The sequence below is a fragment of the Schistocerca nitens genome, chromosome 4 (assembly GCF_023898315.1).
Source record: "Schistocerca nitens isolate TAMUIC-IGC-003100 chromosome 4, iqSchNite1.1, whole genome shotgun sequence".
Taxonomy (NCBI): domain Eukaryota; kingdom Metazoa; phylum Arthropoda; class Insecta; order Orthoptera; family Acrididae; genus Schistocerca; species Schistocerca nitens.
Genome location: NC_064617.1, coordinates 403033511 through 403177689, shown reverse-complemented (window position 1 = coordinate 403177689; position 144179 = coordinate 403033511). Strand labels below are relative to the sequence as shown.

Here is a 144179-nt window from a genome sequence, read left to right as displayed (position 1 = left end):
GCACAGCGTGTGGTGTTAACTGTTTTACTGTTCCAGTGTTTCTTCGAGTCGTCACCGCTTGGAGTCTGACTAAAGACCACGTAGGAAAGTAGAACCACTGTCTGAGGATTGTACACTGCTGGCCACCGTAAATGCAACACCCTGAAGGAAGCATCCGAATCAAGTGAAATTTACACCATGGGTTTGCAGCGATGAGATATGCAACTGATTAGAATTTCAGCGCAGACGCACATCACGCGCGCCTGTGGCGCCACCTCATAGCGCCATTTAAGGCTTGGCGATTTCGACGAGTGTACGTTCGGCACGTGTGTTTATCTTGTGGTTGTTTCACAAGACGATCAGTTATGCCTCGTAAACAACAGCGAACATCTTTTGATCAAGTATCCGAGTTCGACAGAGGAAGGATAGTGGCTTACAGAGATTGTGGATTATCATACAGAGAAATCGCTAGTCGTGTTGGACGAAACCAAACAACTGTAATGCGGATATGTGACCGTTGGATGCAGGAGGGTACGACGGACCGACGTGGTCGATCGCATTCACCTCGGTGCACCACTGCACGTGCTGATAGGCAAATTGTGCGCATGGCAGTGACGGATCGCTCAGTGACATCCCGAACCATAGCACAGCACATTGCGTCTGTAACGCATCACCCAGTGTCTGCGCGTACCATTCGACGGCGTTTACAGCAGAGTGGTCTGTCCGCAAGACGTCCATTGCTTCGTCTACCATTGACGCAGAACCACAGACGTCTCCGTCGCCAATGGTGTGATGACAGACGGATGTGGACGGCAGAATGGAATGACGTTGTCTTTACTGACGAGGCACGCTTCTGTCTGCAGCACCACGATGGTCGGATTCGAGTGTGGAGACACCGTGGAGAGAGGATGCTGGACAGCTGCATTATGCACCGCCACACTGGTCTTGCACCGGGTATTATGGTATGGGGCGGTATTGGATATTACTCTCGCACGCCTCTAGTACGCATTGACGGTACTTTAAATAGCCGGCGCTACATATCCGAGGTGCTGGAGCCAGTTGTCCTTCCTTACCTTCAGGGCTCGGCCACAGCCATATTTCAACAGGATAATGCGCGACCACACGTGGCACGCATTGTCCAAAGGTTCTTCGTCAATAACCAGATTGAATTGCTTCCGTGGCCGGCTCGCTCTCCGGATCTTTCGCCGATAGAAAACATGTGGTCCATGGTTGCTCAACGAGTGACCCAGATTACATCCCCAGCTGCCACACCAGATGATCTTTGGCAACGTGTGGAAGCTGCTTGGGCTGCTGTACCCCAGGAACACATCCAACGTCTCTTTGACCAATGCCGAGACGTGTGGCAGCGGTGATCTCCAACAATGGCGGCTACTCTGGCTACTGATTCTGGCAGGAACCACATGTCACAGACGTCTGTAAACGTAATCATTTGATACTTGGTCAACATGCTATCTACAAAATAAATCTTGTTGTGCTACCTCTTGTCTTTCTTGGTGTTGCATTTACGGTGGCCAGCAGTGTAATTGGCTAATATAGACGCTACGAAATTATAACACTGAAGTTCAGCAAATAAATGGGGGCCATCGGAAGAAAGGCTAATTCCTTCCTTTGAAATATATAGAGAAGTATTATTCGAAGTAACCTGGGTAACAGTTTTACTTTCTCCATCTTATAAACCACTCACAGTGTGAGGATGGAATGAGAAACACGATGCCGCACAGAAAGATAAAATATCTAGATTTTTTCATGCTATCTGACTGCGTATTCAACATGGCGGAAGTGGTTATTGTTTAGTCCGATCGCGAACTCATACCACAGCATTATGGCAAGCGCTGCAGGTAACAAGTAGCGCCCCGTCGCCGCTCTAATAGCTGCACTCTACAGTAAAGAATGGCGTGGCGATTACCATTATAAAGCTGTTCGTATGTATCGTTATGAAACAATAAGTGTCTCCTTGCAACGCTGCGTGCCATGCAGCACCATTGATCGGAGATTAGAAGCAGCCAGACTAGGCACTTACCGTCCCAAGTGTAGGTTCCTATTTACACCAAAACACAAATGGTTGCTTCACTTGATGGACAAATGCTTCCGTTCATGAGGCAGGTGACCATTCAGAATCGGCACACAGCGATTTCTGGAAGCTCTTGCTCTAAAATTAATTTTTTCATGCACTTTTATCATCATCAGATATAGCTGAGCTGTGGTAAAAATAGAGAATTGTAATACAAAAATATGCCTGAGGAAAACATACGCACTGTAGGCAGCAGTTTTTATCAACAGTAACAAGAAAGCAAAAAATTAAGACTTTGAACGAGGAATGATAGTTGGAGCTAGAGGAACGGAATATTCCATTTCGAAAATGGTTAGAGCATTCAGTATACCGAAATACACAGTGTCAAAGGTTTGCCGAGAATACCAAATTTCACGAATTACTTCTCACGATGGACAGCGCAGTCACTTAACGAGCGAGAGCAGCGGCGTTTGCGTAGAGCTGTCATTGCTAGCAGACGAGGAACACTGTACGAAATAACCACAGAAATCAATGTGAAACACAGACGAACCTATCCGTTAGAACAGTGCGGTGGAATTTGGCGCTATGGGCTATGGCAGCAGACGACTGACACGAGTGCCTTTCCTAATAACACGACGTCGCCTGCAGCGCTTCTGCTTGAACTCTAGACGACTGGAGTCCCAATTTCAGCTTGTAATAGCTCTTGGTGCGTGGCGCAAACTACTCCAGGCCATGGAGATAAGTTGTCAACAAGGCACTGTGCAACCTGGTAGAGGCTCCATAATAGTGTAGGCTGTGTTTTCATGGAATGGACAGGGTCTTCTGGTTCACCTGAACCGATCTTTCTTTGTAAATGGTTATGTTCGGTTACCTGGAGACCATTTGTCTTTCTTTGTAAATGGTTATGTTCGGTTACCTCGAGACCATTTGCAGCCGTTCATTGATTTCATGTTCTCAAAGAACGATATCATGTCACTCGGCCACAACTGTTTGCGATTGATTTCAAGAACCTTCTGAAAAGTTTCAGTGAATGATTTGGCCACCAAGATCTCCCGACATGAAGCCCATCGGACATCTATGGGACATAATCAAGGGGTCTGTTCGCGCATAAAATCATGCACCAGCAACACTTTCGCAATTGTGGTATGGGTGGCTATAGAGACAGCACGGCTACAGAAGTCTTCCAACGACTTGTTGAGTCTATATCATGTCGAGCTGCTGTTCACTTGGCAAAAGGAGATCCGACATGATATTAGGAGGTATGCCATGACTTTTGTCGCATAAGTGTTTATCGATTATATAATACACGATTTTAAAGCCATTGAAAATCTAAGAAGGCGTAAAACTATGAAAATTTCAATTAGTAAATGTGCATACTTAAAATAAATAAATGTAATATAATACACAGTTTTCATGCAGGATGTTGACTGTTAAAAGTTACAAACTGAGAGTAATTATTAAATGAAATGTACATTCAAACAAACAGCAAGATATAAATGCAGAAACATTATAACATAGTTTCATAAATGATTAAAATATAAGTAACCTGTTTATTAACCCAGTGCACATATTTGACTCCTAAAGAAACTGAAATCTCTAACACTGCATGAAAAATGAAAGCAAAAATAAAAACTACCAATAATTGCAATCCTGATTCATTTTATATCCATTTTCCTCTTGGTACAGTGAGGGAGTCTTGTAACTATGGCAACGTCGGGGTTCTTATCTGACTGGCAAAAGGGAATATTCTCTTGGGAGAACATCACTAGTCATAAAGGTGTTTTCTACTGAAATCCAGAGCCAGTACTTTGGACAATAGCTTACCAGTCGGGCCCAGCAGGAGTGAGGAGTGAGATCGGCTTTTGTGTCGTAAAACTTTATTGTGCACTAAGTGAAAGAAACCGTTGTTAGCAGAGATAAAAATTTGGATGACAGGAGAGAACTCAAGACTGGAAAAGCATTAGGTAGTCGTTAGGTTCGGGCAAGGTAATTGGAAAGTTTCTTCAAAAGTCAGTAAGGCTTTCTGTGATTGGCTCACAGTAATTATCTTGACAGCAGGAGAGAGTTTCCACACGTGTATATGTGGATGATACCACTGGCTGTAACTTGTAACCTATTACATAGTGGAGAACGTTTTCTGCCTTCTCGCCCCCCCCCCCCCTCCACGCCAAACACGGGAGAAATAAGCCTCATTGGTTAACGAAGTCAAAATTCGCAAGAGTAGAACATTTGTTAAGCTCATTTATTAAATTAACATTGAACAGAACTCGCATAGCCTACTGCAGTTAGCCGGTGATATTCTGATGCTGACAGAACCAGTTACGTTTCACAGGGGAAAGCAAGAGGAGACTGGGCCTCAGGGTGTCATACAGCATACTTACTCCAGGACGTCCCAGAGACCGGCAGAGAGAAATTTCTCTGACTAAGGGCAGAACTCAGAGACCAGTCTGAACTTGGAATTCGCTGCCACTACTGCACCTGTCTTCTACTCTCACACATCCTTGGGGTAGTAAGCATCCACCAAGTCAAGGCTAGTGTGAAGTCAGTTAATTTGCATCAGGTTTTAGTTTCGCTGATCTAGTTTTTAAAACCAGTTAATTAAGCCTGCCAGGGATTTACGGGGAATGTCTGTGTTTGTTGAAACTTTTGCAGGAACTTTCTTTGACTATTAGGCTTCTTCCACAATCATTGTCCATATTTGTGACAGTTTTAAATGGTTTCTCCGTTGTATCCACCCACCCGACTCGCACGAGTCACTCCTCATCGCCGACCGCTGTGGCCGAGCGGTTCTAGGCTCTTCAGTCCGAAACTGCCCGATTGCTACGGTCGCTAGTTCGAATCCTGCCTCGGGCATGGATGCGTGTGATGTCCTTAGTATAGTTAGGTTTAAATAGTTCTAAGTCTAGGGGACTGATGACCTCAGATGTTAAGTTGGGTTGGTTGGGGTGTTTTTGGGGGGAGGAGACCAGACAGCGAGGTCATCGGTCTCATCGGATTAGGGAAGGACTGGAAAGGAAGTCGGCCGTGCCCTTTCAAAGGAACCATCCCGGAATTTGCCTGGAGCGATATAGGGACATCACGGAAAACCTAAATCAGGATGGCCGAACGCGGGATTGAACCGTCATCCTCCCGAAGATGTTAAGTCCCACAGTGCTTAGAGTCATTTGCACCATTTTTTCACTCCTGATCCCATCATACGCCGCATTGCTCGATTGGAGACAAGTCCAGAGATCGGGATTGTTGTCGCACATTGTGCAGGGCGCTTCGAGTTTCACGGGCAGTATGTGGGGGAACATACCCTGTTAGACCAACGCATCCTCTTACTGCTAGTAAAATGGCAAAAGAACGGATCTATCAACATTCTGCTCATAATGTGCACTGGGTAGAGTCCCCTTCAGAAACACCAAAGGTGAACGCACCCCAGACCACCGGACCACAATGCCTGCGGTGACACCAGTGCTTCTTAGATGAATGCATTCCACGTGACAATGTTTACGGGATCTACGTCATTAATGCAAACGAGCGTCATTTGTGTGCAGACAGAATCTGCTGTTATTGCTGAAGACAACGGCGCGCCATGCCGTCTTCCAAGTGATCCTCTGGCGACACCAGTCGAGCCGTGCACGTCGATGCTGTGCTGTGGCGTGAGTGGAAGAACGGCTAGAGGTGCGCGTACCTGTAGTTGCACTGCTAATAACTGTTCATGTAGACACACTTGGGCTCGCAAGCCCTCTGTGCTGCGATAGCTGCAGGATATACTATTGCTGCCCTTACAATACGACGATTCTGGCTGGTTTCTGTGCTGCGTGGATGTACAGAACCTTGTCTACAGATGTGACAATGTTCACGTGATTACTGATACCAGCATCGTTGCACAAATGACGCAACAAGTCCAGCTTGTCAACTTGTATGGCTATTCTCCGAAAGGCTCATCCCGCGACTCTGAAGGCCACAATTTGACTCCTTTCAAACTCGCTCAGTAGGCTGTAGGAAACCGAGTCCATCTCCGAGGCATGGTTCCCTTCTTCCTTCACACGTCTGTATCACACAGAGCCTTCTTACTATGAGTATTCGCTATAGAAAGGTAGACATAGATGGCGTTATGGTAGCTATTCCCCTTCCCTATCTTCGCTATCTGTTGGCGGAACCCGTTGAAACCAATTATCAGTTCATCTACTACCCTCCAGGAGGCATTTTCAACCCGCCAGGGTAGCCGAGAGGGCTAACGCCCTGCTTCCTGGACTCGAGTAGGCGCGCCGGCCCCGGATCGAATCCGCCCGGCGGATTAACGACGACGGCCGGCGTGTCGTCCAGCCTGTATGTGGTTTTTAGGCGGTGCTCCAAATCCTACTAGGTGAATGCCGGGCAGGTTCCCACGTCCCAACTCAGTTACACGTCTCGCAGACATTTGAAACACATTCACACTATTTCACGATTTACACTAGACACAGACAGCTGGGGTACACTAATTCCGCCCCGGGGGGTATGGGGTGGCGGCAGGAAGGGCATCCGGCCACCCCCTACAATTAACCATGCCAAATCCGTACTTAACCCCGCCGACCCTGAGCACAATGCGGGATAAAGGCGGTAGCACAGCAGCAGCCTCCAGGAGGCATTTTCCGTCACTGGACCCAAATCGACGTCGTCTTTCCAGTTATACTATTTTTTTCCAGAAGTGTATGCTCGAAAGGTGCGTCAACAAGAAGATTTGTAGAAACTATTATTCTATTATGCGCTTGTACACGAATATTAACGCTGGCAAAAGTCAGTTTAGTAACACCAACAGTCTAATAACAAAACACTTTATTTAATAGAGAATCAAACATATCTAACATCGCTCTCCCATGCTATGTCTGGAGTAAACACACACGAAACGGTATTTACAAATATAATTCTTGATAGACGAGAAACAGTCTTACTCTTGATGTCCAATTATCCGAACGCAATTAGAACACTACCATAGGGCACAAGTTAACACATACTCTGAACACGAGTCTGTCAATAGCCTGGGCACGCCATGAAACGTCGACTCGATTCTGTACATTTGAAGAGGTTTCAGAACACCCTCTGGAGACGTAGACGAAATGAGAACCCACACCGAACTGTCTCTCCTGTCCCTTGCAGCCGTATGTCGTAACAGGTGCGTTGCTGGCGGCGCCGAGTAACTTCCGAAGGCGTGGCTCTCGCTTCGTCCGAACTGGTGCCGCTAATGATGTTGCTCTGACGTACAGCATCTTTGTGGCGGTCGACCTTGGTGCGACATTATCAAATACTGACAAAATCGAATTCATCACTAGAATTCTGAGCACTCATCAGCTGATTAACTACAGAAGCGCAGCGAGACAACTGGACTTCATCTCTTGATTGATACTTTTTTTCATTCTGTTGCCTGCCTTGTGGCACGACACAATTTTTCATGAGCGAAGAAACATTTATAAAAAATTTAAAAGGTCCACACTACTGAGAATGATTCTAACATTGAAAATAACAGTATACTGGGCCAGGATAACACAGCGTAGATACGCTGGGACATCAAGACTACATGTTGTATGATTTAATTTTATGGTTTTTTATTTGTGACATTCTGTTGTTCCCTGCCACTTTTTATTACAATTGGACGCAACATCAAGCATGTACAATGGTGTCCAAAATTAAAGCAACAAACGGTAATTTTTCCAGTATGTGTTTATTTTGTCACAAAAGAGTATAAAGAGGTGATATTTAAGTAGAAACAGTGTAATGAATATAGAACAAAAACAATTGCAACATCCATAACGCTAGAGAAAAACGTTGTTTTTTTTTCAACTTAAAGTATTTGCACACATTCTGAGAACTGGTTAAAGAACTGGTTAATGTGCTCAGGATGGGGTGTGACCACCTCTGGCAGCAATACAGGCCTGACAACCACTGGGAATGTTGTAAATGATGTCATCAATTTTATACTGAGGCAGTAACTCCCACTCTTCCTGCAGAGCTGTTCGCAAGTCTCGAAGAATGGTTGGTGGATGCTTATGTGATGCAGCCTGTCTCCCTAGTGCGTCCCAGACAAGCACCATGGAATTCAAACCGGGAGAGCAGCAGGCCTTGCCCTGCGTGCAACATCACCCAAGAAAAGATCAGTCAACCGTGCTCTATGAGGCCGAACATTATCGTCCATCAATACGACGTCTGGGACCTCAGCACATCACAACAACCGCATATGGTATCCCTAGGTCTCGCAACGATATCTGACAGCTGTTAAATCTTGCACTTCACCTGCACTATTTCATGAAGAGGTGTTTGAGGTCAACATAATCGCTGCGCATAGCATCAGGCAGGGGCGATTCTAGAAGTCGGTCAAGAGGAAGGGAGGGAGGGGGGGGGGTTCGGGGGAATGGAATATTGCTTAACAAAAGGAGAGTTGGGGTCCTCCACCGACAAATTGTTGGAGTTCAGGGTAAAAACGTGTATACAGAATGTGTGTGCCCGGGAAAATAATACGATTTGACCCAGACGTCCTGCGATTTCAAAGTTTTGGTCTGAGGTCAGCAATTCAAGTGTTGGTAGGCATACCCGGCATATTTTGTTTTGTGACGGCCTTCGTAGCGACAACACTTCGCTGTAGAAACGGCCTACGAAGTCACCGCCACACTTTTAATAGCGGGCCGACCGGTCCGCTGGAACAGTGAACAGAAAGATGAAAACCCAAACACTCGGATTAAATGAAAGTCGGTACTTATCTTTATTAACGACGATACAGAACACAGTGGTGAACATGGTCTACAGAAATCTGTCTAGTTCGAGTCGCAGCGGCTTGGTCAGCGTCGGCTGACGACAAACAACAACTCTGCTGCGATGAACACACAACTGACTAGCAGGTACACAATTCGGTGGCGAGTATACAACTGAGCGGCGAATCCAGAACTGTCCTAGCGCTCGCGACTCCAGCGCTTAAGAAGCCAGAAGCCAGCGGTGGCGAGCGCAGACTTGCGGCGATTTCCTGTATCGCTGGCGCTGCTCATGCGGACGGCGTCCGGACTTTGATGCTGCCAACCTTTTGGCAGCGGGCTCGGTTGGCATTACTGGCTAGGATATAACATTTTGCTTTCTTGATTATTGTAAGTGGTACTCGTAAGTTAACATACATCCAATGTATATTATTAAATAATAAGACGCAAATTTTAAGTTAAATGGTATTTATTGGTTTAGATAGCAAGCTCTTATTCTTTTGTTAAAATGTGTTTGAAATACATTGCAACCTATATTGCTACATATATAATTATAAAATAAATGATTTCTGAAGTCATTTTTTCCAGTGTAATATGATACCCCATTGGAGGTGGGCTATAGCCCCATAACCCCCCCCCCCCCTCTTACCTCCGAACTGGCATCAGGGATCATCCTCGATTTCGGTCTCTTTCCACAATGTCTGTATCCCAAAATCATGTTCCACTTTCCCTCCAGATGCGAATCCGTTGGGAATCACTCTCCAGACCAAATTGAGACTCGTCAGAGAAAAGAACATTTGTCCATAGTTGGGCCATTCACTTGGGATATTGACGACCCCACTCTTTAAGTTCCCTTCTGTGAAAACGCGTCAGAGGTACACTTACAGCAGATCTTCGACAATAAAGGCCGCTCTGCCGAAGTCTTTTGTACACCGATTGCCTCGATACAACACGTCCAGTGGATGCTGCGAGGTCAGACGCCAGTTGCCGTGCAGTACTAAGACGTATAGCCAAATAACTGTCATCTCTTTCTGATGTAACACGTGTTCAGCCCTGCCTGGTCTACTTGACACAGTTTGGGTCTCTATAAATTGTCGCCACATCCGAGAAACAACAGAACGATTCACATTAAGACATCGGGCCGTATCAGGTTACGATTGTCGTGCTTCCGTTTTTCCTCTAGCCTCGCAGCCCGTCTGGTAGGCGTTTTCTCTGCACCATACTACACTGGCTGTGACTGTATACCCACATACTGTGGATGTGGGACTCCTAGTACACACAACCCCGTTCGATAGGAGCCCTGATTTCTTCGTTGCGGCCGAAGTGGCCGTGCGGTTAAAGGCGCTGCAGTCTGGAACCGCAAGACCGCTACGGTCGCAGGTTCGAATCCTGCCTCGGGCATGGATGTTTGTGATGTCCTTAGGTTAGTTAGGTTTAACTAGTTCTAAGTTCTAGGGGACTAATGACCTCAGAAGTTGAGTCCCATAGTGCTCAGAGCCATTTCTTCGTTGACTGGCATGGTTGACCGTTGAACGGAATGTCATACTGGTTGAGCAACACGATCGTACGGACATCTGTTGACATTTTGTTTGATTATATCGTGAATTAGACATTGGACTGGGAAACAGCGCTTTGTTGCTTTAATTTTGGACACCAGTGTACATCTAATAATGTTACACGATCCGATGATGACAGCGTAGATCTGTTGAAACTGGTAATAGCAATAAAAAGAATTACTATCGGTCTTGACAAATTTGATTCTTCAGAAACAGTATGACTTTCAGATAGCCCTCAATGACTGACGCAATGGCAAACATATACACTATATGATCAAAAGTATCTGGACACCCCCGAAATCATACGTTTGTCATATTAGGTGCATTGTGCTGCCACATATTGCCAGGTGCTCCATATCAGCAACCTCAGTAGTCATTAGACATCCTGGGAGATCATAATGTGGCGCACCGCGCAACTCACGGACTTCGAACGTGGTCAGGTGACTGGGTGTCACTTGTGTCATACGTCTGTACGCCAGATTTCCACACACCTAAACATCCCTAGGTCCACTGTTTCCGATGTGATAGTGAAGTGGAAACGTGAAGGGACACTTACAACACAAAATCGTACAGGCGGACTTCGTTTGTTGACTGACAGAGACCGCCGACAGTTGAAGAGGATCCTAACATATAAGAGGCAGACATCTATCCAGACCATCATACAGGAATTCCATACTGCGTCAGGGTCCACTGGAAGTACTGCAGTTAGGCGCGAGGTGATAAAACTTGGATTTCATGGACGAGCGGCTGCTCATAAGCTACACATCACGCCAGTAAATGCCAAATGACACCTTGCTTGATGTAAGGAGCGTAAACATTGGACGATTGAATAGTGGAAAAACGTTGCGTGGAGTGACGAATCGCAGTACACACTGTGGTGATCCGATGGCAGGGTGTGGGTGTGGCAATTGCCCGGTGAACGTCATCTGCCAGACTGTGTGTAGTGCCAACAGTAAAATTCAGAGGCCGTGGTGTTATTGTGTGGTCGTGTTTTTCATGGAGGGGGCTTGCACCCCTTGTTGTTCTTGCGTGGCACTATCACAGCACAGGCCTACATTGATGTTTTAAGAACCTTCTTGCTTCCCACTGTTGAAGACCAATTCGGAGATGGCGACCGCATCTTTCAATAGGATCGAGCACCTGTTCATAATGCACGGCCCGTGGCGCAGTGGTTACACAACAATAACATCCCTGTAATGGACTGGCCTGCACAGAGTCCTGACCTGAATCCTATATAACACCTTTGGGATGTTTTGGAACGCCGACATCGTTACCTCTCTTCAGTGCAGCACTCCGTGAAGAATGGGCTTCCATTCCCCTAGAAACCTTCCAGCACCTGATTGAACGTATGCCTGCGAAAGTGGAAGCTGTCATCAAGGCTAAGGGTGGTCCGACACCATATTGAATGGCAGCATTACCGATGGAGGGCACCACGAACTTGTAAGTCTTTTCAGCGAGGCGTCCGCATACTTTTGATCACGCAGTGTATTTTGCAAATACATTTACACCTCGCTGTTTTCTTCAGTTTACTCATTTGTGTTTTTCATACTGTCATCTTCATCTAAATTCAGCTATTGTAATACCGAACTTGACACAGTTTATATTAACTCTTTGAACAGATTCTTCCTATTCCTTTTTCCACGACCATCAGGGATCCTTTCCTAGTAAATTCGTCAAAACTGCATTTGCTATGCTTTGGTCTACCAAGAATTCTCCGCAGTATCTACAGAGAAAAAGAATCTTTTAGTTAACGTAAACTCCACCCACAGACCCTGGCGGGCCCATCGGTAGCGGCCAACTGCTGTGTCATTCTCCCCCAATGGCTGAGTGCACCACGTTCCAGTCCTCCGACCAAGTAAAAGAAAAAAGGCAATACCGGGAACCGAACCTGGTACTCCGCTTGGTAGTTACAAGCCCTGACCGCCCAGCTACCAAGGTCAACTTCTTTCGGCTGTGGAGAAGGAAAATTTGTCACGACAGACAATTACAGGTTCATTTTATGGAGGTGTTTCTTCGCTAAGTCTCATATAGCAAGTTCATTGAAAATCCACCTTTTCTGAACGTTTGTGATAATTCTTCTCTGATGGGCTAATATTATTTCCGCATCACTGTTCACACAAGGATATGGTCAATATATTTCGTCAACTTTCTTCATCTTCCCCCAGTTCTTGTTCTAATGCACGTATAAATGCTGAGGCTGATAGATTTAGTTCCAATGGTGTCACTTTGTGCTGGTTTTAAATAGAAATGTGTATTTGCGAGAGCTAGGATCCAGTTCCAGCTTGCTCATTGAGTCCAGACTAGTTATATGTAGCATGCTTCTGAAACGTTTCAGTAGGACCTAAATATTCTCACGCTGATCCTGTTTTGGGAGCACTCCACTGTCACGTGTGGGACTTATGCATTTATTTTATAACTAATTTTTATATTAAAGCGAATGTAACAAATACATGCTATCACACCAGACTGTAACAACCAACTACCGTAGAACTGAAAATTTCTTTGCAGCAACTCTGCCACTTACAGGACTTAATTTTTAGAATATATATGCGTACCTGAAACACTTAAGTTCAGTCGTGTGTCATGTGTTGGACATGGTCATTGAACAAGGAAAATTTTTTTCTCGTTTGTATTTAAAAACTCGTAGAACCTAAGAACTTTTATTGTAATGGAGCTTTTTTAGTATCAACTAAATAATACTGTAATGGAGTTTGTAACTAACAACTAAATAATGTTAGCTACATATGCAACATATAATGTTAATTTTACAAAGCAAACAAATCAGAAAGATATATATTTTTCTGCTAGCACTTGAGGCACACTTTGTCACTTGTGGGACGTTATGTGAATTCTCATTTTGGTTTACCAAAGAAAATAAACACATACTGTCAACTTATTGTTAAAGTTGCAGTATTGCGACATTAAAAATGACAAAAATTGTTAATTAATTATCTATAAATTTATACATTCTCCTTCTGTGGGCAGTTAGTGGTACCGAAATTTTCTTTACAACTTCATCATGGCAGTAAGGTGTTTTATCCCGTCCTTTCGGTGATCTGAAGAAACAATGAACCTTTACTTACGCATGACATTAACTTTTATAGTGCCCTGATTAATTCGATTCATTTGCCGTATATAGTAAACGCACTGGTAATTAATAATCACCTACTGGTTGATAACCAGGTCCAACAAAAGCAGCATATTAGCTCCACTTCTCACATAATCTGAAGAAAGGGTACTTTTTACATTGTGTGGCCAGTACTTTTGATTTCATTGTGGATTGGTAGAACAACCATAAACGGATATTCTTGTTCAACAGTTCTATTCATGAACTGTTCATCTATGGAGAAGATCCTCGTATTAATTACAGATTTGGCAGTTAGATAGGTAAAGTATTTTGCATTCTGATGAGCTGGGACATTTTCTCCTTAGCTCATCATTTTCTTACGAACAAGTTGTTTGACGCTTCCCCATACTCCATCAACAATTCCCTTTCTATGGAACGTTGTGAAATACTTCCATGAAAAATTCATACATTATTTCTGAGAGAGCGGGTCTAGAACGTTGCTCGTTTATCTGTTTTTAAGCTTAGAGTAAGAACACTCTCTCCAAAGCAAGGAATGTTTGACATTTTTCTTTACACAATAAGCCTGCTGTGAATAACAGAATTTTTTCTATGGAACGAAGTCCTGTCAGTTTATTTTCGTATTCAAATGAAAAAGACACTGCGAAATCAAATCTGTAAAATTGGGATACCACTGGTTTCTAGTTTATCATTCTCGAATACTGTAAACTCTAATCGACTGAAATTTGCATGCTCTTTAAAGCTTGGTACGTGGTATACTGTTGCTTCAGATAGGTCTCCGACCTAACTTTCCTTAGTAGAAAGTTTTAATCAGTGAGATAATTTTTCCCAGCATTTCCAAATAATTTCATCATTACTATTTTCTGGCACCTACAACGTTTTGCCTTTACAGCCGGTAACACATCTATTTTCCAGCAGGCATAGAGGATTTCTACGTTAGACATTATTTTCTCATAGAAGGAGTTTAAACAGTTGTATTCCGGGGGTTTAAGTTTGAAAATGAAGATCCCATGTACTCTGCACTTGCACTGAACAGATGCAGTTCTTATCAGAAGCAAAATATTATTTGGTCCCAAGCAATAAAATTTGGAGAAATCGATAACAAACTCTGGGTTTTCTTCTTTAAATATTGAGAACATTGCTAGAGGGTTTCTGCAAGCTTTTCTTTATTCCATTCTCCCAGACAGTGACACAGTCATTAATTCCTAGGCATATGTATACCATACCTAGCCAGAGGTAGAAATCACTCACCTATGAATAATCCACTTCACATTTTGCATCGAAACAATGCACTGCCATTGCTAGTGGTAGTAAACCAGCACGATGTACCAAGCATGATAAGACCACCATTTTCTTCAAACGCCTTTTGCATCCGTATTACACTTGTGTAGTCCTAGAAAGAGAGAAAATATTGTAACTGATAATATGGTAGATGCTCCATACATTGTTTTCAATAAAGATTCAGCTTCGATAGCTTTGAGGTTGCAAACTAGGCAAAGCCTAGAAACCTAAGACAAACTGTAAATAAAAATAAGAACAATAAAAATTAATCAGTATGACCAATACATAAATACAAAGGCATCTATGAAAATGGTTAACATAAAAAATTCAGTTGTCACATATCGGACACATTTTAGTACCTAATATAACCTGTAATATAAATTTGGTGAAAATCATACAAAGTTATGGGAGTGATATAACATATAACTTACAAAATAAGTAAAAGAAGTGAAATTATTGAAGTATATGCCGAAGGGGCAAAAAATATGCTATTTTCTATCATGTGTCAAACGAAGAAACTAACTACTAATGCTGTAATTACTCTTCATCATTATAAAAATCACTGTACTGAATACTGAAAATATATTTTCTAGTACTTACATTCTAGAAAAAGTGTAGAACAAATTTCTATAGATCTCTGCTGTGTCTTCGCAAAGACTCCGAAACTGATCAATTTTTGCCTGTTTCAGAAAAAAACTATAGTTAACCATCTTGATTCAGTGTAACCAACTCACAGCTTCCAGTTATACCTAAATTTTATTCAGTATGTTCAATTCAAAGCGTAGAAACATAATATTAGCGTTTTTGTTATAACATGTGAACAATTTTTTAAGGAAATTGTCTGATTTTCTATGGAATGCTCGTGTTGTTAATTATTTTATTCATTGCTTGTACACTGGTGACAAACCTGTACACCATCAATCTTTCCTGACATTTCATGTATTTTGTAACATCTAGCACTAATTGATCTCTAGATTACATCTTGTATCAGCATTTTTTGAATTCCCGCTTCTGCCTTTGCTCTCTTCACTGACTGTATTCGGTATGATTTTGTATGAAACGATTCATGTTCTCTCTATGACTTGTGATTTGTATACACATCCTCGAATTTTGTCGACTTCCGTGCAGAATAACAGCTTATTGCTTTTCAAATTGTACACCAATTCGCATCGTTGTGCATCAGGCAATCCAGCAAGCTTCTCTCCCTTCCACTCAATTAGATCGCGTGTAAAATTCCACTAGTGGCGTCAGGATCATCACAATTATCTTCTTTCGTTCACATATTATCTCTCCTACAGTACACTGATTTCTTCTCTGTTGAAGCAGGGATCTCTCCATGTTTATCTAGAAAAGGCATTGAGACTATAGTTTCATTCTTCTTCACCAGCCTTGTTGAATAGTGTGATTTTGTAATTTATACAGTAGGTGAAGTTCAGAACTCAAACGTAAATATACTAAATCAACTTGAAGTAAGTCTCAAGAATTCTCGAGAAAATCGACTTCAAAGTGTTCTTAGTAACTAAATTTCTTAAAATTCTGGCGATTTTTACAATAGACGGAGTGGCTCAGTCGGAGTCGTTGGTTCCACTCTCATTATGTTGTTTTTCATTTTTTGTATAGTTCAAGTATTCACACCATTTAATACAAAATTCATCAAATATATGCTAATTAAAACTTATTTAATCACTATTGTTATGAAAAATGCACGTCTCCTTGTTTCTGTTTCGATTGTTTTAATGTGTCAGTTTTTCCAGCCAATTGTTCCCTAATTTCTAATTACACATAGCACACCAAATGTAAGTTTTTACATCGACGATTTATGAAATACTGTTAATAAACTTACGATGTACTTTTAGTTTAAACAATCTTTATTAGCAATCTAATGTAAAATAACAACAGCTTAGAATTTAAATTTGAAATAAAAATGGTATTTTGCATGTGACATGTAACTAGAAACAGGAAAATGTTTATTTTTCATAAAAGATAAATGTTTGTTGAATAGCATGTATATGATGAATTTTATATTAAATTATGTAAGTATTCGAAATGAACGAAAAAATAAAACGAAAAAGAGACTGTAGGGAGAATCGAACCAGCATTTCGTTTTTCAGTGCTAGCGACTGAGCCACCCCACCTATCATTCTTTAAGTGAATTAAAGTTTCTGAGAAAACTTGAAAGTTGATTCTGTAGAGAATTTTTGCGAGTTGCATCGAACCACTTCGAGATATCGATATTTGAGTTCTGAACTTCATCTACAATAAATAAAAACAATTACAAAGTCCTGTTGTTCGATAGTGTTCTTCTTAGCGTTCATTCTTCCTGCTGAATGTTCTTCACGGAGCTTACTATCTTACATTACAAAAGCAATTTTATTGACATTTTCCCAAAACTCGTACTTCTGTTAAGCTTGCAGATCATTTGTACTTTATCTATATTAGTTGCTAGAGGTGAAAAGAAGTTATTAAAACTCAAGTTGATACAGACTTATCTCTGGGCTACTCTTCCTTAAGATGAGTTGTTTACTGTCAGATTCAGCAACTGAAATGGAAACATTGAAGTCAATAGATTCAAATTCTGTTTTGACATATTTTGCTCATACAATCCCTATAATAATTTCAATAGTATATTTCTGCCAAGGGCAAAAAGTCAATAAACATGATTATAGCGAACAAATGTGGGAACTGTGCATGACTTTCATAGCAGAATATTCCACTTCTGTATCGAACACTAATTTATGTTTTCCTTTACAGTTTCATACAAAATAAAATTTGACTATGTTCACCAATTTTCTAAAATTTAACTGTGAATTTCCTTCACATGTAAATACGACTTCCACAGTTAATCAGAGTCTTACGTTTATAATGTCAACGCAAAATTAGAAGACATTTTTGTGTATTTCTTTTCTAATCTTTTCCGGTGGAAACGTGCATAACTGTAAACTATAAAATTATAAAGTTCCATTTTTTAAACTAAGAAAACAGAAATTCTATATAGAAATTCTTTCCGTTTAGTTTAATAGGTTTCTATTGATTCTGGAACCAAACAATAGGGCCATTTCTTTCCACTTGTAACAAAGGCTATCAACGATCTAAGGAATTACCTTAATGGAAAATTAATTGTTTCTTCCTTTTAACATGCAGCACTGGAATACTACTCTGAAATTTATTTCTGTTGCTGAGGAATGTCTATGTGGTTCTTATTTTAAGAGAAGAAGTAGGCCATTTCCAAGATCACTAAATTTAGACTTAGTTCTGAAGATCACACCAACAACCAGAGCTAAAGACAACTAATATTTAAGAGAAAAGAGGGGTAGGAAGGAAAAATAACAAATCGTTTCTGGGAAAAAATGGCCCTGCTTATATATCACGAGCAGCTGATCATGAATTACTGTGAATGCTTGCACCTATGACCAACACGGTCTCTGCATTTCGCAGAACATGGTAAGACATAACAAACAAAAGAAAGAAAAAACAAAAATTAACTGATCCCAAGTTTAACACAAAGGAAATTTTTCTTCGTGTTGAATTTGATTCACACTTACTTCTTGAGGTTGGCTTCATGTTTTCAACATGATAATTTTCTTCATTTTTACTTAGTATCATAACCTTTAAGTCAACGGCATTTGGGCATTCCACACTTTTAACAGTAGATGACCATTTTTATTCCGTGTCAAACTAAATAATCTCATCGTCCTTCTTGATAAATTTTGTGTGTTTTTTCATCAACACTTTTATATTAAGTAAGGCAATACGATCATAACATTCCCTTCTTTGATTGGGCTTATCTCAAAAATAAATTTCATGGACAACTGTGTTTTCTCTTCTCAAGTCTTGTTCGTGTTTTAAAGATCACTAATGAGTTCACTGAATACACGTTGTGACACTGGTTCAACAAAATTCTATTACCTGTAAGTTCTGTTGATGTGTGTGGCTTTACTGTTTCTCACACCCTTAAAATCCTGTGCCTATTTTTTCTAATGACGGTTGGTGACGACAAATCTATGGTTTTCTATCAGAATTTATGCTCCCTCAACCTATCCTCTTGTTCTTTCAATAGAAATTGAGGACTTTTGGCTTTCCATAGTGCATTTGTCTTGTGTATATTTACTATGTGAAGCATTTCGATTTTCACTTTCCATGGCGGTACAACCATTGTGTAGCTCTTGATCCATCACTACCATGTAAAGGAAAGCACTGCCGTTGCGGCAACAGACAGTGTAGTGGGGCTCGACCAACTCCTATTTCATCCTTAGCCAATGGCTTCATCGGAATGAGATGTGGAAGGTTGGGTGGTCAGCACACCGTTCACCTGAGTGTTATCGGGTTAGCATGCCTTAGGACTGGCAATATTCGGTCAAGTAGCTCCTCAGTTGGCATCACAAGGCTGAGTACATCCTGTTCAAGTCCCGCCACCAAAGAAGAATTCCTGAATATCCAGTTCTGGTCTCCCACATACACTCTTTCGCACTCTAATTTACAGTTCACTCCCTATTGGGCTATAACTTAACCAAATTCGAGTCCAGTTCCTTCACTACCATCCAAAGGAGAGCACCATCATTGTGACTACAGACATTCCAATGAGGTTCGACCAACTGCCATGTCATCCTTAACGATGAACGTCATCGAGATGAGGTATGGAGCGGTGCGGTGTCAGCAAGCAGCTCTCCCGGTCGTCGTCGGATCAGCCGACTGCTGTCGCTACTACTCGGTCAGGCAGCTCCTCAATTGGCATCACGAGGTAGAGTGCATCCACTACCAGTCTTCTCACCATGGAAAAATTCCTCTCTATCGCTCTCACGTCCCCTGCACTGCAGTCAGCCACACTGGCCACACAGCTGTGGGTGTTGACAGCTACCATAATCTGCATGAAATGTCTTCGTATGTTTGGAAGAGATCTCATTAAATAAAAAGGATGTCATTAAAATCTCTTGGTAGCATATGATCTATTAAACTCTAGTGACTGGCCATAGATGCCGTTTCCTACAAACATTGCATGTGAGCAGAATCTTCCAGATCTTCCTGCTCATGCTGCACAGTATGTAGATGCTTTGCAGTTTTCTGATCTATTCCTCCTACCAATGAGCCATTTACTGAAACTTACGTATCACGCCAGAGTGGTGTATCTGATTAGTAAGTAATCTTGCATTACAACTTAGTAATGAGTGGAAATGAAACTACCTTAAAGGCTGTTACAACCTTTGTTACACTGTTTGTTAGTTGGTATCTGAATTTAATGAATGCCAACAGTACTGCAATCGCTTTTCTCTCAGTACTGGTGCATTGCCAATCCCAGTTTGTGATGCTGTGCTTGCAACTACGCCAGGCCTTACCTGTAGTTCGCTACATCATCTGTGTGATACATCTGCATACCTGAATTATAATCTGAGCCACGAATTGCCATATAGAATTTTCCGTTCAGTCAAGATGGGAAAAAATATGGGGTTATACAACTGTCCTTTAATATTCCTGATGCCTATCTGATATTCGTTAGTTTATTATCAAGTCGTTTTTCTTTGAGTGCATTCGACAAATGAGGGTTATTTAATGGCTTGACCTATGATAAATCTTCTATAGAAGCCACATAAATCAAGAAACCCTGTGAAATCTCTGGTAACTTATTTGTCTATTTCATGCAGTTCAAGCTGTCGCTTGATCGATATTTACATTTCCTCATATCTGATTTTATCTTTTTTGTCAGACTTCTCTGTGTTTACTACCATGCTAGCTTTATCGAATCTATTCATTGCTTCTTCCAGCATTTTCTCATATTCCTATCATACTTATATATATATACATATATATATATATATATATATATAATTAAAGGTTGCATATGAGTTTCGTTAGTAATGGTTGACCTAATAAAGAATCAAATGTTTATGTTAAGTTCAAACAGTAATAAAAATTGTGGATATTTTAAAATCCTAATAACATTATTATCTAAAATTCTCATGTAGTGGTATGTTGTAACAGTATATATATATATATATATATATATATATATATATATATATATATATATACTATTTCATGACTCCGCTAAAACTTTTGGAGTAGTTCCTCCAGATATCCTGGTCTTTCTCAGTAAGGATGTATTAATTACTGGCTGCACATCTACAATGACGCTGTGTTACCATTTCTCCTAAACACTGAAATAAGTGTGTTATTATACTGGTTAGTCGATCACTCAGCAAATTCCATTTCAAATATGCTTCTTGTTTCTTTCTTCACTGTCTGAAGTTTTGCTTGTGGGATTCGTTAAGGGCATATGAAAATTGTTCATGTTCCCTTTTTTGGTCTTTCATTCACTTCTGGGTCATTTTAACAATTTCATTAAGTTTCCTTAAAATGATGATGAAGCCTTTAAGTTTATACTGATTTGATTGATCTAAGATGGTTTATTTTCTACAGCTTATATGAAATCATCTACCTTCACTTTATTCTCCCATCTATGCTTCTTTTTTTTAAAGCTGCCACGACTGCCTTGTCCAGCGCCAGTGTTACTATCATAGTTCCGATACTCAATTCTGCTCCCATTCCTACTCTTTCGTTAAATTTAATCTCTCCTCCTTATTCATCTTTTCTCACTTCGAAGCATCCTTTCTGAAAGTCTAAACGAACACGAGCGAGCTGGTGCAGAAGTTAGTGAACTGTATTTGTATTTGGGAGGACTTTAGTTCAAATACCATGTATCGGGCATTGATATTTACTTTTTCATGCTCAACCTAAATCACACAGGGCGAAAAGGTAGTGTCAGTTTCCTTCCTGTCGTTCCCCAATCCGAGTTCATTCTCTGTCTTTAATGGCCTCAGCGACAGTAGGGAGTTAAATGCTAATATTTCTTCCTTTCCTTCATCATCTGCTCTGTTCCAAACATTACGGACGGTCCTATCTCAATCAACATGACTGGCTTAAACTTCATAATTATCTCCTTTAATTTAAACAGCAACAAAATGTCTTCCTTGGGAATCTTGCTTCCAGTTCCCACAACACCAGCAATGAAACCTTTGTTAATGCGAGAGTGGGTATCTTCTTTCCTTGTTCTAACAATGTATTGTTTAGTTTCTGAGATATTGCACTGACTTCGCTACCCAACATTACGGAGGGTCCTATCTCAATCAACATGACTGGCTTAAACATCATAATTATCTCCTTTAATTTAAACAGCAACAAAATGTCTTCCTTGGGTATCTTGCTTCCAGTTCCTACAACACCAGCAATGAAACCTTCGTTAATGGGAGAGTGGGTATCTTCTTTCCTTGTTCTAACCATGTATTGTTTAGTTTCTGAGATATTGCACTGACTTGGCTACCCAACATTACGGAGGGTCCTATCTCAATCAACATGACTGGCTTAAACATCATAATTATCTCCTTTAATTTAAACAGCAACAAAATGTCTTCCTTGGGTATCTTGCTTCCAGTTCCTACAACACCAGCAATGAAACCTTCGTTAATGGGAGAGTGGGTATCTTCTTTCCTTGTTCTAACCATGTATTGTTTAGTTTCTGAGATATTGCACTGACTTGGCTACCCAACATTACGGAGGGTCCTATCTCAATCAACATGACTGGCTTAAACATCATAATTATCTCCTTTAATTTAAACAGCAACAAAATGTCTTCCTTGGGAATCTTGCTTCCAGTTCCCACAACACCAGCAATGAAACCTTCGTTAATGGGAGAGTGGGTATCTTCTTTCCTTGTTCTAACCATGTATTGTTTAGTTTCTGAGATATTGCACTGACTTGGCTCCCCAAATCTTTAAGAACTTCTAGATTTATATCGAAAATTTTGAGCTCTACCGCTGGCTGCACTTGTTCATCACCTTTATCCCACAATCATTCGCCATCCCGTTTTCTGTATTATCTGTCCTATTGGTCCCATTACGTCCGTTCAAGACTGGACGTATACAATTCCCTGCTTAGTCATCTCGCCTCGTTCGTGTTCCGTTCCAGCATAGTCATTCACCTGCCCTAGTGACTGGCACAGATTCTGCAATTTTAACTGCATTCTTCTCAGACGACATGCTTCTGCATTCTTCTGCCATCACCGTTCCATATTTGATTCTGGTATCTTCCTTTTTTGTGGGGTTTCCTCTGAATTTATTATATTGTCTTCCGGTTGTTCTCGTCAATGCGCTGCTTATCCGTCTTGCCGTAGGTCAAGTGACGTGTATACTTAATCTTTAGTAATTGCTAGAAGATTTTCGTGGGTAGATAAAGGTAGTTTCCACATTATAAGCGACACCATAGTCCCCACCTTAATCAGCTTGTGCTGTTATAGATTTCATACTTAGAAGTCAATGAAATTCTTTTAACCTTTTGTCACAAATTCTGCAGAATTTTCTGCTTGGTATAAGAGAGCAGTAGACTGACATTGGTTTATACTCCTCTTAAACTGGAACGTACTGAGCTTCAGAGATCAATTGACCTGAAAGCTCTGTATTGTTTTTAATCTTGTAATCTCCAAAGCATGTTTATAGAATTTCCGTTGATGTGGCGCAGCGAACAGAACAGCCTTGTCGAGATTTATGAGATGAGAAAGAGGTGTTTCAAATAATTCGCATCTCACTGCCGAGGCGAGTGCAATATTGCATCCAACGGAGAAAACGGCACCTAGAACACCTGGAACTGATACGAATGTACAGAAGAATGTGGAATGTAACGTGCTATGGACTAGGTCCTGCGTGAGATTTGAGCCCAATTAGATTTGAATTTAAATGGAAAGTTTACATTTCAAGTGTATTCGCACTAAGTAGGTAATATTTGTTTTATACTAACGATAGTGGAGGCTGGTGTCCACAAATTCGTGGTTATTTTGCGAACGCCATGTATACACATGATGATTATGATTAAAGTGCCAGTTTCAAAACACCGTAAAAAAAAGAACCGCTGCTCAGAATGACGTCACATTTGAACGGAATATTATCGAAGAAGGGAGAACGCCGCTATAGAAACAAAAACAAGAAAAGAAAAACAACGAAAATTTTCCCATTAGATGGTGCTGTAAGCGAGATGACGTAAAAGGATTTGGCTACAAATATCAGATGAATTGCAGAACGACAGCCGTGGTGTGAGTTGTACATTAGACAACTGTACTGTGCAATTTACATGGCAGCATAAGTTTGGCTTCCAACAGGTGTGGCACTGTTCGTTACGTAATCCTATCCACCACGGCAATGTCCTATCACGTCGGATGGGGAAAATCGGTTCTGAATTGTCTTGAGGCAAAAGACCGCATAAAAAGCAATAATGAATTCCGGTTTCAATCATTCTCAGACCAAATACCGCATAAAAAGCTACAATAACATCGGGTTTTAATCGTTCTCAGGCCAAAAAACACCCAAAAAGCAACAAGAAATTGGTTTAATTTAACTATAGAGCAACGTTTGTCTTAGTGACAGGTCAGCATGAAGCAAATCCTGAACATGGGTGATTACTATTGATAGCGATACAGGATGTTTCGTAGAACTTTATGCACCGTGCTCACAGGCATGTCCAAAGATTCGGCATTTAGCCATGCACTTCATGTTTGCACATAAACCGTTCGACTCCTCCTGCAATACCGTGGGCACATCCTATACTGATGTCGGACCAACTGTTTACCTTCGTCTGCCCCAGTGCACTTCCAATGAACTTGTCTTTTCGAATTTCGTAATCATGTTCTCCATACCTTTGGTAGACATCGGAACAACGCCTTCTTTCATAGCATGAATTGTACGGAGCTTCTGCAGAGCTACTGGCGTCTTGTCACCATTCTTCAAAGCGAGCTTTACTAGTAGCGCGCGATCCTGCGCTGTGGCCATCTTCTGGAGAGTCTCAGATGCCAAGTGAGGAACAACAGTGCACATCGCGTCTTTAACAGCGTCATCCAATGGTAGAATTTCCCCCATATTTTTTTCCGTAACGTTTTCCCCTTCTTCTATAACAGTCCACTGCAGTTTGACGTCGTTCTGAACAGAGGTCCTTTTTTTAGAGCCTTTCAAAACTGGCACGTTAATTTTTGTCACCCTGTATATGGTGCAGAAAATACGTATACAAATTTGTGGTATTATTACAGTAGATTAAATAAAGCACTTTTGTTATGTGTCACTAGGTGGACTTGCAGGTTTTGATCCTGGAATTTCCGTAAGCGAACGCTAACAGTTGTTTTGATTGTGTCGTATGCAACCTGCAGACACTGGAAATTTATGTGTAACAAAGTTATATCTACTGTTAGGAAGCCCCTGGATAAACGGTTGCATTATCATTCATTATGTTATGTTGTGTTTACATGAGAGTTTCTACTAATATTTACAGGTCCTCGATACTGGTTAGCTCTAACCGAGTTAGTTGACATTCATCTTATTTACGTAGAAGAGCAAAAATGCAACAGTCGAGCAGCAAGGCACCTGCACACAGAACATTCTCCAGGTGGGAGATTACCAAATCATGTCACATTTCCCTTACATGAGACCAATTGGGATATGGTCGACTTCGTAGAGTGCGAACGGTCCAGTTTGAGAAAAGTGTATTGCAGCGAACTGAAGACAACCCCAACACCAGCACATGATACATAGCTAAGGAATTAAATATCTCCAACGGCAATGTAGGGAATGTCATTCGAGGCTTACATTCATCTCTTCAAGTGTCAAAAGAGACAAGACCTATTAGCTGATGACTTCGAAATGTATGTTTCGTTTTCTGGTGAGGTTGCATTCAGGAGGAAAGGAATATTCAACAGCCACAATAGCCAAGATTGTCGGTTGGAAAATCCTAAGGCCAGTTCGTGTGTTCCATCATCAACTGAGATTTACAATAAATGTATAGGCTGTTACTGTCGACAACCGTCTGATTGGGAACACACTAGGTGGATGAAATTACCGCATCTTTCTCCATTAATTACTACCGGAACAGTTCGAGGATATCCCGCTAGCAGTCAGGCAACGATTATGTTTACAGTATGATTGGGCCCCACCATACTTTCCCGATGATGTCGGCTTCAACTACTGAACGTGAATTAGGAAAAGGTTGGGGGGGGGGGGGCATCACCATGGCCACCTCGTTCACTCAACGTCACTGCTGTGGATTGGATTTCTTTTTAAGGGGGAAGATGAAATATCAGGTGTTGGAGATACCAATAGACAACCCAAAAAAGCTTATTGTCTGTTACGCTGAAGCTGCAGCCATTATTTGTGTCATGCCTCGCTGACGTAACTACATAGACTCCCGTGGCCAGTGTCCTGATGATTAAAATTATCGTGGGTGCTGTAAAGCGTCGTTGTATAAAATACTTAAATTATAAACTCCGAAACAAACGTTTCGGCTGTATTACAACGGCCTTCCTCGAGCAGGATTGGGTTTGATGGAGAAAACGCGGCTCTATTTATTGCAAACTATAGGTGCCAACACGGCACATTTATGAAATTTTATTGGCCCTAGAATATAATAGGGTAGTCTTGACGATTGGGGAAGGGACAGGAAAGTAGCTATCTACTTGTGGGCTAGCCAGCTTGTCAGTGATTGGTGACAGTTTGAAAATCAGCGCCTGGCTTCTGGTGGGCGCGTTTTCTTGCTGGTGTGATCGGAAATGCACTAACAGTTCCGCTATAGGCGTTTGTATCGGTTGTCGCGTCCGTACCCGGCGAGGTGTCCGCCTCGCGTTCGCTCGCCGCCCGTTGCCCAGGGACAGCTGGCAGTCAGGACGACGGAAGTCTGTAGCCGTCCTCTCTATTGATTTTGACTAGCTGCCTAATAATTTCAGTCGCCTGTCGAATTTTGCGTTGGCGCGTCCACGACTCTTTCGCCAGCACACAGGTTTCCTGGAACAGGACAAGCTGTTCACAGCCATGAAGGTGTTCCGCTATAGCCGATTTATTATGCTGTGATTAACTGTTCTCCGCACTCACAAAGTAGTTCATATAATCTGCATCCTTGCTGGAACCTTTCGTGTTGTGGATCGTGTGGCTGCTGCAGAAAATCGGTTTGAATCCTCGTCGGCGGAGAACGTTGCCTAGCCGTTCATCGACGCCCTTCACATATAGTAAGTGCACTAGCGGGAGCTTCTCGTCCTTGTCCTCTTTTCTTGTTTTGTTGCGGTTTGGCTTGGTCGTCTTTCTTATAATGTTGTTGTCGTAATCGTTGACGCAGAAAGTATGGAGAACCTACCTTAAATCCTCTTTGATATTGTTAATGTCATTTACCACCGGCGCGGGCTGTCAGCGCGTGCAGAACTGAACTCTTCTGAGCTGGGTGGTGGTGGATGCAGGATCGACTTGTGTGGGTTGACTTCCAGTACCTTTTGTGTCCAACTGTACCGTACGCAGTTCTATACAGCATACCTCCACGTCCGCAGATGGTAAAGCACTGTTGTTTTCGGTTTCGTGACTGAGCTGCATGTTCCTTTGCAGACTGTTTAAATGCCGAAGGAAGCTCTCCAACTCCGCCTCACCGTGTGGCCATGTAACGAAGGCGTCGTACGCATACCGTAGCCAGCAACGGGGGCGTAACGGCGCAGAAACTAGCGCTGTTTGTTCAAAAGCTTCCATGAAGACATCCGCAGCGACTGGTCTGAGGGGCAGCCCATGGCCACTCCACCTAATTGCCCCCCTCCCCCTTCCCTAAGGTGAAGTACGTTGACGATAGGCATAGGCTCACCAAATCACAAATATCAGGTAGCAGAACATAAACAGTATGTGCGATTAGCACAGCATAATAAATCGGTGACAGCGGAACACCACCGTGACTATGGGCAGCCTATCGTGTTCCAGAAAGCCTCTGTGCTGGCGGAAGAATCGTGGACACGCCAACGCAAAATTTGACAGGCGACTGAAATTATTAAGCAGCCAGACAACATCAGTAGAGAGGATGGCTACAGACTTCCGTCGTCCTCACCGGGCACGGACGCGACAACCGAAACAAACGGCTATGACGGAGTTGTCAGTGTCTTTCCTCGCACTCCAGGAACACCACGTGCCCACCAGATGCCAAGATTCTCGCCAGTCACTGACAAGTCGACTAGCCCACCAATAGCACCTCTCCTACCCTCTCCCCTTTCGTCATGACTATCCTGTTGCATTCTAAGAGCAATAAAATTTCACAGCTATAACCTATTGACACCTATCTTCTGCAATAAATAGAGCCACCTTTCCTCCACCAGACCTAGTCTTGCCCTGAGGAAGGCCACTGTAACACGGCCGAAACGTTGGTTTTAGAGTTTATAAATAAAGTATTTTATACAACGAAGCGGTCATCAGATACCTGGCTGTTTTGGGCGTGTCGTACTACTATTAGCAAAGTTATGAATTAGCATAAAAGGACAACGTTTTCGACAATCACCTCTAAAGCAAAATTCATCACACCACAGTTTGAACACCATCTGCCAAAATCACCAGTGTCAAAATGATTGTGGACCCCTAACGGAGAAATGAGCGCTGAAGAAACTGGTATGGGCATGCGCTTTCAAATACAAAGATATATAAACAGGCAGAATACGGAACTGAAGTCGACAAAACCTATATAAGACACCAAGTGTCTGGCGCAGTTGTTAGGTCGGCTACTGCAGTTTATCAAGATTTAAGTGACTATGAACGTGGTGCTATAGTCGGTGCGCGAGAGATGGGACACAACATATACAAGATAGCTATGAAGTGGGGATTTTCCCGTAGGACCATTTCACAAGTGCACCGTGAACATCAGCAATCCGCTAAAACATCAAATCTCCGACATTGCTGCGGCCGGAAAAAGATCCTGCAAGAACGAGTCCAACGACAACTCAGGAGAAGCGTTCAACGTGACAGAAGTGTAACTCTTCCGTATATTGCTGCAGATATCAATGCTGGACCATCAGAGAATCATTCAACGAAACATCATCGATACGGGCTTTAGGAGACGAAGGCCCACTCGTGTACCCGTAATGACTGCACGACACAAAGCTTTAAGCATAGTCTGCGCCCGTGAACACGGACATTGGACTGTTGATGACTGGAAACATGTTGTCTGGTCGGTCAAGTCTCGTTTCAAATAGTATTGAGCGGATAGACGTGTACGGGTATGGAGATAACCTGATGAAACCATGGACTCTGCATATCAGCAGCGGACTGTACAAGATGGTGGAGGTTCTGTAATGGTATGGCGTGTATGCTGTTAGAGTGATATGGGACCCCTGATACGTCTACACATGACACTGACAGGTAACACGTACGTAAGCATCCTGTCTGCTTACCTGCATCCATTCCTGTACATTGTGCATTCCGACGGACTTGGAAATTCGAACAGGACAATGCGACACCCCACACGTCCAGAATTGCTACAGAGTGGCTCCAGGAACACTCTTCTGAGTTTAAACACTTCCGCTGGCCACCAAACTCCCCAGACATGAACATTATGGAGCATAACTGGGATGTCTTGCAGTGTGCTGTTCAGAAGAGATCTCCAGCCCATCGTACACTTACGGAATTGTCGACAGCTCTGCAGGATTCATGGTGTCAGTTCCATCCTGCACTACTTCAGAAATTAGTCGAGTCCATGCCACGTCGTGTTGCGGCATTTCTGAGTGCTCGTGGGCGCCCGGGCGACCTACACGATATTAGGCAGGTGTATCAGTTTCCTTGTCTCTTAGGTGTATATATATAGCATCTGGGACCCAATCCTGCAACAATATATGTATATACGTTACGAGATAGTGGTAGCCCTCTACCCCTATTCATGCTAGAAAGGTTCCCGTTTTTACCTGATGGACGCGCTTTTGCAGATATGAGGTTGGGAAGAAATTTCTAGAACATTCCAGAACAATGGACAGTATTCTACAGCATTTCAGAGCGTTCCAGAATGCTCCGGAATATTCCACAATGACCCGGGTTGTTCTGGAATGTTCGGGAATACTCAGCAACATTCGGGAAGATTCCAGAATATTTGGGAACATCCCAGATTTGTGTGTACAAACACTCTAGAATGTTGTGGAACGTTGTGGAACATTGTGGACCAGTCGAAGCCCTTTTGGTATGTTCTGATATTCGCCAATGGTCGGGTTACCCATGGTAGCGGTGCATCAAACAAGACTCGGCGTGGGTTCGAACGTCAGTTTCATGTCAGTGACAAAAGGAGGAACCGAAAAAGTAGTGCAGTGCATGAACAAATAACATTAAAATGAATATATGAAATGAATAAATAACAGTGAACTGTGAGTGGTCAAAGTGAATATAAATCAAAAATAAAATGTGAAAAGTGTGCGAAGTGTACATAGTGCATTTGTTAATAAAATGTTGATTTGATTTACCTTTTTGACAATGCCCAAACGTAAAAGAGGAGGAGATCTTACCAGGTCTCAAGCAAAATGACGAAAACGAAAAGAACAGCAAACAGAAGAACAGTGAAATGAATGAAGTATCAAGAATTGCGTTACAATCTTGTAATAAAAGATGGTGAACTCAAGCCAGCCATGAAAACATCACCCTACGAGAAGAGTGAACGAGAACAAGTAAACAGTACAACCTAAGAAATGAAGCTTTCCACTGCGGCCCGACGAAAGAATATAACTAACAAAAATATGACCGAATCAGAAAAACGGACAACATATGCAAATTTTACAAGGCGAAATAATTCAGTAGAGAAACACCAGAATTCTGTCGCATGAATGGAAAAATTCGATTACCACCACAGGAAGCACCTCCGCAAGAATTTTAACAAAAGATCACATGGAGAACACGAATGTCGATTTAATGCACCTCAGATAGACGAAGTCACCGTCGTAATTGAGGATAGTGGAAACATAAGCCGTGATATAACTGTACAACGAAGAAGAGAAGAAGAACAACTCTTTGCAGAGACACGCAGTATCCACTAATATTTCTGCAGAGAGAGAACTTATATCATTTTAATATGAAACAGATCCAGCATGAAACAGGCGTAGAAACAATCACCGTTTATTCCATCAGATCTTGGTATATATGTATGCGAAAACAGAAGCGGAACGCTTACTTTACATGAGACTGAATTATAAAGAACTATGCACGGAGAAATATATCCACTTCAGAGAGGCAATCATAAATGACGGAAACATGACGACATTGGAACAGTGGTAATCTTAGCGTTAACACACATATGAAGTGCGAGACACATGCACGAATACTCTCAAGATGCCAAGACCTACATACGGACGACCTGACCTCTTCATAACATTCACATGCAACTCGTCGTTGCCAGAAAAACGAGAACAACTAAGTGAACCACCTCAGGACACAACATTAACATCTTTTTACCAACTGTGCCGCCGGCCGAAGTGGCCGTGCGGTTAAAGGCGCTGCAGTCTGGAACCGCAAGACCACTACGGTCGCAGGTTCGAATCCTGCCTCGGGCATGGATGTTTGTGATGTCCTTCGGTTAGTTAGGTTTAACTAGTTCTAAGTTCTAGGGGACTAATGACCTCAGCAGTTGAGTCCCATAGTGCTCAGAGCCATTTGAACCAACTGTGCCAAACGGATCCATTCGCGAAAACATTACTATATGTCAACATCCCTACATTCTATACGTGGAAAAAGGAACAAAAATATAGTAGATCATTCAGGAATCATGGAGACTGTGGCCCCAGGCCAAGTGTACACCGAACAACGCTGCATGTTTCTATCACCGGATGTTGCTACACGAAATACGGGGTTCAACAAGTTTCACAGACCTCAAGAATGTTGACAGCTACCTATGCAAGGTGTACAGAGAAGCATGGCAAATCTTAGAACTACTGGAGACCGGCAACCACTAGGAATTAACGCTGCAAGAAGCCGCTCTCACAGCCCCAGCTGAATAAATGAGAGACTTATTCACCGTAATACTGACATGTAACCCATCGAATCCAAATCAGCAATGGGGCTCCAAAGAGAGTACGAGTGATGACATACTGTACCGACTTCGACAAGCTCATCCTGAACTGACCAGCATATTCAACGACGATATCTTTAAGGAAACACTCGCTCGTCTAGAAGATAAATGTTTTTAGTAAGTGAATAGCAATAAACAACCAGAGCTTGGTACAACTTGGGATGCAAACATCACGAAAAGATGCTATCAGTGTGATACCCCTCGAAATTACAAAGGGAAAAAGCTAAAATATCAACGAACAACCTCAATACATTGCTCACAACAAGCCACTCCTCAATGACAATCAAAAGGAAATTTACAACGTTATTATGGACCGGACTGACCACAGCACTGGCGGAATTACAGTGAACCGCCAAAGTAACTGCTACAGGCATGCGTAGTCAAATACAGAGATATGTAAACAGGCAGAATACGGCGCTGAAGTCGGCAACAAATGGTTCAAATGGCTCTAAGCATTATGAGACTTAACATCCGAGGTCATCAGTCCCCTAGACTTAGAACTACTTAAACCTAACTAACCTAAGGACATCATACACATTCATGCCCGAGCAGGATTCGAACATGCGACCGCAGCAGCAGTGCGGTTCCGGACTGAAGCGCCTAGAACCGCTCGGCCACAACGGCCGGCAGGTCGGCAACACCTACATAAGACAGTGTTTGGCGCAGTTGTTAGGTCGGCTACTGCTGCTACAATGGCAGGTTATCAAGATTTAAGCGCCGTTGAACGTGGTGTTATAGACGGTGCACAAGCGATGGGACACAGCATCTTCGAGGTAGCGATGAAATGGGGATTTTCAAGTACGACCATTTCACGAGTGTTCCGTGAATATCAGAAGTCCAGTAAAACATCAGATCTCCGTCGTCGCTGCGGCTGGAAAAAGATCCTGCAAGAACGAGACCATCGACGACTGAGGAGAATCGTTCAACGTGACAGAACTGCAACCCTTCCGCAAATTGTTGAAGATTACAACGCTGGGCCATCAGCAAGTGTCAGCGTGAGAATCATTTAACGTAACATCATCGATATGGGCTTTCGTAGCCGAAGGCCAACTCGTGTTCCCTGGGATACCTTGCAACGTGCTGTTCAGAAAAGATCTCCAGCCCATCGTACTCTTACGGAATTATCTACATCTCTGCAGGATTCATGGTGTCAGTTCCTTCCAGCACTACTTCAGACACTAGTCGAGTCCATGCCATGCCGTGTTGCGGTATTTCTGCGTGCTGACGGGATCCTAAACGGTATTGGATAGGTGTGCCTTTTTTTTTTTTAGGTCTTCAGTGTATTTACTTGGCTGCTCCAGGCGGCACCGGGAAAACGTTTGTAATAAATCTGTTTCTGGCAAAAGCACGTGGTAGACACCATGTCTCATTTGCACTGGCATCATCCGGTGCTGTAGCCACACTTATGGGAGGAGGACGAACTGATCATTTCGCACTACAACTAGTGGTGAGTACAGCCTAAGAACAATTCCTGGCACGTAACACCGGAAGAGCATGTGGACGGGGTGAACTTCTAAAACAAGGTAAAGTTATCTTCTGAGACGAATTCATTATGGCACATAAAACATCAGTCGGAGCCATGGACAGAACATTACAAGACCTGCGAGGAAACTATGAAGTGATGGGAGGATGTCTAATCATACTCTCAGGAGCTTTTCGACAAACACTTCCAGTTATTCCCAATTCAGCACCAGCAGAAGTGATCAATACATGCTTAAGAATCATTTCTTTGATCAAACACACAAACACTGTGATTAACAAAAAATATGATAGTTGAACTATCGAAAGACGAGACAAAAGCATATGTTGCTCAACAAAATTTACAAATAGGCGAAGGTACATATACTACTGACCTGACGATCGGCCCCATTAAACACAACAATGATTTCCACAAAACAGCCACTGCTGAAAACGGTCTCATCGACCAAATTTATCCAAACATTGTTCACAACTATACCAGTCCGGATTGGCTCTTTGAAAGGACAATTTTGGCAACTTAAAATAATATTGCCGATGATATTACATTAATATTCAGAAGAAAATTCCCGTACAGAATTTTTGAACTCTTTGCAAGTACCAGAAAGCTATTACACTGTCTTCGACTTGAAACTGAATCTCCGAGCATACTACTCAGAAATCTCAACTCATCAAAACTATGTAATGGTACTAGGATGATCGTCAAATAGCTAATTTCCAATCAAATTAGCCTACTGTTTTACAGTTAACAAATCGCAAGGAGAAACTTGAAAATATTGCGACAACAACCACGAAGACTCCTGTTTCTCTCACAGTCAACTATACGTAGCCTGCTGTCGAGTAGGAAAGTCGAAATATTTGCACACAAATACCCCAGATAACAAAATGAAATATATTGTTTATAAACAAATATTGTGAGTAGTTGGAATACGTCGTAATTTTTTTAACTCTTGTACTTTAACAAGTATTGTAAGTAGTTAGAATATTTTTCAATAAAAATTTTTCAGCTCTTATACTTTAAAGAGTTTCCTTTTATTCCAACTACCACACGATCTCATATCAACTCCCTGAGCGAAGTAGAGTACCCCAGACAGCAGGTTCATAATTAGTTTAAAACGCAATTTCTATCCTGGCATCTAATGAGAATGGCCACATAAATACAATCAGGATACAAAACCTGGAAAAATCCTGACGAAAAGCTTTACTTTTTTCCACTGTCAATGAGGTTCATGGACTGGAATCGAAACAAATCGCTGAAACACCTAATAAGAAGTGTGAACTCATAAACGCTAATTATCGTGTCAGTCTTATCTAACCAGTATGCCAAGAATCTCTTGAGTGACTAAGCTGTCTCTTCCTCATTCTCTGACGGTGTCTTCTTGCCGGAAAACTGACGATTACTGTCTTTCTTGTCAGCGCGAGTGCCATTTTCCACGACGAACGCATTACGCTAAGCGCCGCCGATTTCTCTATCTCTCCAACGCACCAGTTCGTTTTAAGGCCACACACTAGCATTCAGAACTCCAGTCGGTTCACGGCAATGGTTCATGGAGGAGTCGAAGTGGTATGTTTTGCCTACACGCATTTGAGTATTTTTCTCCAGTTCGAATGTAATTTCCATGAGTGACTACAAATTCATTTCAATTTAACAGATTTTGCTCTCTAACTGAAGCCTTTTTTTGTTGTTTCACAATTTTATTTGTCGTCTATTTTTTTTTACATAGCACGATAAGGGATTTAAAAGTTTATAAGTTTTTATAAGAACAAGTACTTCGAATTCCCTGCTCAGTAAAAGTGACGCTCAGTGTTTTACTTGAGGCCTCAATACTACTGGATCCAACAATGTGCTCCCTAGGCAATGGTTATAGTCAGAGACCGGATTATATGCATTGGCATGTTGCATATGCATTTGCATATTTGGCTACTTTTCACCGATTACTGCATATTTGAACTAAAAACCAGTGACGATGCATATTTTCGCTCTATGTTTACAATATTTTAAAAATTTAGAAAGACTGTCTCCAGCTCCATCTAGCTGCGATGTCTCACAGGTTGACCGTGACCTATAACTGCTTGCCATCGCTAACCGAGAGGCCACTGCCATTAGAGAAGAGGAATAGGAACAGGCAGACAAGAGTCAATGCTTCTGCGCACGCGCCCCTGGTTAATCCCCTCCGCTGTCATACCGTAAGCGTCGGCAACAATTAAATTAAACTACGCAAGCTTTTAGTCACACGTCCATTGTTTCAGTTTAGCATTCTATTTACTTGTATACAAAAAAAAATGGCTCTGAGCACTATGGGACTTAACATCTATGGTCATCAGTCCCCTAGAACTTAGAACTACTAAAACCTAACTAACCTAAGTACATCACACAACACCCAGTCATCACGAGGCACAGAAAATCCCTGACCCCGCCGGGAATCGAACCCGGGAAGCGAGAACGCTACCGCGCGACCACGAGCTGCGGACTTATTTGTATACAGCTGAACGTCTTTACGACATGTAGTATGTACCGTGTTGTGCACGGGAAAATAAGCCTCGTTTCGTGTATAGCTGACCATCCTGGAACATTTAAATGTGTCAGAATTGTTTTGTACTGCCGAGTTTGCGAGAAAAACGTTACGTTCAAAACAAAGCATCAAATAGACCATCATGTCAAGACAAGTCATCATATCGCACGAATGCAGAAGAAAGGACCACGGCAACAGCTTCTGGCAACAGCAAGTTGCAGTAGCAGGGATTAGTCCAAAGGTAACCAAATAAGTCGGCTTCACATGGATATATACCTCTTCACAAACTTACAAACCCTACCCTCAAAGTTTTCCTAGGCAACTATTGTTTGAATCAAAATATACCAGATGAATCAACATTGCGTAAAAATTATATACCGACAGTTTACGTAAATGTTTTGGAAGAAATACGCAATGAAGTTAAGGACAGCACTACCTGGAATTCAGTTGACGAAACTATAGACATCTGTGGCCGTTGCATTGCAAACTACAATGTTAGTGCTTTAAAAGAAGAGACTTCTTCTTCCTATTTAGCAGCCTGCAAAGAACTTGAAAAAGTAAATCATTCTACGATCGCCAGAGTTGTGAATGAGGGTATCAGAAAAATATTTCGAAAATCTTCTGCAGATGAAAGGGTGTTTGTGTTTATTTTAGATCTGCTCCCTATATGACCAAAGCAGAAAAACTCTCTGAGTATTTTATCCCAACTTGAATCATGTGACGTGCTTTGCTCATGGAGTACATCGCGTTGCTGAAGAAGTAGTTCCACTTTGTGAATGTAAATAAACCGATTTCATCCATAAAGAAAGTGTTTCTAAAGGCTCCTGCTCGCCTCAAGACCTACAAAGGGAAACTACGAAATGTGCCTTTACCTCCCGAACCAGAGGTAACTCGTTTGGGTACGTGGGTCGAAGCTGTGTTGTTTTACAATTAACATTTCGAGGCCATTGGAGAGGTAGCAAACGACTTCGATAGTGCAAAGGCTTTGGCAGTCTGCCAGTGCAAGGAAGCTTTTAATGATTCCGGTATTAAAAAAGACATTGCTGTGATTAGCGCTCATCATTTCCATATACCTGAAAGTACTAACAACCTTGAAACCCAAGGTTTGGCACTGAATGAATCTATTCAGTCAATGAATAAAATTATTCTAGTGAACTCATCATTGCCGGCGGTATTCTCAAGAAAACTTGAAGAAAAGTTAGAAAACATTTTAAACAATATCCCAGACTTTGAAGCTATGTGCCAAACTGATAGTTTTATTAATGGGGCAGGTGAACATTAACCAAAAACATTAACTGCCAACATAGCACCAAAATTCAAATAGTGGCCAGTTGCCACAGTTGATGTAGAACGATCCTTTTCTGCTTATAAAAATGTTTAGAGTGATCGAAGACACAATCTTACTACCTAACATTTGGAACAGTACTTGGCCGTTTATGTTTACAATAGAAGAAAAATGTGAAATAAATCGTAAATAATACTTTGGTCCAATAGTTCTAATTAAAAGTTAATGCTGTTCAAAAAAAATCGTGGCTGTATGTCGCTTTTTAAATAAAATAATTCGGAGTTTAAATTGCCCCTCAGCGAGCTATATATCTCGCAGTTGATTCTGTACATCGCATCGCATCCGCTTATTACCGACAACAATGGCAAAGAAGGAACAATTCTTGAAACACGGTATGTACCCCCATTTTGCAAATTTTTAGAAAATAATCCCAGAAAGCCACCCTTCCTAACCTCTACTAGAGAGTATTCAGAAAATATCAGCATTCTAAACGTACCGATTTTTGGCGTGGCAGGCGCTCTTCCTCGTAACTGATAAGCACAGGTTTGACTTTCAGGTGTAATGCACACAGTAACTATCGTGTTTCTTTATTATTTGATTTTGCATATTTCGCCATTTTCATGAATTTTTAAGCGTTCTTCATGCATATTTGCACGCATATTTTAAGGGTTTTCTGATGCCTATAATCCGGTCTCTAGTTATAATACATAACGGTCCGAGAGTTCCGTATAATCTTGATTATGAATGTGAAACAATGGAAAGTCTGGGTAGAAATGTCAACAATGTAGGAAAAGATAGAATGATGCTTACCGTAAAGAAGACACGTGAAGTTACAGACAGACACAATTACGAGGCACTTCCTAAAAGTTTTCTGCCACAGCCTTCCTCAGCAGAAGAAAAACACACACCATTCATACACACAAAGAGCACACCTCATGCCCACATGACCGCCAACTCCAGCCTAAGGTTATTTAAAAGGGAGGTTGGGCCCGAAGCTAAATCGGCTGCGATTGGCTGGCGCAGTGACGTCACTGTAGGAGCAAAGGGAGGCAGCGGCTAGCGCAGCAAGCGACTCTTACTAAGGACAAGCAACTACTTATAACACCAATAAAATCTCAGGAAATTATTTAAAACAGTTGATTTACGTGTTTGCAGTAGAAGAAGAGTGCCACTGTCTTGATTTCCGCTTCTGTGCTGCTGCTGCTTTCTGCATTTTATGCTTCGTATTGAGGAACCGCATACGAATGAAAAGTCGTGTTCTGACATACAGTTTTATAACGTGTGACGAAAATTCCGGATATTTAGTTTGGACAGCAGTGCATATTGTTTTCACTATATTTTTTTTCCTTGGAAATACTATCCAATCCATTAAATTCATTAAAAATTAGTTCAAACTGAGACATCTTATGTAGCCACTCATCTGTGGGAACTGTAAGCCCACCGCGAGATAGAAATTCAATCCAACCATAATTTTCATTTGTTGGAGGGCTTACAATATCAGCCGACGGCGTTCCCAGTGTCTTCTCACAGTTCTTAGCACGATATGCAGTGTAGCCAGCCAGGTAACGGAATCCTTCTGCAGAGCAGTCACATCCCTCTTTGACAGCAGATTCTTCTGGTGCAGGTTGAACAGGAAAGTTAATATCTCGTAGCTCTTTTTCACCATCTATCATTTGCAGTGCTTCGCTCATGTCAGGCAAAATTCCTGTGAACAGATGTGACGTCAAAAATCCGTCACACTCATCTGCCTCTACTGATGTGTCACTTGACAGAGGACTGTCATAAGCATTGTGTCCCAGCAGTAACAACCGTAATCGATATTTTACTTCTGTTGGAGAAGTGTTCGAATGGAAATGACCAATTCCTCTGACCTGTGAGAAAAAATTTTCCAGTGCATCCTGGTTCAATCTTGCAGTTAAAATATATGTTATTTGTAGTGGCTGAAGATCTGAAAACAATCCAAATAATGACCGAACAGTTGTCATAATGCCTTTCTGGAATGGGAGCAAGTGATTTGCATTGCCTACGCGCATTTTTTTCGGCACACGTATACAGTTCTCTCAATATTCTTTCTTGAACATCCTTATGTATCCCATAACCACATGATAACACATTCTTATTGTACCTCCGAGCAGTCAGAATGACAAATGCGACGTTTGCTAACTGAAAAAAATTCGCTGCTTCCTCTTCTTCAGGCATTAGGTACTTTATGGCTTTAGCTGTGGTACTCGAAAAAAGGTGCATTGCCAAATAAACCCTTTGACGCTCTCTCCCCTTGACACTGAGATGAAGCTGTGACAGTTTAGGACACAACTTCATTTCACTCCTATCTAATGCGAGCAGTCTTTCTACAATAGATTTATTAACAATTTTCCCACTTGGAAGCTTTAGTCTGTCATCCAGAAAGTTGTTCCTCATTAATTTAAACAAATGCGGAATATCTGAAAACACCCAGATTCGTTTATTTTCATACTGCGGATTGGAAAAGCAGGAATTTGTTTCTGTCACATTAAAATCTTTCCACACAGATCGATTTTTTTGTTCCAAGGTCGCACACTACCGCAACAACATCGTAACCAACATCTTGTACAGAGCAGATAATACTGCTTAACCGATCAGCTGTTATTTGTGTGTCAAAATCATAGTAAATGGGTTGCTTCCACCCAGAAAACAAACCACGTACCATAACAAATAGCACGTTACTGTGTGGCCCTACAACACGATCTTCAACAGGATTATAAATAATATTCCTGTCTACATTCATTTCGTCGAATAATAGCACACACACACGTTCAGTTTTTGTCAATACAGATGAGTGGGCTTTCATTAGTTGCAAAACGTCTGTCAGCAGACCAGGAAAGCATCTGAAAGAGCGTGACGTCCATCTCTTAAGTGTTGACAGTCCTGGAAGTGGGAAACCGACCTGATTTCTGAAAAACAAATAACACTTCCTAGACACAGGACGAAGTGTAAGCGCTTTACAAATATCTTCCTTTTGCCATTTTGCTCGTTTCTTTCCACTCAACAAGCAGTTTATCTGTGTTTTCGAAAACAATTTGCCTAATATTTGAGTCACTTTCTCCTGTACTTGCTTCTTTTGACACTTTTGTCGATATTTTATTTTCTCACCACAAGCTTTCACTTTGAGTTTCAAACGCTTCTCACTACACCTGAGATTTGCACACATAGCTGTCAGTCTGCGGTTCCTGTATTCTAATTCTTCTATACGTTTACAGAGTTCGCTTATCTGTTTACTATCAGTGTCACAGTCATCTGTCGCTGTTGACTGGTCTATTTTTCTTTTTTTCGGAGACACACTAACCAGGTGCTCAATTGCATTTTTCATTGTCTTTCTAGCCTGCGACCTGTCTGCCCTATTCGGAGAAACTGTGTCATCAGGGCCTGAATTTCCACTAACACTGGGAACACTTCCTGGTATATTCACACTCGGCACTGCGTCTGGTTTAAGTGTTTGCTTCGGCGGTAGATTGAGAAGTTCTGCTCGCAAGTCACGTAGATAATCATCGGATGTGAAATGCAATGAACAAACAGTTGACGTCGCAACATTGAAGCGATCTTTTCGGTGGCACTTCATAATCCAGGCCCTCTGCACTTTAACGTCTTTTGGGAACGAATGATAAATTATATCCGTGCCTTTTGTCTTTCGGCTGTACGACAGTCACCCTGTTACAGCTCACCCAGGCATTTTAACGCAACACTTTTACAAATTTTGGTAAACATTTCTGGAATACAGTGATCAATTAATTGTTATATATTAGATTAAAGTTCAGTCTTGATCACGTTATGTCTGTTTTAATGAGTAACCGGTTTCGGTTTTTTCTATAAAACCATCTTCAGACCCATTGGCTCCTTTGGGCTGGTAGGTGGAGCTCCCCTTGCTGCTGTGCAGTCAACTGATCAGTTGACTGATGTCTGCTTGTGAGATGTCTGCTTGTGTCTGTATATGTGTGGATGGATATGTGTGTGTGTGTGCGCGAGTGTATACCCGTCCTTTTTTCCCCCTAAGGTAAGTCTTTCCGCTCCCGGGATTGGAATGACTCCTTACCCTCTCCCCTAAAACCCACATCCTTTCGTCTTTCCCTCTCCTTCCCTCTTTCCTGATGAGGCAACAGTTTGTTGCGAAAGCTTGAATTTTGTGTTTGTGTTTGTGTTGGTTTGTGTGTCTATCGACCTGCCAGCGCTTTCGTTCGGTAAGTCACATCATCTTTGTTTTTAGATATATTTTTCCCATGTGGAATGTTTCCCTCTCTCTCTCTCTCTCTCTCTCTCTCTCTATATATATATATATATATATATATATATATATATATATATATATATATATATATTAAATTAACAGAACGTTATATTACATTACGCGTGTTCTGTGGCTGTCCAGCCATTTCAGCACCGCGTCTATACTTAAAACACAGTATGTCAAGCAGGCTAATCCTTAACAGAAGTGAAGAAGGTGGCACATGTCGATTCCGAAACTTAAAAGTTACTGTAGTGGATTTGATTTATTGTGACAGGTGGGCATTATAAGTACTAGTAACAGGTGTTTTTATGCCAGCGGAGCTGCGATTCCGTTGTATGAGGTGGTTATCAAATGTGACTTATGTGGTTCCAATTTTCAGTGCTTTAGCTGTTAAATCTTAATCTAATTTTCTTTTTGTCTTTCACACGTACGCTGAATGATAGTCATTGAAAGTTAATGAACACATGTATGTTCTGATTATTTTATTTGAAGTTGCGCATAGGTTTTGCAATCTTGCTTTACAGTGCCAACAAGAATCATTTATTGATTTTTTCCCTTAATTCGTTCACCAAACAGACAATTAATAGAGAAATAAGGACAACGTCTTTTCCACTTGCACTGAGGAAAAATCTCAGCACCAAGAAGGAGCTGTAGGACATAAACGGAACTCGGCAGGCGTTTTTCTCAATCTGTAAACGTGTGGCGCTAGTAACACAACTGTGAGAATGCAAATCAGGTTTGCTCTGAATAGACTCTGTAACGGTCGTGAGCGTTAGTTATCTTTCAGACTGGACATTGTGACTTGGCGTTAGACAGGACTGCCTTAAAGGCGACCAAGACACCAATATCGGCACCTCACTGGGTTTGAACGAGGTCATATGATAAGGCTATGTTCCCTCTGCGATACTGCAGAAATACTTTGCAGGAAGGTAGCCACTGTACATGATTGCTAGCAGTGCTTGTCACGAGAATGCACGGTCCCAAGAAGACCGGGCTCCAGACGACCACGTGGCACTACCGAGAGGGAAGTCCATTGTGTTTGCCGCATGGCTCAGGCCCATCGTTCTGCATCTGTAGCAGCAATTTGAGCAGTAGATGGCACCACAGTGACACAACGAACTGTCACAAAACAGTTACTGGAAAGCTACGAGCCAGACGCCCTATAGCGCGCATTCCGCTGTCACCAAACCGTCGCCATTAACGACTGGAGTGGTGTCAAGCGAGAGCTCTGTCACGGTGTCAGTGACTGCGGTGTGTTTGTTGGAAGGAGACCAGTTGGGGGCCTGCATCCAACAAGTCTGCGTGTTACACGCACTGGACCTACACCTGGAGTTGTGGTTTGGGTGACAATTTCGGATGACAGCAGGTGCAATCTCGTGGTTATTCCACGCACCCAGACTGCAAATTCGTATGTGAAGCTGGTGATTTGACACCCTTTGCTGCCATTCATGAACATCAATCCAGGGGGTGTTTTCCAACAAGATAACGGTCGCCCACATACCGCTGTTGCAACCTAACGTGCTCTACAGAGTGTCGAGATGTTGCCTCGGTCTGTTCGATCACCATATCTGTCGTCGATGGATAACTCCAGCGTCATCCCCAAACCCATTAACGGATCCTGTATTGCCCGAGTGCAACAGGCATGTAACTCCATCCCTCAAACTAACTACCGGCACCTGTACAACACAATGCATGCAGGTTTACATGCTTGTATTCAGCGTTCTGGCGGTTACACAGGTCATTAATGTACCAGCTTTTCACATTTACAATGGCTTTTGAAGCCCTTACCTTAATCTGTGATCTTGCAATGTCAATCACTTAAATATGTTACCTAGACAAATATATTCCCGAAGTTTCATTATTCTGTATTAATTATATTTTGGTTTTGCGATTTTCTCAGTCAGTGTATTTTCGTGAAACTTGTATGATTATTCAAACAGCTAAGGAAAGAAAATCCAGCACTCGCCAAGTCCATGGCGAGACAGAGGTGATCTAACTCTAATCTCCTTGCTATCGGCAAAAACTGGCGAAGGATATAGGATGTTGTTGTTGTGGTCTTCATTCCTGAGACTGGTTTGATGCAGCTCTCCATGCTACTCTATCCTGTGCAAGCATCTTCATCTCCCAGTACTTACTGCAATCTACATCCTTCTGAATCTGCTTTGTGTATTCATCTCTTGGTCTCCCTCTACGATTTTTACCCTCCACGCTGCCCTCCAATGCTAAATTTGTGATCCCTTGATGCCTCAGAACACGTCCGACCAACAGGTCTCTTCTTCTTGTCAGGTTGTGCCATAAACTCCCCTTCTCCCCAATTCTATTCAGTACCTCCACATTAGTTACGTGATCTACCCATCTAATCTTCAGCATTCTTCTGTAGCACCACATTTCGAAAGCTTCTATTCTCTTCTTGTCCAAACTAGTTATCGTCCATGTTTCACCTCCATACAAATACTTTCAGAAACGACTTCCTGACACTTAAATCTATACTCGATGTTAAAAAATTTCTCTTCTTCAGAATCACTTTCCTTGCCATTGCCAGTCTACATTTCATATCCTCTCTACTTCGACCATCATCAGTTATTTTCGCTCCCCAAATAGCAAAACTCCTTTACTACTTTAAGTGTCTCATTTCCTAATCTGATTCCCTCAGCATCACCCGACTTAATTCGACTACATTCCATTATCCCCGTTTTGCTTTTGTTGATTTTCATCTTATATCCTCCTTTCAAGACACTGTCCATTCCTTTCAACTGCTCTCCCAAGTCCTTTGCTGTCTCTGACAGAATTACAATGCCATCGGCGAACCTCGAAGTTTTCATTTCTTCTCCGTGGATGATAATACCTACTCCGAATTTTTCCTTTGTTTCCTTTACTGCTTGCTCAATATACAGATTGAGTAACATCGGGGAGAGACTACAATCCTGTCTCACTCCCTTCCCAACCACTGCTTCCCTTTCATGTCCCTCGACTCTTACAACTACCATCGGGTTTCTGTACAAATTGTAAATAGCCTCCCGCTCCCTGTATTTTATCCCTGCCACCTTTAGAATTTGAAAGAGGGTATTTCAGTCAACATTGTCAAAAGCTTTCTCTAAGTCTACAAATGCTAGAAACGTAGGTTTGCCTTTCCTTAATCTTTCTTCTAAGATAAATCGTAAGGTCAGTATTGCCTCGCGTGTTCCAATATTTCTACGGAATCCAAACTGATCTTCCCCGAGGTCGGATTCTACTAGTTTTTCCATTCGTCTGTAACGAATTCGTGTTAGTATTTTGCAGCTGTGACTTATTAAACTGTTTGTTCGGTAATTTTCACATCTGTCAACACCTGCTTCCTTTAGGATTGGAATTATTGTATTCTTCTTGAAGTCTGAGGGTATTTCGCCTGTCTCATACATCTTGCTCATCAGATGGTAGAGCTTTGTCAGGACTGGCTCTCCCAAGGCCGTCAGTTGTTCTAATGGAATGTTGTCTACTCCCGGGGCCTTGCTTCGACTCAGGTCAATCAGTGCTCTGTCAAACCCTTCACGCTGTATTGTATCTCCCATTTCGTCTTCATCTACATTCTCTTCCAATTCCAGAATATTGTCCTCAAGTACGTCGCCCTTGTATAGACCCTCTATATACTCCTTCCATCTTTCTGCATTCCCTTCTTTGCTTAGAACTCGGTTTCCATCTGAGCTCTTGATATTCATACAAGTTGTTCTCTTTTCGCCAAAGGTCTCTTTAATTTTCCTGTTGGCAGTATCTATCTTACCTCTAGTGAGATAAGCCTCTACATCCTTACATTTGTCTTCTAGGCATCCCTGCTTAGCCATTTTGCACTTCCTGTCGATCTCATCTTCGAGACGTTTGTATTCCTTTTTGCCTGCTTCATTTACTGCATTTTTATATTTTCTCCTTTCATCAATTAAATTCTATATTTCTTCTGTTACCCAAGGATTTCTACTAGCCCTCGTATTTTTACCTACTTGATCCTCTGCTGCCTTCACTACTTCATCCCTCACAGCTACCCATTCGTCTTCTAATGTATTTCTTTCCCCCATTTGTGACAATTGTTCTCTTATGCTCTCCCTGAAACTCTGTACAACCTCTGGTTTAATCAGTTTGTCCAGGTCCCATCTCCTTAAATTCCCACCTTTCTGCAGTTTCTTCAGTTTTAATCTATAGTTCATAACCAATAGATTGTGGTCAGAGTCCACATCTGCCCCTGGAAATATCTTACAATTTAATACCTGGTTCCTAAATCTCTGTCTTACCATTATATAATCTATCTGATACCTTCTAGTTTCTGCAGGATTCTTCCATGCGTACAACCTTCTTTTATGATTCTTGAACCAAGTGTTAGCTATTATTAAGTTATGCTCCGTGCAAAATTCTGCCAGACTGCTTCCTCTTTCATTTCTTTCCCCCAATTCATATTCACCTACTGTGTTTCCTTCTCTCCCTTTTCCTGCTCTCGAATTCCAGTCACCCATGACTATAAAATTTTCGTCTCCCTTCACTACCTGAATAATTTCTTTTATCTCATCATACATTTCATCAATTTCTTCATCACCTGCAGAGCTAGTTGGCATATAAACTTGTACTACCGTAGTACGTGTGGGCTTCGTGACTATCTTGGCCACAATAATGCGTTCACTATGCTGTTTGTAGTAGCTTACCCGCACTCCTTTTTTTTATTATTCATTATTAAACCTACTCCTGCATCACCCCGATTTGATTTTGTATTTATAACCCTGTACTCACCCGACCAAATGTCTTGTTCATCCTGCCACCGAACTTCACTAATTCCCACTGTATCTAACTTTAACCTATCCATTTCCCGTTTCAAGTTTTCTAACCTACCTGCCCGATTAAGGGATCTCACATTCCACGCTCCGATCCGTAGAACGCCAGTTTTCTTTCTCCTGATAACGACGTCCTCTTGAGTTGTCCCCACCCGGAGATCCGAATGGGGGACTATTTTACCTCCGGAATATTTTACCCAAGAGGACGCCATCATCATTTAACCATACAGTAAAGCTGCATGCCATCGGGAAAAATTACGGCTGTAGTTTCCCCTTGCTTTCAGCCGTTCGTAGTACCAGCACAGCAAGGCCGTTTTGGTTCGTGTTACAAGGCCAGATCAGTCAATCATCCAGACTGTTGCCCCTGCAACTACTGAAAAGGCTGCTGCCCCTCTTCAGGAACCACGCGTTTGTCTGGCCTCTCAACAGATACCCCTCCGTTGTGGTTGCACCTACGGTACGGCTATCTGTATCGTTGAGGCACACAAGCCTGCCCACCAACGGGAAGGTCCATGGTTCGTGGGGGATATAGGATGTACTGTGTCCCAGTTGTCGGACGATGTTATCGGGAGACCTTCAGAGGCGTCGTCTTTGCCACTGTGATTACAGCTTAAGAAGAGGATCTGATTCCACTCCTCTGAAATCTGGCTGCAGACCATTGCCCATTGCACCATCTTACTCGTAGCGATTTGATTTAGGTGTATTTGATCGTCCTGGGCCGGAAGTGCTAACTACACTACTGGCCATTAAAATTGCTACACCAAGAAAATGACGTGCTACAGACGCGAAATGTAACAGACAGGAAGAAAATGCTGTGATATGCAAATGATTAGCTTGTCAGAGCATTCACACAGGGCTGGCGCCAGTGGGCCGGCCGAAGTGGCCGTGCGGTTAAAGGCGCTGCAGTCTGGAACCGCAAGACCGCTACGGTCGCAGGTTCGAATCCTGCCTTGGGCATGGATGTTTGTGATGTCCTTAGGTTAGTTAGGTTTAACTAGTTCTAAGTTCTAGGGGACTAATGACCTCAGCAGTTGAGTCCCATAGTGCTCAGAGCCATTTGAACCATTTTTTGGCGCCAGTGGCGACACCTACAACGTGCTGACATGAGGAAAGTTTCCAACCGATTTCTCATACAAATAGCAGCTGAACGACGTTGCGTGGTGAAACGTTGTTGTGATGCCTCGTGTAAGGAGGAAAAATGCGTACCATCACGTTTCCGACTTTGATAAAGGTCGGATTGGAGCCTATCGCGATTGCAGTTTATCGTATCGCGACACTGCTGCTCGATTTGGTCGAGATCCAATGACTGTTAGCAGAATATGGAATCGGTGGGTTCAGGAGGGTAATACGGACCGCTGTGCTAAATCCCAGCGGCCTCGTATCACTAGCAGTCGAGATGACAGACATATTATCCGCATGGCTGTCACGGATCGTGCAGCCACGTCTCGATTCCTGAGTCAACATATGGGGACGTTTGCAAGACAACAGTCATCTGCGCGAACAGTTCGACGACGTTTGCAGCAGCATGGACTATCAGCTCGGAGACCTTGGCTGCGGTTACCCTTGACGCTGCATCACAGACAGGAGCGCCTGCGATGGTGTACTCAACGACGAACCTGGCTGCACGAATGGCAAAACGTCATTTTTTCGGATGAATGGAGGTTCTGTTAACAGCATCATAATGGTTGCATCCGTGTTTGGCGACATCGCGGTGAACGCACATTGGGAGCGTGTATATTGCCGGCCGGAGTGGCCGAGCGGTTAAAGGCGCTACAGTCTGGAACCGCACGACCGCTACGGTCGCAGGTTCGAATCCTGCCTCGGGCATGGATGTGTGTGATGTCCTTAGGTTAGTTAGATTTAATTAGTTCTGTTCTAGGGGACTTATGACCACAGCAGTTGAGTCCCATAGTGCTCAGAGCCATTTTTTTTTAAGCGTGTATTCGTCATCGTCATACCGGCGTATCACCCGGCATGATGGTATGGGGTGCCATTGGTTACACGTCTCGGTCACCTCTTGTTCGCATTGACGGCATTTTGACCAGTGGACGTTACATTTCAGATGTGTTATACAACCCGTGGCTCTACCCTTCATTTGATCCCTGCGAAACCCTACATTTCAGCAGGACAATGCACGACCGTATGTTACAGGTCCTGTACGGGCCTTTCTGGATACAGAAAATGTTCGACTGCTACCCTGGCCAGCATATTATCCAGTTGTCTCACCAATTGAAAACGTCTGGTCAATGGCGGCCAAGCAACTGGCTCGTCACAATACGCCAGTCACTGCTCTTGATGAACTGTGGTACCGTGTTGAAGCTGCATGGGCAGCTGTAGCTGTACACGCCATGCAAGCTCTGTTTGACTCAATGCCCAGGCGTATCAAGACCGTTATTATGACCAGAGGTGGTTGTTCTGGGTACTGATTTCTCAGGATCTATGCACCCAAATTGCGTGAAAATGTAATCACTTGTCAGTTCTAGTATAATATATTTGTCCAATGAATACCCGTTTATCATCTGCATTTCTTCTTGGTGTAGCAATTTTAATGGCCAGTAGTGTATTAGATTAAGATTTCCGTGTATGGCATTTTTGGCTGGGACCCCCTTCCTGGGAATTAGGCCTCCTGGTACAATGGTTCTCATTTGACACCCTTTCGGCAAATTGCCCGTCGATCATGATGTAATGATTATGAGAAAAACACGCAGACGCCAGCGCACAGACACAAACACACAGACACAGTTCCTACTGCAGGAAATACGCGTTCAGACGGTAATCGAACCCAGGACGCTGTGAGCCAGAGTTAGCAACGCCAACCGCAAGACCACGAGTGGTATTCGTATGTAACAACACTTCCAATTTCAGGTAACTGCGTGAAATTATACGAGAAAAGAGCTACCATTTTTACTGTAATGACCCTAGAAACGCAAAAATACCCCTCTAATGTTTTAGGAGTAGTAAGAACGCGATAGTAGTACCAGGCCAGTGTGGTAGCACCGTCGTATTTATTCCCGAGAACCGATAAGGTGTGGGTGTTGCTGTCCGCTGCTGGCGAGGGGAACACGGTAAGTGCCATTGCCCGATTTCCCAGAAACTTTTCTTCGTGGAAGAGTGCTCAGAATTAGAGAACACGTGTATTGGCTTATCCGAGTTTTTCTGAGAAAACTGTCGTCAAATTTTTCGTCGTATTTTATACGCCTTTTAGATCGCAGTCACTTCACCCGAAATGGTGGCACGGTGATTGGGGGCGCAGCTTCCTACCTTTGCACACTGTGTGCTCGCTTTCGAAACCCGGTTATTGATTTCATTTTATTAGTTTTTTTCTTTCGTTTTTCTACCCTTGTTCGTAGAAGATTACTAAACGAACGTTTGTTTTGAAGTCAGACTATACATTGTCGTTAAATTAATTATAAAATTAAACCTGCGTTCCACAAGGAGTGTCATGCTTTTAATATATAATATACGGGTATGTGTGTGTGGTATTTCTCAGGATTTACAATCTTTTTCAATTCTCGTAACCTTATATTTAATTGTTATAGCGCTTTCCTTGTTTCGCCATTTTTCCCATCACTGTAATGCTTTCTTCTGCCAACGGCCTTACCGCAGTGGTGACACCGGTTCCCGTCAGATTATCAAAGTTAATTCTTAGCATTTTTTATATTCATTCTTCACTAACATTTGGTGCATTCCCTTGGATAATAATGATCATAGAAGCATCCGAAGGGTAGAAATTCCGAACACCACGATCATAGCGCGAAGAAATGTCTTTAACATTGCTGAAGATTTTACGCGTACCCACTAATTTCGAAGTAAACCGTGCATAATGAATCATTTTACCGGAAACTAACGTTTGCGACTGATTACGAACCGAGAAACACTACAGGGGTTTCACCGAAAACAGTTTCAAATAATTATCTCGGTCATTTACGGTTTTTTCTTTTTTGTTAGTTCATACAGCAGACAGGCCAATTAGTAGACGAATAAGATAATGCCTTCTCAACATGCATTGGAAAACAAAAAATGTACAAATGTGTATGAAATTCTATGGGACTTAACTGCTAAGGTCACTACTTAACCTAAATTATCCTAAGGACAAACACACACACCCATGCCCGAGGGAGGACTTGAACCTCCGCCGGGACCAGCCGCACAGCCCATGACTGCAGCGCCCTAGACCGCTCGGCTAATCCCGTGCGCCACACAGGAAAGCATTCGTGTATCAATTTTATACGAACGTGAGTAGATAAATGAAAAACAAAAAACAATAATAAAAATAATAATCCTGTTTCGAACACGGCTGAAAATGTATGAAGTCCCGACGCTGCCTCCTGTCACCAACCAGAAGCTTTATTATGATATCTTTTTTACAAAAACTGGTCTTGGCAGCGTAGTGATTGACGGCATGGCGTTCACGTGACATACGGAGTTTTTCAATTGGCCATGCCGACAGGAGTGCTTTCTTTCGATCCCTTCGGCTCAATAGTGTAATAGACGGTACCATCATCGTTCCTCCCCATGCATTAGCTAATAATCAGTATGTAAGATGTGATTGTATCGTAGGGAGTCATGTAACAAGGGTTAAAAAATTTCGAACTTCTTTCCATATGACGTTTCCAGTACAGTGTTATGAGCATTGTGCGGGCTCCTGCAATATCTTCTTTAACGGTCATGGTTTTATTCTGTCCAGTATGTCAGTTACTTGCTGCTTCATGTAACTCCTCTCTTCATCGTGAATGGAAATGATGAGAAATGTGTCTTGTAAACTCGATAAGTGTATGTGGTTCTACAACTGTCTGCCTCTGAGCCGCATTGAAAGCTGATGTCTGCAAACGTTCGACGTACTGGACGAGCAAGTAGGTCGTCAAGTGATATGAAGTGCGTTAACGCGACGTTTTCAAGGTCCTGAAACACCTTGCTTGGGTAGGCCTATCATTTAGGCCTGAAGATACCGTAGCAAGACCGGCAGCGGGAACGAGTGTTGGGTGCGACTGGTGTGCACGGTACATTACCACTGGTCCGGCTGCCGGAGAACGCAACAGGGCGCGTGTGGGATGAGACGACCGAACTGAAACGCCGCTATTTAGATGCCAGCCAACCGCGGGTGCGGAGCAATGCATTAATGACGTGTCGTTATAAGCTAAAGGTGGCAGTTTAAATGGAAACTACACATTCGTTCACCTTGCGTCCCTCTCTTAGATAAACTGATCTTTATGGGTTTTATGTTATAGCCACAATGGATAATGTCATATCTAACCAAAAGAATGCAGAAAGTAGTATTTAGTAATCCAGCGAATGTAGCCCGGGAACGTTACTCTGGCTAAGGAGAAATCACGTGGGGAATTTCCCAAGGCTCAATGTTATATCTGCTTTTGTTCCTCATGTGTGTCTACGATTTTCCGTCTAATATATAACGAGTAGAATTTGTTCTTATTGCTGATGACACTAGTATTGTAATCAATCCAAGCATATATAGAGAAACAGTAGAAACGGTAGACAAACTTCTTAAAAGTATCACTGACTGCGCCGGCCGGTGTGGCCGTGCCGTTCTGGCGCTTCAGTCTGGAACCGCGTGACCGCTACGGTCGCAGGTTCGAATCCTGCCTCGGGCATGGATGTGTGTGATGTCCTTAGGTTAGTTAGGTTTAAGTAGTTCTAAGTTCTAGGGGACTGATGACCACAGATGTTAAGTCCCATAGTGCTCAGAGCCATTTGAACCATCACTGACTGCTTTCCTCCGAATGGCCCCACTCCCAGTTTTAAAAAAGGCACAACGTATTCAGTTCTGCGCATCGAGAGTTACTACATCAATGTTAAGTGTAACATGTAGTGAGGAAATAATAAATAGGGCGCAATTTTAAAATTCCTATGTGTGCGTGTTGTTGGGAATTTAAATTGGGAAAAAGCACTTTTTGGAACTTCTGAAACAATTGAGTTCACCCACATTTGCACTTAGAATCACTGCAAAGCTTGGCAGTAACAAATAAGTAAGGTGATGTATTTTGCATATTTTCATTTAATAACTTGAGGTGGAATAATGTTCTGGTGTAACACATCTTCAAGGAAGAAAGTTTTCGTTGCTCTGAAACGCGCTGTAAGAGTAACATGTGGTGCTCACCCACGATAATCTTATAGACATCTGTTTAAAGAGTTACGTATTTTGGCTATTACTTCGCATTATATTTACTCCATCAAGGAATTTGTCGTAGGTAGTCCATTACATTTCAAAGGGAACAATGATGTGCATAATTACATTACAAGAAGAAAAGAATTGCATTCGTTACGCCACTTTAAGTTTGTGGTTAGCACAAAAAGGGGTGCACAGTTCTGCAACCAAACCTTTTGGTCACTTACCCAGTGATATGAATTGTCTGACAGGTAGCAATGTGAATGCTGAAAATAAACTGAAAAAGTTGCTCCTTGACATATCCTTCTATTCCCGCAGAAGAATTTATATTTTGTTGTAATGTGTAAAAGGTGTAAAAGGTGGTGAGTATGAATTATTAACTCACATCTGCGTGTCTTTATCTTTTTTAACAAAAGAAACCACTTGTAAATGATAACCTTGTAGATATCAGGTTATCTTCCATTCGGAAGAAAATGTGACTGACGCCCGAACAACAGCCGGCCGGTGTGGCCGAGCGGTTCTAGGTGCTTCAGTCTGGAACCACGCGACCGCTACGGTCGTAGGTTCGAATCTTGCCTCGGGCATGGATGTGTGTGATGTCCCTAGGTTAGTTAGGTTTAAGTAGTTGACCTCAGATGTTAAGTCCCATAGTGCTCAGAACCATTTGAACCATTTGAACCCGAACAACAGGGACTTACATGCATTGAGAATATAATACAGTGCATTGAGAATGGCTAGCCACTAGCCGAAATCTGGATATGCGTAGTAAAATCTAAAAATGGACGACTCTATAATTTATAAACCTTTTAGTTATATTTACAAAATAATTTGTGGTGTGAGTATAAAATGATTTCTTCCACATCGTTAAGATTTATCACACACATGATTCATGGAACATGAAACTAACTAAGTAACAACCACTCATTATTGCAAATTTCTCCAGTTCCTTCACATCATTACAGCAACATCTATTAAGTTTTTCCGATCTTGAGTAGTTCACAATCCACCACACAGCAAAAAGCACGCCTGACAAACCTAGTATGTTCAGAATCTTCTCACCCTAACTTAAAACAATACAGCAGCAAAGAGTCAGTAATATACTTTCCACATCTACTTATGCGTACAATGATTTTACCTATTTCATATTTATAACTAGCTGAGTACCCAGTGTTACTCGGATACGTATTTACTTCCACCTACTATTTGTCCAACTCCCCCCCCCCTCCTGACTGCCCACCTCCACTCCCCTGACCACATCCTCCTACACCTCTCTCCGTCCAACTGCTCGTTCCTCCTACTCTCTGCACTTTTTCTCTACCCATCCCAATAGTAGGCTTGTGGTTTCTACTCCACAGTAATTCTTCCCAGATCGTAACTAATATGTGCACCAGATTCAACTGAAATCGTTCCAGGGGCATAGGATGAGCTTTTTACCCGTGGCTTTGCCTGCGTGTGCGCAAGTCAAATATATTTCACATATGCTTAACAAATTTCACACGTATTTGTACAAATACCGGGTGGTCATAATTAAACTTTCCCTATTTAACACGTTATAACATGGAATTTAATTACCATACGAGTACTAAACTTGGTAGCATTAATTTCAAGCACATGGGAAGAGAAATAATGCAGAATCGAGGGGCTCACAAGGGAACCTTCCCATCGCACCCCCCTCAGATTTAGTTATAAGTTGGCACAGTGGAAAGGCCTTGAAAAACTGAACACAGATCAATCGAGAAAAAAGGAAGAAGTTGAGTGGAACTATGAAAAAAAGAAGCAAAAATATACGAACTGAGTAGTTCGTGGCAAGATAGGCAAGTACAAGGATAGTCTAAGCTCAGGAGTGCCGTGGTCCCGTGGTTAGCGTGAGCAACTGTGGAATTAGAGGTCCTTGGTTCAAGTCTTCCCTCGAGTGAAAAGTTTAATCTCCTATTTTCAGACATTTACTATCTGACAAACTCTTATGTTTTCATCACTTTTTTGGGAGTGATTATCACATCTACAAGAAAACCTAAATCGGGCAAGGTAGAAGAATCCTTTTACCCATTCGCCAAGTGTACAAGTTAGGTGGGTCGGGCAAGATAGAAGAATCTTTTTACCCATTCGCCAAGTGTACAAGTTAGGTGGGTCGACAACATATTCCTGTCATGTGACGCACATGCCGTCACCAGTGTCGTATAGAATATATCTGACCTGTTTACCTGTGGAGGAATCGGTTGACCTATGACCTTGCGATCAAATGTTTTCGATTCCCATTGGAGAGGCACGTCCTTTCGTCTACTAATCGGACGGTTTTGCGGTGCGGTCGCGAAACACAGACACTAAACTTATTACAGTGAGCAGAGACGTCAATGAACGAACGGACAGATCATAACTTTGCGAAAATAAAAAAAAGTAAATTTTTCACTCGAGGGAAGACTTGAACCGAGGACCTCTCGTTCCGCAGATGCTCACGCTGACCACGGGACCACGGCGCTCCTGAGCTTACATTCTGCTTGATGTTGCTTATGTTGCACATGGACTACTCAGTTTGTATATTTTGCTTATTTTTTTCATAGTTCCACTCAACTTCTTTCTGCTTTCTCGATTGATCTGTGTTCAGGTTTTCAGGGCCTATCCACTGTGCCAACTTATAACTAAATCCGAGGGGGGTGCGATGGGGAGGTTCCCTTGTCAGTATGGCGACCATCAGTTTCCATAAGAGTCCGAAAGTGAAGGATTGCATTCTGCACAGCAGAACGAAGCATGTCCAGAGATATGCTGGCTACCTCTCTTGACATGCTGCGCTTCAGATCAGCATATGTGTGAATGTTCGAATGGTGATCGCTGTCCGTCAGGTAGCTCCACAACCAGAAATCACAGGGAGTGAGATCAGGTGATCGTACCGGCCAAGCATTTGGAAACTATAGGCTGATAATTCGATCGTTTCCAAATGTGTTTCGGAGAAGCAGGTGAACTTCGCGAGCGATGTGCAACGGGTCCAAATCTTACATAAAGACTGTTGGGTTCAGTGCGTCTCTCTCCTGTAGAGTGGGTCTGACATCCTGCGTATCGCAGCAACGCTGCCCAGTCACACTGCACCTCTTTGGTCCTTGAGCGCCAAGATGTTTAAAAAAGATTGGGCCAATGACGAAGATCTCCACACTCGGCAGTTCTGTATGTACACCTCACGCGTCAGAAAAACATGAGCTTCGTCTATCCATAGTATGGTCCAGGGCCAGCCTTCGTTAAATTCAACCCTGGCGAGAAGAGTCTACTCGACGTTGTGGGTCCTGTGGTGCAAGCTTCTGTACTTTTGAGAAAGGTTCGAAGCACCTTCCATACAGTGGACCACCGGATATTCAACTGTGCACAGAACGCACACTGCCTGACGATCGGGAATTGCGCGCGGCGTTGCCTGCCATAGCAACAGAAATTTCATCAACCACTTGTGGTGCAACCGATCGTCGGCCTCTTCCCTGAGCGACACCCAGTTCTCCAGTTGATTCGTGTGCCGTTAAATGATATATTTTTCCCTGTATATATTTTTCTAGGTACATTCAGAGGCACATGTGAATACCGTCTGCGAAATTTCTTGCAAATATTGTTAGTGACAAAGAAGTAACCTATCTGAACGTCGTGCATGATGCGGGTGTTTTCACGCAGCTCAGTGTTTATGACATATCGCCTGAACTATGTGTCGCACAATGATTTAATTTTCCTGCTGCAATTAGTGGTACTCGTGAATACTGTTAGCAAAATGTGTCACAAATGCATTTAGCAGTAAGAAGAAATAAATTTAAACGTCATGCCTCAAACGGCAGTTTCACTGCGTGGATAGAAAAGACCATTACCCCGCAAAAAGACTGAATGTAGCAATTCTCCTAAGCGCAAGGATCAAAAACTGCAAATGACGGACCATATGTATTTGCAAAAAATATAAAATGGCAGTTTGCTCATAGTGCCTGGATTTCTTCTACAGTAACTAATATAAACAAATTCTTGGTGGCTGAATTTTGATTTTATTTACATTTCTTGGTTTCTTTATAGTATTGCACCATGGTTACTCTCATAAACCTGATTTGCGCCATGTACACAAACATGGCCATTTCTTACTTTCATTGGTGAACAGTAACGAAAAATATATTCGTATGACTTCGGACCACCTGAAACTTAGTGTTTAACGTGTCTGAATTTAAATTATTAAAAAAAGTTCGTTTATGGCAGGAGCCGTGTTTTTCTTGAAACAGGGAAATTTTCGGTGCTTAGACAGTGGCATACTTCACAACTGACAGACACAATTCTTTGCACAACAGGCGCGGCAGCACAGTGGGAGCCGAGAGCACTGGCGTTAGACTGACGCAGGCGGCCCACCGGTGGCGGCAGCGCCTGACCGGCTCGCTGTCAAAAGCCACAAACTTTCAATGGGGCTACAGGAGCTACGGTAGATCCTCATTTATCATTCCCTCATTAATCTGGATCTCCTGTTCATCCAGATCGTCTTCTTTCGTACAGACCCGTTAAGTACCCAGAGTTGCAAGCGTATGTTTTCATTCCAGTCTTCTATCTATCTCTTCCTTTCCCTCCTCTCAGTCCATCTCTTTCACCGCTCTCTCTGTCCACCTCCTCCAACCCCACTCTTTGTCCATCTCATCCTGCCCTCTCCTCTTCCCTCTCTCTATGCCCAGCTCCTTCTTCCCCCTGTCTATTCCCTCCTCTTTTCTTTCTATCTCCACTCCCTCCTCTCCGCTGTCACAGACCATTCCCCTCGTCCGCCTCTTTCTGCCCATCTTACTCCCACTCCACCTTTGGTCTCTGTCCAGCTTCTCTTTCCTTTCTCTGCTCCTCTACCCTCTCTCTAGCCATCTTCTCCTTTCCCTTTCTGTGTCCATTTTCTTCTTCCTCCTCTGTGTATGACCATCTCGTCCTTCCTCTTTTGTGTCTGCATTATCAGCCCCATCCCAACAGGAGGTTGTTAGTTCTTACCCTCAGATAGCAGTAATACGTCTATTAAATTTTGTTGAAATCGACCCTAATGTTTAGGAGGGGCTCTTTACCCGTATATTTGCCGGTGTACGCGAATGTCGTATATTTAAAATATTTCACGAGTCACTGTACATATATCCCAACTGTATGTGTGTCGAATTTTGTTCTGCAGTTTCATTTCCAAGCAGTGCAATCTTTATAACGTCATAACACCTGAACTATGTGCTGTACAATGATATAATTTTGCATTTACATCCTGAGGTATACGTGAATATGTCTAGTGTTGCGAATACACTTAGTATCGAAGAGGTAAAAAACTTAAAACCTCGAGGCTCATGCAGCAGTTTCAGAGCATAAAGAGCGACAGCGTGGTAAGGGAATTAACTTTCTCCGTTTCGTCGGTTTATGGGAAATATCAGGGAGGCAAAGTTTCGTAAAGGACTGCAATTATGTGTAACGTTTGCTCCAAGTCACTACCTGCTCTCACACTTAAATACTGGATCAATAAAATATGTGTATTAGCACGTCGTGGGGCACACCCCTTTGAGAGTAAGTTGTTTCCGACTCCCACACTTACACTTACACGGTAAGTGTAAGTGATATATGTACAAATTTTGGTTTAACTCGTCAGCTGGTTTAAGAGAAGTTATGGAACATACTTAAATACACACATTATTACATACTTTTTAAAAATACTTACATCCATTTTTGTGGTATGTATGGGTACTATACAGCTCATTGACTCATCTACAAACTTTATAGGCAGCTCAGATATAGGTGTTAATGGAGTAAACGACGGTGCGAAATGAATATCAGGCTGATTGCGGTACGATTTCTGATGACGAAATTATAAGGCTTTTACCATCTGCAGACATCGACGATAGTGAAGCTGGTGTTCAGTCTGAAGACATTACGACACACTGAAGCAACAATCCACGTTGAAAGTATAACGGTTTAATTATAACGCAGGGCGAAACACCATAGGCCAAACTAATGCTCGAAAATGCATGAGGGTTCGCGCTGCACATAAACGGCATACGAATCTAGCTCAAAAGGAGCTTCTGTGTGTTTTCTCCAATTTTTTGTCAAAATATGAATAAAAATTGTACTGTTTACGTGAAATTAATTATAACGTCTGTATCTGTGGAACTTAATCCTGAAATGTGTATGTGTATACGTGTGTGTGTGTGTGTGTGTGTGTGTGTGTGTGAGTGTTCGTGTGTGGGTTTTTGAAAAAGCTTCTACCACTCTCATATCTTGTGATTAGCAAGCCTCAATAGCCAAGTGATATGCAAAATAGTGGCCATGAAAAACTTCCTAACGCTGACTCAAATAAATACCTCTCAACTAGTCACACACTACTCATTTTCATACATAACGCAACGGGATGATAAGGGCTTGCATATCTGAAAATAACACAGAGTACGTAAGTGAATAGTTTAGTGGAAGCACCATAATGGCTAACATGTGTTAGCTTCTCAATTATAGTTATTTGTTCTGCTATGGGGAAATTTCCCCAATCATTTATTTATCAACTCACAGTGAATACAGTAAATACTTATTTGAAAAATCATTTAATAGTGCCCCAGTATGTCTTGTACGTTAAACGATAATTATTCTGTGACGAAGAGATACCACACAAACAGGCCAGCAACCGAGAACATAGGAACTTGCATCGTCTTACCATACTGATTTCCTGAAAAACTAACTAGCTTGTAAAAATGGTTCAAATGGCTCTGAGCACTATGGGACTTAACATCTATGGTCATCAGTCCCCTAGAACTTAGAACTACTTAAACCTAACTAATCTAAGGACATCACACAACACCCAGTCATCACGAGGCAGAGAAAATCCCTGACCCCGCCGGGAATCGAACCCGGGAACCCGGGCGCGTGAAGCGAGGACGCTACCACGCGACCACGAGCTGCGGACACTAGCTTGTAAAGAGATTGCACTTAATTCTATAATTGACCTCCAACCATGGGCCACTGTCCGTTAATTTAACCGTCAGAATAACTTTCGACACAGCTTTCTCATTAGCTACGGTCACGACAACAAGATGGTGACATCCTATTTGATGCACGTTATGTATAGCGTGAAGAGAAGGAATAAATTTTCTAGTAAATCACGATGCAACACATGTCGTTGATCATAAATGTATTATTCCTCTTATGTGTGGACACAGATTTCAATCCCATGATGACAATCCTACTCTCAATATTCTTTACAAAAACGAAGCCACTAATGTCATCCATACAAAAGAGAACTCGCATTTCTAGCATCTTTAACATCTAAAAATTGAAGACGTAACAGAATGAAATGATATTAAAGTGACGCAGCAACCAGTCTCCAACTACTTAATGAGATGCAGTCTCTATAAGCCTACGCAACTGCACATGTATACTCGGAAGTAGATCGACGCGAGGACATACGAATGAATTGCCTGTTTAACCGCAAACAGCGTATTTTAGCATTGAAAATAAATTGTAATGGTCTCATCGGTTATCTTGAACGTCATACAGCCTTTTCAGAATAATGGCTCTCCATCAATATATACGATTTTATGGGAGTAGCATGGCTGCTCAAATATAGCTCCGAAACCTAGCACGTCGTAATACTTCAAGGCACTGAACAATGAATGTAATCGGGCTCTAATGGTTGAGTTTTGCATCACCTCGGTTCCGAGAGTTCCCAGAAGCTCTACAGAAAACTGAAATAGAGATCAACATAAACATCATTTCCGACCTTGTTATTGCTCAAGAAAACCACACATTGCATGTTGTACCACCGTACAGCGAGACCTTCAGAGGTGGTAGTCCAGATCGCTGTACACACCAGTAACTCTAATACCAAGTAGCACGTCCTCTTGCATTGATGCATGCCTATATCCGGCGTGGCATACTATCCACAAGTTCATCAAGGCACTGTTGGTCCATATTGTCCCACTCCTCAATAGCGATTCGGGGTAGATTCCTCAGAGTGGTTAGTGGGACACACTGTCCATAAATAGCCCTTTGCAACTATCCCAGGCATGTTCGATAGGGTTCATGTCTGGAGAACATACTGGCCACTCTATTCGAGCGATGTCGTTACCCTGAAGAAAATCATTGTCTGGTTGAAGCCATAAGCGACACTCATCTGTGAAGAGAACGTGATGCCAATCCTGAGTGATCCATTCGGCATGTTGTTGGGCCTATCTGTACCGCGCTGCATGGTGTCGTGGTTGCAAAGATGGACCTCGCCAAGGACGTCGGGAGTGCAGTTGCGCATCATGCAGCCTATCGTGCACAGTTTGAGTCGTAACACGACGTCCTGTGGCTGCACGGAAAGCATTATTCAATATGGTGGCGTTACTGTCAGGGTTCCTCCCAGCCATAATCCGTAGGTACGGTCATCCACCGCAGTAGTAGCCCTTGGGCAACCTGGGCGAGGCATGTCAACGACAGTTCCCGTCTCTCTGTATCTTCTCTATGTCTGCACAACATCGCTTTGGTTCACTCCGAGACATCTGGACATTTCCCTTGTTGAGAGCCCTTCCTGGCACAAAGTAACAATCCGGACGAGATCGAACAGCGGTATTGAGCGTCTAGGCATGGTTGAACTACAGATAACACGAGGCGTGTACCTCCTTCCTGGTGGAATGACTGGAACTGAACGGCTGTCGGACCCCTCCGTCTAAAAGGTGCTACTCATGCATGGTTGTTTACATCTTTGGGCGTGTTTAGTGACACATATGAACAGCTCTGTGGAACTGGAGATGATGCAAAACTTCTTTTGATGTATGTAATTTCAGATTTATTATAATTTCAGGCCCGTTCTATATGTGAAATTATGACATGATTATAACCGACTTGCTTCTTGAATGAAATGCAGTGCACATAGTTTTACAATAACTAATAAACAACAAATATGTCAGATCATGCCGACATGAATTATGACATAGACATGAATTGTAACGTACATCCTTTTTAACCTTAAAACAGTTTATGAAACAACGTATTTTTATGAGTTATTGTACTGGATGAAATATCAATACTTTCTTGTAAATAATTTACAAAATCTGTAGCTAGTTTGAGAACTACTTCGAACGTATTGTACAAAAAGTTTGACAAAATTGTTTGTACATCCTTTTGTCACTGATTACAATACATGAGCAGAAACTCGTATACCATCTATTAATGCAATGTACTCCTTTCATGTTGCTATAGATGGTTCTGCGGCGTTAGCTGTAAGTATCTTTGACAGAATCATGCAGCTATCTGCAGTTGTCAGGTTGCAGTACTTGTTGTTTGAGTTACTGTTATGTGACATGTGATAGTGTACCATTACGATCTGGAATCTGTCCACATGTATTTAGGGCTTACGGCGTATGGTCACATATGTGTAAGACGTTTCCAATACTTACACAACGTAAAATGTGATGCACATAAGTTTATGGCACACATTTAAGAAGGTTTACCACACTATAATGTGATTATGCCATTTCGATTTGTGTAATGTTGTTACTTATGTAGCGATGTATGAACACAATGTTATTCTCTTCTAAGTTCGTATATTTCAAATGCAAGTACTTCCAAATTACGCAAGGCTGAAATTAGCTAACTGCACAAATTAAATGAAAAACAGTAATATACAGCCTACAATGGGCCTTGTTTTCTTTTGTAAGAAACATAGCCAATTCCACACTGAGCAACTCAATAGCAAAAGCAAGTCTGGTGCTCCCATACATTTTTCTTAAATTATACTCACTTCTCTCTCTCCTAAATTAACAGTCTTTTCTATCTAGGATATCCTTCTGAAGACTACTTCAGTTATTTCCCTATCGACTCTTGTGGCAATAACAGATGGACTCATCAGAAGGATGCCCGCAATAGAAATGACGGTGATAATTTTCGCAGAGCTTTGTGTGACTCATGTCGTCACAGTCATTCTTTCTGTCTCCCTGTGGCTGTGGGACAAAGTGAGAAAACTGAGTAACCATTCCCTTCACCTTGATTTTCAGACGCCATCTCTCGCAATAACCTTTGGAAATCTCCTAGAACAGCTTCACTCTGACCCGCAAGAATAATTGGACGCGTATATGGAAGAAGTTTCATAAGCCAAAGACGAATCAATTCATCTTGACTGTAGGCATTGTTCAAGAATTGATTTTTTAACATCTTACTCCCAAAGAACTAATACGTAGACAAAAATAGATGTCTAAATTCTTCATATGAATCGCCAATGCACAGACGCACATTGGAGGTTGACCTCCCACCAAATAAAGACGCACAAATTGTATCTTCACCGCCAAAGCAAGTTACTGGAAGTGAAAAATCATATTGCTCCAGCCAAGAACAAGAATGAGTACCATGTGATGTACTGCTGTTCACTTGAAACTTTTTCACAGATGAAAAACATTATTATCAATGCAAGATATTTCATCACGATTGTATCAACCAGAGCAATCATCCACCTTAACTGTGAGCATAATTTCTTCTTTAATATTTCACCGTCGTTTCTCTACACTGACCTTCAACTCCTCAGATCTATTTTCTAGATTTGGTAGTAATATAGCATGTGACATTTGTTCTTGAATTAGATTAACAACTTCTTGACTGCCCATCAGTAGAAACGTTCCTAATTAATCCGTTTCATTCTTTTCGAATTACTCCCTAAAATTTCTAAAAACTTTCTTAACTTGTTCATTAACAACGACTTGAAACTGATGTTGACTCCCTTCAACATCAGCAAGTTTACCCTCAGAACTAGAAGTCTTCACAGCGAAGTCTGCATACAAGCTCTCTCTTAGTTTTGTACTCAGTTCTGTAAATTTCCCTGTAATTTCTACAATAATTTGTTCACATTTCGTTCTAAATCATGTACGTGTTCTTCTAAATTGGTAACATTAGCCTCCAATTTATTAATCAACTCCCTGCACTCACTGACGACAGCGTACACTCTTTGACTTCCAGATATAATAACTGACTCACTATTAAATATATTATGGTCTCTCTGAGCAGCAGCCCTGCACAAGACACCACAATCAGAATATTCCGTTATCTCAGCTTTCTTACCTCTCTTGTTTTCATTATTCTTCATTCTGTCACAACAATTACAACAAACAATAAAATTTTTGACTAGCCTTACAAGATTACACTAAATCACACAAATACAGTATTCACAAGTCAAATAATTGAGACCAAGAGAAAAACCATTTTCCACTGTGATGCCATAATTTCTATTCAAAAGGACAAAATAATGACATAAAACAATAGTAAATCAGTGCTTCTTGTCTCTATCTCATATTTACTGTGGACTTGTCAATCATACAAAGAATATAAATACTTCGATAAACCAATAAACCATCTCATATTGATCTCACAAGATACCAAGGAACTAAAAATTTTCACAAGACTAACTCCCCTCGCAAGAAATGAGGAAGAATCCACAATACTCGTATCTTCACAAACCACATAATTATCCCAACAGTGAAGAATAGCTCTCAAACCGTCATTTCACTGAAATTAGTGAGCATTTGAAATAGAAACACAACAAAACTATTTACTACAATAAGAGCTGAAATTTGGGTAAAACATCAATTTAAGATTGAACCATTCAAAAATTCAGTGAAAAATGTTCACCAAAAGCACTGTCCTGTCATCCACAAGAACCTAAATACTTTCAACAATCTTTCATTATATTGAACCTCACCTAATACCATGTATGATACACAACACTCCTAAGCCCAGATAAATTTTCCAAAATCAGCAAGTAAATAACCAGGTGACATACATTATAATTTGCTCAGCAAATTTAGAATGTAGGACTTATGTGGTAATGACTCAACAATCAGCTCTGTAACCAAATTGACTTAGCAAGCTAATCGAGTGAGAGGGGCGAAATTAGGTGGGTTGAAGTTTTCAGTTCACTGTTTCAATCCAAAATTTTTATTTTTCAAGAAGAACTACATTCCAAATTGCTCATTAATACCACCAGCCTCTGTATTGTGCTTATCAATTGATGGATGTAATGACCTGTACTAACCATTTCTGCTGGAATCTAATGAAATACACAACATCCCCAATCATCATCGTTTTCTGCTGGAATCTAATGAAATACACAACATCCCCGATCATCAACTGACATGTTCGGTACATAAACACACAGATATGACCTTTACCTCCCTGATGACACAGAACGGATAACAAATATAACGTGAACGTTTCAGAAGAAACTTTATCAGCACAAATTAATGTTCCCCCAGAACACAAGGTAGAACGATATGACTGAGAGAAATTCAGAGAAAGTATGTCACTGCCCTTCCAAAAACTCAGATAATGCCTCCCTATGTATCACAATCTGCACACTTTCCTATTTCTCAAATAAAATATGACAATTTTACTGTGGTTTTGACCTCAAAAGAAATATTTTCCTCACTACCTAATGCCACCAAATAGTGTTAATATCTTATGCTTTACTAACACAAATGATAATCCAAATCAGAAATTAAATAGAAATAAACTGCACCCCCTATTATATCCATGTAGCAATCTTCACAGTAGCATCACTGCACTGTTATCACTATAATGTGAGCAATATGTTTAACTACTGGATTCCACAAGTACAAATCACAACGAAAAGTGAATATATTGCAAATATATAAAGCTATCTCTGTATACAAAATAACCTAAACTCACAAGAAAGTGAAACATTCCAAAGATGGGCTAAAACAGTGATAGACATGTTGTCCAAAACTGGAAGTTTCTGCATATCAGAAAAGAAAAGTCATTACATGAAATAAACTGTAGCACATAACTTATCATAAAATTCACAGTAACAAAAAAATCCTGGCAGTCTCATCCTAAAATGGAAGGTGTGAGTGTGTATAGCTAATAGCTAGTAGCACCTAATTTCATTATTTTACATAAGCACAACTGGATGATAAGGGCCTGCATATCTGAAAATAGCACATAGTATATAAGTGAATGATTTTTGCCAAAGCACCAAGTTGTACCAACATATGTCAGTTTACCTCTTATAGCGATCTGTTGCGTTATGGGGCAGCTTCCCCAGTCATGTACCCAACAGTTCAGAGCGAATTCAGTAACTAACTATCTGAAAAATCACTTATTAAAGGTCCAGTACATTGTCTTACCTTGTTCATTTCCTGAAAAAGTAACTTGGATGCACAACGTTTGTACTTAATTTTGTAGTTAGCCTCCAACAATAGCTCACTATGTGTAAAGTTAATCATCAGAACGAGTCTCACTTCAGTCTTCTCTTCGTCTAAGATCATGAAAACAAGATGGCGTTGCTCTGTTTGAGGCACATTAATCAAAACATTAATAGAAGGAATGACCTTTCTAGTAAATCACTATGCAACACATGTTTATAATAAATATGTTGTTTCTCATAAGCTTCGACAGGAATTACTATTATCTGATGAAAATCCAGCTCACTTCCAAGGCTCTATCGTCGGAAAAATAATCCAGTATCGTCCATAGAAAACAGAACTTGCATCATTAGTACCGAAGAATTGCGTATATAACAGAAAGAACGTGAAAACGCTGAAGTATAGCGGCCTGAGGACTAGTGCAAATGGACGATCTGACTAATGAAGAACGATAGAACGTATATCACCACTGAATACAAATTGAAATAATCTTACCGATCATTTTTGATGTCATACACACTGTTCAAAACGATAGCTCTCCATCAACATGTTCTACTGTATATTGAAACTGATTAAGTCAATATCTCAGAGATAGTTGTAAATAAATATTACGTTTCCTGAAAAGTGTAAAAAAATTATGAGGAAATGAAAGAGTCAGCATACTGGCACCTTTCGACAAGGTATTCTCTCTTTCTCGATTGGTAGATCATTGGTATCGATAACCGGCCATTTGTCACATTTGTCATAACCTATAGTTTTTATTTTCTAAAGCTCCCTCAAGTAACGTGGTAGATTTTATTTCATAATATCTCTTATTCTTCTTAGTGTTTTTGATACTACCCGTTCTCCGCCTATTTAGTGAAGAACCTCATTATTTCCTATTAGTTCACCTAATTTTCAACACACTTCAATAAAACTACATCTAAAACGTTTCGATTCCCATCTTTCACAGTCCGTGATTCACTTCCAAATAATACTTTGCTCTAAATGTACATTGTCTGAAATTTCTTCCTCAACATAAGGCTCATGTTGAAAATAATAGATTTCTTTTGGCCAAGAATGCCCTCTTGATGTACGTTATTCTTCTTCTTACGTCGTGCTTGCTTCGTCCTCCTTTCGTTAGCTTCAACGTAGCAGGAGTCCTTCACTCTGTCTACTTCGCGGTCCCCACTTCTGATGTTAAATTTACCGCTAATCTCATTTATGGTATTCCTCAACATTTTCGTCTTTCTTCAGTTTACTCTCAGTCCATAATGTTTGCTCATTAGACTTCCCACTAGGCAAGTCCTGCAATTCTTCCTCACTTTCATTGAAGATAGCAATGTCATCAGACACTTTTATTATTGACATTCTTCCAGCCTTAATTTTAATCACACTTCTGTACCTTCATTTCCGTTATTGGATACAACAGTAAAGGTTGAATTTTGTAACTCTGTCTTACACTTTCTTAATCTGAGCGTGTTCTTGGTCTTATTATGTACCGACAGACTTTCCCTGTAGCTTACACTATATTCCTATAGTAATGAGAATTCCAGTTTACAGTATTAAAGTTGTTTTAGATCGGCAGAATCTTGTGTCCATGTCTTGATTTTTCTTAACTCTTGCCTCCAATATCCGGCAGAAGGTCAGAACTGACTCCCTATGCGCTCCTCTCTCCTACAGTCAGACTAATCGTCTTTTAACGGTCGATGCTTTTTCCTTTCTGAATATTTACAACACTTAAAATTTTCACGTCTCATAAGGCCGTTTAATAATTCGATGGTTTCATACATTCATATGTTTTATTCTAGCTATTTTTTATGTTGCAGATGACTGCCAAGATCAAAGAAGACGGAACAGAGAGATTAAATAATGTGAATCATCATGAAGTGACATTTGAAGGTATCCTCGAGAAAATTGGGAGCCGCGGCAAGTTCCAAATTCGGCTGAATCTTATTTATGTTGGCCTTTCTGTTCTTGTATGCTCTGTTCCTAGTCAGATGTTTGTAATTTCAATGATGGTGCCTGACCATTGGTGCCATGTTCCTGGGAGAGCATCAGCTAATGTCAGTATCGAGGAATGGAAGAGCATAACAATTCCCAGGTAGACAATATCTGTAGTGCGTTGTTCTTTCCAAGTTACTCAATGATTATTGGCTATAGAAACTATGCCATTACATTTAGTGCAAGCTAATTTCAGAATTTTACTTTGATCTTTCATATTTACCTTGAAATTTCTCACCTACCGATGCAAAACCAAAAAGTACAGTCTCCACTCACAGTTAGAGCGACCTGTGATAAAATTTATTATTACTGAGCTACATTGCAATCACTGAGTGTTTCCTGGTGATCATAGTCTGTATATTTATAGGGAGAATGGCACCTACAGCAAATGCCTCATGTTTACAAGTCTGAACCATACTAATGAAACAATACCGTGCCAATACGGTTGGGACTACGATGAGACATGGTTTTCGTTGACTCTGCCATCTCAAGAAAACTGGGTTTGTGGGAAGAAAATGGTAGTTAGTCACACTATGGCAACTGTTCAAGGTCTTTCCGTCATCGTGGGCCTTGCCCTCTGCTACGTAGGAGACAGGTAAGTAGGTTTTACCTTGCGTATGTTATTTTTGTTGGCTACAAAACTTCCTTCTTTTTACTACTAGCATTGCAGACTGAATGAACAACAGAAACCCATCACTACTCAATTGACATTACGGATAACAAACAAAGCAAACTGATGGTTCAAAGACCATTCCAATGTGAAGTCAATTAGTTACGGAGTACCATCGAGAAATTGACAAAAATAAGACAGAGACGAAAAATATGGCTTTACGAAAATAAGCAGATGATTTTATTTAGCTAAATTTGAATTTAAACGAGTTAGGAGACATTTCTGTTGTTTCTCCTATCTCCCATTTTCTTGAGAGTTAATGCATAGGTGGCTATGTGAACGAGCTGACTCGATGTACATGACTCATCACTGTTCCGTCCGTAAAGTGAAATTCTTGTAAATTCATTTTTTAAAGTGTTTCGCTTATTGGGATGGTTCCGGTTTGATGGGACTGCATAGACCCACCCAAATACTACTATCTGTCAACGTCATCATTTGAGATAAGGGACGAAGTTGTTACTTATGTAATAACCCCTTTCATAATTCCGTCATACTCCATTATTTAATTGGCAATAGATGTATAAACCAAAACCTTATTCTTTGTTTAAATGTTTAATCAGTTGTTGTTATGGCCTCAAAGCATTTCTAATTTCTTATTTCAAAATTTTTATTTTAGTTCCTTGGAATCTACCAATATTTCCTCTAATGAAGCAATATTCAGTGTATTAGAATTTTAGTATTTACATCTTCGATTTTCAATTCTCTTCAGTTTTCTTTTGTGGGGCCCATGCTTACATTTTTATATAGTGTGGGGTACGTTGCAGGAGAAGATGTACTGAATTGTTGAGATGTGTTATTGCACTATGTTCCATAGACCCGGGCAACCGGAAAATGCAGATTAGTCGAAAATGCCCAACTGTAATTTAAATATTGTTCTATAAAATATAAAGTCCCCGCGGAAGTAATGACGTCTTTGAATATACTGTTTTTATACAGAATATGTATCTTTAACCAAAATTAGGAAATGCATACATGGCCTGCCGGTGACACAGCAATCATTTCGCTCCTCAGACCAGCTGGGTTTTGAACCCCAGGTCCACAATTATCTGGTGATGATTTGTTTTATATGAATATTTTAATCAAAGTTGTAATGTGGTAATCAGTTTCTCATTACGGTACTGCTAGTAAAAGTTAGCAACTTGGCTCTTGAATAAAATGTACTCGGGCTAGCAACAGTGTTAAATGTTTAAAATGTCATTGTCCCTGGCAATAGTCCAGGAGTGCTCGGTCGAAGGCTAGTGCTATTTTAATTACTTAACGCAGCTGGAAGCCGAAGCACATTGTATTCAATATTACCGGCGCGAGACTCTGCAGCTCTGCACAATGTGACTCTAAATTTCATTCTTCATTGAGAAATACTTAAAATATGCTTCTAAAATATTATTTCTAGTGACTATCACCAAACTGAGCAGGTCAAGGTCATCTCTCCCACTTACAACATCGTCAGTTGGTAATAATTTCAAATGTTAGTAAACATTCCGGAAAAATAGTAGATATCTGTATTTTTTTTAGTATGGAATATAAAATAAAAGTATTTGAGATAGGAAATAAAATACCGAAAGCAGTTCGAAATGTCGTCTCTGTTGAATTTGCCTTCCAGCCAGAAAGTTGTTAAGAAAACTATGAAATTAATTTTGGTAACATTTGCCATGTTATTGGTGTATCGTCTCACCTCTGAGAACGATTTACTTACTAAAGAATCCGAGCGCCAGGATTTTTGCTAGTCTTAAAATAGTTCAGATAGCTCTGAGCACTATGGGACCTACCATTTTATGTCGTCAGTCCCCTACAACTCAGAACTACTTAAACCTAACTAACCTAAGGACATCACACACATCCATGCCCGAGGCAGGATTCGAACTTGCGACCGTAGCGGTCGCGCGGTTCCAGACTGAAGCGCCTCGAAACCGATGGACCACAACGGCCGGCTTCGTCTTAATAGGACCGAAAATATTACCTTCCTCCCGAAGCGATTACATTATAGTAGCTGTTACAGACGCTTTATAACAGTGGCCTATTGTCCGCCGTAATCACTAAACGAACAGTCTCCAAAATGTAGCTCTCGATGCAGCAACATCCCTTCACTACACAAGAAATTTGCGTCCATTTTTACACATTCTGTGCTAAAACCGCTGTCTTTTAAAAGGCAAAAAACTGACCTTTCTAAGCTTTCGTGTAGTACTCGATTTCGTGTCGTAGCTGGGCACTAAGTTTGCTGGCTGTAAGGTACTGAATTATAGAACTCTAAGACAGTCCTGCGGACCACTTCATTAAGATGGTGAGTCCGTTTGTATAAACCTACTTTCCCGTTTAAATCCTTGTCATGACGAATAGAAGACAGCACACATGCCAACAACCTTCGGAGCAGTTTCGGTGACGCTAAAACATTGTTCTGTTCTTTCTGAGGAGACTTCACAGGTTCTAGGCGCGCAGTCCGGAACCGTGCGACTGCTACGGTCGCAGGTTCGAATCCTGCCTCGGGCATGGATGTGTGTGATGTCCTTAGGTTAGTTAGGTTTAAGTAGTTCTAAGTTCTAGGGGACTGATGACCACAGCAGTTGAGTCCCATAGTGCTCAGAGCCATTTGAACCATTTGAGACTTCACATGCGTCTGCCATCAATTTTTGTGCTCAACCGAAGCTAATGTTCCTTCTCTCTTTTCCGTCATGATGTAGTTTGTCAAAAAACTACATGTTTTGTTTGTTCCCTAAAGTCCATTTAGTAAGGGCGTCCACAAAAAAGACGCGGACTAGCAAACTATGGTATGCACAAATGTAGTTTTACTGTATCACTCTTATCTGCAAAACACAATGAATTCATGGAACACAGCGAAACAGAATACTCGGAAGCAGCGAACTGTGACGCGTGACCATTCGGTACTTTACATGGCAACAATACAAGGCCAGGAGTGAAGTAGGGTGGGAGTAGCGGGGTGACACGTGCGACCTTCAGTTGCCTGGTTTCGTTATGTCAGCTACATAGCAAGAACACTTTGGTGTTCATCCTCATCCACAACACCCTTAGGGCACAGCGGTACGTCGACGATACTCTGCTCCCTGTTTTGTTGCCCTTCATGGCAAGCCAATCTTGGCCTACATTTCAAGAAGATAATACCCACCCGCACACGGCAAGAGGTTCTACCGCTTGTCTTCGTGCTCGCTAAATCCTGCCTTGAACACCAAGGTCGCGGGATCTCCCTCAGTTTAGAACTTTTGCTGCATCATTTGCAGGGCCCTTCAAACATCTCGGGATTTTGACGATCTAAAACTCCAATTGGACATTATTTTGCACTATATTCCTCAGGAAGACGTCCAACAATTCTGTGAATCAACGTAAACTGAACAAATACGTGCATTATGGCGGGAGGTGGCTGAACCTGTTATCCGCTGTTTGCCTGTACACGTACGTCAGTTATCCGTTGTTTGCCTGTACACGTACGTCAGATCTATCGACTTTCGTCCCATTTGGATTTTTTTTTTTTAGAGAGTGTATGTCCTCAAAGAAATACTCTAAAACAATGTTTTAATTTCTCGTAACGTCAGATTTGTGTTTTCTTAGTATCTCAGCCTCGTTCTGAGAGTGGTTACGCAATCATATAAGTGTAAAATTCTGTTTCCAGGTTTGGGCGTCGCATTCAGTATTTTGTATCTCTTATCTTGATAGCGTCCTGTCGCAGTCTTAGCGTACCAGCGACAGCAATATATTCCTTATTTATTGTGCTGTCCGTGATTGGGACCGCCGCAGACAGCTCGACAACAGAAGCAACCGTCTCTATTGGTGAGATACGATGAATAAGTGTAAATACTCCTATACGTTAACGTTTCACTGCTGGTTCTAAGATTTCGATCTAGAAAACATCAGAAGATTCTTGAATAAACTCCCCACATTTATTTATTCTGTGCTAACATTAAACTTCAGGAAAATATCATTGCGGATATAAAAATCTGACCATTTTCGAGCTCATAATTAATTAATTTCTGGTGTAGTTTATAGAATCTGCTGTCAGAATGTTTTAATTATGGAAATACAGTTTTCATCAAGCAATATGCATCAGGAATTATATGTGTTTTTCTCTTTTGTCTGCAGATCACAGATTTATACTTAATGGAGACTCTGATTACTAATCACTCTCTTACATCATTTGTAAAGCACATCGTGTCACGATGGAGGTGTCTGTGTACAGAAAGAGAGAAGTGTAAGGTTTAGCGTCCCGTTGACACCGATGTCATCAGAGATGAAGCACAAACTCGAACTCGTACTACGAGAGCGTACGACCAAAATTTTTGTCTTATAGTAGTACGGCCAAAACAGTATAAAATCGACAGAGATTCGATTACCCTAAACGAAAAAATACTAATTTCAAAAAAATTTTGCATCACATATAATGACAGCATGTTCCAAAATCTCAACAAATATTACTGAAATTTATCATAGCAATATGTCTAATTTTGAGAATGCAGTTGAATAATAGATTTAAAAAACGAAAAACCCGTTTTTCAGGCGCATGTGGCGTGGCTGCAAACAGGGGAATGATTTGAAAAATAAAATTATAGGAAACAGTCGGGAAGTCTGTTTTATTAGTATATTTGAGTCAATTAATGCGCCAGAATCATTTTTCAAAAGGAAATACGAGAATTTTCCATTTCGAGATCGTTATGAAAACGTTAAAAAATTTTATCAGACGATAAAATACGTTGCCCAGATGCATATAAAATTGATATTAGACAAGTTTACTGCAGTACCTTACTAATCAGACAGCATTTCGGTATTCGAAAATTCTTACAAGTTCGCATTGAGGCTTATGAAGGTCTACGTTGCAACCCAATGAATAGCCTGCAACCTTCCAGTTCCGATATTAACAACTAGCTTACTAGAAACCATCGTACTGAACGATGCTTTAAATGAATTAGACAAGAAGGAAATGGGATAAGGTTCAAAAAATACGTTTTATTTAAGTATAAAAATGTGAACGTTCTTAATCACTGTTGGACTCTTCAACACTATCATCTTCTTCAATATCTCCTTTCAGTTCACAACCAATTTCTTGAGTGTCTTTGCTTGGAAAACAAATATAATTAGTGAAAGTTACTCATATCTACATAAAAATATTACAGTGAAATTCATATTAACTAAACCATACTCATTCTTCGTTTAAAATAACGTCGCTTATCTCGGGTAGTTGTCTACCCGAGAATCATGAAAAACGGTTACATCCCTCGTCGTCATACCACCATAAATCTGTGCGGTCAAGACCTGTCACATTTTTCGTATGAGCGTTGCTCCATATTTGCGGAATATGTCTTGTTTTCAATAAATGATATTCCAGTTCTGTTTCACGTGCAGTAGACTGCAGGTGTCAAAATTAGGTAAATCCAGATTTAGAAGCTGTAGAAGAATGTTCACTTTTCATTTGATATGTTTGTGTAAGAATGTTGAATTTAACCAGACATTATTAATTGTTTTTCGCTTTAGAAGTTGCACGTGAGCTCTTCTAAAACGTTCTATACGTTTCTAGTGTCAGAAGCAAATCCGCCTGAATCGGTGAAAGCCTTTTGATAGCATATAGAATTTTTCAGCACGGTCTGCGGCCACTTTTGCGCCTTGCGATAGAAAGCGCGATATTAATCCCAGCCGGCAATACCATGAAAAGCAGGTAAAAATATTGCTAGAGCAACCGACTGTTTCAAGCAAATGCGAAACTTCAATGTAACGGGGTAGCATAGCGTCCAGAGGTGGACCAAAGAGCTAAGGACTTGCTCAGTTTGTGAAGCTCTTTGAGTTACTACCCACCTTCCACACGGAGCACGTTCATATCTAACCACTGACTTCTAGTATCAGCCGCACGTAGTTGACGTCAGCAAGTGTTGGGCCTGAAGATGACGTTGTTACAACGTTGAAACTAGTTGCCAAAATTAAATCGACACTTTAAATACAGCTGGAGGAATTTCCTCATTTTTAATATAAGTTTATACCAACTAACGTGCCACTGTCCTCCATTTCACCTATGCATGTACGAAGATTATCCGTAAATTTTGTTTCACGTAGCAGAAATGGACCGCCGTGCAGCTGCGACGCTTTCTACAGTTACTGTCCACCTAGTTGGGTTCAGGATCATCTACGCTAACGATTGTATATTGTTTTGTCCGTAAAACGGTGAGACCTGGTGTTGGTTCTGGGCTCTCGTACTATCGGGAAGGATGCGGAAGGAAATTTACCATGTCTTTTTCAAAGTAACTATCTCGGCGCTTGCTTTGAACGATATTAGAAAGACGACCGAAAACTCAAAACGGGGTGACCTGATGCAGATTTCTACAACAGCCCTGGCATATGTGAAAGTCCAGAGCGATGTGTTTCGTTTTACAAATTCACGTCATGTCGAAAAAAGAAAAGTATCACGAATGTGACGGAAATCGGTAGAAGTGATGTAGATGTGCAGCAACGAATTGATTACAGTTTCAGAAAAATTGGATGATTTATTCAAGAACAAGAACTTCGCAAACTGAGCAAGACAATAACGCGTCGGTCCAAACCTGGCCCTTGTGCCACCAGTTATTGGGCTTGGCACTAATTGACAGAGTTGTTGGATGTGCTTCTGAAAGGATATCCTGCCAAATTATGTCCAACTGAGGAGTTAGATAGTCAAAATCCCCAGCGGGTTCGTGGGTCCTGCACATAATGCTCTGAGCGATATCAATTAGGGAGAGATCCGGTGACCATTCTGACCAAGACAGGGTTTGACAAGCAACGTTGCCATGTGCGGGCGGGTATTAATTTGCTGAAATTTAAGCTCAGGGCGGCTTGGCACGAAGGGCAACAAAAGTTGGGAGTAGAATGTCGTCGACGTACCGCTGTACTGTAAGGGTGCCGCAGTTGAGAACCAAAAGGGTCCCGCTATGAAATAAAATGGCAACCAGGCCACCACTCGTGGTTGTCAGGACGTTTGCGGGTGACAGTTAGGTTGGTGTCTGGGGCGTCTCCAGACACGTTTACGGCTTAGAATCTCACTGGCTGGAGTGGTATTGTCCCCAGTGATGAGTCCCACTTCGAACTGAGCACCGATGACGAGACGCCCCGGACAGTGGTGGGACATCAACGTGACTATCACCCACAATATGACCCGACAACCAGAACTGATGGCCTGGGGTGGCATTTCTTTTCATAGCAGGACCACTCCGATTTTCATCCGCAGCAACCTGATACCACAGCGGTACTTCGACTGTATGCCACTCCCTGTTTTGTTGCCCTTCATGACAAGCCAACGTGGGCTTACATTTCAAGAAGATAATGCCCCCCGGCACACGTGGCAGTTTCTACTGCTCGTCTTCGTGCTTGCCAAACCATACTTTGGCCACCAAGGTCACCTGATCTCTCTACAATTAAGAACTTTTGGAGCAGGGCCTTCCGATCACTTGGGGATACCGACTATCCAACGCGCCTGTTGGACATCATATGGCACGCTATCCCTCAGGAGGACATCCAACAACTCTATCAAATAATGCCAGACCGAAGAATAGCTTGCATAGCGTCCACAGGTATACCAAAGAGTTAAGGACTTTCTCAGTTTGTGAAGCCCTTTCTTTCCAATAAACCATCCAATTTTTCTGAAACTGAAATAATTTTTTGTACGTACATGAACGTCAACCTACCAATTTCCGCTGTAGACGGTTTACAAACGGTACCGGGTAGCCACGTGGCCCTCCAAGCCAGGCGAAAGTCGTGTCAGTGATGTGCTGGTCGGTTGTGCAGCGTGAATGGTGACGTGACAGACTGGCAAAAGGAATTATCGTGCCTGTACCTGCCGAAGACCAAAACGTGAATGAAGTTGCTCGACTTCTCGGTGTGCCGACGCGGACCGTCAAACACGTGTGTAAGGAGTGGTGTACCACTTGCAGCCATGTAAGACGGTGTAAGAAAGGTTGTCGATAAAAGACACTGGTCGACAGCTATCGGAGATGAGAGTCACGCTCAATGACGATCTATTTGAGCCCAGCAGGAATTTTGCTGTCTGTTTCACCCGGCCGCGCGGGATTAGCCGAGCGGTCTGAGGCGCAGCAATCATGGACTGTGCGGCTGATCCCGGCGGAGGTTCGAGTCCTCCCTCGGGCATGGGTGTGTGTGTTTGTCCTTAGGATAATTTAGGTTAAGTAGTGTGTAAGCTTAGGGACTGATGACCTTAGCAGTTAAGTCCCATAAGATTTCACACACATTTGAACGTTTTTTTGTTTCTTCCTGGGCTTACATTTCAACAGATAATCCCCACCGGCACACGGCCAGGTTTTCTACTGCTTGTCTTGGAGCTTTACTTGCCAAATCATACCGTGTCCAGGAGCTAATTCGGAATGAAGTCGTGGTCACTCCGCCTCGCGGCCAGAGGGTGGTCCCAAAGACGTTGGCGTCGAAGCCCGCTCACGAGGTTTGAAGTCCATATGTGCCGCCTTGCGCGGCACACAATGTTATAGAGTTCGGTGTCGGAACACTGTCTAACCAGTGGATACAGAATGACGTACGACGAGACGCAGATTCTTCTTCCTGTTTCTCGCTGGTTGCGCCATGACTCATAAGAAGCGGATAAAAAAGTTTAGACTGCTGGATAACATTATAAATGGAGACCCTGATTATTCTTTGAGTCAAATATGGACTCCTGCTTCATCTGTCATTAAAACCACTGGGGTGTTGTACCTTGACTTGCAGGGGGGAATCCGTGGCGGATTTTGGCGCAGAAGTTGTTGGTTTTCCACGGCATATATACACGGATAAAAATCACAAGGCCAAGAAATAATTATTGTGGAATAATGAAATTTTGGGACTATATTTATCTAGGTAACATATTTAAGTGATTAAAGTTGCAAGTTCACATGTTAATGTAAATGCGAGAGAAGTCATAGCTAATGTGTAACTTCCAGAATGTTGAATGCAAGAATGCAAACGTGCATGCATTGTGTCGTAGAGGAGCCGGGTGAGAGTCTGCAGGATGGACTTCCAAGTCTGCTGCACATGGTTGTGGATGTCGCTTGATTTGTCGTCCAATGATATTCCATATGTGCTCAACTGGAGACAGATCTGGTGATCTAGAAGGAGAAGGCAACTAGTCGACATTGTGCAGAGCATGTTGTGTTACAACGTCTGTATGCGGACGAACATTATCCTGTTGGAAAACACCCCCTGCCATGCTATTCACGAATGTCGGATCACCAGACTAATGGGCAAATTTGCAGTCAGGGTTCGTGGGGTAGCCACGAGAGTGCTCCTGCTGTTATACAAAATCGGGGACCAGATCATAACTTCAGATGTAGGTCCAGTGTGTCTTGGCCGCAGGCAGGTTTGTTTCAGGCGCTCCCCTGGCCTCATTCTAACCAATACACCGCCATTACTGTTACGGAAGCGGGGCCGGTTTTCATCAGGAAACACAACACATCCCCACGCTGTCCTCCAGTGAGCTCTCACCCGACATCACTAAAGTCGCAAATGGTGGTGGTTTGGGGTCACTGGAATGCACGCTGCAGGGCGATTTGCTCGGGGCCGTACTTAACCAATTTGTAACAGTCCACTGCTGCTCAAATTCCTGCTGCAGTAAGATGCGCCAGATCCATACGCCGAACAAGAAAGTCTTCCCTGTCGGTAATTCTACGTGGCTGTCCGAAACATGGCCTTCTTGTGGCCGAACCTTCCAGTGATCACCAATGCCAGCAATCAGTACGAAGGCTACATTCCTGCGAAGTCATTCTACGGTATCGCAGAACGAACATCCAGTTTCTCGTAGCGGTGCTGCACAAACTCAGTGAGCTGTTGATAAAGGCGTTTTCGTCGTATAATGGCGTCTTCGTCGTCTTAAAGGCATTCTTGAGTAACACAAATTCCCTATGTCCAAAGTTAATTAACGCTCACGACCGTGACAGTGCGTATTTAAGGGAAACCCGGTGTGCATTCTCGTAGTGGTGCTAAAAGCACCATTCTTATGGTTCAAATGGCTCTGACCACTACGGTACTTAACTTCTGAGGTCATCAGTCCCCTAGAACTTAGAACTACTTAAACCTAACTAACCTAAGGACATCACACACATCAATGCCCGAGGCAGGATTCGAACCTGTGACCGTAGCGGTCGCGCGGTTCCAGACTGTAGCGCCTAGAACCGTTCGGCCACTCATGCTGGCGCACCATTCTTACTGGACTGGAGCTATATCTGGATAGAACTCATCTTTCGGATGTAGTAATACACCTGGCAACTTTCGTTTATCTCGCACAACTCCTTTTTGGTGGAGGATTTTTTTTTCCGTGCATAAGGGCTGTTGTTTACGGCAGGAATCAGTTTCAGCGAGATTCAGCAAAAAATGTTCTCACCGAGAGACGGCGGCCAGATGATATGCTAAAATACCGTGGCAAGATGATCTTTTGACACAGCTGCAGATCCGGCAAGAATATTGTGAGGAGAACTGGTATTACAACGTAATGAGAACTTTAGAATTACCTGCGTGATAACACCTTTTCAGAAACGCATAAAACCACGTACAGTTTCTTGAATAAATAACTGCACTGATAATTACTACAAAAAGTTTAAATGTACAGGGGAGAAGAATTACTCTTAAAACGTGATAACAATTGTATAAACATTTCTGTTTCAGCAGTGAACGAAAGACATTTACCATGTTGTACATTTTCTTGAACAGTTAATTAGATTGTAACACAGTATATAACACAGTATATCAATCAGTGACTCAAGTCAAACCTTTTCAGGACTGGAATTGTCGGACGTCATGTTCCGCTCAACAGTGAACTTCATGTTCTCCTTAATGCACAGTGTGGGTTCAATACTGACTCCTCTCACCGCATGGGCAGCTGGCGACTGGAGAACGTTTACGCTGGTGTCATCACTGCCGTGTTTTCTTCTGCTCTCCTGTCAGAGGTAAAGCCTTAACAAAGCACAGAATGGGCGGATTACCAAGCTCTAGCGTCTTTTCTTTTCTGGATCTAAAGCTCATTGTTTTCGGTACCTGCTTTGTTTATGCTTTCTTTGAAAACCTAAATATCTAGTTGTCAACACTAGTACTATTAAAAATAGAAAATCGATTATTTTTTTAGATTACTTATTGCCTTGTATACGAGAAACTAGTTGCATCGTACTTCGCCATCAAATGTACGTCTCAGATTTTCTTTTACGTCCTTTTGCCTTTGCGTATAAGGCTCCCACATCTCCTATCATAGGTTATGGTGTAGGATTATCTTGTTTTGAAGGTATTAATACGTAGGCCCATAAGCTAGATCGTGAGGTGCTGTTTTTGAATAGGAGTTTTCTGGTATGCGAAGCACAGGGTGACACATTAGACAGGCGCGGCTAAACGCGCACTGGTTTGACAGGTGGCGCTGCACTAGCGAGTCCAGGCATAGGAGAGAAGACCTCGCAAGGATTTAGCGACAGTAACTATCAGGAAACCGGGAGTGTATCGCACCAGTAAAACGCCTGGCTGCGCTGACGTTTCGAACCGGATATTGACGTCATATGACGATACCTAACTGCCTTCAGAAAATACCTAAGTGCCCGTGTTCTTCCATTCCGCGTCCAGATAGTAGCTGCTAACACGTCTCTATCACTTGCCTACTTCCATATAGTTTGCATATTCTCATTTCGCTTGCTTTCTTTGTTATAGTTTGTTGTTTTATATTTTCTGTTGGAATTTACTTATTTTATTTATGGTATTACAGAGAGCAGGTCCAAAATTATGTAATTTGCAGCAGTTATTCGGAGGTAAAGAGGCTTGCACGTAATAGAGTAGTGTGGAGAGCTGCATGAACCCAATCTTCGGACTGAAGATAACAATAACAACAACAACAGCAACATTGTTATGGTGATGATTATCAACATTTAAATAGTCTGCTATTACTTGTCAATTCCGTTAGGTTAAAAAAAACGATAGTTTCCATAATGTAGGTACACGTTAAAGGTAGAAAACCTAAACTCTTCAACAGAGGCTTACAGGAGTCTCTTGGATTATATCCTTTAAGATTATAATGGCCTGTTTAGAGTTCGATACCTCGAACTGCAAGAACGGAATCCGTATAGGATTGCTTTGTTGTACTTTTGTCTGTCTCTCCTACAGCTGAGAACCCTTATGCTCAAGAACAGATAGACTTACCGAGTTCAGATTTACATCACGTACTGAGATGTCCTGTCCTTGTCGGTGTAAAACTTTTAAACTTCTAAGTCAATGCAATAAAAGGATACGGCCATTTGTGTCACATATTTTGTTATTCGAAAATTTACTCATCAGAACCCATATGGTACTTCTGGTTGATCTGGAATCACGAATTTCGGCAAGAAGAAACATTTCACATCACAAGCAAAGGAAAAAATCCGAAAATAGTTAATTTGTCATTATAAAACACAAAAAATATTTGTCTGTCCTTTTTCATCCATCCGTTTGTCTCTCTGTCTGTCAAGACCCCATTTCCTCTTGAAAGGTCTGGTGTACCAAGATCAAATTTATGTCACATACTAAGGCCTATGGTCCTCCTGGCTATAGGAGAATCTTAAACGGCTAACTCAACGCTATTAAGAGATACGTCCATTTATGCGACATATTTCGGTACTCGGAAACACGCTCATCAAAACTTACAGAATACTTCACGTTGACCTACAACCGTGAAGTTGGCGAAAAATGCACAGTTCACACCGAAAGCTGGTATATCAAGTTCGAATTCATATCCCATACTAAGCCCTGTGGTCCCATGATGGCGTAAAACATTTAAGCTCCTAATTCAATTCAATCAAAAGATTCGGCCATTTACGTCACGTATTTTGAAACTCGCAAACCCACTCATAAAAACTTAGGCGCACTGCCCGTTGACCTGGAATCATCAAATTAGGCAACAAGCAAGGTTTCGTAGTACAAGCAAAAAAAGATCTTAGGATTGTTAAATTGTAATTATATCACTCAAAAAAATAGTTTTGCCATTAGAATATACATTGCATTCATCGTCCTTCAAAAGCACAATAGATGAAAATTACTGCATGCAAACATAAAATGTAGGCATGTTTTTGTAAATAAATAATAATATTTCAATAAATATTGTATATCTATCTTTATTTAATGAAATTGCATCCAAATAGCGATATACAGTTACTCTGCTTAACATTTTACACTTTTGCGTTTTCATTTATCGATTTCACTCTTTTACTGCACAGTACTACGTGATATCGTCCACAGGCTTCGTTACACAGTTCACATATACAGGTTTTGGTTGGGCCGTTATAAGTTTTGTTTTGGCAGATTAGATGATGAAAGCCGTGAATAGAAAGTCTAGTTACGACATGTCGCTGTTCGAAGTTTGGTGCTGTCCATGAGCGGTTCGTCATTGCTTCAGTGCCATAGAACTCTGGCCCTATTTTTTCTCGTTTGTCTTCCATGATCTTCAGTTGCTTTCTGGAAGCCCTGGTGTGTGGCATCATATATCGAAGTCTGATGTCTTCAATTAGGAATGTCTCTCTCGCTAGCGGGTACACTAGTCTAGATCTTGTTGTCTTTGAGAGACCTAGTGCTCCTTTTAGATAAGTCGATTTTACCTTTTCTAGTGTTTCTAGAATTTTTTCTTTCTGTTGGTCCCATGTAATCTCCATCCCGTAGGCCAGGATTGGCAATATTATTGTGTTGAATAATTTCATGGCTGTTTCTAGACTGAGTAAGCAGATCTTTTTGATGTCCTCTTTTGCTATTATTACTTGGGCTGCACGTTCTGTTGTATGTTTTGTGAAGCTTTTGGCTGTTGGTTGCAATGTCACTCTTAGGTATTTAAAGTCTGATGAGATTTTTATTCTTTGTCCTCTGATGCTGATTTCCGCTTTCTTGGGTATTTTGCCTCCTTTTCTGAAAATTACAGTTTCTGTCTTTGTTATATTTATGTGTAGTTTGTGTTCACTGCACCAATTGCCTATTTTCTCAATGATTCTCAGCAGCTTCTGTATATCTGTTGAACCTACGGCTATGTCGTCAGCGTCTGCATATACATATACATCTTCTTCATTTTCTCCATTTCGGAGTACTCCTTCAGTGGCAAGAATGTACAGCAAAGGGCTCATTGGGTCACTCTGTAAAACTCCGTTCGACTGCAGAACGGGATTCGAAAAAGAGAGGTTGTCTGATGTTGTGATTAAGTTGTATTCAGGGATTGACTTGATTATTCTTGCCCATACGCTATCTTCTCCCATTGTGTTTTCCAGTTTTCGGACTATGAGATCTCTTTCCAGTAGATCAAAGGTTTTGGTAAAGTCTATGAACACTGTGCAGAATATTTGTATCTTTTGCAGCGCTTCGTCGATGTTGTTTAGAAGAAGCCTGACTGCCGTAATTGTTGATCTTCCAGATTTGAAACCCATTTGTCGTTCTGGGAGATGACTGTCCACAGAGGCTTGGATTTTTTATGTTCTTATCTTCGAAAACATCTTGAATTGAGTATTTTCCGGGGCTATGCCTCTGTACTTGTTTGGATCCGTTGGGTCTCCTCTTCCTTTGTAGAGAACTTTTATTGTCGAGTGTCTCCATTGTGTAGGAATTCTTCCAAGTTCCAGGCATTTGTTAAATAGTTTGGTCCATACGTGTTGGAGGGACTCTTTTGCATCTTTTATATGCTCATTATATATATTATCGGGTCCTGCTGCTTTCTTGTTCTTCAGTGCTTTTATTACATCTTTCACGTCTTCTTCATTTAGAGGTTCCCATATATTGTCTTTTTCCTTAGTTTGATGTTGTTTCTCTTTCTTTGGAGGTGTTTTGACTCCTCGTTTGTTCAGTATCTTACTGAAGTGGTCTTCCCATTCCTTCATGTCTATATTTGGTGTATGAGCCATTTTTCTTGGTCTTGCTGCTATATATGCGTCTTTCTGGGCTTCATCCGCTTCTCTTTTTGTCTCTCTTTCTATGTATTCTTTTTTCTTCTGTTCTATTAGTTTTTTGTAGATTCTCCTCTCTTCAGCGTACAGTTTGTATGTTTCCTCATCGTGCTGGTTTCTTAATCTGTGGAGCGTTCTTAGAACAGTGTTCCTTTTGCTGTAGCATTCAGCATCGAACCATCTTTTTGCCGTCTATATCTATCTGTGTAGCTGAAGTCGCCTGCTCACTTCCTTTTGTATGTCCGAGCTAGTCTGAGAAACTACTGAAGAGTGTTTGACATGGTTCAAAAATGGTTCAAATGTCTCTGAGCACAATGGGACTTAACATCTGAGGTCATCAGTCCCCTAGAACTTAGAACTACTTAAACCTAACTACCCTAAGGACATTACACACATCCATTCCCGAGGCAGGATTCGAAACTGCGACCGTAGCGGTCGCGCGGTTCCAGACTGAAGGTTCTAGAACCGCTCGGCCACAGAAGCCTGATTTGACATGGTCTTGGAATTCCTTTGACCGATATCTTACAAGTATATGTATCGAAAATAGGCAAAAATTGTTGAGATTCTCGATTCCCAGGATAGATTAACAATGTACATATACCTAATCAAGTTTGCCCTGAACCCTATGGGCGCGAGTCCTAGTCACTCTTGTCCAGTTTCCTTGTCTTATGAAAACTCGCTTAGTTGCTACCAAATTACTTCAGAATATGACCACATATTTAAGACGGGACAGAGAGTAGGCATAATAGGTCGTCTTAACTGTTCTTCCATGCGACATCCAAGTTTTAAATAATACTGAAACTGATGGAAACATCTTACACTCAGTGAGGAAATAATAAGGATGCTCAGTCATACAGCTAGTCATACATGTAGATCTCAAATTGGTAGGCACACACTCAGCAGGTATTAATTAAGTTATTAAAAGTGGTTTCATGATTCACAAATTACTAGCCTCATAAATGAAAAGCAGTTGCTCACATGCTACACTATCTTCTATTAAAGTTTTCCTCTTTGTATTATTCCTTGTGGAGACTATACTGTACACTGACAGTTTTCCTACGGTAAAAGAAAACAACCGAAGATATCCAAGAAGTTCTGAATACATGACTGAATTATACAGGCCACTTTTCTCAGTCACTTGCAACAATAACTGTATTAGCATCGTATGCTAAAAAAGATGCCTTATTCTAAAAGCCAACAGGAGTTGGAAGAGCCATTATCACAAAGACGCGGTGTATACAGACATGACACTACATATGGTATTTACTTACATTTCACTTTTAGACTAAGTAAATCTTGTTGTTATTGTTGTGGTCTTCAGTCCAGAGTCTGGTCTGATGCAGCTCTCCATGCTTCTCTATTCTGTGCAAGCTTCTTTATCTCCCGGTACCTACTGCAATCTACAGCCTACTGAATCTGTTTACTGTATTCATCTCTTGGTCTCCCTCTACGATTTTTACCCTCCACGCTGCCCTCCAATACTAAACTGGCGATCCCTTGATGCCTCAGAATATGCCCTTCCAACCGATCCCTTCTTCTATTCAAGTTGTGCCACAAATTTCTCTTCTCCTCAATTCTATTCAATACCTCCTCATTAGTTATGTGATCTACCCACCTAATCTTCGGTATTCTTCTGTAGCACCACATTTCGAAAGCTTCTATTCTCTTCTTGTCTAAACTATTCATCGTCCACGTTTCACTCCCATACATGGCTACACTCCATACAAATACTTTCAGAAAAGACTTCCTGACACTTAAATCTATACTCGATGTTAACAAATTTCTCTTCTTCAGAAACGCTTTCCTTGCCATTGCCAGTCTACATTTTATATCCTCTCTACTTCGATCACCATCAGTTATTTTGCTCCCCAAATAGCAAAACTCATTTACTACTTCAAGCGTTTCATTTCCTAATCTAATACCCTCATCATCACCATATTTAATTCGACTATATTCCATTATCCTCGTTTTGCTTTGGTTGACGTTCATCTTATATCGTCCTTTCAAGACACTGTCCATTCCGTTCAGCTGCTCTTCCAGGTCCTTTTCTGTCTCTGGCAGAATTACAATGTCATCGGCGAATCTCAAAGTTTTTATTTCTCTCCATGGATTTTAGTACCTACTCCGAATGTTTCTTATTTTTCCTTTACTACTTGGTCAATATACAGATTGAATAACATCGTGGATAGGCTACAACCCTGTCTCACTCCCTTCCTACCACTGCTTCCCTTTTATGCCCCTCGACTCTAATAACTGTCATCTGGTTTCTGTACAAATTGTAAATAGCCTTTCGCTCCCTGTATTTTATCCCTGCCACCTTCAGAATTTGAGACTATTGCAGTCAACATTGTCAAAAGCTTTCTCTAAGTCTACAAATGCTAGAAACGTAGGTTTGCTTTTCCTCAATCTATTTTCTGAGATAGGTCGTCGTAGGGTCAGTACTGCCTCACTTGTTCCATCATTTCTACGGAATCCAAACTGATCTTCCCCGAGGTCGACTTCTCCCAGTTTTTCCATTCCTCTGTAAAGAATTCATGTTAGTATTTTGCAACCGTGGCTTATTAAAGTGACAGTTCGGTAATTTTCACATCTGTCAACACCTGCTTTCTTTGGGACTGGAATTATTATATTCTTCTTGAAGTCTGAGGGTATTTCGCCTGCCTCATACATCTTGCTCACCAGATGGTAGAGTTTTGTCAGGGCGGGCTGTCAGTAGTTCTAATGGAATGTTGTCTACTCCCGGGGCCTTGTTTCGACTTAGGTCTTTCAGTGCTCTGTCAAACTATTCATGCAGTATCGTATCTCCCATTTCATCTTCATCTACATGCTCTTCCATTTCCATAATATTGCCCTCCAGTACATCACCCTTGTATAGACCTTCTATATACTCCTTCCACATTTCTGCGTTCCTGTCTTTGCTTAGAACTGGGTTTCCATCTGAGCTCTTGATATTCATGTAAGTGGTTCTCTTTACTTCAAAGGTTTCTTTAATTTTCCTGTAGGCAGTATCTATCTTACCCCTAGTGACATACGCCCTTACATCCTTACATTTGTCCTCCAGCCATCCCTGCTTAGCCATTTTGCACATCCTGTCGTTCTCATTTTCGAGACGTTTGTATTCCTTTTTGCCTGCACCATTTACTGCATTTTTTATATTTACTCCTTTCATCAATTAAATTCAGTATCTCTGTTCGCACAGTAAAAGTTTTATTACTCACTTTCTCCTTAGGCTAGATGAAAGATTAATTTGCATTTGGTAGTATGATTTAGATTCTGAGTTTCAGAGAAGGGCAATGTGTGGTTAAAATGCATTCATCTGTTCATACATTTCCTTTGTTTCATTACAATGTTCCCACATTGTCTTCAGAATTAGAACATGCTCAACAAAGTCGGTGGTAATTCGTATCAGGCTACTTTTACAAAACATCTAAAGCTCAAGAAACACTGCCATCCTCCTCCAGCCTCGCTTAGCATGGAAAATTTGCATGCAGATGACAAGGACTAGTCGAATTAGGTCGGGTGATGCTGAGGGAATTAGATTAGGAAATGAGACACTTAAAATAGTAAAGGAGTTTTGCTATTTGGGGAGCAAAATAACTGATGATGGTCGAAGTAGAGAGGATATAAAATGTAGACTGGCAATGGCAAAGAAAGCGCTTCTGAAGAAGAGAAATTTGTTAACATCGAGTATAGACTTAAATGTCAGGAAGTTGTTTATGAAAGTATTTGTATGGAGTGTAGCCATGTGTGGAAGTGAAACATGGACGATAAATAGTTTAGACAAGAAGAGAATAGAAGCTTTCGAAATGTGATGCTACAGAAGAATGCTGAAGATTAGGTGGGTAGATCACATAGCTAATGAGGAGGTATTGAATAGAATTGGGGAGAAGAGGAGTTTGAGTCACAACTTGACTAGAAAAAGGGATCGATGGTTAGGGCATATTCTGAGACATCAAGGTATCACCAATTTAGTATTGGAGGGCGGCGTCGAGGGTAAAAATCGTAAAGGGAGACCGAGAGATGAATACACTAAGCAGATTCAGAAGGATGTAGGCTGCAGTAGGTACTGGGAGATGAAGAAGCTTGCACAGGATAGAGTAGCATGGAGAGCTGCATCAAACCAGTCTCAGGACTGAAGACCACAACAACAACAACAACAATGATAAGGAGTACAAGATGAAACCTTTTAGATGAATTTGAAATGTATAGTCCTTCCAATTTGAATTCAAAAGATTTATAGAATTACCAACCGGCAGCACATTATAGACACTATTTTCATTGCATAGGATCTCTTACAAAATGTCGATGGTTGCTTTAGTTCGACAAATGCGTGTGTAGTAAGATGCACTGTTCATGGGTGTCAGCTACTCTAACATTTAGTTTGTGAATTTTTAGACAAAGCGTTTGTAAATGCGTACCATAACCGGATTTCTTTGGAAAGCGTGTGGAGTGGTGTGGACAGGTTCTGCAGTTGTGGATGTGTGAGGATAAGAATCGAAACAGGTTGCTTCAATTCTCAGAATCCTAAAGGTTAGTAAAGTAAGTCGCAGCAGGCGTGTGGACAGTGTCCTTGGACAGTGTCCTTGGGCAGTGTTCTAAGAAGTCTCATAGGTTATATATTGTTCCCATAAAAACCTTTACAGAGCCTGGTTATCTGGACTGTGAGGTGACGCTCCTTCTATTGAAGCACAACCCAATTAAATGTACGGACTCTAAAAACGGCTTTAATTGTCGTTTAAATCACATGCACTTTCTTAGAAATGGCAAGGTTAGTCTAGTCCAGCCAGAAATGTCTGAAAAGGAAGGTCGTATGGTAAAAGTTTTATTACTCACCTTCTCCTTAGGGCTCATCGACGAAATCGTGGCTAGATGAAAGATTAATTTGCATTTGGTAGTTTCATTTGGATTCTGAGTTTCAGAGAAGGACAATGTGTGGTTAAAATCCATTCATCTGTTCATACATTTCCTTTGTTTCATTACAATGTTTCCACATTGCCTTCAGAATTAGAACGTCTTCATTATAGTCAATCATAATAGCTCCACAAATAAAAAGGTACATTATCTTTTCAAGAAAAGCGTTTATGTAAATAAACTAACACATCAATGCACAATTACTTTCACCATTTTCATCACATAGAACAAATTTAATTACCTTTGCGGTGTAAAATCATAAAATTACAACTGTTCAACATGGCAGAATGCGCCAACAACTAAATCTCACTCCCACTGACATACAACTTTCAACAACTAACCAAGAAGAACAAAGATCATATGTAAATCTCAAGCTAAATCTTTTAGATAAGAAATAATTGTTTATCATTTTCCAAGTTATTTTGAAAGTTTTTAACTAATTATTACGAAGTCAATGACTTGAAACTGAAATACATACATTGTACGAAAAATAGTTAGTTCTTCTAAAAATAATAAAACCAATTTCAGATTAATGTCTGAACACATATTATTGTTAAAATTGTATAAAGCTATTTATCAATATCGTTAAAACTATTCGAATTCCAGGACTACAATTTGAACTTTATTGGATTTTGTCGTACCTGACGAAAGAAGGCCCACTGACCAGTTCCATTACTGCTGGAATAAAGAACGCGGATGGTCAGTCCAATCTAAGTTAAATTTGTGTGTCGAACCGTTACTAAGATCGTTGAGCAATACTTGTGATATCAAGAAGGGAATTTGTTTGGGCCAAATGAAAACATCAGCATGAAATACAATAATTTAGGTGCAAAGCAATAATATTGTTCCATCTGAGTGAGGTAACAACTACGTTCCATAAGTCTGTGCTAATAATATTGGTGAAAATGCTGCAAATGATGTGGATACGTTAGCGGGATACTATGGTTGAAACAGTAGAGATGATGCTTGTAAATGGAGGTAAATGAAATAACAAGATGAGCATCTATGTAAAAAAAAGTATGTGTTAGAGACCAACGACCCACGCTCTCATCTGCCTATAGCGAGAAAGGCACTAATAGCAGCACTACGTGACCAATTTTCATGCGTCCACTAAAGGTTCAGTTTGTCGCAAGGTATCCTATAAACCTTTAAACTACACAGAAGCTCTGTCATAATGTAGTGGAACTAGCATCGCTGGAAAAAATTCTACGGCTTAGAACAATACAGGAGTAGAATACAGCATTGGTTTTCTAATTTTTCGCGTTAACTGCTGAACATGACCACCCGGGGATCCTTTTGCACATGACGTCTCACTCTACGTGCGGGTTAAATTTAAGTTTAGTATTAACTATTTTACACATTTTAATCAACTTCTAATATTACATTTTATCCTTGAAAGAAATCACTGGAAAGGATGAGCTTGTTTCTGGATCATCAGTTCTTCAAACCTCTACATAATATTGGAAATTACGACGCATATCTACTTCTCTTCATTCCTACGTGATCTGTATTTCGCGTTGATGACTACCATTGCTACAAAACCTACGTCACCTAAGTAGTGCTTTGTTATGTACTTGCCCCTGCTTCTGCTTCACTACACTCGAAAACTCAAGCAGTGGTGAGGAAACGATCTTCGATTTCAATGGGAACTCTGAAAAAATATTAATAAAACGCTTTTGTCCTTCAATGGTAAGTGATGAACGAAGATCTCCACTAAAATAATCTGTGATCCAGTTGTGTTTAGCAACTTCTTTTGAAAAGTACTTCAGAAAGTAATCGCAGAGTTAAGTTTAATGATCCACAAACACTGGCTTCGGTTTTTCACTCAAATGAAACTCCATTGCCTTTTAAAACTGCATGATGAAAAGACAAAACGCAAGGTTCATCCTTATCATCCAAATTTTTCTTCACAATAGTAATTTCTTCGTGAATGCTGATAATTGCAGAGTTTTGTTATCATCACCTTTAAAGGATACAGTCAGTGAACTGAATTATTCAGAATTGTGACAACGATATGCCCATTTCAAAACAAAATCGGCGTCTACGGGCTTCCTGGAACTAAAGTGATTCTTTTGAACCAGTTAATCGTAAAGTACATATGAGGTTTCATAAATGTTCTTCAGAACATTTACCACGAAAAAGTGAGCAAGAGTTACCGTAATAAATTAGAGGACTGTGCTCAGCCCTCATATCAACGCACATTTGTAGAAAATATCTCTAATTAACTGGCCGAATTTTAATGAAGTTTACTACTTCGATCACTGACTGAAGTACTTCATGAAGGATAAGGCTCAAGTTTTTTGATTCCAGTGCTTCTCAGCGAATAAAACAGTAAGTCCAAATAGCACGAGGGGCAGAGCTTGTAGTCCAGCGTAAGCGCCAGTCATACCATGACCACCATCTGCACCCACGCCTACATAATTTACCCAGTTACTTCTGATTTCTTTCTCAAAAGCGTATCCAATATCCTTGACATGGCTTTATTGTAGAATCTTAGGACGTATTCTGAGAACAATCGTAATGAGCTGTCTTGAACACAATGATCTCCTCAATGCTAACCAGCACGGATTCCGAAAACGATCATGTGAAATCCATTTCCCGCTTTATTACACAACATACTGAAAGCTCTGGATGAAGGCAGTCAGATAGATGCAGTATTTCTCGCTTTCTGGAAAGCATCTGACTCGGTACTACACCTACCCTTACTGTCAAAAGTACGATCATATGGGGTATCAAGCGAAATTTGTGACTGGATTGAGGACATTTTGGTAAGAAGGACGCAGTGCGTTATTTTGGATGGAAGTCATCATCAGATGAAGAAGTTCAAAATGGTTCAAATGGCTCTGAGCACAATGGGACTTAACAATTGAGGTCATCAGTCCCCTAGAGCTTAGAACTACTTAAAACTAACTAACCTAAGGACATCACACACATCCATGCCCGAGGCAGGATTCGAATCTGCGACCGTAGCGGTCGCGCCGTTCCAAACTGAAGCGCCTAGAACCGCTCCGCCACAGCGGCCGGCAGATGTAGAAGTAACTGCCGGTATGCCTGAACCAGGGTGTGTAGGAACCCTTACCGTGCATGTGACATATTCATTACCTTGCAAACGATATTAATATTAATCTTAGCCTTTATGCGGATGATGTAGTTATATACAATGAAGTAGAGTCTGAATGAAGATATATAAATATTCAATCAGACCTTGATAAGTTCCAAAGTAGTGCAAAGATTGGCAGCTTCACTTACATGTTCAGAAATGTAAAATTGTGCACTTCACGATACGAAAAAGACATAATATCCTCTAACCATAATATCAGTGAGTCACTTCTGGAATTGGCCAACTCATATAAATAAATACCTTGGTGCAACGCATTGTATGGATATGAAATGTAGTGATGAGATCGGTTCAGTCGTGGGTAAAGGACGCGGTACACTTCGGTTGTTTGATAGAGTACTGGGGATGTGCAGTCAAAGGAGACTGCTTACAAACCACTCATGCGACCGGTTCAAGTGTGTGAGACCCGTACCAAATAGGAATAAAACGTGATATTGGTCGTAGACAAAGAAGAGCAGAACGAATGGTCACAGGTTAATTTGATCCATGGGAGAGTGACACAGATACTGAAGGAACTGAATTGGAAGACTCTTGAAGATAGACAAACTATTCGCAGAAAGTCTATTAACAAAATTTAAAAAACCTTGTTTAAATGACGAAGCTAGGAGTATACCGCAAACCCCTACGTGTCACTCACATAGCGATCGCGAGGAAAAGATTAGAATAATTACTGCACTCACGGATGAATTCAAATAATCATTCTTTCCGCGCTCCGTACATGAATGGAACGGGAGGAAACCCTAACAATTAGTACACTCCTGGAAATTGAAATAAGAACACCGTGAATTCATTGTCCCAGGAAGGGGAAACTTTATTGACACATTCCTGGGGTCAGATGCATCACATGATCACACTGACAGAACCACAGGCACATAGACACAGGCAACAGAGCATGCACAATGTCGGCACTAGTACAGTGTATATCCACCTTTCGCAGCAATGCAGGCTGCTATTCTCCCATGGAGACGATCGTAGAGATGCTGGATGTAGTCCTGTGGAACGGCTTGCCATGCCATTTCCACCTGGCGCCTCAGTTGGACCAGCGTTCGTGCTGGACGTGCAGACCGCGTGAGACGACGCTTCATCCAGTCCCAAACATGCTCAATGGGGGACAGATCCGGAGATCTTGCTGGCCAGGGTAGTTGACTTACACCTTCTAGAGCACGTTGGGTGGCACGGGATACATGCGGACGTGCATTGTCCTGTTGGAACAGCAAGTTCCCTTGCCGGTCTAGGAATGGTAGAACGATGGGTTCGATGACGGTTTGGATGTACCGTGCACTATTCAGTGTCCCCTCGACGATCACCAGTGGTGTACGGCCAGTGTAGGAGATCGCTCCCCACACCATGATGCCGGGTGTTGGCCCTGTGTGCCTCGGTCGTATGCAGTCCTGATTGTGGCGCTCACCTGCACGGCGCCAAACACGCATACGACCATCATTGGCACCAAGGCAGAAGCGACTCTCATCGCTGAAGACGACACGTCTCCATTCGTCCCTCCATTCACGCCTGCCGCGACACCACTGGAGGCGGGCTGCACGATGTTGGGGCGTGAGCGGAAGACGGCCTAACGGTGTGCGGGACCGTAGCCCAGCTTCATGGAGACGGTTGCGAATGGTCCTCGCCGATACCCCAGGAGCAACAGTGTCCCTAATTTGCTGGGAAGTGGCGGTGCGGTCCCCTACGGCACTGCGTAGGATCCTACGGTCTTGGCGTGCATCCGTGCGTCGCTGCGGTCCGGTCCCAGGTCGACGGGCACGTGCACCTTCCGCCGACCACTGGCGACAACATCGATGTACTGTGGAGACCTCACGCCCCACGTGTTGAGCAATTCGGCGGTACGTCCACCCGGCCTCCCGCATGCCCACTATACGCCCTCGCTCAAAGTCCGTCAACTGCACATACGGTTCACGTCCACGCTGTCGCGGCATGCTACCAGTGTTAAAGACTGCGATGGAGCTCCGTATGCTACGGCAAACTGGCTGACACTGACGGCGGCGGTGCACAAATGCTGCGCAGCTAGCGCCATTTGACGGCCAACACCGCGGTTCCTGGTGTGTCCGCTGTGCCGTGCGTGTGATCATTGCTTGTACAGCCCTCTCGCAGTGTCCGGAGCAAGTATGGTGGGTCTGACACACCGGTGTCAATGTGTTCTTTTTTCCATTTCCAGGAGTGTATAATGCCCTCTGCCATGCGCTTCACATAACTCGCAGGGTAGAGATGTAGATGTAGATGTAGATGTAGTGTTTGGAAGAGCTCTGTTGCTTTTGTTCCAAGAGCAATTTTCCTGCAGAAAAAAAAATCCTCATGACATTTGTTGCCTTGTCTAACCCGCTCGTAACAAATTAGGTACACATCTTCTTTGGTTATCTGTAGCGAAATCACCATGACCTTTGAGTTTTTCAGCCAACTGATCATTAATGTCGTTAGCCTTACCGAGTATTCTACGAGCTGTAATGTTGTCTGGAAAGAAAAATTTTTCAGTTGCATGACTGTTGAGCTCAGTTATCGTAGTAAATAATTGCACACATTGGCTGCTAAAATAAGGTCTTCCGCTATGGTCTGATATTTCTTGCTCTTTGATACACTGCAGGCAACTGTGTTAGAAGAATGAAGAGCTTTTGCAGGCATTACAGCATGTTTAGTGAAAGCTTTTCTTTGTTCTGTCATTTACTTAACTTCTTCATTTCCGACAGTAGTATACCTAAAACCGAAATTCAAATAACTGTCGTCATACTTCCTTTTTTTTCTTTTTTTTTCATTTAACATGTCAGGAGACGCTAGAGTTACCTTAAGGTTACTGGGAAGCGAGATCAGAATGACGTGTCTCCCATAAAACTTGATGCGAACATGAAACTCGACAGCAGTTGGTGAATGGTAAGTTTGGAAACGGGTTACTCGGTTTTGTCGTCAGTTCTTCTTTGTTTTCGTAATGTAGCTAGCAAGCATTGCGACAATGTGCCGTTTCAAGGAAACGATGTGTTGAAAATTTATCGCAGACACGTCACTCTAGGAACGATTCGTTAAAATTAACCGCCAGTTAAGGAGATATCGGCAGTAAAAACCGTCAGGAGCCTTCATAATTGCATGATACATCTGATATATCATGTACTGCAGTTAAGTTTACAGATATGTCCATGTCTACCGTCAAATATAGATCATAGAAGACAAAAAACGATTTGAATTTATCTACATTCGACGAAACAAATCTTCAGACTAATTATTACTGAATAAAAGTAAATCAGTCATTTGGTACGGTACGTTGCCAACTGCCAGCTGCCATATCAACAGCATTCACTTGACGGACCACTAGAGATCACTTCTAGCGCACACGTTTTGCCTTTACTTAGAAAGTAAATAAACTAAATTGTTATTTTTGTGAAACGATAGCAAATTACTGGCTTTAGACACTAGCAATCGATGTCTATGGCCACGACAATAATAACTTTCTACCAAAATTTTCCGCTTGTTGTGTAATCCATCGAATAAAATCTAGTTTGGATTAGGCAACGCTATTTTTTCTTCTAACCTGAAATACATGCTATTCATTTTATTATATTTCGATGCTGATGTACTAGATACTGGTCAACTGCAAACGCCATTCTACCTCGTCAAATCGGAGTCAAAATTCGAGAATTCCGAGATAATCGGCATCTTCTTCGTTATTCGTTGGCTTTTTGCCTGGAACGAAGTCTGTCTCCTTTATAGTGGCCTTCAAGCTTGTCATTAGACGGGTGACGTCGCTTGGAATTATAACTTATATTGGCAGAATGACGTCATCTGCTTGACGGGATTCTCATATATATTCATTTTCTAAGAGGAATTCTAGTCTTTTATCTGTGGAACAACGATGTACTCCTTCGAATTATGGACGGGGGTTATGTATACGTCTAGTGATCATCGTATTATGAATGGTAGATAAAGGGATGTCGTGGTACCTATCGGGCAGTGGATAGGAGCTTGTGGGGTAACTAGTTCTGAAGGTGAGGGCGTTGAGGTTCGTGAACTATGTGGCGCTTGTGCTGTTGTTGACTGCCGCTCTAACCGTAACTGTCGGTTGTAATTAAACAGCGAAGTGCAGTACCCTCTCACTACCGTAATAGCTGTAGGAACGCTAGGACGGGGTACAAGTCTTTTACAGATACGCTGTATGATCAAAAATATCTGGACACCTGGCTGAAAATGACTTACAAGTTCGTGGCGCCCTCCATCGGTATTGCTGGAATTAAATATTGTGTTGACCCACCCTCAGCCTTGATGACAGCTTCCACTCTCGCAGACATACGTTCAATCAGATACTGGAAGGTTTTTAGGGGAACGGCAGCCCATTCTTCACGGAGTGCTGCACTGAGGAGAGGTATCGATGTTGGTCGGTGAGGCCTGGCACGAAGTCGGCGTCCCAAAACATCCCAAAAGTGTTCTATAGGATTCAGATCAGGACTCCGTGCAGGCCAGTCCATTAGAGGGATGTTATTGTCGTGTAACCACTCCGCCACAAGCCATGCATTATGAAAAGGTGCTCAATCGTGTTGAAAGATGCAATCGCCATTCCCTAATTGCTCTTCAACAGCGGGAAGCAAGACGGTGCTTAAAACATCAGTGTAGGCCTGTGCTGTATTAGTGCCACGCAAAACAACGAAGGTTGCAAGCCCCCTCCATGAAAAACACGACCACACTGTAACAACACCGCCTCCTAAATTTACTTTAGGCACTACACACGCCGGCAGATGACGTTAACAGGGCATTCGCCATACCCACACCCTCTACCATCGGATCGCCACATTGTGTTCCGTGATTCGCCACTCCACACGTTTTTCCACTCTTCAATCGTCCAATGTTTACGCTCCTTACATCAAGCAAGGCGTCGTTTGGCTTTTATCGGCGTGATGTGTGGCTTATGAGCAGCCGCTAGACCCTGAAATCCAAGTTTTCTCACTTCCCGCCTAACTGTCATAGTACTTGCAGTGGATACTGATGCAGTTCGGGATTCCTGTGTGATGGTGTGGATAGATGTTTGCCTATTACACATTTTGACCCTCTTCAACTATCGACGGTCCTTGTTAGTCAACAGACGAGGTCGGCCTGTACGCTTTTGTGCTGTACGTGTCCCCTCACGTTTCCACCTCACTGTCACATCGGAAACAGCGGACCTAGGGTTGTTTAGGATTGTGGAAATCTCGTGTACAGACGTATGACACAATTGACACCCGGTCACCTGACCACGTTCGAAGTCCGTAAATTCTGCGGAGTGCCCCATTCTGTTCTCTCACGGTGTCTAATGACTACTGAGGTCGCTGATATGGAGTACCTGGCAGTAGGTAGGCAGCACAGCGCACCTAATATGAAAAACGTATGTTTTCGGGGGGTCCGTATGCTTTGGATCACATAGTGTATACACTAAAAAGAGTCTACTGGGTTGCACCTCTATTTGACACCCGAATATGATAATAATATTAACGTAAACGAAAATGGACTATGATTTCATAGACGATGTATGTCTCTCATAGGTTTTATAAAGCGGATCGCTGACTGTGCATGACGGCAGAGCCAAAAATACTGCTTCTGGTCTGAGATAGTAGTGTTAGAGTAAGAGAGTGCTAGGCGCACAGTCGTAAGTAGCTGTCTGTTAGCGAAAGACGATGGAGGAGGCAGTTTTTGTGATGTACTCCGTGAAGCCACCAAGTGTTAGATTAATATAGGAACTACGAGAACATTTAAGCAGCAGTCATCTCACAAGCAAAGTAAAGACATTAAATAATTATGATTTTCGTTTTGCCAGCACGTTGGTACAGATGAGTTGGCTGATAATTGTCAGTTGTTGAGTAACCCCAGAATGTACGTAAACTGATCTGATAAAAAGGTTAGTCAGATATTTCACTTTTGTAATGTTTCTAAGACTTGGTAACAGAGCTATATGTAATCTGATGATTTGCATTTATGCTGGTTTAGTGAGGTTAGATAATACTTGCTGCATAAATCTCATTGTTCGTGAATCAGTTAGTAAATATAATATATTATTCTAACCAATCTGACTTCAGTTGTCAAATGTTTCTGAAAAGACAAACTTAACTTGAAATGTAATTTTTCCAAAAAAACAATCAGTGTTAGTATTTCACCATAATCAGTATCACCTCCCTGTGTAGGTCATATGTTTTTCAAACAAGTTGGATTTTTATAAAATGTTTTCATTTATAAGCCAAAAGAATTCCATGTGCATGGCCAGATTTTCGCACTGCTGAGTCTGTAGCTAGCATTTTCTTTTTTTTTTTTTTTTACGTGGGTCCAGAGTATATCGTGTTCCACCGTTGCAGCTTCAGAGGTAAGACAATTTAATTTATTGTTATGTGCACAGGGACCAAGGCTATCAGTTTTGAACAGAGCCAGAAGATTCATTGCCTAAGGGGCTGAATGATTTTTGCTGTGACTGTATTTCTTTATTGGTACTGGAAGTTGCATTGCCCAATCAGTTCGTATAAAGTTTGCTGACAGCAAACCACTTGCAGTTGCAACACGCTACACGATAATTAGAATTACGTATCTAGTTTTGCGTGCACTTGCCATCATTCAGTGTATTCCACATAAATCAGAATAATTTTACTAAGTATCCAAAAGATTTTATTTAATTAAATAACGTTGCACTATTGACGTTTTGGCCTTCAGTCTGAGGACTTGTTTGCTGCAACACACCACGCTAGTCTGTTCTGTACAACACTGTTAATGTCTTCATTACTAATGCGACTTAGAGCCACAAGAATCGTCTTACTGCAGTAAAACGTTTGTTTGCTTCTAGAGTTTTTACCCCCAACACTTCTCTTAGTTGCCAAATCAACGTTTTCTTAATTCCTCAGTGTTTGTCCTACCAACCCACCCATTATTTTAGTCAAATTGTGCCCTGAAGGTCCTTTCTTCCCATTTCGATGCAGTATTTGTTCATTAGTCACTCGATCTGCCCATCTGATCTTCAGTATTCTTCTGTAACAACCCACTACAAATGCTCGTATTCTCATAAATTAAATTACATTAAGCGCCTCAAATGTCGTAGCTTTCTGCCGGAGTCTCCACGCTGGCTGCTAAATAAAGGGCACACGAAGAAGGCGCTCCGCGTCGTCACCAGGATCGCCGAAACCAACGAGAAGCCCATTCCTGACGACACGCTCGCTATGCTCAACACGATTACGAAGCGGCGGTCGCCCAAGATGGGAGTGCTGAGCCTCGTCACCAACAGGAGCCTGTTCAGGAACACTCTCATACTGATCTTCGGCAGGTGGGTAGAGTGAATCACCATTTCACCAAAAAAGTCCAACTTGGTTTTCTACAGTTGATAAATTAACTTGTTTCAAGTACGCTCAGTCATTTCACAGCGTGAATGATTTCCCTATGGAGAAACGATTCCGTCTTGAACGAACAGTTTACATCTGTACATGATTGGAGAAGTTTCACCATCTTCAGTGGTTCATTTTATTTTCTGACGAACAACAGATAAAAAAAATAATTTCTGTTCGGTTTTGAAATTATGGTTGGCATATTCATAATATTATTAACAAAATATTTACCTTCTAAAGTACTTGTAATTCGATAGCTGTTTATTGTGGACAGAGTGCTACTTATATGTAAATTCAAGAGAGATCACTGCTGTCAGCTGCAGCGTGAAATTGAGCGGAATCAGCGGCGACGAGCGAAAATGTGTAGTCGGTGCAGTTGCGACAACGCTTTGTCCCGAATGGCGCAGAGGTTACCGCACCTGCCTAGAAAGTAGGAGATCCCGGGTTCGAGTTCCGGTCCGGTACACATTTTCGCTCCTCGCCGCTGATTCCGCTAAATGTCCCGCTGCAGCTGACAGCAATAGTGATCCCCCTTCAACATACGTATAATGTTTCACAGTTGCGGATTCTGCAGCATTCATATAGAACGTACTTACTGTTACTTCATTTGTCTTCTGTGACAAGTATAACGAGCCCCATCGTTATATCACTCTTGAATCTGTCAATCTAACTATACCAGGGCATGCTGAAAGGTAATGCCTCAGAATTTTTGTGTCAAAAATCTTACAGATTTTTAAATAAAACAACCGTCACGAACATTCTACATCTTTACTCTTCATTTCTGCATCTTTGCATCCCCCTGGTGTTAGAAGGCGCCAAAATATTGTGTGTAGCTTGGTAATTACGTCGTGCGCGACAACAGCGTGTTGTAATAGAGTTTCGATTTCGAAGACTTCGTCCACACATGGAGCACCGTCTCCTTGAGCATGACAACGGCAGACCACATGCAACTTTATGTTTGTTAATTGGAAATTACGTGAATTAATTATACTTTACATTTTATTTATTGAACATGTACTACCTGCCACTTAATACAACTAAATTTTGAAAAAAGCTCAAACAAGCCAGTCTGAAAAGAAATTGAAATTGTGTCCTAATATGAGACAGTCAGAGAAAACATTTAATATCGATCAAACGAAGAACAGGTGCACCCTAAACTAATAATATTGTCTTCCTTACTGCCCTTCCAACATTTTTTGCCTTTGTTGTGAAAAAGAACTGCAGTAAGGGGAAAAAAAAGCTCACTTTCAAGCTGACATTCTTCGGGAGCTCAAGAACAGCATTCCATGGACTGTGTTCATTTCTCTATGTTAGTCTTCAAAGAAAAGAACCACTCCAGAATGTGCATTCATTGGATTCTTCTTCATATTGCACATCTGAAGCTCTGTCCTCAAATATGTATCAGACTACGAATAACTGGAAGATTGTTTCCTGAGTCTTTCTCTTTTTCCTTTCCAAGAATAAAATTTTCGCTTCAGTCTCTTTCGATCCCGCTACAACTTTCATCATTTTGTTCAACTATTTGAAATGTTCTCCATGTGTATATGAGGTTAGCTACGCAACAGATTCAGTACGTAGTGATTTTTCTAGATCCGGTGACTCTTGATAAGGCTTTATGATTTTGGGAGCTGGCTAGATACAACTTAGTTCTCTGCATCTTGCATATCAGACTCTATGTATATGACTATTACGTGAGAAGAGTCCATTTTTCCAGAGGCCGTTTATAGAATTTTCCATTGTTACTGCTCTGAAGTAGGCCAATGCAGATAACCTCTTAATGAAAAATGAGGTTGCTACCTGATCTGGATTATTTACTCACTATGTTTCTATTTCTTGAGAATAGTGCGTTTTCAACGGTGCAATGTATTCCACACAAGAGGCTATATTTTGTGCGGGGATTGTCGAAATAAACAGATGATATGGGCACAGTTTTATATTGCTTTGTCTTCACACAAATACGATACGACACCCATGAAGAGGTAGCAGAACAAGATCACCAAACAGATAGCTTCACAAATTTCAAAAAATTGTCAAACTCTCACGGAGTAATGTTCCGTCATTTCAAAAATGGTTCAAATGGCTCTAAGCACTATGGGACTTAACATCTGAGGTTATCATACCCCTAGACTTAGAACTACTTAAACCTAACTGACCTAAGGACATCACACACATCCATGCTCAAGGAGGATTCGACCTTGCGACCGTAGCAGCAGAACAGTTCCGGACTGAAGCGCCTAGAACCGCCCAGTCACAGCGGCCGGCTTCCGTCATTTCAACTACATGAGTGGCAGTTTGGTTTTTGTGTTACGCATTTTGTTTATTAAGTATCTGCAGCGGCCTGTAATACATGTTTCTTTTCATGAGTTAATTACAATTATTTAATATGGTACTTTGCTCGCGTCACACTCTTGCTTTTCAGATTAGAAATAACTTTTGCAGTACAAGTTTCGTGAGGTTTATTACCTTTCAGTGTTACATTACTGAGCCCAATGTTGTTAGTTCATGTGTGTCGTCCTGGAGCTATGCTTACTCGGTCTCCATACTCCAAATGACCGGTTTCCGGCGTTTTATCACCCACATTTATTACAACACTTCACTCGAACTTTTCACTGTAAATTGAATTTGAGTGCGTTTAAAGTATGTAATCTTTTCAACTATCATTGTTTGTCTATCTTTCGTCTTTTGTTTGCATTTGTATGCCCATGTGCGGTTTTATATGTGTTCATTTGTTGTATCTGTTTTTACTCTTTGTGCGTATGTGTGTGTGTGTGTGTGTATGAGAGAGAGAGAGAGAGAGAGAGAGAGAAAGAGAGAGAGAAAGAAAGAGAGGGAGAGAGAAAGCGTGAGAGAAGGGATTAATTAATTATTTAGTCTGGTTGTGTTTTAGTTATCTGCTCATTATTGTGTTCGTGCCTAACATCATCCGTGAGTTATTGCTTATGTTGATTTGCTCATTAATTACATTCTTTTTCATTGAAAGTACTCTTTGTATATGAATGCTTTCCTGTAATGTCATGAGTTCATTGTTGCAACTGTTCACCTCAATAATTTTCACTTGTTCTATGCTGGATGGTTCACGTCCATGTTTGATCAGGCGTTCAGCGACGGTAGAATATTCTATTTTCATACTTCCAGCTTGTTGTATGTTCTGAATACCTAGTTGTAAATTCCTGCCTGTCATTCCCCGATACACTGATTTATATTCTTGAGATTGGTGTATACTTGCTCCTTGGTATATATCTACTTTTTCTGTAGCTATTTGTAGGTGTGACTGGAGTGGGCTTCTTGTTCTGTAAGCAATGTATAATCCTTCTTTTCTCTTGTACGTTTGCTGCTCTGTGTATTGATTTGTGTTTATATATTAAAGTGTAACATTTCTTTCCGTTATTCATGTTATGTTACTGTTTTGTGTTTCTATGTATGCTGTGGTTTCTGTATTGTTTGTGGGGTTCTGTCAGTATCATGTTCTCTACTTGTTTTGATTTTTCTTTGGATATGTTTTGATTTTATGATTGAGACTTCGTACTTTATAGTTGTTATAACCATTGTTTGTGGCTATGAGTCGTGCTGTCTGTATTTCTTTTTCATATTTTTCTTTGCTGGGTGGAATACTATTTAGTCTGTGTAACATATGTCACAGGGTCACTAATTTTTTATTTTGTGGTTGTTTAGACGTGGCATGTATAATAATTTGTGTCAGTGGCTATTGGGTTCCTAGAGATGTCAAATGTGTCTTTATTTCTATCTCACTTTACCGTTATATCCAAGACATGTATTTTCTTTCGTATTTCTTTTCCAATGGTTAATTCAATTTTTTTATGTATTTGTTTTCGTCTATACGCAGCTTATCTGTTATCTCTGGTGGTTCATCTACCATACAGATTACATCATCCACATATTTGTACCAGCAGACAATTTTGTTTCCTTTATTTATGATGATTGCATCATAGATTATGCTTTCTATATGGTTGATGAATACGTTTGGCAGTGTTTCTGATATTGGGGATCCGATTGGAAGGCTTTTTTGTGAGAAAAATTCCTTTTCAGTCTCGAAGTGATTTTGAGATGTGATTAATTTAAGGGTTTTCGTTATTTCTCTAATATTGTCTGCAGGTAGTATGTTGCATGTCAGTAGATTTTCAGTCCGTTTTACTGTGGAGGTGTACATGTTTTCTATGTTGAGTGACGCTCTTTGTGGAATATGTAAGTCTTTTATATGTGTAATGAGATTCTTACTGTTTTTCACTGTCCTGCTATTCTACATTTCATAGTGTTGTGTCATGATTATATTGATATGTTTCACCACATGGTATGACGGTGCATTCATGAAATTTGTAACATGCCTCGATGGAATAAGGGGATTGAGGTCTTTGGGTTGTCTTCCAAGTGGCGCTCTCGGGTTCTTCTGTGCTATATACTGTTTTTGCTTGTCTAGCAGTCTATGGCTGATGTCTTTGAGGTAGTTGGATTCATGCTATAGCATCAGATTTCGCTTTTGAAATGTTGTTAGAGGAGATGAAATCTTTCTCTTTATTGTTCTTTATTCGTCAACATTGCGCTGTTCCCTTTGAAGATGAAATCTTTGGCTTTTTACATACATTGTTCTTTATTGATCAGTACTGAGCTGTTTCTCAGATCAGCTCTTGTAATTATGATGTTATTAGAGTGCAGTTTTTCTTTTAATTCCCTAGTCGTGTTCTTTTCTTTTTGAAGTTTCCTATTTTGCTCTTTCTTTGATCTGGTGATTATACTTATTTCCTCCTTCACTAGTTCTCTTGTTAGCCCAACATTTATTGTGCTGTATTCTTGTTTCTCTTCCTCTACAAGGTTGCATTTTGATTCTATCAGATTTTCTATGTAGTGGTTGTTTGTCTTCGTAGCGAGATTGCAGAGAACCCTTTCTTCCCGTAGTTGTGTTTCTTTTGCTATTAATTCTCTGTCTGCGAGATTTATTAGTTTTAGGTGGAATTTGTGGTGATTGGTGTTTGTACTTTCTTGTAAAACAAGAAGTAAATCGAAAAACACAAGCACACAACAAATGAACAACTTTCTATCCACACATAGACAACACAAACAAAAGACGAAAGATAAACACACAGCGACAGTTTGCAACACTGCACACTTTAACCACACACATGTAACACACAATGAAACTTGCAAGTGACGTGTTACGATAAATGTGGGCGAGAAAACGCCAAAAACCGGTCTTCTGGAGTCTGGACAAGAAGTAAGCCAGCCACTGTGACCGAGCGGTTCTAGGCGCTTCAGTCTGGAACAGCGCAACCGCTACGGTCGTAGGTTCGAATCTGGCCTCGGGCATGGATGTGTGTGATGTCCTTAGATGTTAGTTAGGTTTAAGTAGTTCTAAGATCTAGGGGACTGATGACCTCAGATGTTAAGTCCCATAATGCTCAGAGCCATTTGAACCAATTGAACACGAAGTAAACACATTTCGAGCCTGTCACACATGAACTAACAACATTATATATGTAACACGAAACGATAACTTAACCTCAAGAAATTTGTGCTGTAAAAGTTGTTTCTAACTTGAAAAACAAGAGAGCTACTTGAGAAACCGTAACATATTAACATATTTGTAATTACTACGTAAAGACACATGTATTACAGGCCACTGAAGAAGCGACAAGCGTATGGCAAAAAACAATCTGCCTTTCATTTAGTTGCAAAGACGGAATATATCTGCATGAATTTTGAAGCAACTAAGGAACGGCGGAAATCCGAAAATAATGACAAATAATCCAACAACATACTGATAACATGAGTCTGCATGCAGTCACTAGGTGACAAGGTGAAATTACCCTAATATGAGATAGCGTGCTACTGCGTGTTGCCGCTAGAAACCTAGCGCTCTGGTTACGCTGCTCGGTTTGAAGGACTATTAAGCATAGAGAATGAAAAAGTACTTTGCGAAGTTTATAATCGTATGAATATTGTTGCGACAGCTACTCGACTTCAGATATTAAATCCATACAAGCACACTAAAAATTTTGAAATTTAAGGCTTGTAAAACAAAGAAGTTTCGACAATATCCAGCTTCGTAGTAGCCTTACTGTCACTGCTTTACGCCTCAGGTGATGTGAGATCTGAGTTCCGATACCTCCCATAGAGTGGTAGATTCATGTGTGGGTTCACATTTCGATATCAAAAAAATCTAATATGAAATACATGTTTTCGGAGCGGAAACCACTTATTTTCAGTCATCGTTCGAACTCGAATGTTTCTGATGGCTCATGTGTCATCCTATTTCCACAGGTGCGTATGCATCCTGACCACGAGCTGCATTCGGTTTAACGTCGGGAACCTTGGCGGTAATCCGTTCCTGGCCTTCATAGCTCAAGGTGTCGTCGATGCCCCGGCGCATTTCGCAGCGCATTTCCTGGGCAACAAGTTTGGTCGGAGGTTCACAGAGGCTTTATCGCTGTTGACAGCTACCTTCGTTTCTATTGTTATTATTGTTGCAATAACAGGTAAGCGTGATATTGTTCTAATTGCTGATCTCTTATGTATTTGAGTGCTGTATTGGATGTTAACAACAATAGGATAGTTCTGCGCGCAGCTCTAGCAAATATCAACGGTTCGGAAATAATGACCTATCAAAGTGTGACAATCGACTAACCGTCTTTGGGTGTGTGGAGCTGAACTTTACCTGCACATCTGAAATAGTTCTGGCAGCTTGCACATTACGTGGGGGAAGATATTTCGGCCTGTCGTTAGTCACTTCTTTTCCTGTTTACCACCCTTGTTCATTTGTGCAACGTGTTTGTGGTACATTTCAGTTTCTACTGAATTAATGAAACGTAAATTGATATTCTGCTATTGCTGGAATGTTACCTCAAGATCAAATAACTTAAACAGCTCTTAAACAGAGACTGCTGATTTAAAAAAAAAATGCAAGCATCCATCGTATCAAACCATGGGAAAAATCTGCAAAGTATAGTCTGTTCTTGCAGTTTTTTGTTCAAATTAGTGTTTGAAATGAACTTGCAGCTTGCTAAGTAGGCTCTGAGAGTTTTAAGGGATAAACAGGACCTATATAACGTTAATTTTGATTTTGTACTCACCACAAATTTAATGAAACTTCTACTGACAGGTTGACACCGTCGTTTTCACTCAAGAAATTTGTAGAAAATATTTGAATTACCTAATCAAACTAGAACATCTTTCAAAACAGCTGGTGACAACTGCAACGGAAATTTAACAATGACTCCAAAGTCGATAGTGCAGGTAGAAGATATCCGAATCTGTCCCTGAAAAAATTGTACCTTTTCTGAACAAAAGTGTGCAAAGAAATCGACTTGCCAAATAATGTCCTCTTTGACCCATAGAATCCGTTTCGAGCCCTGTAACAAAACTTCTGAACGGATTTCGAAGATCTTTAATACGCGCTTGTAATCTTACGCTCATGTTTTTCATACCAGCATTTCTTCTCTGTAATGCTGCTACGTAATTTTATAAAGCGGCTTTACCTGAATTATCTGCAATTGCACCTTTATCAGCGCCCTGTAACTACACATTTATCAGCGTCCTTCTTCCGTGATGACAGCTTTTGCAAAGTCTCTGTACTGTTTCTACAGATACCACATTTGTTGAGAAGTTCCTTCCCTTCTTCTGTTATACTAGGTGTAATACTACAAGGCAAATTACACGACGGAAATGCCTCGTTCTTAAGCACTCGTCGCCACGGTAAATTTAGCAATTCCGAACGTAGCTCTCTAACAGTTTCTGTGAAATGACGACAGCTTATTCTAGCATTTGCAGTATTCACAACGTCTTTTCTATTGGATTTCGACAATCCTTTGCAGATTTGGATTGCGATCAAAAGCATAAAGCACTACATCAGTCCTCTTAGTGTTACGACTGTAGGAATTGCAGTTAACAACAGCACAACCTGGCATTGTTTGCAGACACTCAAAACACATTCACTTGCAAAGAACCCACTACACACGAGCAACTAAGTGAAAATGACAACACTCACGGAACCATACAGCCTCCAACATACAAATACGAGCGTGAAAAGTGTTCCACTCTGGTGGCACGCGCAAAGGGTCAGAAACGCGTTTGCATGTGGGCAGTGTACTCTGCGCCCACTCTGTTCCACATTTAACCTGGAAAAACTTAAGGGGACTGGTCCGTAAATACTAGGGAGTCCTTGAAAAATTGTCAGTTTTCGAAACAGCGTACCTCAAAGAATATGATTTGTAAGCCCACATAAAGCTTACCATCTTTTAAGACATGTCTTGGTAATATTTATATATATGAACCACGGTTTCAGCTCTCACACTTTTTTAATTGTATTATTTTGCAGGTGAAATAAACATGTTAATTATTTGTGTACATCATAGGTACACATTACTCAAAATACAAATAAAGTAGAAGGTTAATTTTTTTCCTCTAAGTTCTTTACAATATTACAGAGTACTTAAAAAACGGTACTGTCATAAATTGTGGTACTAAGAAATTTTAAGTATGACTATCAAAAATTTTGGAAATGAATTCAAGGTTTTTGTTCAAAAAAGCTTTTTATTTTCAAAGTTAAGTTACAAGAGTAGACTACTTCTTAGTTAAGCATGTTTTGAGACAGTATACAAAATTTCAGCTCTGTATCTTTAATAGTTTTTAACGAAAATTTACAGGAACATGAAATAACTTAACTTTCGGGAAATTCAAGTTTAAGTTAATACTTGATCTTTCTATTAAACTTGCATGACACTAATGCATCCCAGGTCCATATACAGGGTGGTCCGTTGGTCGTGACCTGGCCAAATATCTCACGAAATAAGCGTCAAACGAGAAAACTACAAAGAACGAAACTTGTCTAGCTTGAAGGGGGAAACCAGATGGCGCTATGGTTGGCCCGCTAGATGGCGCTGCCATAGGTCAAACGGATATTAACAGCGTTTTTTTGAAATAGTACCCCCAATTTTTATAACATATTCGTGTAGTACGTAAAGAAATATGAATGTTTTAGTTGGACCACTTTTTTCGCTTTGTGATAGATGGCGCTGTAATAGTCACAAACATATGGTTCACAATTTTAGATGAACAGTTGGTAACAGTCAGGTTTTTTAAAATTAAAATACAGAACGTAGGTACGTTTGAACATTTTATTTTGTTTGTTCCAATGTGATACATGTAACTTTGTGAACCGCATGCTGTTACAGTGTGATTACTTGTAAATACCACATTAATGTAATAAACGCTCAAAATGATGTCCGTCAACCTCAATGCATTTGGCAATACGTGTAACGACATTCCTCTCAACAGCGAGTAGTTCGCCTTCCGTAATGTTCGCACATGCATAGACAATGCGCTGACGCATGTTGTCAGGCGTTGTCGGTGTATCACGATGGCAAATGTCCTTCAATTTTCCCCACAGACAGAAATCCGGGGACGTCAGATCCGGTGAACGTGCGGGCCATGGTATGGTGCTTCGACGACCAATCCACCTGTCATGAACTGTGCTATTCAATACCGCTTGCACCGCACGCGAGCTATGTGCGGGACATCGATCATGTTGGAAGACCATCGCCATTCTGTCATGCAGCGAAACATCTTGTAGTAACATCGGTAGAACATTACGTGGGAAATCAGCATATATTGCACCATTTAGATTGCCATCGCTAAAATGGAGGCCAATCATCCTTCCTCCCATAATGCCACACCAGTCATTAACACGCCAAGGTCGCTGATGTTCTACCTGTCGCAGCCATCGTGGATCTTCCGTTGCCCGTGCATATTATACCGGTTTACGTTACCGCTGTTGGTGAATGACGCTTCGTCGCTAAAAAAAAAACACATGCAAAAAATCTGTCATCGTCCCGTAATTTCCCTTGTGCCCAGTGGCAGAACCGTACACAACGTTCAAAGTCGTCGTCATACAATTCCTGGGGCACAGAAATATGGTACGTGTGCAATCGATGTTGATGTAGCATTCTCAACACGGACGTTTTTGAGATTCCCCATTCTCGCGCAATTTGTCTGCTACTGATGTGCGGATTAGCCGCGACAGCAGCTAAAGCACCTACTTGGGCATCATCATTTGTTGCAGGTCGTGGTTGACGTTTCATATGTGGCTGAACACTTCCTGTTTTCTTAAATAACGTAACTATCCGGCGAACGTTCCGGATACTTGGATGATGTCGTCGAGGATACCGAGCAGCATACATAGCACACACCCGTTGGGCATTTTGATCACAATAGCCATACATCAACACGATATCGACCTTTTCCGAAATTGGTAAACTGTCCATTTTAACACGGGTAATGTATCACGAAGCAAAAACTGTCCGCATTGGCGGAATGTTACGTGATACCATGTACTTATGTGTTTGTGACTATTACAGCGCCATCTATCACATAGCGAAAAAAGTGGTCTAACTAAAACATTAATATTTCTTTAAGAACTACACGAATATGTAATAAAAAATTTGGGTTCCTATTTAAATAAACGCAGTTGATATCCGTTTGACCTATGGCAGCGCCATCTCGTGAGCCAACCGTAGCGCCATCTGGTACCCGCCTTCAAGCTAGACGAGTTTCGTTCTTAGTAGAGTTTTCGTTTGATGCTTATTTCGTGGGATATTTGGTCCGGTCACTATCAATGGATCACACTTCTTCTTGGTTCCTATGTTGTTCTTCCTCTCTTCTCTTTTTCACACTTCCTCTTCTTCTTATTGTTGCTTCTTCGGTGGTTTGCAACACTGATTTTTCTGCTTCAAAGAGTCTACTTCGGTCAATCTCCTTCGGTCAATGGCTATTAGAGCTCTATGCATATTTAGTCCACCAGACCCTCCCATAAGTTCCATAACATTAAGCCTTGACACTGTACCGTCGTTAAAACATAGAACAACTTCTAGCACATCTATTTTCAATGTTTTTAGTCCTTCTGGGACAGTTTTGGTATCCGTTGCCATTAACGGTTGTTGAAACTTTCATTCGGATTTTGAGTCCTATCATGTAAACTTTTCTCTAATAACCTTAGTGACTAAGATCCCTATATACAGGTTTTACAACTTCCTTTATAGCAAATGGCAAAGAATGTTTATGGTTGTAGGTCTCACCTTGAGTAACAGACCTCTGGTAGCCAAACCATGAATCACTGCCACGTGGGCAGATTGCATGATATGGGTTGTCATCTGTGGAGGATTTATGAAAGAAGGTAGCCCATACTGCTTTTTTCTTTCCCTCAATGTCATTTTCAAGTCGAATAAGAAACTCATGCACACAATAAGAAACTCACACACATACTTCGCTGTAAACAAAATATTCGCGCCAAAACAACAGCAAACAATGACTAATCTCTCTGTATAAACGAAAGATAAGCAACTGTAAAGCTTTCGCAGGTTAGCCAACTTAAGGGACTAAGAAGTCGTAAAAACGAAACAGATGAGAACAAAACTTCATTTTTAACGGAGCTGTCTGTGTGTCGTAAGGACGTCGTGCTGCGTGCAGCCACTTTTGAATTCCTTTATTTTTAGTTCCTTCTGTGGTCCATTTTCCTGGAAGTAAACTTTTTCTCGTTTAGAGAACTACAAAGGATTTTTTAAGACAAAAATTAAAAAATCGATTTTTTACAGTTTTTCACGTACGACTCCCCTTAAGCTTGTGTTCAAGCAGAACGTCTATATTGACCGGCAGGTTAGTCGTGTTTACAAGTTTACAATTTCATCGGATCTAAAGGAACCAATGAAAACATGTGCACGTCATTTGTTTCCTTACCACATATGGATAGCAGCGATTCGTTGTCAGTAAGAATTTTTAAAAAGTGTTATATTAATAGTGTGTTTTGTATGAGAGACCGTATTAGAGCTCTCCGTGGTTCTGTTGCAGCTGATCCTGGACTGTGTCAGTGTTTACAGACTCCCTTTGGCATTACGGGCAGACGAATACAGACTAGATGATTCTAGACGTATTTAGAGTGATAACCATTGCCATACACGATTATTGCTGCACACTTTGCGGTATGGGGCAGCAGCGACGGTTTCTCTCGCGGACAGAAATTATTTCTCGTGGGATATAAAACAGCTTCTTAGTGTGTTACAAACGTATGAATTCAATGTTTCAAATCAAGCTTCCGTTGTGCTTTATTGCTGTAAAGGCGTTCAAATCGTGCCAAACTTAGCTGATTTTCGAATCGGTAGTAGTGTTTCATGTTACGCCTATATTGTCGATGGTGCTACAGAAATTGTATGCATTATTACCCCAGAACTATTAAATATGAAATGGTAAAGACTTGCGTAATAAACGTTACGGGACAGAACCGTTTATCCCAGTGAGGACCTCTCATTATTCCTAACCTTATCAGTCCACCTAATTTTCAACATTCGTCTGTAGCACTACATCTTAAATGCTTAGATTATCTTCTGTTCAAGTGTTCCCACATACCATGTTTCACTAGCGTACAATGCTGTGCTCCAAACGTACATTGTCACAAATTTCTTCCTCAAATTAACGCCTCCGTTTGATGCTAGTCACTACTCTTGGCCAGGAATGCCCTAGTCTGCTTTTGATGTCCATCTTGCTCCGTCCGATTGGGATTTTACAACCTTGTTAGAAGAATTCCTTAACTTCTTATGCTTCGTGACCATCAGTCGTCATTTCTGTGTCTTCTGACTAATTTCATCTTCCTTTGGTTTACTCTCAATCCATTTCTGTGCTAGGTAGTACAGTAATTTCTCTGACGATAACAATGTAATCAGCGAATCTCACCACTGATATCATTGACATTCTTTCACCTTGAATTTTAATTTTATTTTCATCATTGTTTCTTCGTTGTACAGATTCAAAGTAGGAGCGGAAGACTACATCCCTGTCTTACACCTTCTTTAATCCGAGCTCTACGTTCTTGGTCTGCCACTCTTATTATTCCGTCTTGGCTCTTGTACGTGGCGTACGTTACCCATCTCCCCCCTATAGCTTACCACTATTTTTCTCAGAATTTCAAACATCTTGTAGTGTTTGACATTGTCGAACTCTTTTTCAAAGTCGACAAATCGTATGAACGCGTCTGGACTTCTTTAGTCTTGCTTCCATTATCAACTGCAATGTCAGAATTGCTTCTCTGGTGCCTTTACCTTTCCTAAAGCCAAATTGAGCGTCATGTGACACACACTCAGGTTTCTTTCCCATTATTCTGAGTAGTTGTCCTGTCATCAACTTGGATGATTGAGCTGTTAAGCTGATTGTGTGATAATTCTCGTATTTAGTAGCTCTAGCATTCTTGGGAAATGCGTAGATGATATTTTTCGCAAAACTAGATTCTTTATCGCCAGAGTCATATGTTCTACACACCTACGTGAATAGTCGTTTTGTTGCTATTGCCCCAAGTGATTTTAGAAATTCTGATAGAAGGTTATTACCCCTTCTGCCTTATTTGATCTTAAGTTTCCCAACGCTCTTTTAAATTCTAATACTGGATCCCCTATCTCATCCCTGTCAACTCCTGCTTCTTTTTCTATCGCATCAGACAACTCTTCTCCCTCATAGAGGACTTCGATTTATTCTTTCGAACTATAAGCTCTCTCCTTTGCATTTAATAGTGGAATTCCGAAGGCACTTTTAATGTTATCACCCTTGCTTTTAACGTCACGGAAGTTTGTTTTGCCTTTTCTATATTCTGAGTCAGTCCTTTCGACAACTGTTTCTTTTCGATGTCTTCACATTTTTCATGCAGCCATTTCGTCTTAGCTTCCCTGCAATTCCTGTTTATTTCATTCCTAAACGACTTGTATTACTGCGTTCCTGAATTTCCCTGAACATTTTTGTGCTTCCTTCTTTCATCAATCAACTGGTGGATTTCTTCTGTTACTCGTGGTTTCTGCGCGTTTATTTTCTTTGTACCTAAGTTTTTGTTTCGAATTTCTGTGAATGCCATTTTTAGAGAGGTCCATTTCCCTTCAACTGAAATGCCTGCTAAGCTATTCGTTATTGCTGTATCTATAGCCTTGGAAAACTTCAAGCATTTATCTTCAATCCTTAGTTCTTCCGTACCCACTTCTTTGCACATTTATTCTTCCTGACTTGTCTTTGAAACTTCATTAGGCTCTTCACTGAATTGGAATCTGAGTCTTGCCTGCTGTTGGGTACGCCTAACAATCCAGTATCTGATGGCAGAATCTCTGCCTCTCAATGACGTGATGTAACTGAAATCTTTCCGTATCTCCCGGCCTTTTCCAAGTACACCTCCTCCTTTTGTGATTCATGAATTTCATTAGTTACATTTTAAATAAGTGTTCAATCTATGTCACGTTTAAAATACCGGAGGAATAGTAGTGGACACTTTAGTGAACTAGTTACGTGCTCTACCAATTTTACAATAAATATTATGACTAATTAGCCTATTAAAGATTGTCAGTCGATGGATAAGTCAGCCACGTGGCAGATTGCTTCTAGTTTTAATATTTTGGTTACACCCTCCTTTTTAAAGCGACGAGGGCATGCCCAGCATGTTTTGCAACTATATCAGATGCCAATTAATTTGTAATTGTGGGGTGATGTAAAACGTTTTGCGTGCGAGCGCCGTAGAGACTGAAAAAAGGCTCTCTTGGCAAGAGCCATGGAGACTTAAGAATGCTTTAATGGCAAGAATTCTCGCTGTCTGTGATGTTTACGAACAAGATGAGAACTTATTAATTTCTTTTGATGCTATCCTATGGCCTCTACTAATTCTTTAAATGACGTCATCTCCTTTGTTTTATGTAATTGTGTTTATTGTGCCTCTGTGCCTTTATCAAAGACTAATAAGATTCGATGTCATATTATGGCATAGAATCAATTTCAAGTTGCCACCATCCTCGTAGGATTGTGTCAAGCTTGAAAGTAATAGTCAGCAACTGTTGTCAATGAGATGAGTAACATTATGTGTAAACTTCAGTTATTTACACACAGGTTGAAATACAACTGTAGCTGCACGCAGCCAGTCAGCGTGGGGCGGACTTAACAACGCGGAAAATGACGTCATTTAAACAACTTAATTGTCCTATCTGATACAAAGTAACGTTTTATTAGAAACGTCGCTGAGAAACACGGCGTTGCCCGGGTGTTCATTTATAGCTGTGCCCGAGACACTGTATGGGCGGAATTTGTTTTTGACATTCAAAATATCTTTGTCGGGTGAGCTTCAATAAGTGGAAAGCCACGTATAGCTGACGGGGCGAAAAGCAGCAAACACTGAGGTCCACGCCGTCAATACGTAGAATCTGGCCTCACGCTTTGTTTCTGGTCATGGCATAATATAAGCTCACCGGGAACTGAACACGTTTAAAGCGAGACGGTAAAACTTCCGTCGCCCGTGCCACTTCTCGTCAACAATTCCACTTTTACGATGTTAACGTTGGGGAGAAGTATCTTCAAGCGTCGTTTCATTACACAGTTTCGGTGAGTTAAATTCCATCACTGAAGTAAACTTCCGAAAGTGCATGTGTCACTGAGCGAAAAAAGAAAAAAAGAAAAACTGACAGAGCCATATATTGCTTTTTTGATGTACTTATAGCGTCATCTGTTGGTTCTTTGATGTACTACAACTTGGTGATCGTGTCACTGAGAATAATATACAGACTACTAAGCTGAGCAGACGATTTTAGGTTAAATTTTAAATTGCGATATCTTTTCCTTTCGATACGATTTTGATGAAATAAAGCCTGCCGGCCGAAGTGGCCGTGCGGTTAAAGGCGCTGCAGTCTGGAACCGCGAGACCGCTACGGTCGCAGGTTCGAATCCTGCCTCGGGCATGGTTGTTTGTGATGTCCTTAGGTTAGTTAGGTTTAACTAGTTCTAAGTTCTAGGGGACTAATGACCTCAGCAGTTGAGTCCCATAGTGCTCAGAGCCATTTGAACAATTTTTTTGAAATAAAGCCTAAATGTGATCCCAAGCTACGCTCAAACTGTCGATGAAAACCGTATGAAATTCTTCTAGCAGTTTAAGATTAGCGTGTTCAAACAGATAGAAAATACGGTTTTCGATAAAACTTTGAATAGCGATATCTTGTTTTTCGTCTTATGATTGTTATGTCACAAAGTCTATATTTTGCCCCAAGGTATACTCACGTTACCTGTGAAAATGCCACGAAAAAATTCGTCTTGTAGTTTTGGTGATGCCTGTTCGAACAGACTTAGACGATGGTTTTAAAATTTTATTATTAGTAATAAATAAAAGGTATAGATGTCATGACGGCATACAAAATCTGAGGCGCCACTTTGAATAACTTGTGGAGATGTGCATGTAAATAAAATTATTACATAAAATATATATTTGCATTATTATCTTAGTCTCAAGACGAACGGTAAATCTGAGACTTTCCCACTTTGCTTGTAGCTCTCCTCATTCGTTTCTCGGTCCGTTTCCGTATCTCGAATTGACACATTTCCGAAACGATGTAGTCTGTGGTCATCATCAAATCAATCAGTGGAGTGACTACAAGCTTGTATTAAATATTACGATCTTAAGCGCATGGGAATCAACAGTTGCCTCCGGTTCCCGATATCCTTCTTCCGAACAAGTTACTTCCACTGTATACTTATTGGTTGCACAAATCCATCCCCGTCGTCGAACTGCTACTTTGCATTCCTGCTGTACGTTGTGGATTAAACTACTTTTACCGAATTTTGGCATAAACTGATGCGCTGAGAACAATAAGGGCATAAAGCACATAATCGTCGGTTCTGAGGCTGCACCTTCTTATAGTGAGTCAGGTTTATCTGTGCTGTCAGCCCGCATGGTGTATACGAACATTCACGAAAAGCTGTCTCAACGGTTTCCCTGATATTCACTTAAATGTGAACTTGACAACGGTCTGCTTTAGGCATGCCTTTATGGTTCTCAGCGCCTCAGTTATAAACCAGAATTCCTGCTTTCTCAGGAAAATAATTTATTTTGAATCTAGGGGCAGTCAGGGAAATGAGCCTTCGGAAACGATTCAATGTGTGCTACATTTACTGTTCCAACGTGCAGTGTTGTTACCGTGGAATGACCCAGCACACGAAATGCCCCAGCACACGAAAAATATTGTACATATTTCATGTGCTTAGTAAAATGGAAGATGCATGCTGAAGAGCCAAGGAAACTGGTACACCTGCCTGATATCGTGTAGGGGCGGAAGTGTTTAAACTTAGACGAGTGTTCCTGGAGCCACTCTGTAGCAATTCTGGACGTATGGGGTGTCGCATTGTTCTGCTGGAATTGTCCAAATCTGATGGAATGCACAATCGACATAAATGGATACAGGTGATCAGACAGATTGCTTACGTACGTGTCACTTGTCAGAGTCGTTTCTAGACATATCATGTGTCCCGTATCACTCAAACTGCACACACCCCACATCACTACAGAGCCACCAGCTTGAGCAGTCTACTGCTGACATGCGAGGTTATGGATTCATGAGGTTGTCTCCATACCCGACACGACCAGCAGCTCAATACTATTTGCAACGAGATTCGTCCGATCAGGCAACATGTTTCCGGTCATCCACAGTCCAATGTCGGTGTTCGCCGGCCCAGGCGATGCTTAAAGCTTTGTATCGTGCAGCCATCAAAGGTACACGAATGGGCCTTCGGCTCCGAAAGCCTGTATCGATAATATTTTGTTGAATGATTCTCACGGTGACACTTGCTTATGGCCCAGCACTGAAATCTGCAGCACTTTACGGAAGGGTTGCACTTCTATCACACTGAACGATTCTTTTCAGTCGTCGTTGGTCCCGTTCTTGCAGGATCTTTTTCTGGCTGCAGCGATGTCGGATATCTGATGTTTTACAGTATTGCTGTTACTTTCGCTACACGCATAAAATGGTAATATGGTAAAATCCCCACTTCATCGCTACCTTGGAGATGCTGTGTCCCATCCGTCGCGGGCCGGCTATAGCATCACGTCCAAAGTAAGTTAAGTATTGATAACCTCCCATTGTAGCAGGAGTAACCGATCAAACAACTGCACAGACACTTGGTGTCTTACATAGGCGTTGCCGTCCGTAGCGTCGTATTCTGCCCGTTTCCATATATCTGTATTTGAAGACGCATGTCTATACCAGTTTCTTTGGCGCATCAGTGTATTTTCAGTCGTTCATCCGCAACGAGAAAGGATGGGAGACACAGACTGGAATATGTGCCATATGTGTTGGGTTACGGACTCGCAGGCTTAGAAGAGTGGTGCAAATGAGAAAGAGGTGGAAGATCTTACCGTATCGCTTGTTTCACTAAGAAGGAAGAAGATCCCATGCATCGGTATACAAATATGTTATCTGACAAAAAGTACCCGGAAACCAATTAGTGGACGTATGCTGTATGTCCAGACTTCACCTTCATGACAGTTTGAACCCTGAAGGCGACGTATTCGAAGAAGCGTCTCAGCGTCTGTGGAGGAACGGCAGCCCATTTGTCCTCAAGTGTGGAAACCAGAAACGCTGGGGTCTGAAGCGAAGTCGTTCTAATTCATCCCAGAGGTTTTCCATTGGGTTCAGGTCGGGAGTCTGAGCAGGCCAGTCCCTTTCAGAACCGTTATTGTTCGCAAACCATTGCCTAGTTTGTGACAAAGTGCAATGCGAAACTGATATAAACAATCATACTCTCTGGTTCTCTATTGTAGGAAGAATACAATGCTATAAATGTGTTCATATACTTTTGTATTTAACGAGCTCTTAAGCGCCACAAGGTGATCACGCCCTAACAACGGAAAACACCGTCATGCGTTCACTGTTGACACCACACCTCATGGCACGTTCTCCATGCATTCGAGCAATCCTAACCCTTCCATCGAATTGCCGTAATCTATAGCGCGATTCATAGTTCCAAATCACTGGTTTCCAGTTATCTACTGTTCATTGGCGTGGCCCTTTGCACCACCTCAAGTGTTGCTTAGCAGGGACTACAGAATTGTGTGGCTTGTGAGGAGCAGGTGTACCACTGTACGACGTTCTCTTTAACTCCCAGCGCCAAGTCATTATGCTAGCTGCACTCCTGGTAGGACTCTTGAACTCATGAATGATCCAATCTGCTAGTTTCACGCGTTATTTCACCACCATCCTCCGTAAAAGTCTCTTCGCGTTTGCTGCCAGATCCTAAAATCAACTTGACTCGATATTTCGCCGATCCAACTGGTCGCCATCTTCATGGAGAATGCTGCTTCTGCTTCCCGCTGAGAACTGACGCCAGGCTGCAAATCGACGTCCTATATGCGCCGTGTACTGAACGGTGGCCTATATAGAACGTCGATTTGCAGCCTGGCGTCAGTTCTCAGCGGGACTCATCAGCAGAAGCAGCATTCTCCATGAAGATGGCGACCAGTTGCAGCGCCAAAATATCGAGTCAAGTTGATTTTAGGATCCGGCAGCAAACCCGAAGAGACTTTCAAGACGTATTACGCCGGGAAAGCCTACGAAGTCACACCCTCCGTAAAGCTCGTCGGTCCCTGTCCTTCAGTAAATGAGGTCTGACTGCTCCTCGTTTAGCTGTGGCTTGTCGTTCGCGTTTCCACTTCAGTCACACAAGCAACAGACGGCGCGGTCGGTTTTAAAAGGGTTGAAATGTCTCGGATTGATTAGTTATTCAGGTGACATGCTATGATTAGTTCAAGTTCTAAATTACTGAGCCTCCAGACCAACCAATTCGGCTGTGACTTCTTCTCCACTGGTAACACAAAACTGCCGGCTTCCTTTTCTACCGTCGGAATCTCATGACATCTAGTGGTCTACACATAGTTACGTCCGGATATTTTTGATCAGATAGTGTAATTCTTATTGCAGTTACTGAGTCTTCCACTACAGCAATCATTACCAACCACTGTCAAGAGAAAAGTAATTAACACCAAACATATAAAGGATTTCAGTACATAATAAATTGAGTCTAAAGGTAATATATTTGAGGCTCGTGGACACTCCTCTATACTAGGAGAAGTTGAATTTCGTCAAATGGCTAAGAACCTTAAAAACTTGAGCTTTAAATTTTAATTTAGCGCGATTTATCCAGCGGGTACATTGTGTGAATTCTCAAATGTTTTATTCTCTCTCCTTGGACTCAGTTTCGCACAAGTGTCTAAAAGCAATCTTGCTCTAAGAATGTCATATTCAGTAATTTACGGTATCTCCCAGCATAACTGCTTTTGTAAACTTGTTCTCGCGTTTGCATTTTATTTTAATGCTCTAAAATAATTACTTGCTTCGTATTTTAAAATATTTGCTAAACTTTTGCTAAAATGAAGCATTTCTATTTGTTTTTATTTTAGTCTCCGGACAGACGTGGGTTGTTGCTTGTGGAGTTGCACTACTCAAGTTCTTCTGCGTAATGTCTCTCTTCACCAACGTTCTTCAGAGTATGGAGATCCACCCAACGTGTATTAGGCAGATTGGTTCAGCTGTAGAGTGGGCGTTTGTTGCAGCTGTAATAGGAATTGCACCATACATCGTACACTTGGTAAGTAATTAAATCTCATCTTTACTGCCACCTAAGAGAAAATCATTGTTTTCATTTGTACAGTCTTGTTTATTTTTATTCGACTCTTTAGATCAAGTAATGATGATGAACACTGAACGAAACAATGCTTCTTGTATTCTATCAGGAGAAATGTACGAATGTAGTTCGATAAGCCTGGTTAAAATGTAAGAAAAAAATGTTTGTTTCGTAAACAATTCACCTTACTTCTCACCGTAGTTTACTTCAAGGGATGTACACTTGGTCCAGTGATCCTGCAGTTTTTTCATCCTATCGGAAAAATAGCTCTTGTCAAGCTCTGCAAAATGTTCGCTGGCTGAGACTATCATTTCCTCATTAGGCGAAAATTCCTTTCCAGCAAGTCAAAGTTTCAAGTTATGGAACGAGAAGAAGCCACTTGGGGCTAAGCCTGGTCAACACGACGAACGAGGAACAAGTTCAAAGCACAATTCACGAAATTTATCCATTGTTGTTGCTGATGTGTGGGATGGTGCGTTGTCTTGGTGACAGAGCACTTTTCCGCGTGCCAACCTGGGTCTTTTTTCAGCCAAAGCAAGTTTCAAACTATCGAACAGTGAATCATAATAAAGTCCACTTATGGTTCTGTTTTTTTTGCAAGTATTATATGAGGACTACTCCTCGGAAATAAGAAACCAGTGGCTATCACGTAGCCAGCTGAAGAAAAGGTTTTTAGTTTCTTCGCTGTACTTTGTCCATTATTTTGACAACCGTTTGGACTCTAGTGTGTAATGATGGATCCAGATTTCATCAACAGTCGCAAATTGGCGCAAAAAGTGTTGCGGATTCTGCTTAAACGTCCCCAGACATTGTGTTGAAATGTTTAGCCGGATGCGCTTTTGGTCGACGGTGAGCAGTCAGAGCATACACCTCGCACATAGCTTCTTCATAACTATTCTTCCACGCAGGATTTTATGCACTCGTTCAGTAGAGATGCCTTCAGTCTGAGTAATGTCACGAATTTTTATTCGGCGATCTTGCATTAAATGTCATGGATTTTATCAATGGTTTCCTTTTGGTGACTTCAACTGGACTTGAACCAATTCTGTGCGACAGTCCAAACATTCAAATGAATATGTTCAGTGACGGAACGAAACTCGATTTTCTGCGTATTAAATCGCAATCGACACACTCACCAATTTAGACGGATACCAAAAATGATATTTAGGCTGTGCATTGTTGAAATTATTTACGTGATGCATGGAATAATCAAGCTTGCCAACCTTGAAGACGCAAATACAATGTTCCATTCTTCCGTGGAAATTTACCAGACTTATCAGATCACTCCACAGACAGGTCAACTGGTGCTAGGCGACAGGTAACACGAAATGTTTTCCATGTGTCTAGGGGACAGCAGTGGACTCCAGGTGCCTCTACGGCGTACTGGGAGCGCTCCTCGCGTCCGCGGCCGTCATCACCTCGTTTCTGCCCGAATCGCTCAACGAGAAGCTGCCAGAGACACTGGAGGACGCAACCAACTACGGATCGTCTCAGAAGTACTGGAGTCTACCGTCGTCTACGAAGAGCTGAAACCTTCTAATCGTGTCTCCTACGTTGTGCCGATATCAACACGTCTCATTCCATTTACCTACTTGTATTCAACTCTATTAAATTATTTTCATTTGTGTCTTTGTGTTGAGTCACTTTAATATCGAACACCAGACTAACGTCAGACAGTTCATTGTTCCTCGTCCTTGTTGTGGCACCTTGAAAGTAAATCAGGGAGACCACATAGGGGCTGACCAAAAAATTTTACTCACGCTTTTAAAGTAGCCGAACGCATTTCCCTCTAGAATAATGAAGAAGTGAATAATTTAAACAGAAATGAACAGTTAGTGTATGGATATATATGAAAGTATTCACACAGACGACCATCATCGTACAAATAGAGCTAATAAGTCAGAGAAGTACAATCATGGATTATACTAAGCCATTATTTTGGAATTTGAAGGTATTACATTCCAGCTATCTGTTCCCGAAATTTTGCCGAATTTATGGAATAAACATCTATATCTACAGATACGTGACTACTCTGCAGTTCACACTTAAGTGCCTGGTAGAGGGCACTTCGAACCACCAAAATGTTTGCCTACCGATCCTCTCTCTAACAGCAAGTGTTAAAAATGAACACATAAATCTTTCTGTACGATTTCTGATTTCTCTTATTTTGTTATGATGAGTACTTCTCCCTGTATAGGGTGGTGACAGTAATGTATTTTCACATCAGAAGGATAAAGTTGGTGACTGAAATTTCGTGAAAAGATCTCGCCGCATCGAAGACGCGTTTCCTTTATTAATTGATATCCCTACTCGCTTATCATATCCACGACACTCCCTCTCCGATTTCATGATAATATAAAAAGTGCTGCCCTTCTTTGAATTTTTTAGATGGCCTCTGTCAATCCCGTCTTGTAAGAATCCCTTACCTCACAACAACAGTTTAGCAGAGGACGAAGAAGTGTAGTGTAGGCAGTCTCTTTAGTAGACCTGTTGCATCTTCTAAATGTTTTGTCAATAAAACGTAGTCTTCGGTTTGCCTTCCCCACAGTATTGACTGTGTGATCGTCCCAGATTAACTTCTTCATAATTGTAATTCCTAGGACTTTAGTCGAATTGACAGCCTTTAAATTTGTGTGATTTATCACGTAATCGAAATTTAACAGATTCCTTTTTGTGCTCATGTGGATGAACTCAAACTTTTTCTTATTGGGAGGTAATTGCCACTTTTCCTACCATTCAGATATCATGTCTAATTCGTTTTGCAATTCGTTTTCATCTTCTCGTCACTTTACTACTCGATAACTGACAACATCATCTGCAAACAGTCTAAGAAGGCTGCTCAGATTATCTCCTAAATCGTGTAAATAGAACAGGAACAGCAGAGGGTCGGTATCACTTCTGTTTTACTCGATGACTTTCCAGCAATTGCTGTGTACTGTAACTTTTCTGAGAGAAAATCATGGAACTAGTAGCACAACTCGGACGATACTTCATGTGCATCCAGTTTGATTAGAAATCTCTCGTGAGAAACGGTGTCAAAATCCTTCTGGAAATCTAGAAATATAGAATTCCCCTGTAGATAGCACTCATTCCTTCGTGCGAATAGGGAGCTACTTGGTTCCACAAGAATAATATTTTCCGAATCCGTGCTGACTGTGTGCCAATAGACAGTTACCTTCGAGGTACTTCTTAATCTTCGAACAGAGTGTATGTTCTAAAATACTACTGCTAATCGACGTTAGTGGTGTGGGTCTGTAATTCAGTGGATTACCTGTCGTGAGTGTTCATGTGACCTGTGCTACTTTCCAGTTTTTGGTACGGATCTTTCGCTGAGGTAAATTTTGAGATATATGAGAACTTACAGGGTGACACAAAAACTGGAACTTTTGAAATGCGTAGTGACAGCCAGCATTGTGGAGCAGGGACCGTGAGCTGTAAATAATCTCGCCATTAAGTGATCGGACGAACGGTCAACAGCGTGTTTTGCCAGAAAAATGTTTTACTAAACCATTAATGTAAAAAACACTAAAATGGAAACGAGACACATGGAAAAAATGAAGAGAAATGTTTATCATTTCAAAAGTTATCGCCATAGCCGTTAATTTATTTATCCCAGTGTGAGACAAGAATGTTTATGCCTTCATGAAAAAATGTGTGCAGTTGCTGCGGAACCGTGATTACGCCCAGACGTGCACATCTTCGTCAGAAGCAAATCGACGGTTACGAATGTCTTTTTTCGGGGCTGTAAAGTTATGGAAATCACATGCGGAGGGATCGTGCTTGTACCTTTGCGACACGCTGGCAAGCCAACCTGTCGCTGACGTTGTTTCGACCACGCTGCAGAAATTTCTCTGGGATGTCCTCAATTATCCTCCATACAGACCCAGTCTCTCCCCATACAATTTACATATTTTTGAAGCCCCGAAGAGAGGCATTCATGGTCGTCCCTTTGCTTCGGACGAGAAAATGAACGTCTGGGCACAATCATGGTTCCGTAGGCACCTGCAAAATTTTTTCCATGAAGGCACTGACCGTCTTGTCTCACCGTGCTATAAATCTTAGTTACGTCAATTACTTTTGAAATAATAAACAGTTCACTTACTTTTTTCCAAATGTCTCCTTTTTATCTGACTGCCTTTTATAGTTTGGAAAGTGCACTGAGGGAATACTGACGTTTTTGAACACAGGGTGGGATTAAGACTTTTGAAGAGTGCGGCTCTGATTTAAAGAAGGAACCTACAGAACAACTGAGTGGTGCTCGTACTCCACAGAAAGTCTAATCTGTTCGCTTTTCAGTCTTACAGAGCCCACGGCGTTCAGTTCTTAGGCTAGCGGCTTCAGTCAGTGCGTACCGATAGGGCGTTCGTTGAATCCTCCATTTTTACTTAAAATTTCGTCCATACAAGCTCCAGATCATGCAATAACTCGAGAGGAACTATTATCAGCTGGGATTGGAATTCTGTCACTAAATAATGTCAATCAGAAATGAGGATAAGGGATTCCCCGGATAAGCCATGGATTTCAGTCGAGGCCCTCTCTTATCTCACAGGTTACGTGAATAAAACGAAGTACCGTTACTGGACAGACAGCAATTTTAATGAAGTTTATAAATGACCTTCACACGTTAGAATTTTATGGCAAGGTCTGCAGTTTCGTCATAAAAGATCATCGGGCCAAACCTTTTCGAAAATGAAGAGTAGAACAAAATGTGTGTCACTTGCGATCGGATTGGTGGGATCTTGCAATCTATTAAAGCACCTACATTGAACAGTATTTCACAACATCACGAAACCTGACTTCCACAGTATGGTGCGACATCGCTCAGTGCAAGGCAGTCAGCGGCATCTGTGAGAGAGTTGTTCAGTAACCTTGACATAACAACATTCGCTAACGTTTCCTGGCCCCGAAATCACCAGGTTGGTCCGCCTGTGACTTTTTTTTTCTATTGGGGCTGCCTTAAGAGTCGTGTCTACACGAATCGGCCTAGAACACTGGATCAACTGAAACAAATAATTCAAGACGAAACTCATGGTAACTCTGATGAAATGTTTCAGCACTCATGAGGAACTTTGAGAGCAGATTGGAGGAATGCATGAGTACAACAGGACGCCTTTAAAGGACGTAATTTTTGAACATTGGTAATTTTGGTTACTGTCTCTTAAAAGCAAGGTGCAGTGGTTAAATTTTTGTCAGTAACGTTTGTTGTGTGTGTGTTTTTTTTATCGCAAGTTTCAAAAAGTTCCCGTTTTTCTATGTCACTCTACATAAAAGCAAAACTATCTGTGTGGAACCGATGAATTTGCAGTGTATGGAGTGAAGCCTCTCTGCGTAATCCACCTCTTGCGCAAGAATTACATCAAAATAGTCCCTTGCCTCACGTAGGTAGTCGTTATGTCTCCAGCTACCTAAATGTAAAACTGTTGACAAAATACTTAGTAAATGATAAACAGACATCGGAAAAATTCAGGTACATTACGCCAATGACATTTATCAAAAATTAATGGTCTTGACTCGTTCAGCCGTTGTACTCACACCACACGCCTAACAAGCTCTTCTGGTGTCCTGTAGTACCAAGGTACTTCTGGGGCATTCGGCAGGTATAACAGCGTCGATTAATATGACACTGAGAATTTCAGGCAATTTTGTTTGGAAACGCTGCTATACGTCTGTTAGAGTCATAATGACAGAATTCACCCCTATATAACAAAAGATCTAATCCAATTTATGGTTCACGGTTCATGATGTACAATCCCACGTGCGGAGTGCCTATCTAACGGCTTTCAGGGGCAAAAAAAAGTTGATTTTCAATATTTCGTATAATTATTGACCAAATTCAAAAATTTAAAATGCTGTCATAATCTTCTCAGTAAGAGGTACAGCCGTAAGTTAAGGATTTAGCACTGATAAGAACTGTCTACACGTCTTGAGACAGCCTTAACTCAGGGTGCGCAAATACACAGATCATATTCATATTCTACTAGAGAAAGAGACCAGTTACTTGCTGTTCACACATACTCGTAATTTCAGATTTTTACAAAAATTTTACTCGTTGACATTCCCACACGAAATGCTGAAGGGAGAAGCGTTTACTGCCTACTGCACTTTCACTCTTCATGCAGGGATGTCTAGCATCAGACGGGACGCTTTAATTCATTACTTCTTTACTACTTACTCTATTCACAAAATATTTTTCAGACGTTATCGGAGCATACCACTAAATACACCTGCAAAATTACGTCATTTTACAACATATAGTTCAACTGATGCGTCAAAAATCGGGTTTTGCTTAAATCGGAGTGCAAATTATCTTGAGTATACGAATCATGTGTTTGATAATGAGAGCTCCTAGCGACTTCCAACAAACTTTAAATATTGTTTCAGATCTTCTCTAAATTTCTTCTCGCTTACGCACTAACACCAGATTTAACGCATTTATTCATTTGTGAAGTAATCAGAAGTCTGAAGTAGTTGTCTACAGGGCTTTTACTGGTTTGATTAGAATCATCTTCAAACAGTTAGTCGTGGTATTCAATTTTCCAAGGGACGCACGTCACAATCCGACGGACGTTTAATTGTAGTTCGTGTGGTAAGGTCAACTTACTGCGTAGATTCTTGTGGTATGTTGTTTTTTTTTTTTTTTCAGTTCACGAGCGAAGTGCTGTTTACAGACAACATGAACAATCGAGCACAATAGGCTTTATGATAAGTTCCCTTCTAAGGCAACAACATGTCCAAAACATGCCTCTTTCTGCGCACACGTATAGCCTGCTCCCGGCATGATAAATTTCGACGCCGCCGCACGATTATCATCAGTCGCGTCTTGCAGCAGTGACAGCAGCACCTACCGCCACCTGATGATGTCGCGCAGTTACAGTGATGAAATATTTTGCGAGTTACACAATACGATCCGGCGGCAAACCCGAGAGCGTATTTTCAGCAGATCCGTCGGGAAAGCATGAAAAGTCACATCTGGTCCTCTGCTTGATTTAAACATCATATTGAATCTGCGGCTGCTTTTAGAATTACGACGGGCGAGTGCAGCCCTAGTGAGAGACAGGGCACGTTATACAGGACGGGAACTGCACATGGTGTCCACAAAATTACTATCACTGCATCTGAAGATTTCTTCGGAACTCTCAGCGTTATCCTGGGATTATGTAGATAGCACCACATGGGCGATAACTGACTGGTCCATACAACAAGTCAAGGTTCGCCAAATGTCAAAGTATTCTCGTCTCGAGGCCCAACCGCAAGAATGGAATGCACCACGTCGACGCACCGTGATTAATCTCACGGACAGAATCCTGAACGACGCAGCTGTTGTAGTGCTCGAGAAAGGTTTGAACTATGCACCAACACCACAGACATCTCCAATGCGAAATAACATAGCTGGCATAGAACAGGCAATTTTGTAGCTTCCCAGTGACGCTGCAGAAGAGGTTAGGAGGGACACTTGCCGAATTTTAACAGGCGCCCAACAAGAAAGTTCAAAATCAGCTCAGCAGAAAGGAAGGCTCAGCGAGACTTGAGAGCGGACAAAGAACTCGTCATTTTACCAGCCGACAAGGGGAACGCCACCGTCCTTCTCTCACGAGTTGAATACAACAGCAAGATGGAGGCCCTGCTCGACGATCCTGCCTATCGCAAACTAAGAGAGGATCCGACTGGCAAAATCCAGAGAAAACCATTACGTCTCCTCAAGAAGACGAAAGGGACTGAGAGCCTACGCCAATAGGCTGCAGTTCCTCCAAGACTGTAGGGCCTACCAAAGATACTTCGCCCAATAGTGAGCAACATTGGATCTCCAACCTATTTTCTGGCCAAACATCTTACTACACTTTTGGGACCTCTCATAGGCAAGTGTGATCACCATATCCGGAATTCGGAGGAGTTCATAGGACGCCTGAAGACACTTTAGCTACAAGCATCGGATATTTTAGTGACTTTTGACGTTGTATCTTTATTTACGAAAGTACCTCTGCAGGACTCGTTAGAGCTTATCACCAGCCAGTTTGAGAAAGTCATTGTGGCGTTACTTACACATATGCTTACCTCAACTTATTTCTTATTCAGTGATCAGTATTTTGAACAGGTGGAGGTTGTCGCCATGGTAAGTCCTCTGTCTCCCACGGTGGCCAACTATTTATTGAAGACTTTGAGGAAAAAGCGCAGCAGTTGGCAAGTCTCAAACCTTCCTGCTTCTAGTGTATGTAGACGACACTTTTGTGGTGAGACCCCACGGAACAGAGACATTACCTGTGTTTCTCTGCCATCTGAACTCGCTTCTTCCCAATTTACAATTCATAGTGGAAGTGGCAAAGGATGGTGTTTTACCATTCCTGGACGTCATAGTCAGAAGAAAAGCTGGAACATAGCGTGCATCGCAAATCAACTCATACGGAGCTACGAGCAGATCACAAGTTGTCATCATCCTGCGCAACGCGCTAGTCTCTTGCGCTCCTTGGTACACAGAGCACATGTAGTCTCAGATGCAGACAGTCTACCTGGTGAGCTACAACACCTAAGAACGGTATTCCAACAGAATGGCAATTCCGATAGGCAGATACGCCATGCACTCCGTTCTAAGCATATTCGAAGCAGGGATGTAAATGAAGATGTGGAGGCACACACTTCAACGTCGTTCTGGCCCTATTTTGGTGGCATGTCTTCAGGAATAAAAAGAATCCTCAAAAGATACGACGTCATGTGTGTTTTCCGGCCACCAGCAAAATTGAGGAAATTATTGTGCTCGGTCAAATACGGCCTTGGCCTTAGGAAATGTGGCGTGTATAAACTCTCATGCCAATGTGAAAAATCTTATATTGGGAGACTTGCCGAACGCTGCAAGAACGTTGCGTCGAACACCATCGTCATACGCGCCTGGGGCAACTTGATAAATGTTCAGTAGCGGAGCATTGCCTGGACACGGGACATCATATGTGGCACAAAAAGACTGAAATTTTATCCCCAGCGTCATATTTCTGGGACTGTGTTGTTAAAAGAGGTCATACATATCCGTACAGCGGACAATATTATCAACAGTTATGCAGGTTTTCAACTAAGCGCCGCCTGAAATCCAGCGCTGGCTGCCATTAAATCACAACACGGAAAACAAGAACTTCCAATTCATCACGCGATGCAACGAACTACTAAGATTGAATTCAGCCCTTAACCACTGGAGCGCCCGGCAGCAGAGTCCCTGCCCATAGCACACGCGAGGACGGCCTTTCTGCGGCTCGCAGCAGGGGCACTTGGAGCGCCGCTTTCCTCCAAGAGCTTCTTTCTGCGCACGCCTATTGCCTGCTCCAGGTACGATAAATTTCGACGCTGCCGCCGCACGATGATCATTATTCACGCTTTGCAGCAGTGACAGCAGCAGCTACTACCACCCGATGATATCGTGCAGTTGCACCGAAGAAATATTGTGCCAGTTACACAATACGATACGGAGGCACACCCGAGAAACGTTTTTGCAACAGATCCGTCGGAAAAGCATTGAAAATCACATATTCGTTACAGTTAGGACAAAGAAATTTTTCGATGACTGCCGTAGATGATAGACAGTAGTAAAGTCGTATGTTGGAAAATATAGGAGTATTTAGAACTGTCATTGAGAAAACGTTCATAAATTATTAGTCAACCATTCTAAATCATAACTCATTTAGCTGAAAGGAAGAATATATGCAGAAGACTATTTAGTAGAATACCGACTATTAAAACTGAAATAAATAACAAGCAAATGAAGGGTACTACATACTCACAAAAAATGAGTAGAAAATGTAAAGAAATGATGCAGTGAAAACATAATTCTACACTCTAGAAATAAATGTGTAAGAAACCTAACAATCACAATAGTAGAAGCCTCCGAATAAGAAAAAGGAACTTCCTCCAATAAAAGTTTCTTGAAATTACTGCAACCAGTCTCCTTTTGTTTCGTTCTTCAATTTTTTTATTATTCCTTTACCTGTTTCGAATCTCCTAGCTATTGATCATCAGATAGTACATACACTAAAGCGCCAAAGAAACTGGTATAGGCATGCGTATTCAAATACAGAAATACGTAAACAGGCAGAATAAGGCGCTTCAATCGGCAACGCCTATATAAGACAACAAGTGTCTGACGCAGTTGTTAGATCGGTTACTGCTGCTACGATGACAGGTTATCAAGATTTAAGTGTTTTTGAAAGTGACATTATAGTCGGAGCACGAACGACGGGACACAGAATCTTCGAGATAAGTGATGAGGTGGGATTTTCCCGTACGAGTATTTCACGAGTGTACCATGAATATCAGGAATCCGGTAAAACATAAAATCTCCAACACTGCTGTGGCCGGAAAAAAAAATTTTGCAAGGACGGGACGAACGACGACTGAAGAGAATCATTCAGCGTGACAGAAGTGCAACCCTTCCGTAAATTGCTGCCGATTTCAGTGCTGGGCCCTACGAGATATTACGCAGGTGTACAAATTTTCTTCGGTTCTTCAGTGTGTATTAATTGTTTGCAGCAGTGTGGGAGTCGTGTAGATGTGGTAAAATGTATAAACGAAACATGTAAGCACTGAGTGTTGCGGGAATTATTCACATTACGAGATAGGTTTTGTTGATTTACTTACAGTGATCAGTATCCGTTGGCGTTGTACGTGGTGTTAGAGCTGCAGCTTTTTTGGATCGAAGTCAGCCGACGGGTATCCCTGCTTAAAGGAACTACCTCTAACAAAGGAATAATCTTCAAGACATAGTGCCTAGTGATTCAGTTTTTAAAACGTCTAATACACAATTCAATAAAACCAGAATTTTTAATTTCACAGATTGGGCACATAATTAGTGAAATTCTAACATTTCAGATTTCTAGGTGTTCAAATGGATAGCGAACTGTTGTGGAAAGCCCACGTTCAGAATCTTGTTCAAAGATTTATTACTGCTACTTTTGCGATTAGAACGGCATTTGAAGTAAGTGATGGATCAACACGGAAAGTAGTCTGATTTCATGATTTTCATTCGCTTATGACGTATGGTATTATATTTTGAAGTAACTCTACCCATGCTGAGAGGATATTTTTGGCTCAGAAACGGGTCGTTCTGGCAGTAAGCGGCTTAATTTCACGAACCTCTTGTACACCACTGTTCATTAGTCTGGGTATTCTGACACTGGGCTTTCAATATATGTATTCTTTACTCTCTTTTCTTGTCAACAGTATCAGCTTATTCTCAAGAATTAGGAGCTTTCACTCAGTCAATACTAGGCAAAAATCCAATCTGCTTGTGGATCGCACTTCCCTGACTCTTATGCAGAAAGGCGTGCAGCACAACTGCTGCATCCGTTTTCAGTAAGTTACCGCAATAATTCAAAAACCTTATCAGTAAACCAATCACTTTCAAATATAAATTGTAGAGGTTCCTCATGGATCACTCTTATTCTGTCGAGGATTTCCTTGAAAAATTGAGCTGATTCCTATGTTATATTGTTGATTGCGTTTACCTAAACCTATGGCTTGTCGTTTTCTCAGGTTCATACACATTTTATTTTGTCTGTTACTACATTTCTGTTGTAGTTTCATGTACTGACACGATCCATGACCTTGGTGAATTGCTCCTCAATTTGGTCCTAAGGAACTAGATTGTAAAATAAAAATAAATGAAAATAAAAAATAATGGATCTTTTAGCCTATTTGTGCACACTATGTTCAATTTATTTATTTTTACCGTCAGCAGCCATGGCTTGCAGTAATTCGTCTTCTTGTGTTTCACTACAGTATTGCGGTATGGAAATTCCCCCATAATGAACAGATTTAAGGGTCATACGATGTATTTACACCTGTCGATTGCGTCTCATGAAGAACAATGTATTGAGTTCTGTCTCACAGCAAGCAATGAACTCTGTTAAATCTAATCTGGTGCTCGGTAAGCTCAGAGTTTGGCCACCAAATGTCAGTACAGAATTATATCAAATGCCTTCAGAAAATGACGGAACATTTCGGTTACCTGCGCCCTGTTTTCTACGGTGCTCTGAATCACAAGGACAAAAAGCGTGATCAGAGTTTTGCAATATCTTCCTAGGGTAATACAAAAAGATCATAATGACTGAGTATAAAACGAGTTCCATAATCCTAAATCAGATCAACGTCAACGATACAGGCCTTTCATCATGCGCATTTGTCTGAGAACCTTTCTTGGAGAGGGGAATTACCTAGGCTTCTTTGGTACCCTTCGTAGATATAGATACAGCTGCTGTAATGGATCAAATTCTTTCGTTTAATATATGTGAAACTTTACAAACATCTCATCAGGTCCTGGTGGCTTTCCACTGCCGAGCTATTTTAGCTGACTTTTCAATTTTGCTATCACCATGTATCTGCCGTATCTGTGTTTGTACGATAATTGTTTTACTACACTTAACACACATTAAATTTCGTTCCAGATTCATTAATTTATTGAGCGTCATGTTTGGACAAATCATTTCTGGTTACAGCCTTTGAAACAGATACGGACCATGATCAGATCGAAAGGTGAGCTGCTGTGAATGGCAGCTTGTGAATAGGTACCATCACAACTTTAGTAAATGTTCAAATGTGCGTGAAATCTTATGGGACTTAACTACTAAGGTCATCAGTCCCTAAGCTTACACACTACTTAACCTAAATTATCCTAAAGACAAACACACACACCCATGCCCGAGGGAGGACTCGAACCTCCACCGGGACCAGCCGCGCAGACCATGACTGCAGCGCCTAGACAGCTCGCTAATCCCGTGTGGCATAACTTTAGTAGTACATGTCATATACTTCATAATACCTATCGCACCGACTTCTGCAGCAGCTACCCTTCAGATGGATTGTAACTAATAATGAGCAAAACATTTCTCGTTCAGATGGTATGCTCATTTACACAAATCAAGATGACGAAAATCGCATGACATTATGTTAGTAACGAATTATGTACATAGTTTTATTTCTTATTAGTAACTTTTATTTACATGTTTGACTACTTTTTGTGGTATATAATTAAAGCAGGATCTTCACTTGTTCTTCTTTACGTACAAACTTACATTTTCTGTTTAAATGGTATTCCAAGCCTAGTGGAGAGCCATTCTTATTTATTTAGCTCTCAGTGTCGCTTCCATTTAGTTTCATCATTTATGATGGAATACACTAAATGTAACATTAGCATTTGATTCCTTACTTACGCCATCCCAGTCCACGTTTTCCAAATTTTCGTACATCTTTGGTCCTGCAGTCAATTAATGCATCTAGTAAACGGTTCTGTTTACGAGGCTGTAAAATATCATTTCGTCTGTAGTCCTTCTTACTTATCCAACTATTGACAAATGATCGATTGTTGATCTGTAATCGCTGTCTGACTATTGTTTTACAATCACTTGTTGATCTGTATGGCCTGCCTGTCAAAGTGCATTTTGTGAAGACTGTGTTCGTGAGTTTTATGTTTTGAAACACACTTTATAAGTAGTTTTTTTGTATAGTGAGCACCTTTTGTAGCTCGAAGTAAGAGATTATTGAAGGAAATAAAACTTTTATCCATTATGGATGAGGAACGCAGGGACTGTGATGAATAAAGGTTTCTTGAAATTGCTGCAAACAGTCGCCTTTCCTTTTGTTCTTCAATTTTTTATTATTCCATTACTGGTTTCGAACCGTCTGGCAATTCATCATCGATGCTGCAGCAGTGTTGGATTCATGTAGCTGTGGCAAAGTGTGTAAACGAAACATGTTAAGCAGTGAATTTGGCGAGAATTATTCACATTATGAGATATGTTTTATATCTTTACTTAGAGTGACCAGTATCCGTTGGTACACTGTCTCCTATATCCTTTGCCAACCTCTCCTTCCCACAGCTATTGCCTATTGGGGTGCAGGCCATGCCTAGTGAATCCCAGTGTATTGGTAGACTCAGCTAGTACCACTGCAATGTGAGCCATGCCCTCCACCACCAGTGCCTTCTCAGGCCCCATGTTAATAGACCCAACAGCAGTATTAAGATGATGCTGATCATGACGCTGAAACGGTTGCATGAAGTGCACATCTGCGCCATCAGTTTGAGTAGCTATCTTTTCCAGATTACCACCTACACCATACTCCCCAATCCTATCAAGATTGTTCTCAGCTCCACCCACAATCACTGTCTGATCCTCTTTCGTAAAATTCCTACGTAACTCTCGTATGTTAACAGTCACTTGAGCCAAACCTGCACTGGGTTTCACAATGCTGGTGACCTGTGTAGTAGCAACTTCTGCCACCGAATGCATCAGGATGACCAAATGTAGCGGGACGAGGTAGAAGGCACCATATTAAGACTCGTCCGAGCTTTCCAAATGATTTATTGTTTCCAACCACAGTGCCCTTGTACACCTCGGTCTGCATCTCACGGCCCTGCAATGCTGAGGAAGCACCCCAGTGGCCCGTGCAATGCAATGCTGTGTCGCGGATTTCCGATGGCGTCAGGATGTGCCGACTGCCGACTCAGCTGTCCCCGCCCTCATTGCCTCCACACCCCTCTGAGGAGATGCCGAGTAGCCCGCTGACTACTGCAAGATGGTCTGCGCCATGTTCCCTCGCCCGAGTGGCTTCGGACGCAGCAACGACAAGCGCCCGCAATCCGCAGCCGAATCTGCAGCCCTCGCCCTGCATGTCACCGGTGTGTGTTGGAGCCCGGAAGACTGCCGTGGTAGTGAGCCAATGAGCGGCCCGCCACTGGCTCGCTGTCTTCGGACCCCGCGTCGGCCTCAGAGGGTCGAACCACGACCCACCACGGATTGGGACGGTGACACCGTATCTGTTGCTGTGTGTAGCTGGTGGTGTGACATGCCCCGCCGTCCAGGAGAGCTGCCACACTTGAATGAATATCGTTAGAAACCCGCACCTATTTATATGTGACTATGCGCCTCTGCTTTGCCATACGTGCCACTTCACGTCACGTAATCACAACACGCTAAGCTGGCCAGTGGGCCCCTTCTGCCTGTGATTTGTGACATGCAAAAACGTTACGTATACTCTCTCAGCAATTTGACGGCCCTGTGGCCTCTATTCTACTTCGCAGCTGTTGGTATGCGTAACTCACTGCAATCAGGCCCGCACGTGGCTGTAACTTGTGCTCAGAATATTGCACAAAACTAACTTTCCCTATCATAAACGGTGGTGCCATTACATTATTCCCCTTTTTGGAAAGACCTGGTCCCCGGGTCAACCCTTAACTAGCTCTTAACTTGTTTGGGTCGGCACCTATGACATATTTCCTTACCACCATGACATGAAACAAAACGTATACATTCCTTACTGAACGACTACTGCTCGATCAACCCCTTACCTACTCGTCTCACACCCTCGGTAACCAACCCACTGGGACTTGGACTAACATTGGATCCCTCTTGGAATTAGCTCTCAGCCTGATCAGAAAGAAAACAACACATAACACAGTTAAGGCTGTGATGACACTTGGCACAGAGGTGCTCAGAATGATCGTTATTTGCTGTTGCCTTTCCCTATACTGAGCTACATGTTGCAGAAGCTGTTCAGCTGATATGCGCCCCTCTTGCTCTAAAACGAACTGATTAACGGATCTCAACAGACCTGGCACCAGAGTTTGATTTAACAAGGTCAGATTCTGCCTTTCCACAAACTCTAAAGTGGCTTCTGGCCAGTACAGCTGTGGCTGCGTAACATTCAGTTGGGTGACTCCGGAAACTGACGCTGACAGGTGGAAGGTTAGTCCTATTACGTTACACTTAGGTCCACTGATTAAAATTCCGCTCCCCACGAGCTCTATATGTTTCACTTCTGCAAATACTCCCCGCTCAAAACAACTTGCTACTACTACCAAGTTCTCGTAGTTGGAGAAGATTCAATGCATTCCAACCCGTTGCAAGCTTCATTTTGGCTCCACGATATCCCTTGGACAGTCTATTCCTTTCCCCCTGGCTAAAAATAACTGCACCATGAATGTGTCTGGATTGGTACTTACCGACCTGGCAGGACATACCGTTACCTTCCCTCTATGGCCACTTTGTAATTCCTCCATATCCATCTCGGCGTACCGGTTTCTAGTTGCCGAGATCATCAATACCTCTTTAGTTTTCACTTCCACAAACTTGCTCAACGCTCCCCTTCTCAGTGACCTGAGGACAGGAATCACCATCACCCTTCCTCCATCTTCAAATGGACTGCTGTCTACAGGAGGCTATATTCGAAAATACGTACAACGTATGAAATTACAATACCTAATTACTCTACGCAAACCCAATGATTCATGACACAAAAACAAAAAACAAAAAAACTACAAGACTCTACTACTTTCTGGATAGCAAAGCATACGCTACTTCACGCTGTACTCTATCTTCCAGGTTTTCTCTGTGCGTAGCCCCTCTCTTCACTCTCTCTTTCTTCCTCTTTCCTTCCTATGACATGCCTGGAATCACATCCGGGCAACCCTTAAATGGCCGTAACCGCTCAATTTGTACTATCGTTGTTCTAATTGGCAGCTGAAGCTTAACATTAATGGGGGATGTGGTTTCAACAACTTGGTACAGCCTTAATACCTCGTGAGGAACTTCTTCGTTTTCCCTTTTTGCATATAGGGGCTGGATAGCATTACCCATTGCCCCACTCAATACTGCGGTAAACTTCCTTTCCGCTTTACTGCGTCTTCCTGCCTTTCCAGAGTCTTTGTATTCGCTTTTTGTACTCGTTTCCCAATTTCCCGAATTGTCCTTGGGAACTTACGTACAGATTCACCGGTACTTCCTTTCTGTAGCCTCACCAAATCAAACGGATACGGCATTTTTCGCTCATATACTACCTCATATGGAGACAAACAGGTATTTTTATGGACATTGTAAGAGGTCCGAGCAGATGTAATTTTATGTAAGAGGTCCGAGCAGATGTAATTGCGATGCGCTGCCTGCGATATGCAAGGTATAAGAGAATCGCTGACCAGAGAGCAGTGTTGACTGAGTAGGAACTGTGTAGCTGTAGCAGTAAGTTGTTGCTTGTCTGCGCTAGTCTGCAGTCTGCTCTGGTCAGGAATAGTGTATCGTGTTGGCTGGGCCGGTCCCGGTGCAGCGATGCCGGGGCCGGAGTATTATTGTATAAGGTAAAAAGCAGCCTCGCGCATATCTAGTAATGTACCTGGACTCCCATGGAAATGTTTAAAAAAAATGTCCTAATACTAATCTTTGTGATATAAAGTAATTTTTAACAAGCATTCATTTCAATTTAAAGAATTTACTAATTTCTCCAATCCATGATCATTCCGATTGTTGCAAAAGAAAAATCAGTTGCTTCCTTTCATAAATGACAAATCTATCGGCCAGCATTGTACAGAGCTGTGCCGGAAAAATTTATTGTAAGAGCAGATATTTGGCGACTTTGTTGAGGAAAGAACTTTTTCTTTTTTTTTTTATTCAGAATGATCTTACAGGGCCGTGACGCAGCACTGCTGTCGTCCAAAATTTACCAGGTTACTGAATTTATTCTTTATTATGAGGTTTAAGAATTTTTCTGTTTCGAACTTACATTAAATGAGAAAAGAATTTTGTGGGTACATTAAATGGGAAACAAATTTTGTGTGGAGGTTAAATGTGAATGAATTCCTGTAGGGAGGTAATAAATGGGAACCAATTTTATCCTGAGGTTACACTAAAAAAAAAGAATAGAATCACATTCATTATTATTATTATTTATACTTTTTTGTGGGGAGGTTAAACTTGGCGACAACCGGCCAGAATCGTATTTCTTTGTGAATCTCTGAGAAGTAGTCATATATGCTCTTATTTACTTAAATGTCGTTTGCATCTGGCGCAACGCATTTACTAATTTGTCACTTTTTCTTTCACAGATCATCGGCAATTTATTGCTCTTTGTTGTAATTGTGTTTGTTCCTTTTTTTTTGCTTTGTCGTTGTTTCATTTTTGTGCTTAATTTTGATTTGTGAAAAATGCTGCGAAAAACTATTAACAGTACATCGCGATGTGCAATGAGTGAAATAGCCGACTCGAATAGTTTGACAGATAATACTAGCGACACTCAGTCTAATAGTGATAATCCACTAATTACAGATAATCAGTGCGTGCCGATCACTAATATTGATTTTGATCCTAATGATGAACAAACAAATTCAATTATGTCTACAGTAAATGTAACAATTGATGACGCGGCACGTTCCGATACAATGAACGCTGCCCAGTTTGACGCACCCGGTTTGCAAAATTTGAATTGTGAACCGATAAATTTTTCTCACGAAGATGAACAATGTAGTCAAAATACGTCAGATTTATTTAATTCCGAGGTAGTGACCCACAGTGCACACCCAATTGGCGAACCTTTTCAAGAATCAGAGAATGACCAAATGGTTACACAAAACGCGACAAAAGCAGATACACCATCACACAGCACAGAGAATACAGTAGCTAATTTTGGCATGGATCGAGTTATAGCATTAATGCTACAACTTAATGAAAATCTCAAACAACAAATTAATGAACACAATGAATAACTAGATAACCATTTCAAACAACTTAATGAAAGATCCAAACAGCAGAATGAAAAATTCGACAACCATTGCAAACAACTTAAAGAAAAACTAGACAACAATTCCAAACAGTTGAGTGAAAGTTTCAAACAGTCGAATGAAAAACACGACAACCTTAATGAACAGAACAAACAACTTAGTGAACAGATTACAGCCGTTACCGTGCAACGCCATGATACTAAAGAACAATTATGTGAAGAAATTAAGGCTTGTGCTAGAAACAGTAGTGAAGAAATTAGATCTGTTGCACAAGAATTAAGTAATACAAATGTAACCACAACGAAATTACTTATAGATGAAATTAGTGCAGTCGGTAAACAATGTCCTGAAAATGCAACACAGTTACGCGACGAGTTTAAATTAATGTCAGCAGAAGTTTCAAGCACTCTGGATATGGAAGTCGATAAGAAATTTGAACAACAGATCAGCCAAATTGACGAACGTTTTAAAGTGACAGAAATGAAAAATATTTCAGTCACTAACACGTCACAGCATACGCCACATTCCAAACATTTGTCACACTCACATAACCAGTGTAACTTAGGTAATTTACAGAGACTACGCTATTTGGATTCCGCGCAGACACAGACAAACAGATTATTATACAATCCTGAACCTGTTCAGACATTCAGAGACGATAACATTGATTATAAGCAATTTTTATCCGTAAAAAAGTCTAAGGTAGTTAATAATGACAGAACACAAATTCACTCTTTCGACTGGATACGACAATTTGCTTTTGTATTTTCATTAGCTTGGCCTGTAACGCAGAAACTAAAATTTATGTGTAGCGCGTTATTGACCTCAGGGGATTCATTATGCTTCGATGAATATGTGCCGTAGTGTGCACAGGGCCCCGAGCCGTAGTAGTGCTATTTCATCTTCAGTTTTCTGCACTGCTGCCTTCTCTTCTACTATCCTTTATATCTATCAAAACAACTTTTCAACTATCGATCTATCTAGAATTAGGAATGAGTAAAGAAAACCTGATATGACGAGTTTTACCGAAAGTGACAGTTTTCATTAGACGCTCCAGAAACGACAACCACGAGAACTTTAATACCAGACAAAAATTTTAATCATCAGTATGTTCCAAAATTTTTAGCAATCGCAGATACATTTAGGCAACAATAGAGGCTTTTCCCTACAACAGCAACAAAACCAACCGGTTAGCATACCTACCCAACAATGTAATGTGCAAGGTCAACCAAGCTTTAATGTTTCGCCGCCTACACGTATAGCGTCGGCTCCACCAAATAGTAACGCACAGCAACAAGGAAATAACTACGTACAGAAAACACATCATTTTAACTCGTATTGCAACGCGCCGTATAGCAATGTCTATCATGACAGATGTAAAAGTAATGAGCACAATTTTCAGCGTACGTTTAATAACAGTCGGTCTTCTCAGCAGCAAAATCATCCGCAACAACATATTATCATGAATGAACCAGACAGTAGATATCATCCCGAACGTAATACGTCAGGAAGAAATAACAGAACAGTACAAATAGTGGAAATGCCACAGCATCCTCCCGCAAATAATAGCACGTCAGATAGAATTTGACTAGATACAGTACAGGTTGCATCTTCCAGCAACGCAATCAATACTTTTGACACGCAGAATCTTGTTCACGAAAATGTTATTACTTTTGACGATATCCGAGACACCCTTTTGCAGGAAAGACCAGTTGTTCAAAAAACCATTTCACACCCTGTCATCGAAATTAAAATTGGATCATCGAAATTTTCAGCAGTAATCGATTCTGGATCACCTATGTCACTTATAAATGAGGAAACTTTCAACGAATGTAACAAAGAGAATACCTATCCTACGTTACCGTTAGGCTAAACCAAAGTAAAAGGAGCAGTATCTGGTAAAGGAGTAGATGTAAAATTACCGACACATTTATCATTTTGTATTGCAGGTCATACGTTTCACTAAAATTTTTGGATTGTTCCCTTATTGACAACAGACGTTATTTTAGGTACGAATTTTCTGGTACAACACGACGCAATTATTGACTTTCAAAACTCCTATTTAATGTTGAAGGATGAAAATGTACAACTGGCTTTAGAATTTCAGCACTCTTTATCTGGAGAAGAACAAACTATTAATCGTACAGAGGTCATTTTCGCATCACGTAACATAGACTGTCATTCGACATTGTTCACAGATACATACGTACACAACTATAATACTCCAGACAAAGCCGACTATGACGTTATGCAAATGATTTCTGATAAAGTTAAACAGAGCAGTTCAAATACAGACGACGAACGCACGCAACTACGCAAAATTCTTTTACAGCAAGCTCCAGTTTTTGACAACGTCCCTGGTACTATGTCCGGTTTCATGTATGAATTTCAAGATAAACAGCACGTCACATTTAAAGCCAAACATTATCCCATTTCGTATATTCACAGAGAACAAGTTAAGAAAGAATTGCAAGCTATGCTTGACCAAGGAATTATTGAACCGGCAGTTAGTCCGTACATAAACCCACTCCATATTGTGAAGAAAAAGGATGGTTCACTTCGCCTCGTACTTGATTCGCGTCACATCAATGACATTATTATTAATGAAACAGATCGCCCACAGACACTAGAAGAACTTCTACAGAAATTTCATTGTACTGCTATTTATTCCACATTAGATTTGAAATCTGGATTTTGGCAAATTCAGCTCCATCCGGACTGCAGAAAGTACATGGCTTTTCTCTGTTTTGGTGACTGTTATCAATTTTGTAAATTACCTTTCGGTTTAACTATTTCTTCAGCAGTTTTTATTCGCGGATTGAATACTATACTTCTGACAGAATTAAAAGACAGAATCACAACGTATGTAGACGACATTCTTGTTGCAGAAGCTAACTGGTCTGAACACAATCCGATTCTTGAACAACTGTTACGAACTTTTCGTGCACAAGGACTCACAGTTAATCTCAGTAAATCGCACTTTGGCAAAACTTCTATAAAATTTCTTGGACATGTAATTTCAGCAGAAGGCATTGCGCCTGACCCGGAAAAACTTCAAGCTTTACGTGACATTACTGTTCCTACGACGAAGAAACAACTACGCAGCTTTTTGGGATTAATTAACTTTTTCCGTAAATTTATTCATTACTCTCCTTTAGACACTCCTAGATTATGTCAATTGACAGGTAAAAACACTATTTGGTCCTGGGATAGCCAAGCACATTCTGAATTTGTCAATCTGAAACAAGCTTTGTTGAATGCACCACTTTTATCACATCCAGATCTTACTAGAAATTTTTCCATTGCCACCGACAGTTCTAACACCGCTTTAGCCGTACACATTTTTCAGGAAATTGAAGAAGATGGTACTACAGTAGTTAAAAACATCGCCTTTGCGAGTCGCATTCTGTCACCTGCTGAACGCAATTATTCTGTCACAGAACTTGAAACTTTATGTGTTGTATGGGCATTTACGAGATTTCGGCATTTTATTTATGGAAGACATACGACCGTTTACACAGATCATAGAGCTATACAGTTTTTACTTTTCGCTAAATTTACACACGACAGTTAAGCAGATGGAAACTTTATTTACAGGAATTTAATTTTACAGTTGTTCACATTCCCGGCACACAAAATATTGTAGCTGACGCACTATCCCGTTCTCTCAGCAACAATCAGCAAGACATCGCAACCAACTTCTGCCAAGCAAATTTCAGCGTCATGTACATTCAACAAGTTGCATTTGAAAATTTCATTTCGTCGTCATTACGAGACATAGCACAAGAGCAGAGTAAAGACAACGTGTGCAAAGAAATTAAACACCTTTGGCAAGATAGGAATAATGTTACCATTAGAAACGATTACACTGTACGCAATAATATTCTGTTTCGCCGCTCTCAACCTGACAGCAACAATTGGTTATTATGCATTCCTGATGAGCTTGTTAACAAATTAATTTGGTATACTCATTTAAGTTACGCACATTATGGAGCCAGAAAATGTTTTCTTATACTGAGACAGAACTGTTATTTTGCCAATATGGAGAAACGTATTCGACGAGTTTTAGCGTCATGTAAAATCTGCCAGAAAGCTAAGTCAGACACGATTTCACATATTCCTCCGTTACATCCCATTGTACCTGTTAAATTGAGACACATGGCCGCTGTAGACATTTTTGGTCCGATTCCCAGAACTAATAGAGGTTTTTGCTACATCTTTGTCGCTGTTGAACTCACTTCAAAATTTGTCACCTTCACTCCGTTACGCAAAGCTACTGCTAAATCTGTTTCGAAAGCATTTGTAAAACATTTTCTATTTCATGTAGGGCATGTATTGAAAGTAATTTCCGACAATGGACCACAGTTTCGATCTGCTATATGGACACGTATGTTACGAACAAGAAACATTTCTCCGTTCTATATATCCAAGTATCTTCCTTCTCCGAACCCTTGTGAACGACTAATGAAAGAAATTGGTAAACTGTGTAGAATATACTGCCATAAAAAACGTAATGATTGGGATACACACATACTGTCATTCCAGGATGTAATTAACTCGACACCAAATGAATCCACTATGCTATCTCCGACTGTTATAATGAAAAATGTTGAACCACCTAACAAAATTAAAGAATTAGTATCCTTTCCTACCTCTCGTCGACTACGACACCATGAATAATTGACATTGCGCTGAACAACAACAAACGTGCCGCAGAGCGCCGGAGAAGACAGCAAAAACAGGTTTGTACACGCCGTGACTTTCACATTGGACAGAACATATTAGTACACACACATAATTTATCTAACAGAGGAAAGAGTAGATGTAGTAAATTTGAGCTTCTATACGCAGGTCCATATCGAATTCGCAGCATTCCTCACCCCAATGTAGTACACGTCGAAACTTTGAGAACCAGAAAAAGCAAGTGCAATCACCATTTCTCCAATATTAAACCCTTTATTGAATGAACGTACTTTATGATTTATCACACTGTAATGCCTTTTTCTGATTTTTATACGGCCAATGATACAATTATATTTATGTGACTACTTACTGATGATTATCATATTTTTTTCTTGGCAAGTGCCCGGCAAGGTAAGGCTAGCAGGTCGCTTTTCTTGTCGTTACACATCAGACCGTGCACATTTTTCCAGATAAACCTACATATTTTATGACCACTTAAGCAATTATATTTATGTGACTACATACTGATGATTATTATTTTTTTTCTTGGCAAGTGCCCGGCAACGTAAGGTTAGCAGGTCGCTTTTCTTGTCGTTATATGTCAGACCGTGCACATTTTCCATTTTTCGTGTATGTATGATTGTTTTCCTATCGACAGTAGAATTTTTGTCTGTATGCACTATGTAATCTTTAAAATATAACAAACACCAGTTGACTTTGACATTTTTCCTTATGATATCTCAATATCTTGACTATTCTACACTCTTGGCTACTGCATTATGAGACTCTGTGTACATTTTTGCACCTGAACACTGTCTATGTTCTTGACATAATACGTTTTCTGTCATGCTATGCTGTATGCTTAATTATATCACTAGAAACCAGTTTTTATTTAATGGGTATATGATTTAAATGCAAGATATTAATCCTTATTCATCATTTTCAGAAAGCAATAACGTGTAAAAGAAATAAATTAAACAAACCACAGTGGATTACTATGAAATGGGAATTTCACCTTCGGAATGAACGAAAGAAGATGCAATACCTCGTCACGAAGATTAAATGGATCAGAATTCACAAACATTAACAAGAATATGCTATACACATCGTATGATAGCAGTCTTAACTAATTATTTTTCTTTCAGAATACGAGGCGATTGATGCAGGCTGTCAGACAGAACTACACATCTTAGTTTTAGTGATGAAATATGCTAGAAATAAGAAACTCTATACTATGAATAGTTGTATGAAGTAAATGGTAATATGAATAATGAAGAATGAAGTGTCTTTTTTGCAGATGATAATGAATGGTGATGAATAGTTATATAAAGAATATGCTAATATGAATAATGAAGTTTTTCTTTGCAGGTGATGATAGTAATGAAGTTATGGTAATATGAATAATGAAGTTTTTCCTTGCAGATGAGAATAATGATGAAGTTTATATATTTACTATTAGTTAAGAGATGCTATGTAGTTATTTAAGTATTTGTTGCAGTTCGTTTTGACAGTATGTCTTATGTCGCATGGTATAATGACTGAATGTTTTGGAAAGGACAGCTAGACTACATACATATTGAGTACACGTTTCGTTACCTGTTGATTCGATGTTCACTACTTTTCAGCATAATATGCGTTTCTTCTTTCAGCTCAATAATCAATTTTGTATTTTTTCCAGGAGAAGCTATTCATGAAATTAATGCGCTATAAGCAGTTAGTTATTAAACCTGTTCTAGTACTTGCATTTTTTTACCCATTTGTGTGTGTCATTCATGAATGTGATCACATATACTCTACTTGTTTCATAACCTTGCTACAGCTGACTCATGAAAAATGACGTTACTAATCCTTATTTGCAGCAATAAGTCAAAAGAAAATATTTTCATGCCCCAGCAATTAATTATCGATCCCAACGCAATGCATTGCTAACAAAAAGAAATGTATTACCAGTCCGAAATAATGCTACCAGTTTAAGAGAGTTCTGAGTAATACTGAATGACGTCTTCTAACCACAGACCTTGAGTAATAGTTACAGTATGTTAAATTTTAAATATATCCTATGTCACTTGAATGATGAGTTCTGAGTAATACTGAATGATGTTTTGTAACAATGTATAAATGCCATGCCAATAATTTCTGTAAATAATATTTTTGTTATACTCTATAAATGCTATGCCAATAATTAACTCACATTTTCAATGATGACTTCTGAATAATACTGAATAATGTTTTATAAAACTATATGAATACCTTATAACTGGCCAATGAATGCCGCTGTTTCTTATATTTTAAATTTGTCTTATGTCACTTACATGCTATTATATATGAATACCAGTAGCTTGATGCTACACCCATTAACTCCTGTTTTGAATGATGACTTTTGAATTATGTATAAAAATGGTTTGTAACTGGCCAATAAATGATGAAAAATGTTTTTTAATATTCAATAATTGCTATATGTTTAGTACCTGGCCAATGAATGCCACTGTTTCTTATATTATGTCACTTACATGCTATTATATATGAATACCAGTAGCTTGATGCTACACTCATTAGCTCCTGTTTTGAATGATGACTTCTG

At 41.2% G+C, this 144179-nt stretch overlaps 1 protein-coding gene across 1 annotated transcript; it reads left to right on the top strand.

Moving 5' to 3' along the window:
• The first annotated feature begins 34461 nt into the window (after positions 1-34461).
• On the top strand, positions 34462-120027 carry LOC126251806 (solute carrier family 22 member 7-like). The gene is made up of 9 exons (XM_049952450.1): positions 34462-34531; positions 66867-67141; positions 67409-67636; positions 71331-71488; positions 78444-78612; positions 97662-97883; positions 104215-104429; positions 118175-118362; positions 119746-120027. The coding sequence occupies exons 1-9, from the start codon at positions 34508-34510 to the stop codon at positions 119926-119928; spliced, it is 1662 nt and encodes a 553-aa protein (XP_049808407.1). The 5' UTR covers positions 34462-34507; the 3' UTR covers positions 119929-120027.
• Positions 120028-144179: the final 24152 nt, after the last annotated feature.

Bases quoted from the DNA above. Each gene is read 5' to 3' on its own strand.
- LOC126251806 (XM_049952450.1), top strand. From the start codon at position 34,508: ATGGTTCATGGAGGAGTCGAAGTG. The intron at 34,532-66,866 runs GTATGTTTTGCC...TTTATGTTGCAG, and splicing joins TTCATGGAGGAGTCGAAGTG to ATGACTGCCAAGATCAAAGA. The intron at 97,884-104,214 runs GTGGGTAGAGTG...CTATTTCCACAG, and splicing joins CTCATACTGATCTTCGGCAG to GTGCGTATGCATCCTGACCA.